Source organism: Chroicocephalus ridibundus, chromosome 1 (assembly GCF_963924245.1).
Source record: "Chroicocephalus ridibundus chromosome 1, bChrRid1.1, whole genome shotgun sequence".
In the NCBI taxonomy this organism is placed as follows: Eukaryota; Metazoa; Chordata; class Aves; order Charadriiformes; family Laridae; genus Chroicocephalus; species Chroicocephalus ridibundus.
This window is the reverse complement of record NC_086284.1, coordinates 140179533-140323711: the sequence shown is the minus strand read 5'-3', so window position 1 is coordinate 140323711 and position 144179 is coordinate 140179533. Positions and strand designations below refer to the sequence as shown.

The 144179-nt window shown below is 40.1% G+C and overlaps 1 protein-coding gene across 1 annotated transcript; it reads left to right on the top strand.

Moving 5' to 3' along the window:
• The first annotated feature begins 53265 nt into the window (after nt 1–53265).
• NTF3 (neurotrophin 3) lies at nt 53266–140018 on the top strand. Its single transcript, XM_063355791.1, has 5 exons — nt 53266–53336; nt 56209–56334; nt 111304–115837; nt 128956–129127; nt 140009–140018. Exons 2-3 carry the CDS (start codon nt 56317–56319, stop codon nt 112096–112098), a joined length of 813 nt encoding a protein of 270 aa, XP_063211861.1. The 5' UTR covers nt 53266–53336; nt 56209–56316; the 3' UTR covers nt 112099–115837; nt 128956–129127; nt 140009–140018.
• The last annotated feature ends 4161 nt before the right edge of the window (nt 140019–144179 follow it).

The following is a 144179-nucleotide window of genomic DNA, read 5'->3' as shown; positions in this document are numbered from 1 at the left end:
TGGTCCAAAAAATCAAATTAAAGCCATCTGCCATTTGCTGGTGTTCCAAAGATGCTGTTCTCAGATGTCTCTCCTCCTCTCCCTGCATTGCTTGGAAGGCACCCAGTCAACACTCTATTTTGACACTTACAGAGATAAAGGGACATCTGCAAGACAGACTGGAAATAGTAGATCTGTGGATTTTAGAGAGGTGAATGAGAAGGGATGCACCTGCAAGGACTAGCATAAGGAATGCAAACCATGCACTTTTGTTTATTTTGACCTATAGTTCAGGAGCAGACGGAACACAATAGAATTAAAAGTCAGTAGATGTAGAACTGATAAAATGGAAAGGATATTTCAGCCAAAGTCCAGTTCAGCTGCCTTCTATCTGTTTCTACTTTGCACAGCTAAAGAGAGTAAAAACCACTAACAGAATACTACATTCTTTTCATGTTAGAAAGTATAACTGAATATATCCCAGAAAAAGCTATCTCAAGTAAAAATGTATCAGACTTACTTAATAAAGCTACTTTAAAGCTTACTAAAGCTTACTAAGTGAATTATTAATAGAATAGTTCAATTTTAAAAGTACTAATGAATATATATTTAAAAATACAAATTGCACAGTTTATAGTTACTACGAAGGGAAAACTCTAAATCTAATACAGCTTTTAAAGTCACTTGTTTCTGGACACAAAATGTTCAGAATAATGAACAGTCAGGATAATAATCGGTCAAGATAATGATGGTTTGCATGCACTTATGTGCATGTAAGTGGGAATACTGTGTGTGAGGAAACAGAGGATTAGGCCCCATTCACTTTAAATATATTTTAAAAGATTAAAAATTATGGTTTTAAACAATTGTTAAAAAAAAAAATCACTTGCTCTCTAGTATAATTGAGATAAAAAAGTAGGCTGCCATAGACTTTAGGAAGTGATCCAGTGCATTCTCCTACCCTAGCAGGGTTACATATAAGCAAGCTTCAGTCTCATAACTCACCTGGCAAATGTTTGTCTAAATTGCTCTTCAAATCTCCAGTGAAAGACTCCACAGCTTCCTGAAGCAAGCTAATCCAGCTCTTCACTCTCTTGCCATTAAAAAGCTTTTTTTGCTAATGCCCACCCTAATTCTGTTGAGACAATTCAAACACATCATGTCTTGTCCTGTTCGTAGTGGCTATTATCATGTCTCTCCACATTCTTCCCTTCCCTAGACTAAACAAACCAAACTCTTTCAATCTTTTCTCACGAGTTGTGTTTTCTGGACCTCTAATAATTCTTCTGGTTCACCTCTGGATTCTTGCCAATTATTACAGACATTTCTTGAACGGTTATCTGCCCTTCGCTGGACACAGTATCCCAGATGAGGCTTTATTCATATGGTGAAGACGTACTACTTCCCATACCTTATATAGCACACCCCCATTTATACAGCCTGTACGAGGATTCCTTTTTTGCAGCAGGATAAATCTGCTGACTCACATTCAAATTCCCTTTTGTAGATCTGCCACCTACGCAGTTGTTCCACACCTTGTGTTTTTTCCCCTTGACTGTAACTATCAAGGTTCAGCACTTATTTTGCCTCATATTTTTCTTCTCGTTGGGGCATTTTTTGAACTTTTGAATTAAAAAAAAAAAAAAAAGGGCAATTTCTGAGTTCAAAAGATGAGATGCTCCAACCCAAAACAGGAATTGTACATCAGTTTATAATGATGGAAAGAAAGGGAAAAATATGTTGCCATGCAAAATTCGATGCAGTTTCACTACTCCACAGTTATCACTAATACAGTCTCTAATATCTTATTATAAACGATGACAGTAAAATGACCCCTGGTATAAATTACTTCAGTCGGGCAACATTTGAATTTTGACTTAATAAAAGGAATCAATAGCTTCTTATTTGCCATTTGTAAATAAAAAGAAAAAAGTATGTGATCATTAAGCAAATGAATGAATAGAAGAACTTCAGAGAGAAGTGAATGGGTGTGGGGAATTTACAGTCTTGTCTAGAAAATTCAGAACTGCATTTTCTTCACTTCCTGTTAAGTTTTTAGAGTAGCAGTTTTCATTCCCTTCAATTGAAACAATGAGAAAAAATCAGTATCTACAAAGAAATACTTCAGTCACAATTCAAATTCTTTTACTAGGAACATGAAGTGTTCCATGATCAGCAGAACGCCTGAAGCCTGATTCCCTGGAGCTCCAGGTTTTGTCATTGAGCTCTCTCCTGAAAAGCAAATTCTGGCCAAAGCTTGTTTCATGACCAGAGCACTAACATTGCCTTGCTGCTCTGGTTTCTGATATTATATTTGAGCTTCTGCTCCAAGTTTTCTCTTAGTAAAGACTGCTTTGGATCTTCTTCTGTCCCAACCACCAATTTATTAAAATTTGCAGTTCAGTGTCTCTGAAACCTGAAATTACCTGTCAGAGCTAGCTGAAATTGGGAAAGGGTTTCAAGTTTGTGACTAGAGTGGACAATAACAGACATCAAAACCCGTTGTTAACATCAATCTTATTTCCATAGGAAATCAAGATAGAAAGCCTTCTGCTATTTCTGCACTAGCACGTGTCTTCCTACAAAATACAAACTGCTTCGATCAGGCTTTCTAGAAATAAATGGGACCAAAAAGAAGGTCTTGCTATAAAAGAAACTTTCTGAGGATCTCTGTGTGAAACAAAATCAAGGAAAAGGCTCCATTGGCAGAGAGAGTTTGGGTAAAACTTGTGCAAACACTGAGACAAGGGGTAAAATGAAAACTCAAATTTCATGCTTAATTGCAGCTGGCATCAGTGAAATCCCCTCTCCTAATTCACTCTGCAGCAACAGCAAAGACATTATAAAGACACTGTCATTTAAATACCAGTGACAACAACGCAGAAAAACAGTCACATCAGAATTTGAGATGGCCAAAGCTTTTAGGTTTTCCATTTTAAATGATTTACATGATTCTGTTACGTTCCCCCTCTTCATTTAGAGCTGTTGAGAACCCTCAGGTGTTAAACGCAAACTGTAGAAAAGCTGTGGGAAACACTACAAAAATTTATAAGATCTCAGCCTACGTGTTTTCTATGCTCATGTATCTGAAAAGTGAAGCAATAGCCTGCTTGTCAGTTTTCTGTTCTGATGTGTTTTCTTTTTCAAAAAGTAAATAAAAACCATTCCTCCTCCCCTCCCTTCCAAACCAAAGAACTGACAGGGTCATAATTACATGTATTTCCACTTAAATGTTTATTTCTGAGGAAAAGGATTTTATAAAAGAGAGAGAGAGGAAATAAACTAGCAAGCGTATCTCTCTTCTGTTTTGGACTTGATCATTAAATTGATAATTTTTCCTACCTTCTTGCTTTTCCAAGGTCCCCTCTGTCTTTCCTTCAGAAATTCCTTGCATTGTTTCAACAGCAGTTCCTAGTTCATTAATTCAGGCTTAGGCATCCAGTTCTTTTAAAACAGGGTTTCCTCAATCATTTTTTGGTCATGCAAGTAACCTTCTTCTCAAATAGTATTTTTTTTTCTCTCAAAAGCAAATCCACCAGTATTATATTTCCCTATCAGAGAACAAATATATGAATTACAAATTCTTCCTTCTTCCACCCCCCCTACAACAGCCCATTGATTTCATGCGCACTTTCCCAGAAAATCCAGCAGCTTCACATTCTCCCTGCCCCCAAATCCATCGGGTTTCCCATTCCCACAGTCTACTCTGGCCCCTCTGAACACACCATGTTTCTTATTCCCAAGGACTCAATAAACAGCCCAGAGGCGAGGTGTCTTCTCTGGCAGCTCTTCCGTGTAACAGCACCAGCATGACAGTGGCAGCAGATGGGCTGCCTTGCAAGCCTCTGCTAACAGCTCGACGTGTCAAACCAGTCTTCCTGTGGGGCTCTAGTTTTTGGCTGGTTGGCAGGCTAGGAAGTGGGAGAATCCGACCTCCCTCGCTTCTGTACATTAGACAGGAAACAAAAGCCTTCCCCTCCCTCACTAGTTTCGGAGAGAGACAGGCTTAAGACCTTCGCATTGTGCAGACAACATAGGCTGCCCCATCCTCCTTTATTGAGCTGGAGAAGGTAAATGCTTCCCACTGTTACATCACCTGCCTTCCCATGGCATGCCAGAGAGATGATTCCTGCTGTACACACCTGCCTCTCTTGCTTCCAAACCACAGAAAAAGGACACATTGCTGCTCTCTTGCCTCAGTGATGAGCAAAGTACTGTTGTGCGTGTGTGTGTGTGTGTGCGCGCGCGTGTGTGTGTGTGCGCGCGTGGTAAAGCTCCTCAAACCTTTTGGAGATACTCTGTTTGAAAATAATAGTAGTTCCTATCGTGATACCTCAACTGTAAGTAATTAGTGAATTTCCAAGTGTTCTATTTAAGTTATTTGCTTGTTGGATTTATTAGGTTCAGCCCGCTAAACATTTTAAAATGTTCTTATGTTACTAATGTAATTATATGAAAATCAGTTCAGGCAAGTTCATACAAGTTAAAGAGACTAGGTGTTCGGAAATTTGACTGAAAAATCAAGGTTATTATAGTGAAAGTGAAGATCTTTCATTTACCTGCATGTCTGAAACAAAATGAAAATCATCATTTGCAATGTTACTTTGGGGAACAACTCCCAAAAGCTGCCCTTTCAAATTAAGTCATTTACATATTATTTGATCATCTAAATACAACATATGGGACACCATAATAAACCCAGGGTGTTATATTCTGTTAAAAAACATAACTTGATTAGTATTTACATCACAGCAGCACTAAATACTTACAACATGATTTTTTTTTTTATGTAGAGTAATACCCTAAAATAAAAATAACTGATTTCTCACAATAGCCGATCTATTACAAGTACTAATTTGCTCTCTCTGCTTTGGAAATACGCTCCTGTTCTGATAAACTGACAGACCGTAAAATAGTTACCAGCTAATCCTTGTGGGCTGAAAGCTCCCAAGATTTCTTGTTCCCCTCCCCCTTGGCAAGAATTAAAGACTTCCTCTTTCACACAGCAAATCTCCTTCCCCGCATATTTGCTGTCAGAGCTGTTTCACTAGGCCTTTTACCTTACAAATCCAAATTCTTTCTGTTCTTTCTTTTGACTGAAATTTATACGTAGAGGCAATAGGAGTAGTAAGAGTGCACATACTCTGCCTTATGTTTCTAAGTTCATATATACCCTGCATATGCATAGGCTGAAAAATGCTGCGATTCCTGTCAGATCCCTCATCTATGTCACCCCTTCCTCTGTGGACCATTTCAGCTCTATGCCCATTTCAGTTGATTCCTTGCTGCTATCCCAAGGGAGAACAAACAGCAAAGAGGAGAGTTGCAGAGGCAGCACAGATATGGAAAAATGAGGGGGGAGGGTGTTCTGCCTTGATGGAGGAAATACAGGAAAATCAGCATTATCCCTAGTTTTACGTTATTTCATAGTTTCTAGAAACCCCCTTGGTTCCTCAGTTGACACATCCTTGCATCAGTGAGGCTTAAAACTGTAACAGTCCACCTTCCACATGAGATTGATCTGCAGACATTGGTGTTTTTGTATGAACATCGCTCAACAGTTTACTTGTAATAGTCCCCATCCTTTTCCCTTGGAAAAATATACTCAGGTGTTGCCGCTCCCACAGCACATTCATAGTTCTCCAACTGCAACCTTTAAGATTCTGATTATGTACAGATCTATATAGCTGCATTATATGTGGATTCTAAACTCCCCTGTAAAACTGATCACAGTGTTTGTAATGGGCTTGCAAAAGTTTCTGGCAAATTAGTCATATCCTGACTTTTATGGTGTGAAAAGTACAGTAAATATTTGTTCTATTATCCGTCTCTTATCATTGGTGAGATGAAGCTGGATGGAAGTTGAAAGCTTGCACCTCCTGCAGCTAAACTAGAGAGAGAAACAGGAGTCCTTCCAAAGCAGCTTTCTGAAGGGGAATCAGGAGACATGTTAAATGGGGTGTCAAAGGTGACACTTCAGGTAGGAGATGTTCCCCTAGCTGATTCTGCATGCCAATTCTAATGTGTAACCAGCCTTGCCTTGAGGTCTTTTTTTCCAGGCTGCTGTTCACCTCTTCAGTAACACTTCTGAAGAGGCTTGACCTGGTGTTGACACCATACCTCTTTCAGGATGGATCGTCATGTCTGAGCTGACAATGGATTTTGCTGTAAGGAATTGCCTCGTGTCCCGCTTTCTGCATTAAGATCCTCACAGCCAGCAGCGTCAGAGCACCTCAAACCTCCATCTGGCTGCTCTTCCACACCAGAGCTGCTCTGTGGATGTGTCCTGCTACGTGCAAAACTGTGAGTGAACTCACTCGCTGTGATGTAAAGATGTTGGCAGGGAAAATCTTCAGTTGCTCTTTTGAAAGCGCTAAGACTGTGCCAGAGCAGGAGCCTTAGGATGGACCACAGCTTAATCTGACTTTGAAATGTTTGCTTTTAGCCCAGTTAGTTCTTATTAGAAAGCACTTTCATTTCTTCTTGCCATTCGTCAGCACTTTTGTTTGAACGCAGTGTTTAATAGTACATTATGACCATCAACTTAAGAACTATAAAAAAAAAATGCCTTGTGCTGAAATAAATAGTACGGTGTCTGAATCTTGAGGATACATTTTTAAAAGAAACATTGTTTTACACATTTTTTCTGTGCCAAAAACGCATGCACCCTGATTTACAACATACATATATATATATATACACACACACACACACATTTGTGTAAGTAAACAGTCTCAAACACTAGTTCGCAGGCCTCTGTGGTGAGTGTTTAGTGATAAGTATACTCCTTAGCAGGCTTTTGGCTCAGGCCAGTTACGCCTGGTGTGGTTCAGGGAAGGTCATAGCCCAAAAACTGCATCCAATAGGCAATTTAGATGCAGCCACCCTGTTTCAGGGAGGAAGAAAGTTTAGGCACATGGACACAGGGCCAGGCCATGGCACCTCGCCTGTGAACCGAGTCTGGGGCACCAGTTTGGTGAGATTCTTTTGCTCTAGAACAGTTTTATCTAACAGGATATGCAAGTTTTACCTTCAGATTTTTTATAATGAAGTTTCTTTCTTGTATACAATATAAGAATGCTAGAGAATTGATGGTAGTATTGAGTAATCTATTTCTTTTTAAAAGCATTTCAGACCAAACCTTTTGAATACGAGGCACGACCTTATGGACAGCATTTTCTGCAAGAAAGAACTTTGGAAAAAGAATACACCTGAGTCAAATTGCTTGGGTGGCAGGAAAGTCCTTTGCAAATGTGGTAATGACAACTTGTGAGTACTAAGCTTTCTTGTTTCTCCAGCTTTGTCGCTTGGTCTAACAAAAATATTGTCTGTCCCTGTAAGGTTTGCTTCACTTAAGGTACTGATGTAACTATAAAAGCAGAGCTGATATACACTGCATGCTTTAACTAAAGACTGTCATTAGTGAATCGATATGATGGCTGAGATGAGAATAATTTAGACTTAAGCTATCCAGTGTCTAAGATTTTGAATGACTAATGGCTTTGAAATAAGAGTCAGCTAGTCCTACAAATACATGAGGCAGCGGTCAGAATTTCTACTTCTGGTTTTGATAGGAAACAAATCTGGCACCATTCCTGGAGATGCAGAATGCAGCTTTATCATCAGTAGAAACAGGGTGATAGAAATTCAAATGATAATTAAATACCCGTAAACATATCCAGAAAGTGTTAAAGATTGAGATAGCTTTTGGTGTTCCTGTGCTCATACCTACTTGTACATGCTTTTATGGCTTTGCTTGAAGGTTTCCCATGATACCTAGCTATGCATTGAGATGTATAACGGGTTTAAGTAAAGGAGCTTTACCTTTGGGCTTCATCTGGAAAACCAACAGGAAAAGAATAAAATTCTAGGATGTCAGATAAAACTCTCCAGCGATACTAAAATTTTGAACTCCTTTGAGGGTGGTTTCTGTGTCATCAACACCTGTATCAGCCTAAAACAGTGCATCGATTTATACATATAGGCATATCTGGAGAACGCTCGTTATCACAAGAACCAAGAAAAGCCTTTCAGATTTTCAGTCTGCTGCATAGTGAGGAATATATGTGTTTTCTAGATTGAAGTGTTACTTGTTTGTTATTCAGTTTAGTTAATACCCCAGGTAAAAAATGCTTTGTTAAGTGGTTTATCAATTACTCAGGATGTTTATTGCCTAAAAAACCCCAAATAGTATTAGGACAATGCCGGTAGCTCAGGACTTTTTACCAGATGGGTAAGGCCTGTTGAAATAAGTTTGAATTTCAGTAGGCATCCTTCTGGGGTAATAGGGTTTGGGTATCCTTCAGATTCTGCTTCTCTGGAGACTTTCAAGACCTGCCTGGATGCAGTCCTGAGTAATGTGCTCTAGGCAATCCTGCTTTAGCAGGGGAGTTGGACTAGACGATCTCTAGAGGTCCCTTCCAACTCTGAAATTCTGTGATTCCGTGGTTCCATGATTATTTAGTTTTGTAGGCTTCCTCTTTTTTTAAAGAAAGGTAGAGCATGCCTGGGCCTATTCTTAACCCTCTGCTAGATCTCTTTTCCTTCACGGACACACACATTGAAGTATACGAGTTCTCAGATCAGTTCTTATATCTGCATTCACTGTGGCTTTCTCCTCAATCTGTCTCACTGCTTCACATGTAAATCAAAGGATCAACTTCACATATAATGGCTGCTACCTTCTCTTGACTGGTCCATAGAGGACTCTCACCATTCCCTCTCTCCTTTTTCAATAAAAACTCATAAAGGAATAAAGCAAATACTGCATGGACTCCTAAGACTTACCACTTTGACTTTAATGTGGGCTGCCTGTTTTGTGGGATCTCCTCACTCACACAGATCTGCATGAAAATCAAGAAGCATTTAGCATGGTGAAAGGAAACTGGTTGGTGGCTGCTGTCTGTCCTCCATCATTTCCCTACCTCCTGCTTCATGCTTGTGGCACAGTTAGTGCTTTGTTGGGATTATACTTTCTCAACCATATATCTCAAGCACCAGTTTCACACACCAGATGACTAAAGGTGCTTGATCAGATAATGTTTATCCACTTCGTGTGTTAATCTCCAAGCGATGTGTATCTTCACTAATTCAGGTCTCAAAAGTGAGCCAAGAATCCTACAGAAATACAGGCTTTACTCCAACAGTTGTCAAATTAGTAAGGACTTATGTGGATGAGGACCAGGTCACTTTTGCAAATTGGTGCATAGATTGAGAAGATTATAATCCAAAAAAATTAAAGCTGTGCTTCATTTTACACATGTAGGCAGTCTCAAAGAAATCAATGGGATTGTTCATGTACATAAAGTTAAATGCACTCATAAATCTCTGTGAAGCTATGACCCAAGGGTCCAGTCTTACATTTATCTTCAGTATGGATTTTAGTACTAGAGGCAATTTCATTGATGACTTAAACATGCTCATCCATAGTAGTATCTCATATTCATGGCTGCATGTATCTGGTCGATCAGGTCCTTAGATAATATGTGAAGTGGCAGAAAAGAGAGATATTTTTTTTTCAGTCTGCTCCCTTTTAGTGCTGTAAACCCAACCATACTTGAATACTTCCCTTTCCTTGCATTTTAACTCTGAAAAGCCAGAAAATATTCCTTAATACTAAATTAATCCGTTTCTTCAGTCTTTCCCCAGGACCCCTGATTCCACCACCCATGGTTCTTAACTTTAGCTTATAACTAGATTATTAGTGATAAATTACTCCCCCTTACTCATGTTTGGACTAGATCATATTTGATTTTTTTTATTATGGCTGGTTTAGTGCTCCCTTTCCTGTAGGAATTTCCTTTCCCTTTACCTTGGCAAATATGATCTACTCTCACGTAACTGCTTTATTTTTGACCCTTTGACACTCATGTATATTCAAGCATCTTCAATTAAATATAACTGGGCTAAACAGAGAGCTGATCTTATGTTTTTACAGCTGTATGATAATTTCTTCTTCCCAAGGATTTCAAATTGTATTTGTTCCTATTCATCACTTCTCATTAAAGTTACATCAGAAAAATCTTTCTTACACTTATTGCGTGTCTCCTGAATTTACACTCATCTGCCCTAAAATTCTATAATTTCCACTGTGTTTATTAATTCTGCCTATCTTCAAAGAATTAACTGGATTCTGATCAACCTCCTTTGAAGGACTCTTACCTGAAAATTTTCTGTCTTCAACATGCTAAATCTGTGAACCTGAAAGATAATTTTTCCTAATGAGCTTCTTCATTAATACTGATTCTCCACTCTGACATTGAGTCTTAACACAGTGTAGCTCTACAGACTTCAGTAAAATTGTGCTGATATGGAAACATCGTAAAACTGGAGGAAGTGACCACAGCAATATAAATCATATTGTTTGGAACAATTATTCTCATTTTGCTTCATAAGTTCCACAAAAAATGACATGTATTAGCTAACATCAGTAGAATTACATTGGTTCAATACCTGTATAAGATGAGAATCAATCCTTACATAATATGACCAGACAGATGGAAGCTGGAAAAAATGCAATTGTTCAAATTTGCAGTTATCCACCAATCACTGTATATTGCTCTGAAAAACAGATAGCAGCTATAACTTGACTTTAACCAGTTAACAGATCCTTATAGGTGTTTGGGCACATATCGTCCACAATGCTTTAATACAATGACATATTCTTTTCAGAGTTAGCTAAGTTAGACTTTGGTAACATTACTTACCACTTTTAGCTAATCCTTCCGTCCATCAGGTTTACTCTAGCAAGGAGGCTGCTAGCTATTCATCCATGTGGTCTGAGAAAACCTTGGGATACAAACCACAGCATGGTATTAAACTTACTGAGACCAAGTTTCTCTGGAACCACTGACCATAATCTGCCGAAGAGAGGCAAAAGGCAGGTGCACCTAGGAATCAGAAAATTCCTGTCTTCCTAGCGACAGGAAGTGACAGAAATTCCTGTTTCTTATGCCCAAATTATTGCTAGGTTTGAAGAACTAAAAAAAAAAAAAAAAAAGAAAAAAGAAAAAGGAGAGAGAGAGAAAGAGAGAGATTGAACAAACTGATCAGCAACAAAACCCCCAACCCTTTATAAATGCACAGTTAAGCCTGTTTGTCAGTTAAAATCACACAGTTCAGCAAAACTCAAGCTCGCAAAAGCTGGGAAATTAAGACTGATTTTATATGGCTACAATTTTGCTGTTCCCAGATAATTTCCTAAAATGCCCCAAATGCATTCTTTGTACTGGCCAGACCAGCTGGGCATATGACCACAAAGAGCAGGCCTTCACCATGCTAAAGCAAAGCTGGTGTTTGAAAGAAATGCAAAGAAAGAGCTGGATTTGCTGTAAACTTTGAGCACGTGCTCAAAGAGCTCTTTAACTACTCCATTTTAACACCTTTTCATGCAGGTTTCCATCTTGCTCTTTACATCCTGCTGCCTCACAGCTGTCAGTCTCCCTGGTAAAATAACCTCAGGCATCATTACTGAAATGGGCAACAATATAGCATCAAAATGCAGTAAGCTGAACCTCTTGAAGTACCCATGCACCTGTTTCTTTTCATTCAGTAGCAGTGAAGGGCTGCTAGCCATGACCCCATATAACCTTCCATCACAATCCAAGCACTGTCAAGGTTTTGCAACTAATGCCTGACTTCACCATCCATCACTCCATTTACACGTAGTGAATGCAACTGGGTTATAGTAGGCAGGTTTTGGTAGGAATTGATACCTTCTAAGTTGGAAGAACAGAGTTATGGTTCATGGAATGGTTCATGGATATAATATTGCACTTCCCTGTTTTCAGAAACTCCAATTTGAATTACTCTAGCTGTTAAGTCCTTAAATTAATGCAAAAGGAAGGAAGGAGGGAGTTTATTTACTTCTTAGGAGAAAAAAATTCTTAAGAGTAAGAAAGACTGTGGAAGAGACACTAGGATTTAGGAGAAGACACCATGATTCAGGAGAAAGTAGGTTAATGTTTGGTTTAGCTGTAGTCTTTTTGAAGATTGCATCATTTACCTTCATCAAGTCACTGAGACCTTCAGGGTCACCGTGACCTATCTTCTGCCTGTTTCTTATGTCTGCTACTGACAAGAAAATGTAATTTCCATCCCTCCAGTTAGTTCAGTGTTCAAAACTTGTTTTAGAATCTCAGTGAAATTTTAATCTGACCAAACAAAAACTCTGAAAACTATCATGTAAGAACGGTCCAAAGTTTCATGTGGTTAATGCCAAATGCTTGTTTCCAAAAATAATCATTAGAATCACATTAAGAGCTGCATTCATCTCACATAACTTCAGACATGTAAGTATGGCATTTAGGGCAGACTGGCTGCCATGACTGGCTCTGTGGCTGATGGATAGGATACCTAAAGATGCAGCTCATCCCATTTTCCTAGGATGAATGAATACATTCCTGGCCGTGCTGCTTCTTTAGCCACTAGAGGTGCCTAGATATCTAGCACTGAGTGGATACCTGCAAGACTTCAATGTGAAATAATGTACAATCTACACCAAGAGACCTTAAAAACCTCATGAAATGAAACATAAATGGGAAATGAAACCCCCAAATTTTGATGTTCTGGAAAGGAACAGGAAAAATTGAGGGTTTTTTTATAGATTCAAAATGCTATGGACGTGCTTATTTTTTGAAAAATAAATGCTACTTCAGTCAGGCTGCCAGAAAAGGGTTTGACATCGTATTTTAGCCAGTTCTAGTTATAGCCATGTGTTCTGGCTTGATAAAGTTCTCTGGTCTTTTCATGCTGAGCATTTGAAGAATGCCTAGTCCCAGGAGAGGTTAGTGTCCAGCAGGGTTTGTAAGGCACTCTGGTCAGCCAGACAATGACAACTAATTTATAAGATGTGGATATACAAAATTTATAAGTTCTGTAAGAACAAGGTTTTACAACATGCAGAAGCTTACAAGCACTGAAGAAACTGCTTCTTATGCTCAGTATGGACCCTATCACGGGATTTATTTTTTTTTTTTTACAGCTAAAATGCTACATACTGGACTTCTTAAGCACTTAAGGACACATATTATTATATCCATATTATTTTCATCTCCTCTTTCTCTCTAAGTGTCTAATAATATTTAGTGTTCCACAATGGGATACAAATTTTACTTCTTAATTTGCCAATAAATTTCAAAAAGTGCCTTTCATTTGTCAGAGAAAATGTCTATAGCTTTAAAATACTACTGAAGCAATTTTGGGATGCTGCTGGTAATGAGCCAGGGAGGCAGATGACCAGAAATTTCAGAAAAAAAAGCCCACATTGTGCAAACTTGTCTGACTCACTCTCATATTAGACTGTAGCTGAGGTTTAATGTGGTCTGCTTCTCTTTGCGGTGCCAGCTGTATTACTGTTTTGAACAACTATTTCATAAATCTATCTAGCACCAATGTGCTATGAATCATTAACAATTTTGTTTGCAAGATGACTTTCATCTTCCTCATGTGTTGCTGTAGTAAATTTCCACTTTAATACAAGCCACAACTACATCCTTAAGTGGAAATACATTACACTTAAGCTGCGTGGAGATATCTGCAAACAGAACCTAGCTTTTGCATTTGTTGTTAACTATTAACATTTGATAGGTTCTGACAACATGGTCAGCCAAGTACAATACAGAAAAGACAGACCTTTGACTCTTAGTGAATAAAAAAAAGTGTTGGTAGTAGCATGTCAATTCAGACAGCTGGGGACAGAACCTGGAGTTAAAAGTACCCATGGAATTTATTCAGATAATGATTCTGTAAGTGGCAGAATCCTGCCAGAAGCATAGACAATAAAAACCCTACAGGTCACTACTTTTGTGGATACTTCTTTACAGCTCCAAAATAGTATAATTAAATTTCTTTGATAACAGAGAGGAAGAAAACTAGGGTAGGGGCACAACAGGAATAGAGAAGTCCATGCCTGTGTAGGAAGCGATCCACTGAATTACTGGTTCTGAGGTAGCCACATTTGTGTTTTATAGATGATTGGGCTGCCAGCCATGAGTGGCAGCTGTGCATGAACCGCACATAGAATATGCTATGACTGTGGGCTTTTCAGCTGAAACTTTGTCAGATGGCTGAAGTCACAGCCATTGCAGAGAGCTGCTATTGTGTTTTGGCCTATATTGTTTGTTCTATCTTTTGCATGAATGATACTGTCCTTTCATTTTACCCTACCAACTGGATTGTAACAAAACACCCATCTTCCACAAGCCCGGTAAAGGCTGAGTGCTCCCATTCTTAAACCCTTGAGAAAGATCCTGAAGACTGAAGAGAAGAGATGGTGAGAATAGAAATTAGATACGGCAAGTAAGGGAAATTGTGTTGAGGCCAGAGCAATTCTATATTTTTGAAATGCTAACACGTCTTAACAGAGAACAAAGGATAACATAATGGCAGGGAACTTAAAGCAATGGCAGAGCTTTGCAATAATTTTCCAGGCATTTCTTCAATTTAAAAAAAAAAAAAAACAAAACAAAAAACAATATACTAAACACAATCAATGCTGCAACTGGTTAGAAATGGTTTCTTCCATTTAGTTTTCTGAACTTGGAAATTCAGTTTAAATGTAGATAGTTGGAAACATTTTACCAGCATTCACCAGTACTCTTATCAATGTTCTTACTATTTGTATTATGGCACCAGATGGGAGTTCATATTATGGACCAGACCACACTGTGTAAATGCAGACCTACCCTACTCCTATAGTTTCTGTATAATACAAGAGAAAACATCACTCGAGAAAAACAAGGTGCTACAATGAAGCAATGAAGCAATGCTGATTAGCGTAGCAGGCAGACTAGTGTGTTCACTAGACTCCCTGTAAGCATCACAGAGAAGGAGAGGATAGAGGGATGTAAAGAAAAGTGGCAATGTTTTGCTAGAGGGAAGTCCACCAAAAGGGAGGAAAGTTTGAGAGAAGGGTTAGGGATGACTGTCAGCCAAATCTGACTAATGATTTGTGGAGACTGGCATAACGGAGAGATGGAAGAGTCAACATCTACAAGCAAATAAGAAAAGAGAGTCTGAATAGGAGTAGGGCACAAGATGCACTGAAAAAAATAAAATCAGCACCTTATTTAGGAAGATAGGAGATGAAAAAAAGAAACAACATTCCGAAAACATCTTTTGGGGATTGAAAAGCTCCAGAAAAGAACAAAGCCCAGCTTTCCTACAAGTCATTCCCCAAAGAAATCCAAGCAGCTTGTTGCTGCGAGACACAGGTCAAGAAATAACCCAGCAGAGTACGTGTGCTCAGTGGTTAGTGCAATACAAAGGCCTGTTTTTGCCTTAACCAAATGAATATAGAGAGGGGAACATTTATTACTTCTGAGAGATGTAGCTCTGGGAGGAGTATCCAATAGCAAATATTTCTTTAAGTTGGATAGCATCTTCCAGGTGCTCCTAGCAGAACCAGACATATCACTGTATAGACTCTCCAAACAGAGGTTGTTTTTTCTTAATGTCAAGGGACAAAAAGGAGCATCAGGCAACTCCATTTCCTAAGTGGGCCAACAGAGGGATAGGCTGCATCAGGAAAAGTTTTCCTACACACAAACACATAGAAACACAAAGGCACACACACTTACAGTTAACCAAGACCCTCCCAAGTGGCTGCTCCAGTGAGATTGCACTGTCAAGCCTGGGGAAAATGTGACACTTCCTCTGACTGGTCTCAGTGTTGGGATCTTGGAAGGTGACTTGACCCCGAAGCGTGGCTCAACCTTCACCTTCACCTTCACCACTGTATCTATTCAGTGTCAGACATCTAGATAATGATATTCCTCATTGATCACTATTACCTAATAGGCCTTGTTAGTCTAGCTGATTTAGAAGAGCCGTTAGAGAAATCCCCATACACTTTAACCTGTCTTCTGAGTAGAGCCTCAAGTCTAAGCCATGCTAGAAAAGTTGTCAGTCCCTCTAATTTTAAGAGTCACTCCACAGTTGCAACATGGACAGGAACAAATGAACAAACTGACAGGCAACACTTAGAAGAAGCCCTCAAAAAGTAAAAACTCTGAGAAACTCTCTCTAGTAACCCAGGAGGAGGAAAATGAAAACTGAAATTTGCAATATAGCAAACCTCAGAGAGAATAAAGATTAATTCTATACAATGGGATATAATGTATGGTACTACTGTATTACCCACAGCCTGTTGGCTTGTTCACATTTTACTACTTCACCTTTCCCCTCCACGTGTCCTTACCTCTATCTCTTTCTGCCCTTGCCTTTTCTGAATACCTTCCTGTGCTCATCATTTTTGGCATGCCATTTCAACTTCAATTTTCCTTGAAGTCCTGAATGTGCAGAACTATTTTAAATCCCATCATTCAGTGGGATTTGGAAAAACGTGACACTTCAGTCTGTTGGATTCATCAGGAATGAATAGAAAATGTATCAGAAAGAAGAATCTAAACCAAACAACTCTACTTTATTTCAAGCAAGATTTTTTGACGGGAACATAATTTAGTTCTTAAAAAAACACTGTTTAATTATTTATGATGTTTTAAAAAAATTCTCCGGTCATATTTTTTCACTTCAGCTTGAAAAAATTTAACATGTCCATCAAAGACTTTCTCTTAATTATTTTAAGCTTGTATAGTTCTGTAAAATTTTGACTTCTGCACCTTTCCTTGTAGATACTCTTCTTAATTGGGAAATGAAATAGGAATATAAAATAAGAACTGTTCCGCTTTGCATTCACAGAAAGGATAGAGAGGAAAATAACATTGTGGTTATTGAAACTGTACAGTTTGCACCCTTTTGGCCACATATTCATACTTTTTATCCTGGATTATCTTTTTGTGATTACCAAAGTGAACAGAAAAAAAGATGTGGAAGTAGGGAGATCCCTTGTATTCCCTCCTATTTCTGCATTCACTTCATGAGTGTCAGAACAATTATGTTCTGACTACACTTGGGACTTTTGAGGAACTGTATTATTTTGGGTGAGATTCACTTTTATTCCATGCATCATTTTTAGGGTCTTGTCTTGTGTTTGTTGTGCACTCCAAAGCTCCATTCAATGCAGTGGATAGGTTGGATTTGCAAAGAATTTTTGTTCAGTTTATAAGTGTTTAGTATCCTAGAGCAAAGCGATGACAGACATTAGTGTGGATTCTGCAGTTACCAGCCAGCCTCAAGCTTCAGAACAGCTAAACCACAAACCGTCTGTCATAACCATGGAACCGGGAACTTTGAGTGAATGAAGGCTAGATGGTTTTTGCAGGTTTTAAATCTTTGGAGCCCAAATTCTCAGAATATCTCTTTTAATCAACAGACAAAGTGATTCCCAGTGAGAAAAAAGATAAAGGAAAGAAGACTTCCTCTTGTCTCTGGTCATGACAACAATTAATATTGTTAGAAGAACCTTGGAAATTTCTTGCATCACTGGCTATTTCCATGTGTTCTTCAGAAGAGGGGAGCACAGAAAGGATAAAAAATACCTTGAGTTCCAAAGAATTGTTTGAAACTGTGAGGTGCACTACTACTTTTTATTAAAAAAATTAGATGAAAAACATTCTTCTGATGTGTCTCTCAAATGTTGCATGAATTAATATATTTCAGGTAAAAACAATACAGATGAGTAACACCTTTGATCTGCCTCTTATTCCATGGAACTATTTTGGTGAATATTTATTAATGAAGCATATATTTACTGATGTAAATACTTCATAAATACTTCATAAGCAGCCATAAAGAAAATCAAGATAGACATAATTTTCCTGCTTACTGAAAAAAAAAAAAGAAAAAAGAGAAAGCTCATTTTTCAGCTAAAAGTTTTGGAAAAAAGAAATGCTATTCCTTTCCTCTATGCTACTATTCAATGAAGGGAATATTTTAAATCTTTCTCTCTGAAAATCTTTTAAAACCTGTTTTCATATTTCAGAATTTTCTTATGAAGGCCTCAACATTTTTATGTGCCTCTCCAAAGTAATAATAATAATAATAAAAAAGACATAAAATTGTAGAAATAAAATTTTGAATTTAAAATACTTCTAAAAGTCACTTAAAATTTCTACATAGAAATGTCTGAGTCTGTCAAAATTTTGATTTGAGGTGTATTTTTCAGCCAGGCACACTTGTGTATATAAACCCTGTGTGCCGTATGTTGAGTTGTACGTAACCTGGAGGCTGGGGTGTCAGATTTAGCTTTAACACTCAAACAGACTCTGTGTAAAGGCCTTTTTTCATACTGTTTTCTTGTCTAAGGTTTCTATTCTGAATTTGAATATAGTATGTCCATGTTCCTTCTTATAAATATAATCAAGAAACAATAATATCTGTAAAAAAAACTGAATTCAGACAAACTCATAGGATGCGATGGATTCTTTAACTTATGTTAAATTTTAACACTGATCACTCTCTGTAGTCCAGGATAGGCATTGGATTAACTTCAGTGGCACTACTTTTAATTTAAAATAATGAGAAAACAAAGTCAGGTCTCTGTGTGCAATGACTCACCTGTGGTGAGTCACAATGCATTATTCTGCAATCTGCCTGTTCTGTTGGCAGAGTGGCTACTGACTTAAGTAGAACAATAGTCAAAGAGGTCCTTACTGAGTTAAATGTTGTTGAGTGCGTTTAAGAAAAATGTGTGATACTGTTTCATATTAAGGGAAGCATCATGATGGCAAGAGAGATGAAGAAACAAGGAAAACTTTTCACATCGTAAGTTTTTTTCATTTATTCTTTTATTTGTTCACCTTTCCTTTCATATAGTCCTCCTGGTTTTAATTATTACTTTATTTAAAGGCAACAAAACCCAGATAATCTGCAGCTGAAGGCTACTGTGTTTATTAACTAAGTTTAACCCGGAGCTTTATATGAAATTGGTCATGAAACATAAACATGTGTTATTTAACTGTCTTTACAAATCACCAACTATAGTCAATGAGATTACTGTTCTCTCACATTAACTTGACTTGTGGTTTGACCATAATCTGGTTCTACTGTGAATGTCCTGCAGCCTTGCCCTGAAGTAAATTTTGCTTGCTGACATAGGCAGGAAGTCCAAGCATCCTTTATTCTTTATTTCCTAAGAAAATTAGAAAAAAATAGAGCGCCCCCCCCTCCTCCCCTTTCCTTTTTTTTTCCCCTCAGTAGTTTCTTATGGCTTGCAGTCAGATTTGCTGTTGGTATTTAAAAAGGGAAAAAAACGTACTTTCAAACCTAGTGCTGCAGCTGTTGTACCTATAAGTGGACTACTGTTCATTCAGAAATGAGCCATGAGCCCTGCTCAGCCTGAGTATTTGTCTGGAGGCTGTTAAATGCAGAAAGAGAATGCGATGCTGACTCCGTAGGCATAGAAAATTGTCTTCAGTAAACCTCGTTCGTCTGGTGAAGGGCAGAAGGAGTACTTGCATGAGTATAGGCTGCAGCATATAGTCTATAAATTATTTACAAAACATAGGAAAGAAAATAAGAAGAATCTATTAGATAGTAAGACCTGAAAAACTGTGGTTTTTTAATCTACACAGAGACGCAACTTGGACATTTCTTCTAACTCTTACAAAACCAACCTCATGTGCACAATAAGCTACATGAAGATGTGCATGAGGAAAAGAAGCTCTGTTTCTCTGTGAAGACAGATGCCTCCAGGACAATGGCAAAGCAGGGACTGAGTCAGCTCACAGTGTGTAGCAGCAAGAAAGGGGACAGGCTTGTGGGATTCCCGTAAGTATTGTCCTCAGCCTCCAAGTATCTAGACTGGTCTCAGCAGATTGCAGTCTACAAATAGGATCATTGTACTCTTAGCTTGAATGCTTTAACATAATATATTGAGATTAAAATGTTTCCTTGACTACAAAGTGTACACTTCAATTTGCACAATTGGCCAGATTAAAACCGTTTTGTTACAAACTCTTGTTTTCATGTTTTCACTTCTTCCTGGGGGAAACCTGCTTAGGGTTAACTCTTTTTGGAAAATCTCTGTGTGTAGTTCAAGCATAACCAATTCTGAGTTTATTGTGTGAAAAGAAAAACTTTGGCTGCAACATTTTACATAGCCTGACAAATTTTTATTCTGAGAACTACAATAACATTGAATGTGGAAATATGGAACTGAGCTTTTTGCAATTCTCAGAGGGGTGGTACGTATTTGTAACCAAACTGGAAAAAAAAACACTGACTAGGGTTTATAAAATTCTGACTATTTAAGAGCTATGTACCAGGTAGTCGCAGCAGGAACTGTTAAGTTTGAGAATTTTTATTGGAAAGGCCACTAACAAGAGGCATTTCCATTTAGCTGAGTGAAAGACTTCGAGATGGTCTGAGTAAGACCTTCTTTGGGTTGCATATGTGAGGACCTAGGATTGGAAAGCAGAATTTAGGGGCCAGAGTGTATATCCAGAATTAAACTTGACACTCATAAAGTGTCATGCACATTATACCCAACAAGAACCAAGAATTCTTTCCCATGGTGGAATAATCTGCCAACTTTAATGAATAATCGGGGACAGGGAGGTGAGAGGGGAGGAATCCAGATACTCATGGGCAGATCCCAAAGAAAAACTTTTCAATATCTTGAAAGCCTGTACTGCTCCAGAATTCACCCAAGGCACCAGAGAAGGAAAGCTGTTTCTTGATCCACTTTGGGAACTGAAACTGGGCATTTAACAAAGGACCAAGCCTTACCTACCAGAGCTTTGAGATAAAGGACATACTAGTCCATAGTCTCAAAGTGTAGCTTAAGAGCTGACATACTGCACAACAGGTTGACTGGTCCACTCTTTCTTGTGTGGAAAAGCTGGAAGCTCTTGATGTTTCCTCTAGCTGCTCCAGTGCCTGTTTGTGTTCAGAATGATGCTGAGGACACGCTGAGTTTGGGCAATCTGCTGCAGAGGGTGCTTCTGTGAACCAATACCCTTGCCTTTCTGTAAAAGTAGCTACAACCTTTGCTTTCTTCTCAAATCCAACTGCCAGTGTATAAACAAGTGCAAAACAGCCAATTACACACCATAAATGTATAAAGTACAGAAGCATCACATTGTAAGAGCTGCTAGTAACCATTTTCCGTGTTCCCTAGCGCAGTGATGTTTGAGTTGCTTGTTAAAGTTTTCAGTAAATGTTTTCTTTCTTTTGTTGGTCAAAATAAAAACAGGTTCAAGAATGCAGCCAAAGCTAACAACAAGGTCTTTGTGAGGTCAGTTTATCCTGTACTCGCATTTTGCAATTGAGAAGAGCTGAAAACCTTACCTAGAAAGCTTGCCTAGGAATAAAGATTTCTAAGAAGAGCATTCCCTCGCAGCTTCCTCAGACAAGCCTGACTGCAGTTTTCCCTGTGGGATGTAAAATAAGTTTAGGCATTGCCAAACAAATAGGACTAATAGTGGTGTGCGTTGCATTGTGTGTCTATTATTTCTCTTCTCCAAAGTTCAGAGGCTGGATTCTGATGCAGAAGTCAATGGAAAAATGCCACTGACGTCTGTAAATGCAAGCACATTCCACCTGAAGAGAGAATTAGTTTCTCTAGTTGTATGTGAAAAATTCCACTCAGCATCAAAATGAATATATTCCGGGGACAATCGCAGCAAATATCAATTCAGTGATTTATGGCAATAAGGAAAGCTGTGTGTCAATCACAACAAATACATTACGCCTGGGGGGAAAAATTACTTTCATCAGCTAAAAAAGGGCAATTAGATTGAATGACAACATTTCTGCTACTTGGAGGTGACAATAATGCACATGGAGTTTGAAGTAATAATACACCTTAATGACTTCTCTGATTCTTTATTTTGTCACTTCAGTTTGGATTGGTTGTGTAAGTTAAGTTTCTAATATTGATAGCTTTATAAACTCATTTGACATAAGTCAGCATAGTCTTACTAACTTCCGTGCAGTAAAATTGATTTACATGAACCAAGGTGCTGGCCTAGACTTTTTTAATGTGTTCACATAACTCTATTCCTGCACATCTCCAGTTTTTGTCTGCCTGTCAGTGTTACATACCCAATAGCTTTCAAGTCCCCAAATAAATGTTTATTGAGAGTACCATGGAAAGGTTTATTAACTTAGAGCTTGAATTTGAAAATGTTAACCACAGACTACCCAAACAAAATCAGTAGAACTACATCATTTTAGAGCAGTGAAAAATCTGACAAGCAGTGACCTTTTTCTTAAAAATGCTCCTTTTTTTTCCGTTGAGAGATCTCTTTGTTTTCTGCGTCTACTTCCTTTAAATCTAAATTATCTTAGGACTGCGCGGTAGAGAATTCTGTTATGTTACAGAGATTGAACTTCTTTTTCTTTTCTTCTTTTTTTTTAAAATTCAAAGTACAAAGGCTGAAATGCTAAACTTTATGAGGCTTATAATAGGTCCTTGGCCTGAAAAATAGTGAGGAATAAAAATAATTAATAATCATCTAATACCAAGCACTTCTGTCATGCCTTTCATCTGAGGAAGTCAAACCACTTTATAAACAGCAATGAATTAATAGGGGAATGTTTTGCCACAGGCAAAAAAGTGAAACAAGAAACCATCGCTCTACTCCCTGCCACCTCCTGAACTCCACAAAGGCAATAATTCTGTGAGTGAAAATTATACTGCTTTTTAGTGCTTATCTCTTAGCACTTCTGGAAACCTGGATCATACTGTTCCTCCACACAAAATCTCTCCGTATGCAAGGAGCCACGTGGTGGGACAAGTTCAAGTAAATGTTGGGCCTCTGTAATTTTCTTTTGCTAGTTTTTCTACTGTGCCATCAAATACCAGGGAAGGAGATACAAATCACTGATGCATTGATTTGTTACTGGTTTGCTCCTTTTTTCTCTTAGTTGCACATGGGTGAAAATAACCATTTCATGCTCATGAAAGTAAGAGGGAAAATTGAAGACAGTCCAGAGTAAAGCAATAAGAACAACTGGATGCCTAAAAGACATGACCTGTAAGCAAAGATCGAAAGAGCTGGAGGTGTTCATCCTAGTGAGGTGTAAGAGCAATCATGGCAGCAGCCTTCAAGTGTAAAAAGGTTACTGTGAAAAAAAAGACAACCTGTTCTCCCTGGCCATTGTAACTAGGATGAAAAATAATGAACTTCAAATACTGCAAAGGTGGAACACTGTCAAAACAGTGATGAGCTGTATGACAGCTAAGCCCTGGAATAGGCTGCGTTTGCTGTGAAGTCTCCATTACGGAAAGTTCTTCGGATTAGACAAATCTCTCTCATGTGCTGTTAATGGCTTAATAATCTCGCCTTTGAGCAGGTAAATGGCTCAGGTGACCTCTTGAAGACCCATCTAGGGCCTGCTTTCTATGAACCAGCTTTTAGGACAACAGTGAGTTTTGCTTCCAGGGTCAGATTCAACACAAGAACTCTAGAGGTCGTAATCCTCCAATTTCACAGTACTGAAGTAAAGTGGACAAGAATTAGATGCTAAGTCATTAGATGGGGATTTGGGGAGATATGCACCTTTTCCTTATGAAAGTGCTTAAAAAAACAGAAGCATTTTTTAAAACGTTGAATGAGGTTATATTTAACTATAAAGTAGAACAGTGCCTAAGTTTTTTGAAACGGAGTTTTCAACTGATAGTTTAATAGAAAGAATCTTTAAAATATTGTGTCTAAGCACCTTCCAAGAAATAGTCAGTCAATAGTGTATTCAGCATGTTTTGTCCAGTATCCTGGCAAAGACAAAGGAGTTAAATTTTGGGGATGCACCAGACTCACACAATGATGCTTCCTTCTTGAAAACAAATGGAAACAAATCCACCAGTGTCACAGAAGTGTGACTTCATTGCTCTTAGTTCAGTGAAAGTCAAATAAGTTTTGCTTGCTTATGCCCTCCATATCTAGTGAGGCTCTTGTATGGGTAGACAATGATCATCTGGGTAATGCTAGATAGTGAAACTTTAGGTGTAGTTTTCGCTTGAGACAATATATACGTAAAGCGTTGCAGGCAGCTAACCATATTGTTACAGTTTTCTCAGGTGGTTCTCTTGAAAACAAATATCTAAATTACGCCTAATAAGCCATTTAGACTCTGATGAAGTCGGAGGGGTGGTGGTGGATATACTGTCTTTTCATTGTATCTGACCTTTGTTAGATATACCGCACAATTTAGAAAAGAAGAACAAAGGGAACAGTACAGGGAGGGAAAATAGGATGAGAGATATTGGACATCGGAAAAAAGCTTTTACTGTTTAGCTAAATGGGAAAGAGGTAGGACATGATATTACGCTACTCAGATAAATATACAGGATTCAATCTACTGACGGGCTTCAGTCCTTTTCCTCCAGTCTACTTAGAGAAGGGCAATGTGGCAAGAGATCAACTTAAATTTGTCGATTCAGAGTTTGTGTGTGCTTAATCTGTCAGGGACCGAAAGAGTCAAATGCCTTGTGTGCCCTGCAAAGAGCAAGGTGTTTATTTAAGTATCTCTCATTTTCCCCGAAGCTATCTGCCTAACTAGGGAACAGAATAACACTTTTAACAAAGAACAGTTTGGAGAATATAAGACAGATAGTTGATCTGAATCATCCCCTGGGGGAGTCTTTTTCTTTTCAGTGATTATGGAAGAAGCCTGAGGTGGCTAGCTTCCTATTTTAAACACCTGAATAAGGGAAATGCCCTAAGTATGAAAACTTGTCTTTGTGGCTGTAAGCATGAAATATCACAAACAAATTTTCTACCATATAATTAAAAGAATTAGCTGGATACAAACATGAGTTTTTGCTCCCAGATTTGATAAGAATTTTTTTTGCCTCTGCAAGCTTGGGACACCAAGCTGCTTGCAACGCATGGAGCCAGGACTATGATAATGTACTTGTGTTTTAGGGGGTTTCCAGTCCTGAGATCAGGCCTGCTCCTTTTGGAGTCTTTTATCAGCTCATAAACGCAAGAGGAATTTAAAGCTGCATTTTCAAAATCTTTTACCCTGTGCTTTCTTATTTGTGACTTTGTGTTATGCTGCTTGCCATACGCAGACATTCGGGAAACTCCAGGTGCAAACCTCAGTGCTATAGTGTTTTTTCTGCTCACACGTGAGGAGTAAGGCACTGATTGTCTCGCTCAAGTACACTAGTTCCTGATATATCAGCTAAAGAAGAACCTGTTAGACACTGACATCCCATAGACTGTGAAATGCTAATGAAACATTCCCATTCAACAACAGATTGCATGCATTTTACCTAAATAATTTCCATTTTATGTAGTTACTCAGCACATAGTTTTTTTTCTTTTGAGTGATTCTAAGAAATACTTGATTGTGATTTCTCGTACCTTTTATTTCCAATGCATGCATCCCAGCACATCCTGCTAGTCGCAGTTAAAAGCACTCAGTTCCCTGTCATTGTGGTACAAAGGTGGGAATGGCTGAGGACCCAAGCAGGTTGTGACACATTTTTGAAAATGTTCGCTAAGTAATGGAAATGGAAATGAAATGGGAATTGAATGTAGTGTTGAATATCGCAAAAAATAGTCATCCAACAAAAGATCTACATTTAATTAATGCTGGTGGGGAGGGGAGGTTTAGATACTTTTTGAACATAAAAGTCAACCCAGTTGAATTTGTTCAAAAGGCAGGATGGAGAATTAGTTTGCTTTATGACTAATATGGGCTATTTCCAAAGGATTAAATGTGCAGAGCTTGATATTTTACCTGTTTGTGGTGAGAAAGGATCATCCCGAGAAGGGCAGTGAAAAAGCCTTCAGACTCACTGTGAACCCCCCAGAAAAAGTCAATACATGACTATAGTCATATGTCTGAAATGTCACCCACGACCCAAGGGTCAACACACCTGAGCAAGACTTGTCCATCGGTACTGTAATTAGTCTGTACTGAAGTTTTTTTCTGGCACTGTTTTCTTACAGATGAGCAGAATGATGTTTGTTCTATTCAACTTTCAGCTACATGGGGGGCAGCTTCTGTTGACATAAGAGCATTCCTCCACAAAGTAGGGGAGTGGAGTTCTCTGCTTTCAATTTGTATTTCTCACAAATGTTTCTCAGTCATCAGTTTAAGGGTGCATTCTGTCCCATTTTCAGAACTATCCTTGTCTTTTACGAAATGTGTGTTTAGTGTGGATAGAAACCACCCATTAGCCAGACACATGTATAACCACGAGTCTCTAGGGTCTTGTTCCCTCCTGTAATTGCACATTTCAAACCCTATGAATCTCTGTACAATTACAGAGATTTAAGAGAACAGGAAGAACACCTTCCTGCCATTGCTTATAACCTAAATAGTGCCCTTTTCTGAGCTTCTGTGGGTTTGAGTCTCTTATGCCAAAGTGGATCTTGGAGACAAGTCTTTGGCTTCCTGGGGCAATGTGCTACTCACTTGTCCATAAAAAGCAACCCTCATACCACTGCCTTTGGCCTACATAACATTTTGAGAAGTGGACACCCACTCCTGTCAAGGTTTGGAAATGCGGGCTGTGGGATCCGCACTGCATGTTAACTGGACCTTAGTAGTGCTCTAATAGGGACCGGGTCCAGTTTGTGGCAACTCCAGCTCCGTACAGACCCGCCGTATTTGTTGGGGGTGTTTAGGAGGTTCACACAATTTGGCATCCGGACGCCTGCACCCTAAGCTTAGGGGCGTTGTGTTTCCTCACAGCCAGATGAGGTTAGACAAACACACAAACGTATCCCTGTTGATATCACCTCCGTAAGCACAGAATAAGTCAGTGGTATTTTCTATCAGTTTTATTCCTCCTTCTGGCTCTGTGTCCCAAAAACACTCCTCATGCCATACAAAGATAATTTCATTCTGCCATCAATAAGATGTGTTTGGTTTCTTTATTTATTCCCAAGAGTACCAAAGCATGCTAATCAGGAAGCTTTGCTCATCTGTCCCTCAAGCAGCGAACAGAGGTCAGATTTAAAGTAGAATATGTTGAGTACAAGATAGCTGTCATTGAAAGACAGCCTTAACATCACCCAGACAGCCAGGATCTTGAATTGACTAAAGATAAAAAGACATTTTACCTCCCCTCCAAATCTTCTTTAAGACTTTTAATGAGCAAAGCACTGAAGCATGCCAGCAAATTTAGGGCTTGATTCCATTGACTTCACTGGGATTATTCAGGTGCTTAACACTATGCACATGGTTGAGTACTTTGCTGGATTGGCACTTAATTCCTCTTAAGCATTTCAAGAGCTCACAAAATGATGTTCTGAACTGGTGGGGAATACAGCATACAAATATCTTCTTTTCCACGGTAGCAAAAGTAGAAAGCTTCATAAATAAATCATGGTGTCCGTGAATAATTTCTCCAAGTTGGTTTTATGGGTCACAAATGGTCCTGTATAACTAGCTGACTTCCTGGTTTTGTGCTGAGGGAAAAGAAAATAAATTTAAAAAATTAATTTTATTTTCCTCAACCTCAAAAGAGTTTTTTAAATTTTCTCCTTCCTCCCGAAAAGCCCTGAAACTTGTTTACTTTAGTTAACCTAAGCTGCTCTGTTCATCTGCTCTGAACTAAATGAACTAAGCCTCTCCAAAAGCAAAAATGTTTTCTACTAAAAAAATCTCGGCAACAAACATTTTAAAAAATGTATTTGATTTTCTTCACTGGGAATCAATTATTATGTATTACATTATTTATGTGTTACTATGCACTATATTTCAAGGAAAAAAAATGCCTTCTTTGCACTGTTTTTGTGTGTAGTCCTCATTCTAAGAACTAAGAATTTCTTTAATGTCATTTAAATTCCATATAAACAAATATTTTTCCCTATACATGTAGATATTTACAAAAACAGAGGCTTTCTTTTTATGGTTTTCCTTTTGTTACTGTTTGGATGGCTTTTAGGATTCCATCAACAAATTTAGTTTCTGTAATAAAATTAAACCCCTTTTTTTGTATAATTACTGTGAGATTATTACCTGTCATTCATGGACATTCAGATTAGAATTGTCTTCTTATGAATTTACAGTGGCATTTTTCAAACTATAGAATTACTCAGTCTGCAAATTGCCATTAGCACTACAGATAAAGGACAAGTTTTATCATTTTTTTCTCACTCAAGTGATCTCACTGGAGTTAAAAGGGACTATGCGCAAAAAAAAGAAAATTCACAGCACCTGGCTTTTATGCGTAAGGCATATATAAAATGATATATTAACGCAAAGAACTAGAGAGGTTATTTGACAAGGGGAACACTAGTAATAAGGATGATCTATTAGAGTTTTTAGGCAATGCCTAAAAATAGTGATCATGGCTTCCATAGTTTTCCTCTAGTAGCAATGAATTAGATAATTTCAATGTAAATTAACAGATACAGTATTTCTTATGCAGTTACATCGACAGGACAAGGGGTTGAATAATTTCTAAAAAATAAAGAATTTTTCAATGTCTTATCCATGTTTGTCAGAGTTTGTAAAACCACTGGCTTTCATTTTAAACTGAACAAATATTAGTGCATGCTTTAGGAAGTCTAGTTTGTCCAGTGTTTAAGTACATTTTTATCCGTGATATTTAAAATGCAGTTTTCTATAAAAGACATGATAAAACAAGGCTTTTGAAAATTTCTTTAAATTTTGGTTGGTTTTGTTTTTCTAGTTCTGTCATACTCTGCTGAAAATAAAGTTGTGAAAAAATAGACTCAGAAACATAGAATGGTTTGGGTTGGAGGGGACCTTTAAAGACCACCTAGTCCATGGGCAGGGATGTCTTTAACTGGATCAGGTTGCTCTTGCTCAAAGCCCCGTCCAACCTGACCTTGAACAATTCCAATGATGGGGCACCCACAGCTTCTCTGGACAACCTTTTCCAGTATCTCACCACCTTAATCATAAAAAATTTCTTCCTTATGTCCAATCTGAATCTACCTTCTTTCAGTTTAAAACTGTTGCCACTGGTCCTGTCTTTCTTATAAGCCCCCTTTAAGTACTGAAAGGCTGCAATAAGTTCTCCCTGGAGCCTTCTCCAAGCTGAACAACCCCAACTCTCTTAGCCGCTCTTCCTAGGACAGGTGTTCCATCCCTCTGACAATTTTTGTGGTCCTCCTCTAGACCCGCTTTAACAGCTCCATATCTTTCTTGTACAGAGGAGCCCAGAACTGGACGCAGTACTCCAGGTGGGGTCTCAATAGAGCAGAGTAGATCAGGACAGTCATCTCCCTCAACCTGCTGGCCATGCCACTTTATCTGAAGCCCAGGTTACGGTTGGCTTTCAAGGCTGCAAGTGGACATTGCCAGTTTATGTCCAATTTTTCATCCACCATCCCCATGTCCTTCTCCACAGGGCTGCTCTGAATCCCTGCATCCCCCAGTCTGTATTGATATAGAATCATAGAATGGTTTGGGTTGGAAGGGACCTTAAAGATCATCTAATTCCAGCCCCCCTGACATGGGCAGGGACACCTCCCACTAGACCAGGCTGCTCAAAGCTCCATCCAACCTGGCCTTGAACACTTCCAGGGGTGGAGCATCAACAGCTTCTCTGGGCAACCTGTTCCAGTGTCTCACCACCCTCAGAGTAAAGAATTTCTTCCTAATATCTAATCTAAATTTCCCCTCTTTCAGTTTAAAACTGTTACCCCTCATCCTATTGCTACACTTCCTGATAAAGAGTCCCTCCCCATCTCTCCTATAAGCCTCATTTATGTACTGGTAGGATGCTACAAGGTCTCCCCGGAGCCTTCTCCAAGGCTGAACAATCCCAACTCTCTCAGCCTGTCCTCATAGCAGAGGTGCTCCAGCCCTCTGATCATCTTTGTGGCCCTCCGCTGGACCTGTTCCAACAGGTCCATGTCCTTCTTGTGCTGAGGATTCCAGAGCTGGACGCAGTACTCCAGGTGGGGTCTCACCAGAGCAGAGTAGAGGGGCAGAATCACCTCCCTCAACCTGCTGGCCACAGTTCTTTTGATGCAGCCCAGGATGCGGTTGGCTTTCAGGGCTGCAAGCACACATTGCTGGCTCATGTTGAGCTTCTCATCCACCAACACCCCCAAGTCCTTCTCCTCAGGGCTGCTCTCAAGCCATTCTCTGCCCAACCTGTATCTGTGCTTGGGATTGCTGTGACCCAGGTACAGGGACTTGCACTTGGCCTGGTTGAACTTCACGAGGTTTGCACAGGCCCACTTCTCAAGCCTGTCCAGGGCCCTCTGGATGGCATCCCTTCCCTCCAGTGCGTGCACTGCACTACACAGCTTGGTGTTGTTGGCAAACCTGCTGAGAGTGCACTCAATCCCACTGTCCATGTCACCGACAAAGATGTTAAACAGCACTGGTCCCAGTACTGACCCCTGAGGAACACTGCTTGTCACTGGTTTCCACTTGGACATTGAGCCATTCACCACAACCCTTTGAGTGCAGCCATATAGTCTGTTCCTTATCCACCAAGTGGTCCATCCATCAAATCCATGCTTTTCCAATTTAGAGACCAGGATGTCATGTGCGACAGTGTTGAATGTTTTGCATAAGTCCAGGTAGATGACGTCGGTTTCTCTCCCCTTATCTACCAACGCTGTAACACCATCATAGAAGGACAAGATGCAGGACCTTGTACTTGGTCATGTTGAACGCCATGAGGTTCACATGGGCCCACTCCTCAAGCCTGTCCAGGTCCCTCTGGGGACCCTTCCCTCAAGTGTATCAACCACACCACTCAGCTTGGCATCATCTGCAGACTTGCTGAGGGTGCACTCGATCCCACTATCTATGTCATCGATGTAGATATTGAACGTATGCATTGCTCTGCCCCAAATCATTCTCCATAGTCAAATAATTACAGGAATCCTTATTGTATTGTATAAAACTGTCTACATCTTGCTCTGTATCATGTGCATGCATACATGCACACACATAGGGGTACAATATGCAAGGGAATATGTGGAGATATGAATAGAAACTCACTTTATTTGTCAGTTGCTTTTTAGATTTTGTATCAAGTCCTGTAGTTGCATTGCATACTTCAGTTGCGTGTTGAACCTTTTATAGTTTCATGAAAGAGTCAAGAGGCATGTGGGTACAGGAAGTTACCGTCAGAGTCACTAGCGCCTGGGCTTTCCAGTAGGTTCACAAGTGATCCAGAAATGAGGATAACTGGGTGAAATGTTGAAATGAAATTTTGGTAAATGCAATATAATGTACTTGAGAAAAATTATACTCAGGATTCATAAATCAAGGTGGGTTTTTACTCGGTGTGATTGGCATCCCCTGCTCCTGACTCCAGGTAAGACATCTGGGTGACATGGAGGGCATTATCTTGAAATCATCAGAAAGCACTGAGAAATGAAAGAGAAATATTTATTATGCCACTATATATGCATCTGATACACTGTGCAAAGTTCAGGTCACTGCACCTCAGGAGGAACTCCACAAGGACTAGGACAGATCTGGAGAAGGCTGGCAAGGATGATCAGAGAAACAAAATGGCTCCCACATGTGTAAAGACTGGACAGACTACAACTCTTCAGCTTGGAAAACAGACGTCAGGAGGGAGCTATGATTGAGATCTAGAAAGTAATGAATGATGTGAACAAGGTGACTGGGGAATGATCATTCATCATTTCTTAAAGAACAAGAACTTGTGAATACCAGAGGCAGAATTCAAATGAAAAATAGGAAATGCTTTTGCACACAACATGCAATCAAATTACAGAACTCAACATAAAAGATTAGGTACACCAAATATTTAGACACACCTAAAAATATAGAAAAGAAATTCCTGGATGCTAGGCAGATATTAAACACTATCTTACAGATACAACCTCCAGAGATGGAAGTTTTTGTTTATGATTGTAAAATAATAAAGCATTTCAGAGTACAGGGTACTGTACACATCCCTGTACTTAAACTCTTTCCCTTTATATTGGGCCAGATGGTCTCCCCTAGCACATCATACCTCATGTTTCATTAATATCTATCATCTAATGTCCATTGGCCAAATACGACTTCTGGGCTTAACTGATGCTTGAAGACTGATTCCCTGGTTTTAGACAGTATATTTTATTTGTTCAGGAATAACTGATACCTTTTTCTAGATTTAATTAATTAATCTTTCAAAAATTCCATGAAAACTTGCATGAAAATATCTTATCAGGTAAATCCTCCTTTCTGAACATGTTATCTGTCATTAGAAGATTTTTAGAGTAGGTTAAATCATAACGTAATAGAAGGACCACTAATATATTTTTAATGCAAGATAAAGTCGTGATTCAGGAAATTGTTTCCTCAACAGATGAAGTTACTATTAACAGTGATACACCAGAAATTAAGTCTATTGTTTTATGGGCTACACCTCAGACAGTAAGAAAAAGAAAAGTCATTGCCATGACAAACTATTAAAATAACATTATCCAGGAATATATTAAACAATTAGATTGTAAACTGGAAGTCCTGAAGACAGTTCAGAGAAATTGTCTAGTATTATCATCTGAAAAAAAAAAAGAAAATGTATTTCAGACTGAACAGGAACTCAGTTTTCTGCATGATGATACTTTGTTATGTGGCTGATGCTCAGCACCACTTTCTTTTAAAAGACCCAAGATAGAGGTAAAAGTAAGGAATCTGGTAAAAGCATTGCAGCTTCTGATCTAGAGATATATGATCTCGTATTTTTGGTATCACTGTACACAAATGGGGCCACCACACAGTTAAAGATAATAAATCTGTCCAGGAAAGCAGACAGCCCGGGCTTGCCTAAACAGAACTAGAACTAGGTCTCCTGAAAATTGGGATCTAAGGAAGCTCATCGGCAGGTTCATTATGTGCCTGCAAAAATGCAGCTCTAAACAGCTGCAGGCACAAAACTGCATGTGCACAAATGGAGGGAAAATTAAGAAGCCTTTAACAATAAAAAGAAAGATGCTGAGACTGACGCGGGCCGTTTGATGCTCCTAGCATTGAACAAATCATTTTGAACAAGGTCCATATTAGTACTGAGAATCTTTGCTGGTGTGAAACCAGCATCTTGCAGCTATGCCAGAAAGAAAATAGAAGTCTGAGGGAGAGGACAGGCATAGGAAGAATTTGGTTGCATGTCACATTCTAGGTTACATGACATGGTTTAGCAACAATTCCCCCAGATGACCTTTAAGTCAGGGTGAGTTAGAGCTGGCCAAATGAGCTAGGAATAATAAAAAAGGCAACAGAAGAAGCTTATGTAAAAACTGATTCAGCTTTCAAGCCAAAACAAGCCCCTTTGTAAAGTGCTTGAAATGTAACTGGAACTCACAAGAAAATAAAAACACGCCAAGAAGCAATATGCGAAAAGAAAAAGGAATTTTAAGATTTTAAATGATTTGAATATAATTAGTGTTGTAAACTAGTTTCCAGGCTCTGGTAATGATTAAGGGAATGTCACTTCCATTAACATTTATTCTTTAGTTTCTGAAAGACACACCAAAACATAATATGTCAAATCTAGCAGGTATGTCCATTTCACACATGCAAAATGTACAAAGCCTTGTGAGCACTTGCACAATGATTTATCTTTACTCATACAAGTAATCCTAAGGAGTTTGAGGGAATTACTTTAGGGAGTAAAGTTAAGCCCTCTGTGTTTGGATGGAGAGGAAATTTTTAAACATCCTGCACGTAAGGTAAGATACCATTGCTTATAGCAATCCTTAGGAAAATTAGTCATTTCAATCTTTTTTTTCTTAATGTATTCCAGCTGCACAGCATTTAGACATATTTACAAAGCGGCAGTTAGGTTCCTTTGTTGACTGCTGGAACCTCAGTATACAAATGTACTGGAGACAAACTGAATGGAGTTCAGAGGGAAAAAACAACGTTGATCAAGGGGCTGGAGGAACTGACACATAGCGAAGAGAGAGATAGCTTAAGTAAAAGTTGACTAAGGCAGAGGGAATGTCTGTCTGAAAAAACAGAATATACCAAACAGTGAATGAAGCGCAATTCAGGATGCTATAATTGAGCGAAGAATTCCACAGAAACAGAAGTCAATCGGGTTTTCTATTGCTTTGACTGTGTTATCCAGAGATATCCAAGGTCTTCCAGAGATACACTTTGGATAAATACATGCTTTGGTGAAATTTCCTTACAAACAAACTTGTAATGATGTATCATTTAATTAAGAAGTGAAGCCTGTTATTTTCTTTGTGGCTATTGAAAAACCTGTTTTAACAACTGATTTTCAGATAATTGTCTCTTTTTTTTCTCTGTTATATTTTTCCACTTGCAGTCTGAATCAAAAAATTGCATTTGGGGAGACAACAAAATAAAACAAGCAGAAAATTCAAAAGGTTTTTTCTTCAGGTTAAACAGAAATTAGTAAAAAAGTCAATTTAAACATACACATTCACACACAAAGAAAAAAAGGAAGTATAGGAAAGCACCACAAATTGTATAACAAAACCATTTTATTACTTCTTTCAGTGTAATACTTTCGATTTCAATGAGATTTTCTCTTTCCAGTGTTTGTGGATTCAATTTTTGCTCTACTCCTGACCTGTTGCAAGCAGAGTTGCACAGCTGTGATGCTACTGGAGCAGGCCGAGAACAGGTTTGGGCTTTTTAGTCAAAATCTGCTCCCAGGTCTCCATCAGCTATGATGGGAAAAGGACTCGTCACATCATTCGATTACCCTGCACACTGAGCTATATATACTTTCTTCCCAATGTGTTAGGGAAAGAGAAGCAAAACTTTGCCTGTACCATATTCCACATGAAGCCCGATATCCAGGAAGTGATATAGTAGGTCAGCTGGAACTATTTTCTTTCCCACACTACCACTGCCCAGCAAGCAGTGAGGAAAGTGTAAAATACAAGGAGACTGTAGTCATCACACTTAGTGTGTGTCTGATATCGATATCTGACTTGGTTTATGCAGACCAGTGCTGTATTTGCTCCTGACCATCAGCAGAAGCTGCAATCCGAGCAAGCAGAGTGTCTCAGACCGCCACAGGAAACCATGATTTGATTCTGTTACGAGGTGCAGGCCTGTAAGGTCAATTCACCGTTCAATATTTTTGAAAATGGTTTGTTCCCTGAGAAACCCGTGGTCCAGTAATAACTCAGACAACAGCATGCACAGCAAAATTAAAAACAGAAAAGGCAATTTAGAGCTAAAAACTAAAAATATTTTATTAACAGAGGTGTCTGCCTTTTCCTTAGAATCGGGGTTGTCAAGCAGTGATTTTATTGCTTTGAAGCACGTAAAGCCTCTTCTTAAAAACGCAATTTATGCGAAGTAACCCAATGTATCTCCAATACAGTATTCTCAGCCTCTCTCCCCCCTCAGCCTCCCCTCTCCATGGCTAAGTGGATCTTTACAGCTCTCTAAGAACTTTGGCTGTTATGTGGTAGGTGATAAGGTTAATGGAAAAATCAAAGCCTGATGCGTGCCCAGAGGGTACAGGAGTGACGCTGGCCAAAAAGTTCCTCCAGTCGCAGACAAGCAATTCCAACCAGTAGGAATTCCTCCCTGTGGTTGAATGTCAGTGTTGAACTCTTCCCTGGGTAGCACCTTCCACAAGCAACTACCTCGATGGTATGGCAGTTTCATTACAGCTTTGCAGCATTTGCAGAGTATTTAATTACTTTCCAACACCCTGTCCCTGTTTTAAGATTTGTTTAATCATTTGTGTCGCTGTTACTAATGCGGATTTCAGTTTCAAAATGGGCTTGAAGCCAGAGATGTAAATGGAGGGCACAATATATTGCTTCCTGAAAGGTGACATGGGGTAGAAGGGAGGAGAAGAGGAGAGCACAGAAGGACAAAGAAGGAGGGGAAACATGTGGGAAAAAAATGTGTTCTTAAGATTCATACTAATTGAACACACCAACAGAAGAAGAAGAAGATAGATGATCGTCCTGGGCAGTTAGCAGACTAAGCAGTATTAATAAAAAAGTCTCTTAGAGGATACCTTCAACAGAGATAAAATGACTCAGGTGGAGGAGCTGAAAAGAAGAGCTCTGGAGAGTGATGTGTGAGGGAAGAGTGATGCACAGAGCAGCCATTAAATCCAAATAGCTAGATTTGCAGCACTAGAGCTAAGTAAAGAGAAAGGTGATGCTTGATGGACAGGGTGGCCCTTCTGAACAGGGCTTAGTCCTCCCAGAGGTGAACAGTTTCCAACCTGCTGGACCGAGATACAATGATAATGGCAGATTCAGAGTCAGCACTCAGTCTCTTTACTGAGCAGTTCTTCCAGTAGCATATATGCCTGCCTGCAGTCCACTGGCTGCTGGCACAAATGACCTATCCTACAAGAAAAAAGACCTCAGAGATTGAAAGCTAACTTCTGGACTAGTTTTTTGTCAGGTTGGTTTTGGTTTGGTTTTTTAACCCTGAATTCCCTTTCTTTAGAACCACGGGACAGAGGTTTTTCCAGGGTCATTGAGCCCTAACTACTGCAGTCTCAGGGAACATCATACAATCACTGTAACAAACCCATGGAACTCTACCTTAAAACCAGCTTGGATTATTGCCTCACTTCCCTTTTGCTCCTGCTGAATGGCTGTTGCAAGAACCTCTGTCCTTGCAAACAGGAATGTTTATCAAATTTCCAGCCTAGATGTATTCCTGTCTAGGTTATACCCATTTGTTCTTGTGCCAATGTTTTCCTTTAGTTTAATCACTCTCCTCCCTCCCTGGTGTTTACTTAATTGCTTTTATCTACTTGATTTAAGAGCTTGTTATGAAGTGGTTTTAACTGTCTTTTGGTTTGTTTCTAACTAGACTGTACAATGCCCCAAGGGGTTTGGCAGGGGCTTTCTGTTGTCATAATTCTCCGATTATTCTTAATCCCGTGAGCCATTCCTCTATCAGGGCTGGTTTTGAGGTGATTACAAACAGCACTCTCATGGTGTCACTGCTTGGACCAGGTTACTAAACCAAGAATATTTTGGTAACCAGAACCCGGTCCCACTTACAGCTGCGAAAATTCAGAATGCAGACTCATTGGAGTCTATGGGGTCCCATCAAAACGATGCTAAGGCATTTTCCAATTTAGAGCAACTGAACTACTTCTTAGTCCAAGGAATAATTGGACACTGTTCAAATGGTTAGGGATATTATTCAAATATGACTAGGGTCTAAGTAAAGTGTTAGCTTTCAACAGATACTCTCAGCAATAAAAAAATATATTATTGATAATATTCCTGCAACTATTTAAACATTTATATAAATAAATATACACTTGGATCTCTTAGTGTATACAAGAACCTCCTGCTTTTCTCTCTCCAATATATTGCCATTTCTTTACTAAGCAGGCTTTGTACCAGAAGATAAATACTGTCCCTCCTATTCACCCACATATTTAAATGTAGTTCCTACAGCTAGACGGAGATGGCTATGTCTTTTTGAGTGTGAGTACCTAAACAAACAGCAGTTCAATGGAAGTGTTTTACATGGGGAAAGCATCACGCCAGTAATGTGTCTGCAAGACTGATGTCTTGCATTGAACTGTCAGAGCTGTCCCCCACACAGTGAGTCCCTGGTGGCCTCCTTTCTGTTGGGACCCTGCAGCCTGACCGCACTCAGCTATGAGTATGTGTATGAGCAGGTGAGAGACAGCTGTAAGCTCTCCATGTACCTGTTTTGCTACTTCTGAGCCATCAGACAGCGTAGGTATTTGATTCATTTAATGAATGGAAGTCTAATTATAAAGCGGAGGAAATCACCAAAGCATGAATTTATGGGCTCCCTGAGATCACCTCACACGTTGACAGGAATTAGTGGTGGGAGTTAATGTTGTGGCAGCAGCAAAGATATAAGGAAGAAGGTGTATACCTGCAGGCTTTCTGTGACTCTGGGGCGCAGGGGGGACAGGGCTAAGGATGTACCAGCAACAGAAAAGGCTGTCAGCAACGGCTTGCAAGCAAGCATCTCCTTGAGTCCAGGATGCTATGACAAGTGAAATATGAAGACTTGGATAAAAAGTCCAGCACGTTCTGACAGCAGCCTGTCCCACTGGATATAACAAGAAAAACTGAGTCATAAAGGACTGAAGCTATAAAGTGCAACTTTGTGCCCATTTTTGGCTACATCTTGAATTACAAAAATTACAATGACTTCTTAGAAAGGAAAGCCTTGCCTTTCTACTAATACGCTGTAATATTCCTGGAAGGGAGCCAATGTGTCAATTTAAGTAGCCTCTTAAAGTGCGAGGGACTGTGATATTTCCAAGTCACAATGCCAGCTCAAGCCCTTCTGGAATGTGTGCCAAAGTCTTTCCACCGAGAAGAATGCCTCGCATTAAGCGTGTCATCCCTGGCCTGGCCCTCCGCTCCCTCCCCAGCCCTGGAGTCTCAGCTTTAACCTTCATTCCTATATCCCGTTTCTCAGCCCCGTGGAAAAAAAATGCCGTGGAAAAACCCCCTGTCCTCCTTTTACATGTAAATGCGAAATGAAAAATTCTCATGGCTGGCTGTTGAACACGAAAGAACAAGGCCATCCTGCGTGGGGAATTTTAATGCCACATTTTTTCATAACCTGGATGCTGTTGAGCGTATGCAGACTGTACTCATCAGTACAGCTTACAAATTGTAGGTGTCTAAGGACCCAGCCCTGCAGAAGCGTTCATGACTATGCAAAGGTTCACGTTTGAACTGTCCCCATGGAAATCAGCAGCAGTTTGGTCTGGGTACAGCTTGTTTCACAAAGACTTTCTGAGACAGAATATCTCCATCCACAAGAGTATCTTCATACTTCTGTTACTTCCATTGACACATCAGGTATTTAGAAATCCAGCTAATCATCATGCATTTGTAGCTTCACGGAAACAAAAGAGCAGCCCATTTTAAGGCCTGACTCAAGTCCGTAGAAGAATGTAATTAGATATATTTTCAAATTAAACTGAAATTTTTATGAGGTCAAACTCCCAAAAATTCCAACAATTCCTGATTTGGAGATCAAGAAATTTAATCTATTTTGTATAATTTTTTAAATGCAGCGAGATATTAGTTTACATCTTGACTTCTTTGGCCCTCAATTATTTTCCATTTTTTCCAAAAACATTGGAACCAAGGTGCATGTGTGTGGCAGAATAAAAGGAAAGAAAGCACAAAGGAAACATCTCCTTCCAAGTATACAGCAAGAAGCTTTTACACTTTTTCTGTAAAAAGGGGAATGGCAATTGCCCTTCCAGATCACAGAGATATAAAGGCGGAAAGGCACAAAGAAAAGAAGCAAAAGCAACCAAATCTAAGCACTGTCACAACTGATTTTTCTATAGTCTCCCAATACCCGAGTTGATCCTTGGCTACTGTCATTACAGGCACTGCTGATTTCCTTGATTTCAATTTCCCTGACATTCTGCATGTTTGCTACAGTAAAAAGATTAATTAGAGAATGTCTTCATTCACAATTAATTTTAAGTAACTTCCTATAGCACTAGAGTGGGAAAAAACCAAACCAGACTAAAGAATTATAAGACAACTAAAACCAATAGGCTTTTAAAATTATACATTTTAACTCAGTTTGCAATTTAGAGAGGAAGATTCTCACTATTTTTCTTTGACAGTGTTGCAAGGTCAGTAGCTATAGAAGAGAAGAAAATCTTGATCATTTTCATATCTAGATTTTTTTAAAACAGATTTGGGCAGGAAATTATTTTTCCATCCCTACACATCGGTGTAAAAAAATAGCTAAACCAAAAAAAAAAAAAAATAGAAGGCCCAAACCTTACTTCGTATTGGGGGAGAAGTTGTTCAGAGATTTTTCTTGATTAAGGTGATTTCTGCTTTACTCACCAACTTAAATTTAGGATACTCACATGAAAAACTGGAGACCTGTGAACCTCCCACACTCCAGAAGGGTCCCCTCACTATTAGGCCATGGGCTGTATTGCATGTTTTGATTGTTTTGATTGCATCCCTGTTATAGCCTTAAAGATAGCCACCAGCAAGCTGGTTTTTTAACTATAAAAATTGAAATGTTCATCATATCTTGACGTTCTAGGCTTTGGCAATGATATTGTAAAGAACTCCTGTTAGAAACTAGAGCATACAGTTGTAGGATCAAGGTTTCTAGCACGCATAGAGAAACAACTCATGTTTCATTAGGCAGTTTCATCAGTCTTACCACCAGAACACCATAGATTTGAAAAAAAAAAAAACAAACAAACAACTGGGATATCACAATTTAATAGCAATGGGAAATTCACAGGAACTTCACGTTGGTGTGAAGCTATTAAATAGGTCTCGGAAAACGGGACTCATAATCCTAATCTGGTAAAAAGTAACAGTTTAATGACCCATTTCTCCCCCCGGAGGCCCGCATACACACTGTGACACAGAGTGCTTATTTTCAGCTTGAGTGTATGTGTTCTGAGGTCTGAAAGGTGAGACCCACCACGCTCAACACAGTGATATTTTACCCCATACTACACCATCACTTTAGCATCATCCCCAAGGGATTATGATCACTTACAACTGACATGCCTTGTTCTTTAGTGGTTTGGGTATTTTGCTTTTGCTTTAAAAAAATGTTTGGAGAGAGAAAGAATTAAGTACCCCGGAGCTCCTATACCATTATAGATGCACATCATAAAGCCAGAGGTTATTTAAGCAAGATGAGGAAAGACACAGTTCTTGCTTAGTTCCCAAGTTCCAACCTTTGAATCCTGATCCACCTAGAAATGCTGTGCTGGGGAAAAGGGGTCTTTGTATATCTAATCAGTCATTTTTCTCCTCGGGTCTATTTTTTATAATATGGTGACAAAACCTAATGCTATACTGGGTTTTGCACATACAGCCCAGAAGAATTGATTTCAGGTGTTATGTAAATGAATAACAATTCTAAATCTCATTTAAACACACACATACCATATACACATTTTTACTACTTCCGTTGAAAGAGCTGTGAAATCCAGGTACCTTGCACTGGGTTTTTCTTTTTTGTTTTGTTATTCAGTCAATCACTTTTCCTTTACCATTAACATGGAAATATCAGCTTTTCCCCCTCTTAGATCTTTCAAGGGATTTTTTTTTTTTTTTAAATTCAAAGATGTAGTAAAGGACATCCTCTATGCTGCAAATCGGAATAGCGCCAGTGATTTAAACAGACAGCCTTTTGAGACTGATTTAGGATTTAGTGTTTAGGGTATGTGTTTGCTTTTAGCTGGCTATGGGGTAAATTAACACAACTACAGTGCTTCAACTGCTTAACCTCACAGAAAGATAATGGCTTAGGCTAAGAAAGAATACATATATATCTCTAAGAAACAGTACATATATATATATATATGATTTACATGTAATCTATATAGAATAAATGTATTTATTTAAAATAAATGTTAAAAATCATAACCCCAATGAAATATTAATACATTTGCATTTATTAATATTTGAATTTATTTATTAATAATAATCAAGTTTAATAATGTTCATAATTAATGTATTTGCATCAAGAAAATTGCTTATTTGCTGGGGTTTTTTACAAGTTTAAAAAAATGGAATTTAGGCTAACTTTATATCTGGGAGAAGCTATCTAGAACAACACAGACCAAAATTTGGAAACCCATGTAGGCAAAGCAAGCTGACCATGAACAATGTTGGAGTGTCTTTTGTCAAACTTCCTCAGGCATAATTTGTGATCAAGTAATAAAACCATCAAAAAGTATGCGTTGTCAATTAGCAGTCTTTGCTTAGAGAGAAAAGGTCTTCCCTAATGGCTAACTTGACTTCTCTGTCTTCCTAAGGAAGAAACTGGTGGGGTCTCACCCCTCAAACATAACGCAGTCTCAGGATTTAGGATCCCTGCAGATGGGGCTGGGACAGTCTTGTCTTTTCTTTTTAAGTGAGAGGAACACGTTCCTTAGAGCATCCACAGAGAAACTCTGAGTCCATTTCCCACACGATTTCTTTGCTCCTACACTGTCTTTAGCATCATAGACATCTCTCAGTCCCTTCAGAGAAGGCTGAGCCCTCTTCTCGGTTATGCTGGTGAAAATCCAGAGACTGTTTTGGAAGTATCCTGGGTTTTAATCTTTGTTTGGCTTTGCCTATCACAGGAGATGATCCCATAAAATGCTGAATACTGCTATTAAAATTAAAGGTCTTGGTTGTGATTTTATGCATGCTACTTTTTCACTACTGCAAACCCACTGGTTTAATTGGGCTTGCTACTGATTTACACCTGCGAGGGATGAATGAAGTGACCTCCTTGGAGCAGCTGAATGAAGTGACCTCCTTGGAGGACTGGGCCTGCGGTTTGTTTATGAGAAACCGATATGGGTCTGAGAAGCTGGAGTGGTGATTACACAAACCACTCGCCTGCTTTAGCTCTGTCCCGTGTGCCAACAACAACAGTGTAACGCACTTTCGGAATCAAACCTGCACGTGAAAGCTGGGGACACACTGAGGCAGCAGTCAATGAGCAGGACTCCTGCCAGCTTCCAGCCAGCAGGGGTGGGTTTTTTTCCTTTTTAATTCCCTCAGTAGCCAGATTATGCTTGTCTCTGGTATTGGGTGCAATTCAGAGTTGCCTAAGGAAACCAACAAGAACATTTTCAGAGCTTTGGCACCATCCCCACTGGCAGCAGAAACCATCCACTCAGTGCTATCTCCTTCCTTTGTTCACCCCCACGAGGTCTTCCAGCTCCTCCCAGCTCCTAATTTAAGTTTACTACTGAATAATGTACTGCAGTTTATTTGACTCACATCCTCACTTTTAAAATTGGAATGCTTGCATTTCCTTACCTATATTGATTAATGAATTTGAGATGCAGTAAAGTACAGTTATTGGGGGGGGCAGAGTGAGGAATACCAATTGTATAGATTGTACAGATAGACAGAACTAAACATCGTTACCTTTAATAACTATATATTTGCTGTAATAATGAGAGACAGAGATATGTATACATATATAAGCTGCCTGCAAGTATTGTCTGGAGAAATTAATGTTTTAAAATACATAAATGCTTGTCAAGGGCCATAACAACGCTTAGTTCTTCGTTGCTGAAAGATGTGATGGAAATGGAAATGAACCTCTAAAAATCACAGGGTCATTTATAAGCTCACCACTAAAAGAAGACAGAAGTGATTACAGTAACAATGAAAAGGAGTTCAGAGGCCAGCACACTGGAAAAGCAAAGATGATAAAGGCCGGATCCTTGCCTGCAATAAATCAATATGCCTCTGATTGAACCAACAGAGCTTCTTTAATTCCATGCTCTTCCCATGAAGTAATTAAGTGTTTCTTTGTAAAAATTTCACCATGCATTTAGGGAGGGAAAAGGTTGGCAGTTTTTTATTTAGAGAACACAAAAAAAAGGTGTAAATTCTAGTGTTATAAATTCTTGTAGTTCCGCTGAAGATAAAGAAACAGCTGCTTACACCTGCTGTATATCTAACACAGATAAGCACCTTTCTAAAACATCTTCTAATGTCTCCAAGCACTCACTTGAAGTTTTGTCATTTTGTTTTAATTAGCTAGGGGAAAAAGGTCTTCTGGAAAGGTAAAGGGAAAGGCTTAAAGGGATGGAATGCAAAGATCTGTGAGCTAATAGGAGAAAAAACAAATGAAAATGAGTTTTAGACAAAGGCCAAAAAAGGGAAAATACTAAAATTTAACTTCTTAATATATTATAGCTATTCAGAAATTGTGAAACACCTGAAGTGTAAAACTCCCTAAATTTTGAATCTGATCCAAAAAGGGATAAAATAAATATATATGGAGAAATTAATCTGAACTGCTACAATTTGTAACATTGTAAGATTTGCTTTACATTTTTGCTGAGACAAAATATTATTTACCATGTCTCATACACATAACTAGAAACTAGAGGCAGATAAGTAGCATTTATTATGCTTTAAAGACTGTTCAAAACTGAAATTCATGTGCTAATATTGTGAAAAATGTTTCTCCTACCTACACTGAGGTGCAAAGACAAAATATCATATATTTTTCATTTAACTTTCTGACCAAATAGAAACAGTCACGAGCAAACCATTTGGGAATATATTGCTTTTCAGCTTTGTTCAACACATTCTCCCTTCACTGAAGATCCCCTTAGGATTCATAGGAGCTGTATTTTAAATTCTTCCTGTCACTGTTCTTTTGCAGTCTTGGATTAAACACTGTTTCCTGAGACGCACTTTGGTCCTCTGACACGTGTCACTGACATTTTTTATACCTTGGGTTTAAATGCGATCCATTATGTGTACCTCAACTGCAACTCCCAGGAATACTGCAGAAGAAAGGAAAAGCCTGATAAGCGTGAAAGCACCCCAAAAGAAACAATTCTGATTGAAAAAATATTTTAGCATAACCAATATCAACCCAAAAGGAGTTTCTTACTTTTTTTCCCCCCTACACTGAGTTTGAGGAAAACTCTAACTTCCTTCCTAAAAAGAAATACCATGGGTTTCACAGAAAACCAGAACAGGTAGTTCAAGACAGGAGTCTGATTTACACTGCCGTCACTTCTATACCATTCTGCTAATGAAGAGGAGCTATAACATGAGCAAGAAATTACCTTGGGTTCACCAGTTTTATTCATTTTCTCTTCATCTGGATGTGAAGCAATTTTGTTCTCAGTGGGTTTTAAACACTTTGGCACTAACTTTGGAGGATAAAGAGAGCTTCTGAACTGCCTAAAACCTGACAAAGGGCCCATTTTACCTATTTGCTGCTCACAAAGCAGTTAAAGGATTAGTATATATACTCAATGCTCACAAAGCTAGAAGACTTTCATAATCATATCTAGTGAAAGTAAAAGGCCTTTTTGCTTCTTGTCCTTCCTCCAACAACCTGGACCGAAAACAAGCCCATTTCTCAGCAGAACAGCCAGTCATCAGCAAGGAATTGAAATGTTTATCCACTTTCCTTGCGGCTGAAGTACACTTTTCCGTTCTTGTTATGTTAACCCCTAATACCAAATGTCAGTCTTGTCTGCCTTGTGTATGACATTAGCAGGCACAGAAGAGTTAAAAAAAAAATAAAATAAAAAAAAATGTCTCTTCACAGCAAAACAGGGTAGATGGATCATTTGTGCATACTTTCAGATGCTGACCTGTGGTCGCTGAATGTTTTCTGGCGGTGTTGTCTCAGTCATATCCAACCATAAAACAGGAGGTTCAGTACTCAATCTGCGTTTGCAAAGTTGTGGATGTTTTGTTTGAATTTTAGATACGGAGTGTCCAGAAGGAGACCTGTCATTACCATTCTGCTTGCTTACAAGGAGGTGAGGTCAGAACAACCATTGTATAAACACTTCACTAGAAGTTATTAACAAAATATTCAGGATCAGATGTCATAGAATTATAGAATAGTTTGGGTTGGAAGGGAACTTTAAAGGTCATCTAGTCCAACATCCCCTGCAATAAGCAGGGACATTCTTCTCTCTAAATGGGAGAGATATGGATTTGATGGGTGGATTGTTCGGTGGATGAAGAATTGGTTGGATGGTTGCATCTAGAGGGTAGTGATCAACAGCTTGATGTCCAAATGGAGATCGGTCACAATTGCTGTCCCTCAGGGGTCTGTACGGGGACCAGTACCATGCAATATCTTTATCGATGACATAGACACTGGGATCAAGTGCAATCTCAGCAAGTTTGCGGACAACACCAAGCTGAGTGGTGCAGTTGACACACCTGAGGGATGGGATGCTATCCAGAGGGACCTGGACAGGCTCAAAAAGTGTGTCTGTGTGAACCTCATAAGGTTCAACAAGGCTAAGTGCAGGGTCCTGCACTGGGCCAATCCCTGGTAACAACACAGGCTGGGGGATGAACGGATTGAGAGTAACTCTGCCGAGAAGGACTTGGGGATGGTGGCTGAAAAGCTGGACATCAGCTGATAACGTGCACTCGCGGCCCAGAAAGCCAGCTGCATCCTGGGTATTTGTACTGAGCTATGCCAGAACAAAGTCATCAGAGGGTGTTAACATTTTAATGCAAGCTGAGTGGAAAGCTATTAATCAAAATACAATTTTTGCAATAAATACATAAATATAAGGTAAGTATCACAGTAACATGTCAGTCTCATGTAAGTTTTCCAGTTCTTTAGCTCAAAATGCTCACTGAACTTTTTTTGAATATCTGATCCAGATTGATCATACTGATAACTTGGTTTTTAAGTGGACTCAGAACTGAATCCTTTCAAGTACAAACATTTCAAAGCAAAAATAATCTTTTAAGTAGAGATTTCAGTGATTTTTTTAAAATCAGACCTAAAACTACATTTTTTCCTCTGGTAAAATGTTAATAAAATGGTTTGGGGGGTTTTTTTGTTCAGTTGGTTGTGGTTTTTTCCACAGAAACAAAATTGTTGTGTATTTTTGTTAAAATACACTAGCAAAGTGAACATCTCATTTGAGATCTTGGAAACATTCAGTGGCCCCACCAAAGATTCACAGTAATCTGGGATTAGTGGCAAAGGACTATGTTTTCGTGTCAGAGCGACTCTGGGTGCATTTTTGAGTATAGAGGATGACTATTCAATCATAGCTTTTGACAACTGGCCTGAGTAGGTGGTAGTGTGAAATAATTGCAAAAGTGATTGTGCCTCAGGCCATTGTAGAAGAAGCAAAGTCATGTCTTACCACCTTCCTCTGCCTGTTGACATGATTTTGTAGCCTCAGTGTGCACAAAGTGTTACCTTTGTTTCTCTAAATTCCTCTAACTGAAGTTATTCTTGTGCTTTTCAGTACTATTTACTTATCCAACAAGCTATTCCATTCACTCGTCTTCTTGTTTGCCTCCCACTTCGTACACACACTATGACTGTACTTCACTTTTTCCACACAAAACACATAATCGGTATTATGAAAGGGTAGGTGATGTGTTAAGGACTTGATTGGGCCCACAGAATGTGTGTTATACACACAATCCCACGCATGCAGAGGACAAGGAAGTGAAATTGTCTATAAATAGAGGTCAGTGATAGCAGCCTGCACAGTGAACAGCAGTTGCCATGGTAGACCAGCACTTCAGAAAGAAGCCACTGCAGATTACATAGCATTGGCATATTCAGCTCATCTCTGCTGGGAGATGAAAAAGAGCCATGAACTGAAAAACAAGCAGGAAATTTTAGCCCAAGGCACCAATTACATGCAAGCTGAAATTCATAAGTCTGCACCATACAGACACCCTAAAAACATGAACCATACAACCCCCCCAGGCATCTGTTGTCATGCAGTAGTACAACTTCTTAATAAATTCAAAGTTAAATGCAAACCACAGTCTATGAATGGTTTTTATATCTTCCTTTCACAGAGACAGCATGACTACCCTCCTCTGTTCCTGCCCTCTCATCAATCTGTGCATCCCACACAGCCATACATGAGACTGTGACACAAGCATTAATCGCTAACCAAGCTCCACAACAGTAGGGGGTGTTTTAACAGCACAAGCCATTTATGTGTGAGCAGGGACATATCTACTGCCTTTTAATAAGTAACCCAAGGATAATTCCATAGAAGTTTTGAATGTTCTTCATTTTATTAAGCTGATTCAGAATACCATCCCTGGGAAAAACACAGTGAAGCATGGAAATTGCCTTAAAGAACTTGAGACGGGACTGCAACAGAAATGACATGTGGCATTTCTCTCGGTACGGAGTAAGGCATGTTGCATGGTTATTTTTTTCCAAGTGAAACAATTACAACTTGCTGTAGGTATCACATCACAGGACAAAAGCCTGTGTGTGGGGGTAGGGCTTAGAACTGTGTTGCACGCTGGGAAATGTGTTGGTTCTAGCTGGGCATTTGTAGGAGGATTTTCTGAAATTTACTCACTTGCTCAGTCAGAACCCAGGTCTGTTATCTTTTTAGGTACAGCACAACACCCATTCTTTTCCAGAGATATTTTGAAAAATAGAAATCTTGCATGGAAGAAAGGAGAAGGTTGCAAGAAATTAAGGGAAGATACAGAGAAGGTATCAGAATTTGATGAAGAAAGTGAGCTAATCATTGAGGATGTGGAGTTTGGTATAGAAAAATTTAAACCTGTGATTATATTTGTTTAACATTCTGGGCCTAGCCTAATATAGTCATGTTTCCATAGAGAAATCAGCGACTCCTGAAGTTTTGCTTTATTTGGGGTTGATGGGAGCCAAAATATTTTTCTTTATCAACTGCATTATGACTACAACACTGAATGGTGCCTTGCTGCAAGAATAATTTCTAATTTCAGAAGAACTAGCTATGCAAAAAAGTTTAATTTGCTCTCAGGACAAAAAATTAATCTTATTCACTTCATAATGTTTAGGCAGAGACCATGATAATTAAGGGAAAGCCAAGATGCATACTTAGGCTATAAATAGTGTCATGAAAACTGTTCTTAATACCTTTAGATTGCAACTACTTACACGCATTTCAAGCCATTATACAACATAATGATGTCTTGCTTTATATTAAAAGCAAAGCCTGCAGGGATAGAGCCTGTGTTTAACAAACACCGCTGGCTAGCGAGAGAAGCCATTCATACTGGGGAATTACCTTCAGAAGGAACTTCTCAGCAAGGAGAAAAAGCATTGAATTAAACACCAAAGCAAAGATGAAAATCAAACACAGAATGTGTATTAGGGAGAACACACATGCAGTAACCTCGTAACGGCTATAAAACCTCATAAAGTTTCCTATTGTTGCTTGTGTGACCAAGCTTGCATGACTCATGCATTAGGCTTCGCCAGTCATGGACAATTGTGTGACCATGGCCATCTTGCTGTAATAAACACTCTCTGTTGTCCTCTGCTCAACACGTGATTTCTTCATTTTCCTTCCTTGCAGGGCATTAACCTCAGTTTCTATTCTGGTCATCTTCGTGCTTGATAAAGAAATAGCTCAACTACAGAACTGGAATAAGACACATGACAGAGAACAAAACATGTGAGTGGGAACCTTTATACAATTTCCGGCATGCGTTACACATTGAGGATATTTGGGAAGAGAGATTTGCCATGACCATGTAGCAGAAGAGCATTTGGCATGAGCTGCCTTAGACGGCAGACCGAAGCTAGTTATAAACTAAGAACTTCACTGAGCTTCAGGCATGGACAGCCTGAAGCACAAACAGTCAGTAGTACTATTCAATCAAAAGAACATGCTGAATTTTTCCATTCAGCCTCTTTTTTTTCCCCCTCCTCCTGTGATGAGAGTTGGGGTCAAAAGCCTAGCAATACCATGCCGTAAAGTCTTCAGATTGAGAAGAAATTATAATTTTAAAATCCTCTATGCCTTTGCTTCTTTCCTTATTCCTCCTGATTCCTTATAGGCTGAATTTTTCCTTCCACTCCTTCCAAATAGAAGTAGTGAAGGATGGATTCTGAGTGAAAAACATTTATCTGTTTAAGTGGTGGCAATGAAAAAAAAGTATTCACTTTCTTTGAACTGAGATCAAAAAAGGCTCTGAACGGGCAAAAACCCTGTTGCCTGTCCATGCAGTGCATCCTCAGCAGTGGTCTTGACTGCAAGTGTAGTGCATCCTTGATCAGCTATCTTCGTGGGTGTCTCTCACGCTGGGTGCAGACCACCAGCACACACCTTGCCTGAGCTCAGCATTGCATGATGTCCTTGGAGCCCTACATATTCCAGGGTACAATCTGCAGCTGTGCTAGACGTTAGCTTTGCAAGCTTGCTTTTCAATCTGAGCTTGAGAGCAGGCTCTGGACTTGAGTGTTTGCACTTAAGCTTATGCCACTTGCTCAATCAGGACTCTTCCAATACTGCACCTTAATGAATTCAAGCTGGGGTCCTGCTCCTGCAGTTCATGGAGAACCTTTTGAAATCACTGCTTGCATCTAATACTAATAAGCTAAGTGTTCCTGGGCCCTGATGCCAACGGGCATGGAGCAGCCCACGTCTGTGCTAACGACCTGCCTGCAAGAGGGTAGGGACATGCAGATTGCCTGCTGGGGATGGGCATGGAACGGTCCAGCTGCTAGACCTGCCTGGCAGCTGCTGGGGAGACCATGGTTAGAAACAGTCCCAGTTCAATGTGGGGACTTCCTAACACTTCACAGGTGCAGACAATCACAGTGAGCTTAAACTTAATATTATAGATAGATACGTTAAACATTTTGTCTATCGACGCTAACGGAGTATTTAGGTAGATAGGTGAGCATACAGCCTAAGTTTGGGAAACATCCTATTTTTTTAAAAACATAGGCCAGGATTGACAGAGATAATTTGGCCCAGAATTGTTTAAAAACCCTTGCCTGTGCATCTGCATTAGCTCAAACAGGACTTTCAGTTTTAGGCTGCCTGAAAGTCGATCCATGCCATGTTTGCTGCCCTGCCCCTCCTCCAGCAGATGTGATTTCACACTGAGCTTTTAGAGAATTAAAATGTAGAAGCTCAGCCAAATGGGCATCAGTATTCATCAGATAAAAATTTTGAATAAAAATTGCTTTGGTTCAAATAAATGTGCCTTGTAAGGTCAGAACACACAAATATTAACTACAGAGCATACAAACTAGTGCTGAGAAATGTCCCACTGACTTCAAAAGCTGACTTCTGCTATTAAACACACCTTGTTAGCTATACTTTGAATCAAGACCTGTTCTAGCAAACGTAATCTCAGAAAAAAATTAGAACTTTAACTGAAATACTTTAAGAAAAATGTCATTGCCCAACTGTATTTCCATCATTACACTAACTTTTGTTGCTGCTTGCAAGCGAGCAAGGCTGGGAAGCATTTTTTTTCCCTGTTTTACTGTTTTACCTTCCTTTCTTTGATTTGCTTTATTTTTCAGTTCTTCCAGTAGGCAAAACAGGCAAATGAGAAGGGCACCTATTTTTGACCCTAAAATTAGAAATGTAAACACAAAAGTCAGGACACATTTCCCTGTGGCTGGAAAGTATCAGTATCAGTATTATCAGATGTATTGTGTGGAACTGTGCCTTTCATAACAGACACAGTTGATGCTATGCTGGCAAACCAGCAATGCTCTGAGGCCCTTTACTTTGGAACTGCTTGACTTAGTGGTAAATATTTTTAATTTTTTATTTTTATTTTTGAAAAAAGGTATTTGTCTCCTCCTTTCCCTTCATTCTCTTTCAACTTGCTTCAGATATTGTAGTTCCACCGGACCTCACAGATACAGAAGCATCAGTCAAGGAGAAAAAAACCAGGACTGAGTTTTACCTCCCTGCTGGGGAAATTTTAGTGTGTATTAATGTTTTAGGAAGCAGGTCTGCTGTGTGTGCCAGTCAATTCTCCAATGCTAAAGTCCCTCAGTACCCGAAACCAAGGGATACAAATATCTAAAAGAAGCTTCCTGAAGGATTTCGCTGGGGAGTTTTCTTCAAAAGCTAGGTCAGAGTACTAAGTACATGATGTTCCAGAAAGTGTTTGTTTTCAAGGATGATGTAAGTTATACAGTCATGGGATAGGTGGGCTGAGAAAGACTGCCTAGAACTTCCCTTGCCGCACTGCAGGATCATTAAGCTGTGTGCGTCCTGACAGATTTCTTTACCCTGTTGGTGAGGACCTTCAATGAGGCAGATATCGCGGCAGCCCCAGGCAACCAATTCTGGAGCTTATTCTCTCCATTTTTTCCTCATGTCTAACTTGAACCTGTCTTTCTGCAACTTATCAATTCTTGTCCCAGTCATTCAGGTTGTGAGCTGGTCTCTTCCTCTCTGAAGGAGGTTTTTATGAGCTTAAAGTACTCAATCATAACACCTCACAAGTTCTCTCTTCTTTGGTAAGCAATTCCAATTTTTCTTTTTTCATCATATATTATGTTTTAAATGATATTACACATTTGATCATTTTCCAGGTCTTCTCTGACTTGAACTTGGTCAGAACTTGATCCTGCATCTCAGCTGATGTCTTACCAGAGTCCTTTATGTATCTTGCAGGCTAGGCACCTCTTCATATGTCCCAGTGTGGAATTTTTCTTCCTTGCAAAAGAATGGTGCTGTGATTCCAAATTTCTTCCTCATCTAGGATCATTAAAAAATGAAGGTACCTCTTCCTAGTTCCAGCACAAGTACTAGAACCTAACTTCTTCATTTAGCTTTAATTTGCATTTTCTTCTTACCATTTATGTAAGTAAGAAATGACTTTTTTACAGATAGCCATGTGAGTTCTCTCAAACTAATATGGTAATCATAACAAATGACTAGAGGCTAAAAGTATGCCTATTGTTCCAAGGAAGACTTTTTCTGTTTCCTGAAATGGTGCCTATCATCAACTCAACTTGTTCTGCTGCAACAATTCTTAATTATTCCTGCAATGAAGACTGTCTCTGGAAAAATCAGATACCATCAGAAAAAGACAAATATTACTTAAGTCCAAAATATGTGCTAAACAAATAAGTAATGTATCACATCAATATAACAGAGACATTTGTAATGAACCATAACTCTAATTCCAAAACATAGCTATATATTGGCAAATGGAAGTGCCCTTTTGTATATTACTTAATATATAGCTTTGTTTTGATATAGGAGTACAGATCCCTATATTAGGTTAAACAGGGAAATTTTGAAATGAAAAGTATTTCTAAAACACAGTTTTTGGCTGAATACTGCTATGTCGTGTGTGTGTAAAATGTTTCACGTGAGGAAGTGCCAGTAGTTGTATTTATTAGGTGGAAACTTGTTACTTGTTAATTTAATTAATACTGTATTTAGAACCTCATTTAATCTCACTTTGGTAATTCTCACTCAAGAAAATATGTTTACAGCTGAACTATATAAAAGGTAACTCTGTGGAGTGTATTGCTTTTAGGAATAGCTCTGAAGAGCAATGGCTTTCAGGGTGTGACCCTAATTCATCGTTCTTGCCCTGCATTTTTTCCACCCTGCCTCTTGGCATGTCTACAGCTTGGGGTAAATGTTTTTCACTGTGTCATCTTTGATTTACCATGTTAATTGTTATGAGCTGCTCTAATTATTATAAGAATTTATCAGATTACTTTTTAATAGAAGAGGAACAACCGCAGAAGACAACTTTCCAAGAAATGTGTATCAGAACCAAACTTGACTTCGTATGTGAATCTTACTTAGAGTTTCTCTTTAATACATCTGATTTCTCTAGCCTGGGTGCAAGAGCGTAAGGAAAACTCAAATGTGAGCATACACGATGGCTGAAGTTCAGCACCAGCGCAAGTGTATGGAATGCCAATGTCAATGAGGTTTCAGCAATTCTTTCAGCTCTGAAACGGTACCATTGGTATTCTTAAAATAATATCTAAATAATGTTTAAATAAATAATTTCTAAAATAACCTATTATTCCCCACCACCATTTCCACCAATTAAAGGAAACCATGCTTGGATTCATTTTTACTTTTAGTAAAACATTTCCAGCACATGCCAAGGAAAAATCTTTTCTAGAGATGGTGTCAGACCCTTTATTAAATTCTGGAAATTCGACAAAAGTGATTTTGACATTTGAAAGGTGGTGAACAGCCTCCTGAATTGAAGTTCTTAGTTAGACAAAGTGTTCAGAGCTAATCTTCTGCTTCCACCTCTCCTTCTTTGTCTTTTCGTCGAAACTACCACCTCGTAAGCGGAGGACCATATGGTTGGAAGGCATTTCCCTTGCAGGTAAGAGTGCTTGTTGAGGCATGTCAAAACTGCCATGGGAACAGCACGAACTTGCTGAAGAGCTTGTGGTGTCCCTACGGACATTTCCCCTTTCGGTATCTATTCGGGACTTCAACCACAAAGTGGTGCTGTTGCAAAAGCTAACAGTTAATGGGGAAAACCAACTCCCTGCTTTCATAATGACCCAAGGCATGCATTAAACCCAATAAAATTTTCATCCATTTACATAACAACATGCATAAATTCTCTAAAGATATTCATTTTTTTAACATCAAACGCAATTACAGTGGTATCTGTTAATATGTAGAGAAAAATGCATGTCTTCAAAGTATATAAAATGTTACCGATTTTGAAGTCTGATCAAGGGCCTAATTAATCGGATCAATGCCTAGTAATTATTCCAATTAAAATGCCCAGAATGTAAAGATGAATTTCTACAGCGTGCTTTGAGCAATATTTCAAATTCCTCAAGACAGAACAGAGACTTGTTCAAAGTAACTTTTTTTTTTTTTCCGTGTCAGAACCTCAGATCCAAGGACTACACGTAGAATAAGGTGACCATTTGGGAGCTTTATTGTTTCTCATAAAAAATTCAGAAACATATTCAAAGTGTAAAAAAATCCACTTGTGTTAAGGGTTAGTATTAAAAAAAAAAAAAAGGCACACCCAGAATAACGGAGGAAGATGTAAAAATATCTAGAAAAATAATGGCTTTAAACAACAGAAGCATCTTTAGAAAAAGGATTGGGAAACTGCAAGGACCAAAAATGTCTCCATTTTCTATAGTTGCGAAAACACCCTGTCTACAGTGCTTTTTACAGTGCACACATATTTGGCAAGATTAAGGTGTCACATCTCAAATTACAAGGCGTCTGATTGCCCACAGACCCAGACACAAGTACAGGGCAAAACCCCTCAACTTCTGCAAACTGCCTGGCTCCTATAGGTTTGCCTCCCATCAGAGGTAGGCAGCCCCTCTGCCTAGGACATTTACTTGTAGCTGACTTATTTTCAGTCTTTTTTTGCTGGGCTAGCTGCAAATGCGAAGTTCCCGGGCTAGGGCTGCCTACAGATGCTTAACCCTTTGCATACCTCCTGGGGAGCATTCACCAGCCACAGGAAAATTTTCTATTCCTAGCACTATTTGTCTGCTTCAGGAGATTAAAAGTTGATTCATATTTTAGGCATTTCTCAGATCTTGCTACAGTGCTGGGGCTGGGGGGACAGGATTTAATTCTGATTCCCTCCTCTTAGCCGAAAAAGCTCTAAAAAGGGTGGAAACTGCATTCAGCCAAATGGGAAGACAAAAAGTCTCTAGAGTTATTCAAGGTTTTGAGTGCTTTTTTGATTGTCAAAGCAGCAAGTTTTAGTAGAAAAACTTAAGAAGCAACAGCAGAAGATGACTCTTTCCTTCTGCATCTGGGCAGTTAGAGGGGAAAAAGGGATGCAGGCAGAACTGATGAGACAGATACAATTTGTAGAGTTCAGAGAACCCTAAATAGGGTTATTTTATGGTTGAAAAAAGTCAGATAAAGGACAACCACAACAAACACCACTGACCGTATTTCAATCCACAGTGGAAAATATTTCAATAAAACTGTGACAACTACCTAGGTAGATTAAAATGTCTTAAAGAAGATGGTACAATGTTTTCATGGCATGAGAAGTCTAATCATCCTTACACAGGGAGGGGAAAGAGGAAAAAGTCCCTGGTTAAATAACAAAAGAAAAAATTTCTTGAGCAAGTAAAAGAAGTATTCTTTAAGGAAACAGTCTGGTGACTCGTAAGGTTTGAAGTGTATCGTATCTTATATGACCATGTTCTTATGGTTATGACTTGCTCAATTACACTTGAATCAAATAGAAAAGAAAGATGACTTAAGCATGTAAATTTAGAGGGAGACTTAGAGGCATGCAGCTAAATTTATCAGCCATCTCTGTGAGCGATCACTCTAAATAAAAAGTTTGGAAACCAGTCGCTGCTGGTTGCTGATGAACTTTCCATGCTTTTGGCACTCGCCATCCTTTACTTAATGGACTAATCTGCAAATCAAAACAGGAGGAATATCTGGACACAAATCTCTTCTTAACAGTGGATATTTCTCCCAACACTTATTTTTGTGTAACGGGGGGTGGCTTGGTTGACAGAAGTGTTGACCAAAGAAATAAATTTGTCTAAGATCTTGAAGTAATAATAAAATAAAAAAAAAGAGGAGCCAGAGGGAGAGAGCAGAGGCTTATGGCATTCTAGCTCTGTGTCTCTATTTCACCTGTTTTACATGTCCTATAATGACTTCTGAATATGGGTAAGAATAGCAACACATGCTGGCAGTTTGACCAAAGGGTGTGCGTGTGCATGTGTGTGAGTGTGCATGTGGGAGACACAGAGAGTATGGGGAGAAGGAGGGGGAGTGGATGGACCATTAGAGTGCAAACACAGAGACATTCCTGCAATAAAATACTTGTCTTCTGAGAATCGCAGTCTGGAAGAGATGGTTATGATTTAACAAAAGAATTCTCTAAAATGTTCCCTGGTGCTAATACTGTTCTTAATAATATGAAAAGATTTTGCCAGGAAGAGGAATAAAACCATCAATCGGATTAAAAAAAAGAAAATAGGCACATGATGGTTTTTTTAGAGCACACAGGGGAAAAAATGACCTTTACGACGGTTTTGTCATTTTCAAAAAAATGCCTCATTCTCTGAAATTCCCCAACCAGGCAAGGTTATTATAAATGGTAGGTAGGGAAAGCAGAGCGTGGCAATAAAAGGGTTAATCTGCAGAGCACAGAGCCATCTGGCTGAGCTGGTTTGTTATAATCGAGCAGATTATGTTCACGGGACTCAGAGTTTAAGGCTCCTCTCCCATAGAGCAACTCTGCACAACCCAAGCAGACCAACTTTGGGACTTTGAATGAACATATTTACATTCACCTTTCTCTTCATGTCGACTTTTCTGGAAACATTCACACGGATGCCATGGTTACTCCTACCACGGTAAGGGAAATTTGACGTTTTCTAATAGGGTCCTAAGAGGGCGGGGAGGGGAGGGGGGGGAGAGGGGTCCTTTAAAGAAGTATAATGGGGAGGAGGGGGGGGTCTTGTAAGCAGTAGATCTGTCCCAAATGTTGCTGCCTTTCCCATTGTGCCTCCTCCTTCCCCCACCCCTACTTGCCCTATAGCTTGCTTTAGTCCTGAGGTTCCTCTCTCCTCCTGCTCTACACGCTGTTGTTCAGGTCCCTGGCAAGAAAACAGCAGGGGAGAAATATGAGGTGCTAAAGGAATCTGATTTAAGAGGCAAAAGCAAAGGAGACTCTTCGTTTTGTTTTAAGAGGGAAACCAGCAACTTCAGATATAACAAAAGGGGTTGCAAATCTTGAGCGTGGATTGCAAGAACCAGCCTCAGAATATGTAGCATGCTTGCCCTCAGGGAAAGTTAGAGCCCATGACAAGCAGAGTCAAAATTACCAATTTCTGCACCTCGCCTGTCTCAGGTAACTAACTTCACTGGAGCTTTCTTTTTTTTGTGTGTGCCAGACACTGGAAACCCTATTCATGACCTTTGAATCAATCCCCGTTCTCCTCAAACCCAAACACTAAATTCTCCGGGAGGAACTGGAGATCAAAGGATTCCCTGCACATCTGTGTCTAGGTGAAAAAGATACACTCACTTTGTGCTAGGATGGCAGGAAAACTATTCTTACGCTGCAATTTCCAGCGTTTGGTAAGTGCCTTCTAGGAATGCAGCACACAACTAATCAACACAGACGCACATACAGAGAGCAAAATAGAAAGCTGTTTCTCATCTAAACAGCTGAAATGCAGCCTAAAGCGTCAGTTACTGGCGAGTCCTTATGGAGACACCAAACTGCTATTAGCCAAGAGGGGAAAAAGTCCTTGAATGGTTTAGATAGTTTTCTGATCAGTTCTTAATCCTTCATTAAAATAAACGGGAAAGCTCTGCGTTGGTCCTATCTCTTGAACTATAAATATGCAGTATCCGGAGAGATGGATATTTTGGATTGAATAGGGCTGCTATGCGCACATTCTCTGGTTCCTATATTGCAAAACCAGTTATTTAGAGATGACTCCGTGTGTGTGAGGGGGGTTGCTCCCCCCACCTTTTTAAATAGACAGGGATGTGTGCTATATGGTCCAGTCAATTGTTATGAGCTACAACCTTTCAGAAAGCACTCTTTGCTCTTAGGCTCATGTGATTTGTTGCATGAGGAGTGCAAATGGTATGTAAAGTTTGCCTTTACATTGTGCCTTCAGGAAAATACCCAGACACTAGGAGAGACATTCTCAAGCACAGAAATACCTGGTCTGTGCAAGCCTGTAAGTAGAGGAGTGGTGCAAGAAACACCTATAAATAAGGTATAAGAAGGAAAATCTAATAATAAAAAAAAGAAAAACTCACTTTGTGGCAAGGCAGACAAAAGCAGTAGAGAATGGAAGAGCATTCGGCATGGTTCCAGCTGCTAGTAGTAAAAAGACTGGTCTGAGATACACGTGTCAGTACCAGGAGCTCTGTGTGTGAGCATGGCTGGGGCGGAGGAAAACTAGACCTGATTGCAGGTGGTGGACCCAAAATATGGGGAGAAGACGATGCATCAACAGAGCCAGGAGGGGAGTGCTTTGTGCAGAAGGCTATGCCATGTTGAGTCTTGCAATACATGTAGGTTTAGGTGTTGTTTGGTTTTTTTGTTATTTTTTTTTTCCAGGGAAAGGAGAACTAAATGGTGCACAGAAAGATAGATGTAAGGAGTTTAGAGGGAAGTGCAAGATATTGAAAATAAACTGCTACATATTAAGTGAGTGATGTGTACTGGGGTAATGAGGGCAGGTGAGCCATGCAAAGGTGATCAGCTTAGAAGGGAAACTGCTCAGGTCAACTGGAAATAGAGGATCTTTGTGGGTGGAAAAAAGTTTAGGAGCTCAGAAGGGGAAGTAACGCTTGGGAGGGATGGGAAAAGGTGCAGACTGGAGGCTGGCTGAAGATATGAAAGGGACATACAAGGATGCTACGATCTGCAAGGGGGAGCTAGGGTATGGAGTGGGAGTGGAGGGAGAAAGGTGAAAGCACAGGGCACAAAGGATGTTTGGAGGAGGAAGAAAAATGTGAACTATTATCTATTTGGAGAAAGGTATGGAAAATAATCAGATACATGATGCTTGTGAGGGGCGTCTAAAGGGGACACCTTTGATTCTGTGAAGAAATAGATATGAGGATGTTTTTGTGAGGAAGGTGTTACAGTATGAAAGGGAAGGCTTGCATGGTGATGGAAACATATGCCGAGAAGAGGAATGCAGAGGAAAAAATGAGCTGGATGGAGATAGGGTGTGGTGATGGGAAAAGGGTATAGGGACCCATAAAGGCATGTGAGGAGGTAGTTGCTTAGAGAAATTTCAGAGGAGGTTGGAAGCCTGCTGGAGTAGATCTATAAATATGTGCTGCCTGGTTGCAAGGGAGAGACAGAGCTGGAGAGAAAGCCATGTGAAGGTGCTGTGAGGAAATGCTAGATAATGGAAATCATGGGGACAGAGTGAACGGTGACAAGAATATAAAGAAGTGACAGGTCTTGAGAAGCAATGTAGGAGGCATAAGGATGAAATTAAGGGCTGGGTTTTCTTTAAAGATGCCTGGGCAAAAGGTGGCTTAGAGGAGGTATAGGGAAAGAGAGCAGAGGGTGGGACGAAATTTGGTTATGTATCACTTTGTAGGCAGACAGAGAAAGTAATGCAAAGGGCAGGAGTGGCTTGGCCAGCAGAAACAGAGGATGCCACCTTACTGAGAAGCTGCAATAACACAGGGAAAGAACAGGTAATATGTTACAGGGGAAGCAGCTGAGGGAAATAATGGAAAGTTAGGAATAATGTGAGGGGGATGGGAGGAGAAGAACACATAGTCAAATAAAAAAGAGTGATTTTCTGTTACATCTCTGTGGTAGGTACTGGCTAAGTAAAGCATCAAGAGAGAATGGAACAAACGTGCTAGTGGAGAAATTACTAAGATATAAAGGGGTGGGAGGAGAATGGATGGGAGGGATAACTACCTGGAGGGATGTATAACCCACATGGATGTACTAAGGTTAAAAATAAAGTGTGAAGTGTGTCAGGACATGAGTGGAGTTAGGGGCTGTAGGGCACGAAGTGGAAGTGAGTGGGAATGACAGTTCGTGTTACGAGGGGTGAGAAGCTTAGCGTAGATTGACACACAATGGTGTGCAGGTGAGGAAAGTACCTGCCAGTTTGTGCCTGCTTGTCAGGGCCGTGGAAGGAAAGGTGAAAGGAGTCAAAAGTTGTGTCTGATAAGAGAGACTTGTGCACACAGCATGCTCAAAGTAAATGAGGGAAGTACAGGTAAGGATTGCAGACCTGGGTGTGGGGCCTGGGAGAAAGAAAACAGCTTATGGGGGAGGGAAGAGTGGTGAGGAGTGGGAAACAGTTTATGACAGCTTAAGTGATCTGTCGTTATCTGCTTCTTAGTTTAAGGGAGGCTGTTTAAGTGTGCAAGGGGCTGTACATGCATGCATAGCAGCATGCGAGCAGGGTGGGGGTTAAGTGCAAGGGGAGAGCAAGGAGGAGGCACAGGTAAATGCATATAGTGAGTCATGATAGGTGCATGGATATATGAGATGCTGGTTTTGTGTGCAGGTCAGGGACAGATGTGTTTAGTCAGTGTTGTTCTTACATGACTGGCAGGGTTGTAGAGGGAGGCAAGTGGTAAGAAGGATCCAGTTGGTCTGCAGCAAGAAGCTGAAATCGATGAGGGGCATGTAAGAGTACTGGGCTGCTGTAAGGGATGTATGTCTGTGTGGAAGTTACAAACATGCACCCAGAATGCCATGCTGACGTGTAAGATGACTGTCAGAGGCCGACTGGAGAATCACGTGTCCACTGCATTTGTGGCACAACTCTCCGTGTCGAAATAAGTTATGCAAGAGACACAGCAGAGGTGAGTTTTGTGAGTGCTAAGAAGCAATGTTTGCATTGAGAAGGAGGGTAGGGAAAGATGACTAACTGAGAAAATGGCTTGGTGCGTGGGTAGCGATAAGACCGAACGTGCGCTAGATGTGCTTGCCTTCTGCATGACGTGTGCAGCAGGCAGGCTCTGCTTTAGACACTTTGCAGGCTTTTTCTAAAGAACTACTGAATAATCCTGAGAAAATCCCAGGATGTCTAACTAAAATATTTACACCAGCTTCATTTGGAGGCATATCGATGCACCTTATTTTCATGCCTTAAAACTTCAGTATGCTACTGCTGGCACACAATGGCAGAGACATTTCTCTAGGACCAGTTAACAAGGCTACTAGGTATTTCACAGTGCTGTTGGATGAACAACCATTGGGTTGAAGTAGACATAGGGAGTACAGATGTCAGTCAAAGGAAACAAGAAAGTATTAGCTTTCTCCCTGGCTTGAAGCAGTACTGGAGTAACGTGCAGCTAGTTGAAGGTTGGAAACATAGGATACATATTGGGTGCGAGAGAGAAATGGTAAGGATGTCTTTCCCTTCAAAACAACCTCATATATTGACAACATCTGTTCTTCCAATCTGTTCTACAAACATCTTCAAATTGTCCAGTTTGCCTAAGGCTTCGGTGTCTTTTTAAGCACTGTCCTACAGTGAGTAGGAAAGTGCTCATTTCCACCCGTAGCCGATCAGAAGATTGTGAGTGTTCCTGCCAGACTTGCACTGGGAGAAGACAGCCTGATCACACCAAACGGCTAGGCTTGAAAGCTGAAGCCTCTGGGCCCCGACCTTATGTTGCATCAGTCACATGAAAGTTCATGGATCCCTTCCTGGTTTATTCCAGGCATCAATTTCTGCCAAAAAAAATAAATAGGTGTCCTGTAAAATACTTAGCAAACAAGCAGTTAGTGCTTGTGTAGACGTGGGCTGTGTTAGGAACCTGTTGTCCTACTTTACACACTGGTTTCCCACTGCGGAGTCCAGTTCAGGCTCTCCAGATGGATAATTTTTCGTGGCTGTGTTTGGAGCTGGTCGTGGCCAGTGGAAAGCCCCTTTCTCCTCTGGTGGCGGTGAACTTCCCACCGTGGCAGGCTGCGGGGACAGTGAAGCGGCTGTCCATGAGGGGGAGACGCGTGACCGCAGCCAGCCATCGGTCCCGGCCACCAGCATCCAGCTGGGCTGAAACCACGGAGGGCAGCCTGCTCGGCCCGCTGCCACCAGCACGGCCCAGGGCAGTGCCCTGGCCTCCCGCTGCTCCCCATCCTCCCCGCCGAACCACTGAGAAAATAAAAAGCAAACGGTGGCATCAACCTGCCAGCTGGCTGGGAAAAGAGAAAGGGATTGATGGGTACAATTAGGGCCGGCTTGTTGCAGGAAAGGGATCAAAGCATGAGGGAAGGAGCTGTGTTCAAATGTAAAGAACACCGGGTAAGTGTGCCCGCCTGAACTCCTTTGTAGCCATGACACAACCACAGAAATGTGTTTGTGAGGGCTGGGACATCTGGGCGTCCCTGCAGATGTTTACTGGTGCGGGGCCATGTGTGTGTCTCCTCACGGTGGCTAGGAGCGGACAGTGGAAAGAAGCGGCGTGTGGGTAGGGATGACAGAGGTGGATGGCAGCTGTTTCTGTGTGGGAGACAGCCATCCCTGTTCGTACATCTGTCGAGGCTGGGGGGGATGTGGGGATAAGTTGCTTTCTGAGGGGACAGATGGGATGTGCGTGTGAAGAGAGAAGTGGTAAGTAAGGGTGGATATGGAGTAGTTTCAAGGTTGTGAAATGAGTGCTAGAGGGAATATATAGAGCCATGTTCCTGATTGTATCATGAGCCCTAAGTCCATAGAGGAAGGGGACTCCCCCGCAGAAAGCCTCAAGGAAGGTTATACTTCCTGAGGAATTAAAAGAAAAACACACACAAGCATCCAGTTCAGTTAAGACTCTCCTTCTCTCCTTCACGTGGTACAAGCATCTTGCTGGGTGAGCAAGCTAAGCAAGGTGACCCTTTCCTTCAGGGCAGCAAGCATTTGGAAAGATCAGAGAAAGACTATATACTCATCCTTCTGTTATCTTCCTCTGGCTCTTTCTCCTCTCCACCTCTTCACACACACACAAAAGGGTCTTTCCCAATTCGGCTTCTAAGTTTGTGTTTGAAATTCCCCTCTGCGGAAATGTGCGATGAAGATTTGTGTGTATGAGGACACTGGTGTGTTGGGGAAGGTAGTGCGTCTGTACATGTTGAAACAAAGTTCACTGGTAGTCATCTGGAGCTCAGAGAAGTAATCTGTTGGTTGCATTTCAATACTCATGGAAAGGATAGCAGGTAATTCCACGTTTCCATCAGGCAGTGTCAGGAAACCAGTGTGCATGACTCATTGCCACTCTGCTTGTACTTTAGAGGGAGTCACCGCCCGCCTAGCCACGTAAATATACAGATTCCGTATACTAAGGTCCATTGGTGTTATCTATTACAAACCCATACCAGAGGTGATGAAAATATTCTTGTAGGATTGCATCCTACAGGGTAAGATTTGCGGCACTCCTCCAACATTCTCTGTGCTTCAGCTGCATGTGTTGCCCATAATGGTACCACAGCAGTAACTGTGATTCTTCTCAGTTGCTCTTTTATGCCTTCCAGCAATAAATTCCTTTATTTTGGGTTTGTCCCTGCTATAGATTTTACATGTTTTATGTTACATTAGCTAATTTAGCATGTGAGAAAGTGTTAATCTCGTTAACTCAGAAATATATTTTTTCAGGCTATTCCCTACAAAAACTCACCCACATTTGCGAGAAGTCTAAATCGATATTGTCAGAAGTAACTGGCAGTTATCTGGGGGGTTACAGGAGGAAGAAGTCCATTGTAATCTATGTGAATGTTTAAAGGCTCGTCTACACTCAGAAGTGAATTCAGGTTGTGAGCGTGAAATTTAAGCCCAACAGCTGCTTCTGAATAACTCTGTGGTTAGACAAGTTCTGAGATAGCATCCTCTCCTGTGGCTTCTACCTCAGCCAGGAGGTGAACAAGCACGCTTCCAAGATGAAAGCACCTTTTGTCCTCTTGAGAGTTGGGATTTGGACAGTATTCGGTTTCTGCTCCAAACCAGGATCAGATGTTATGGCTTTAAGCTATCAAACGTAGACCTCATATACCCAATAAAGACATTTAACCAGTTTTCCCAGCATGCTGTATTTGAGGTAAACATGTCATACCGCTAGACGCTGATATCTGTGATGAGTCTGGTTTCAGAAATACTAATGATAATGATAAAACCAATGCCTTAGGGGAATCAAATAGGTAACATATAGTCAGCTGAGTCAAAAAAATCCTTATCCTTAGGTGTAAAGGCTACAGCAAAAATATCTAAGAAATTTGTTGGAAGAATGTGGAAACATGTCTGTGTGTGTCCTCTCTCTACCATTCCCCACAGTTTTCTACCCACTCCTATCAACAAAACCAAACTGCAAGGTAGCAGCAAAAATAAAGTCCGTGACACCATCTTAACAAAAGAGAAACTTTACCCTGTTCTGGATTAGGTAACAAAAACATGGTCATTAAGAGGGACATGCCATTTCATGTGCTGGGGATCTTTCCTGGATTTGTACATTTAAAAGTTAGAAAATATTTATTCAGTTCATTGTTTTCAGCTCCTGTGATAAGTACAAAATTATTTCCTCCACTTATTTCTCAAAAAATTTGCATAGTCTTATTTTACATGACTGACTTGCTAAATGGATCATGCGTATAACTCCATGGGATATGTTTTCTTTGCTGTTTACTGATATTTGCATGTTAACTCACTTAGGCCCCCCACTATCTTGAGCAACTTTACTTCTTTTTTTGCTGTTTACTAAATATATTCCTCAAATACTTGACACCAGCTGCTTTTCTTTGTTTAGTCCCATTCTTTGTCTTACAGAGTGCATAAGTTTTTTTTTTTTCTTTAAGTCTTTTCTTCTTTTTTTTTTTTATTCATGCTTTTTTCAATTTTCTGGCTTCGCTCAATTTCATCCACATCTTTGTGGCACTAGAAGGTCCAGGACTAAAGGTGACATTCCAAAACCAGAAAGACCTCTTTCATCTCTGTCTGATACCACCTTGCATTTGTACGTCCCTTTTGTAATTATACTGACTTGCACTCTCTAGTTCTTCTTCTTCTCTCTTCTACGTAATAAATCCAGTAATAATTTATTGTTTAAATCATGGCTAGCTAATTTTCCATATTATGACTTTCCAACTTCCGCCATGACATTTAATATAGGTGCTTTGAATTGATTTTCCCTATAACTATTATCTTGGGCTTTTCCGCCGAGTCTCTTATTTTCTGCCCATTTTTCTAACCACTCTCTCTAATTCTATACAATGATTTTTATTCTATCCTTTCCATCCTATCTGTCCATTTGCAGTCCATTCCTTCTCTCCTGTTTTATTTTTCTGAAGCTGTACCCCTAATGCTTTCAGATTGCTTAATAACACAACTGAAAAGAGTACTAGGTCGCCAGACACTACCCCAGCCTTGATAGTCATCATTTACTAGCATCCTGTTTTATGGTTTACAACCATTTTTCAGGCCAGGTTTGTTTTGCAGAGTAGATGTGAGACGTATATAAGCTGAATGTACATATGTGTGGGGATAACGCAGGTATGTGTGTGTGTGAAAGGAAGAGGAGGGGTCAATATGTGACTGAGCTGCGAGAACACTGCATTCTATTTCTTTGTCCTCATCTTTCTGGTCTTCCTAGCACTGCCCTTGCCATGTAAGACTGTGATATAATCGCTCTTTGTTGCATTGACCAATTCATTGCCCCTCTTGGAATTTTTCTACAAACTTCTGCCTGCTTTCCTGCCAGGGAGTCAGGCATCTTGTCATCATATCAGCGTACTGAGTAACTCCTTCTCCACCTCAGCTCTGCCACTCATACAGCAGTATATGTTCTCAGGCCAGGCTCCCTCACGGTGGTCCCGCCTAGTCCTTCCTGATCGCCATGGACCTCACCCACTTGACCTCTGTTTTCAGTTTTCCGTTAAGCAACGATTTCCTTTGTAAAACAGGGGAAACAGCTGACTTAGGCTGGAAGAAGTGAGATCCCTCAAGACTTTGGACAAAACATACTTCTTTTTCAAAAAAAAAAGAGGAAAAGAAATTTTAATGTGATGAAGAATGCATGCTATTAAAACATGTCCTGTTCACAGGGACTACCTAGCAGCTTCTTCAGACATATACAAAGTTGAAAGCAGCTGTACCTAAAAACTCCTTGGCATTAGTACCAATGAAGCCTATCAAATTTTTGAACCTGATCTCCCTAAGGCCCAGAAAGCAAGATTTTCAAAAACAGAGTTGACACTTCTTTTCAGAAGCAAATGGAAGTTTTAGCATCAATAGTAATAGAAGCACAATTAATCCAATACTATGAGGATCTGAAAGTCCTACAAACTAGAACGCTTTAAATATTCTTGCATTGTAAATAAATATGAATACCATGTGTTAAGGAAGAGTCACCCTTTCTGCTTGGGCATGTGTGGTGAGTACTGTCATCTGCCAAACACATCCCTCCGTTCTTCTGTGTGGCACCTGCACATAAAGCAGCCTGTATGAAGCAGGCTTTGCATGTTAGTGCTTGACACCATATCGTGGCCCTGCTTTATTTATTAGTATAAGTACCACCTGAAATTCAGCTCTGGAGAGACTGTGCACTGGTGGTAGAGAGTGGCTGGTATAGTCCAGCTGCTTCTGGCGTGATTTGCAACAGACAATTTTACGTAGTGAAACTTTCTGAGAGATGGCAAATATCTCACCATACCAGAATGCTTTTAGGAAGTATTGGCTTTGAATGTCTTTCCTTCTGAATGGGATCTATGTGCACTTAGAAAAAATGTTGAGTCAATTTATTAATACAAAAACTATTCATGAAGCAATCTGGACAGAGACTTTATTTTTCTGTTGGGAGGTTGCATTTTCTCTATTCAAACTGCCTTTATAAATTTGAAACACTCAGGAGCAATGTTTAGCTTTTGTGTTGAAAGAGTAACAATTACAGGCTCTGAGAAAGCAAAGCATTCTAAATACTACTACAAGATGAGTTTGGGGTTTTGTTGCTGTTGTTGTTTTTAACAAAACAAAATCAAACAAAAGATTCATGAAGTTAAATCTTGCCCTGGGTTGTTAAAGCTGCTTTTCACATCTGGTAGAATAGGGAGTGGTCTCCCCTGGAAGAGTTTACATTTTGGGGAAACAGATATGTTTTTAATGTCCAGGGAAATATACGGGTTTTTCTTTTTTCTGTCTTTCCTCTAGGAAATATTCCTGTTCATTTTGCTTTTTTCTCATTGTTTGTTCTCATTTGCCTCATTTCTCTGAAAGAAAAACTGGTGACTTTTCAGTGTTTGCTGTCCTTTGAACTGCCATTAAGCAAATCTTATTGATTTAGTTGTTCTTTGGTGAGTTCATTTGTTTACCTTAGTCTTTCTCTGTGTTTCTGGTTCAGATTGTGCCTTTACTGACTCAGCCTCTGATGACAGGTTTGACACCGCACCTCCACTGAACTCAATGCATTTATTTCTGATTTACACAGAAGCAGGAGATCCCAGCTGAGCAAATGTGGAAATGCACCCAATTGCAGGCCAAATTTTGACCTCATTTGCGCCCAAGCAATCCTACTAAAATTGGTGAGACTTTAACCAAACCTTAAATTTGAACCTTGGTGTTTGGATTTTTTAAAACCACAGATGCACATTCAAAGCATTTTAGTATGTTGAATCATAGAAATCAGAGAGGGGAAGAGAATATGCCTATACTAGATAACTGGTATACTTGATTGGAAAAATTGTAGCAAATTGATTTTTTTTTTTTCTGGAATTTGCCAGTTAGAGACAAACAAACAATTCCCCTATTTGTTCTTCTAAATGTCAACTAAGTTCCCCTGGACACCAAAGTTTAAAAACCTGGCAGGCTTCCCCCTTGCTCAAAACCCTGTCTCCTCGTTGACCCATCCGTTGTCTGCTAGAGACATCAGTCATCCAGAGACCAGGATATTGGTAATTGCAGCTACGAGGAAAAAGCCAGTGAAGCCTATTGACCTGGAGCAACCCAGAGCATGATACTGTCCCCTCACAGGGGACTCTGAAAACTGCTGGGCTTGGGAGGTCAAGTGGAATTCCTCAGAACTGGAGAATTAAAACGAACAAAATCCATCTCTTAGTACAGTCTAATATCTCCTAATATGGTATGTGATCCTAAGATCTCAGCTAGCCAGATAGCATATTCTTCAAAGCTGTCATGTCTAATTTTAAATTCATCAAGTGACTGGGCTTCCATCACTCCACTTAAAATCTTCATACCAACCCGCATCCAACTTGAGTGCCACTCGTTACTACAGTATTGAGTGCTTTTCCATGTAAAAGCTGTTAGCAACAACACAGTTCTAGGTGGCAGTAGGACAGCCTGGCAAAATATGTTTTCAGAGTAGAGCTTTGTTTTTACTTTTATTTTCTCATTAGTTAACTTCTAGTGATCATTTTTTATGATGGCATTCTTTCAGGAAAAAGCGAAAACAAAGGGTATCGTTGTTGAAAATAACAGAAATATACTAATAAATAATCAAAGAACAGAGCTCTTTTTCAAGAGAAGGGCTTAACAGCACCTCCCAAAGACAACTGAGGTATGTCTGTAGCCTGGCAGCAACCTGGACAGAGATCCAGAAAGTAACTTTAAACAAATCGGCATGCCTACACAATACAGCACCTTACTCAAGGAAAGTATCCTGATCCTCCAGTCAATTAGCAAAACTGCACCAGGATAACTAGCCTTATTTCCTTATTTCTGCTTGGGTGGCATTGCAAAGCTCTTCATAAACAAATTGCCTGAAGACACTCTGTAGATTGGTGTTAAGACATTCCCATGTGTAAAGATGCTCAGGTGGGGTGGAAGAGACAACGCATTATAAGCCAGCAACCTGCAGTTCCTGCAGCGCAAGCACAGGCTGTGCCATGCAGAAGACAACTGCTTGCTCTGCTATGTCCCTGCAAATTCCTCTCAGTTATTCAGAGTGTTTGGTGAGGCACGTGAACTAAGACACAACCATTGTTTCCAGTTCCCTCAGGACAAAATGCTCTTTTAAGATGACTGGAGTCAGAAATCTTCTTGGTCCTCTAAGGGAAATGTGCCAAATCATTGGCAAGAGAAAGGTAGGGACAGCTTTTTGCTATTTAAGATATTCAAATGTGTGCACACATGGCTACCACGGCCTTCCTTCAGACACATCCATAAATCTGATTATTTTAATTTTTATTCATAAATACCCCTAGAGACTTTTTTATTCTAATTGCTTTCTGAATTTTCTCCAAATTAACTTTTTTAAGTAACACATGGAAACTTACAAAGTAGCATCCAAAATTATTTCCTGCTTACCTGGCAGATTTCCACTGATGGATTTCACTTTGTTTTTTTCTGTCTTTTCTCATCCATCAGCTTCTATTATCCTCCTGCTGAATTTTCTTGAATAGTCTGTTGCTAGCTCTGGAGATAACTGGCTTAATAGAGGCCTAATTCTGACCCCACTTACATGGAAGAAGCCTAATGGAACCCTGGGGAATAAGTTCATCCTGAGGCGGTGAAAATTTAGACCAGAGTCAAGACCTGAGAACTCAACAGAAAAACTATTGCAAACAACCAGGGAAACGAGAGTGGTTGTTTCTGCAAAAAAAGTCTTCTTAGTGTAGAAACAGATTTCCAAATCTGAACTAGCTAAATTTCATCTGAAATTCTGCTCTGACCTCTCCGCTGCTAGATGGCATCAAATGTTATCTAATCACAAGTCTGATATCACTCTTGTTTGTTTGCTTGCTTGCTTGTTTTGTTTACTCTTTTTGCAAGTACGTGCTGATCTGATGACTCTGGCTCTTTCAATTTTTCCATTCGTGAATTTTATCCAGATGAATTACCTCAGGCAAAACCTGAAAAATGAAACCTGGCATTTTACCTTTGATTGAGGCAAATAATAGTAGGTGCCATCACCAGCCCTCCAGAGGATCATGGTCCAGAATAAAGGACGTGGCCAGCAGGTCGAGGGAGGTGATTCTGCCTCTCTACTCCTCTCTGGTGAGACCCCACCTGGAGTACTGTGTCCAGCTCTGGACTCCCCAACACAAGAAGGACATGGACCTGTTGGAGTGGGTCCAGCGGAGGGCCGCAAAGATGATCAGAGGGCTGGAGCACCTCTCCTATGAGGACAGGCTGAGAGCGTTGGGGTTGTTCAGGTTGGAGAAGAGAAGGCTCTGGGGAGACCTTATAGCAGCCTTCTAGTACCTAAAGGGGGCCTACAGGAAGGATGGGGAGGGACCCTTTATCAGGGAGTGCAATGATAGGACACAGGGTAACAGTTTCAAACTAAAAGAGGGTAGATTTAGATTGGATATCAGGAAGAAATTCTTTACTGTGAGGGTGGTGAGACACTGTAACAGGTTGCCCAGGGAAGTTGTGGAGGCCCCATCCCTGGAAGTGTTCAAGGCCAGGCTGGATGGGTCTTTGAGCAGCCTGGTCTAGTTGGAGGTGTCCCTGCCCATGGCAGAGGGGTATTGGAACTAGGTGATCTTTAAGGTCCCTTCCAACCCAAACCATTCTGTGATTCTGTGTGATTTGAAAAGAATCTCAAAGATCCTTCTAAAAGCCATGAAATGTTTTAGGAATTTCATTTTTTTTCTTCCTTTCTCTTACTGGAAAGCAACAGATGGGAACAAAGTAAATTCTGCCATCTGGAAAGACTGAAAGATTAGTATGAAAAGGGCCAGGTGTCAAGTTTTTTCAGCACCAGCCCATCTTGGCCAATTATCGACATCAAAACCTAATCTCAACAAGGGCTAAATTACACTAAAGATAAATGATTTTTGGAAAGCCATTTTTTCAGCATCTTTTTGTCACCTAATTGTTCAATTGTCTTGAAGACTACGGAGTTATGCACAGAAATACAAAAGAAACTCATTTGAGTTTTTATCTCTTATATCACAGGAAATTCTCTGCCTTGGTCTTTCCTACACTACATTTAACACTGCAGTCTGGATTCCAGTTAACATCCATTAATCGTGTCATAATCTTTTAATATTATGTTAATTAGAATTTATTTATGGGTAATTTGGACCTTGTTCTTATAACAATTTGAAATGGAAATATAGCACCTATAAATCTTCTTTCAGTGGGAAATCAGAAGCCTAAAATCCATCATAGGTCTATTCAGTCTCTCGATGTTGTCCAATCCACTGATTTTTCTGCTTTAGATATTGGAAACCACATGTGTATATGTAATACCTAGATATATGTATTATACATATATAAGTGTAGATGTACATGTATATATGTGTATACATGCATATATATATGCACTGACTGTACATAGAACAAGACTGAAGAAGTCCTGTACCTTATCTGAATAGATTTTCTATTTGGTGTTTTTTTTTTACATTACAATTATGAGAATTCACAATGCCTTTGGTTTTAATCTTATGATTACATAAGCAAGTATTCTTGCTTTAAACTTCCCACTGAAGGACATTTGAGTAAATAATATAACGTCTCCATACTAATGAGACTGGTAATACAGACCCCCAAAAATACATTTTCCCCTAGAATACACAAATAAACAACCTGTGTCAGCCTTGGACCATGTATCTAAGTTCTGGAAAATCACCATCATTGCTGGTGTGAATTCAATTTTTTGTTTGTGTTTTGATCTTCCTAAACTCCTTTGAGGTACACAAATTGCATCTCTGTCTCACATTTTCCATTCGTGTGTACCTACTTCTCTTAAAAAAACCCGACAAACAGTATCATTTAACTTCAATTTAGGGACAACCTTGGAATAAAACACTGTCATGTAACACCATAACATTTCTCGATGCTTTCCCATCATTTCAAGTTTCACTTTAACTTGGGCACAAAAGCAAAATGTACAAGTCAAAAAGTTTTAATTTGAATTCAAAGTAATGATCCAGATAATATATGTGAAAAGCTATTCAACAGTTCCAACCAATACTACTTCTTCTCTTCAACCATGCAGAATGCATACACACTGAGATTCTTGGTAAATCCCCTCAGCCCTGCTTTGCCATCTTTTGCAAAACAGTTTTGCTTCTTATTTGCAAAACAATTCTTTCCAAAAGCTGGAGCTGCATAAGCTGGTACTTTTTTCCATGCATAATGCAATCCTTTATGCGTCTTTTACAAGTTGGCTCTGATTGCCTTTTGTCAATTTTTGCCTGTAGTCCTCAATTTTCTCCTATGTCTGCATGTCCCTATGGTTTTGCGGTTTGGTAACCCAGTCAGCTGTGGCCTTCTCTTGCTTTCCCTCCAAACTATGCAATTTTTCATAGCTTTTTTTTTCCCCCTAAATGTAAAATTTTGTTTGTAAAATTTTTTTCTCTCAGTTTGACACTTTTATGTACCATCCCAATCTGAACAGAAAGGGTCCGCAAGCTTCCCTGAAAATGCTTGTTTGATTGAAAGAGTCTCAAATATGTTGGGTAAAAAAGTTTTGTACCTGTTTTTTTTTTCTTTATGTATGTGATGCTAATACCTTTCAAAATTTCCTTCATTCTTTATCACAGTTTGGTAACTACCTTGATCTTCCTCTCTTAATGTCATGGGCCTCTAGGGCCTCTGGACATAAAGACATAAAAGACATAACTATTATTGCTCATGTTCTTTTTCAATAGCGTTCCTTATTTTGTGAGGAGAAAAAATCTTGATTGAACCTCTTCTGCTTGACTTCAGGAAAGGTTAGGCTATTTGGAGACCTTTGGCATCTCTATTTTCTCACTCATCATATTTCTGCTCTTGATATTATGTTATTCTTTTTCTCATTTTCCCTCCTGCTATAATGCATTGTGCCTTGATGATGGTCAGACAGAATTCAGTCAGAAAAAGGAATTAAGGGAAAAAGCATCTCTGCATCCCTCTTTCAGAAAGACAGAAACTAGATTTTAATCATAAAAATCAGCATTTTTGAAACTGTTCAGGAGCACAGAAAAAGGATGGCTACATGAAAGTTCCAAACTACATCTCCAGTAGTGCACCATATAAGCCTACAGTCATGATTCACCACAACAGTTTGATCTGAGAGATGTTAATAAACCAGTTGTTGGAGATGTTATCCTTCAAATATCATTGAATCATAGAATCATAGAATCATAGGGTTGGAAGGGACCTCTGGAGATCATCTAGTCCAACCCCCCTGCCAGAGCAGGGTCACCTAGAGCAGGTTGCACAGGAACGCGTCCAGGCGGGTTTTGAATATCTCCAGAGACGGAGACTCCACCACCTCTCTGGGCAGCCTGTGCCAGTGCTCTGCCACCCTCAAAGGAAAGAAGTTCCTCCTCATGTTTAGGTGGAACTTCCTATGTTCATGTTTGTGCCCATTACCTCTTGTCCTGTCCCTGGGCACCACTGGAAAGAGCCTGGCCCCATCCTCCTGACACCCACCCTTTAAGTATTAATAAGTGTTGACAAGGTGCCCCCTCAGCTGTCTTTTTTCCAGACTGAAGAGACCCAAATCCCTCAGCCTTTCTTCATAAGAGAGGTGTTCCAGTCCCCTCATCATCTTGGTAGCCCTTTGCTGCACCCTCTCCAGCAGTTCCCTGTCCTTCTTGAACTGGGGAGCCCAGAACTGGACACAGTACTCCAGATGCGGCCTCACCAAGGCAGAGTAGAGGGGGAGGATGACCTCCCTCGACCTGCTGGCCACACTCTTCTTGATGCATCCCAGGATGCCATTGGCCTTCTTGGCCACGAGGGCACATTGCTGGCTCATGGTCATCCTGTTGTCCACCAGGACTCCCAGGTCTCTTTCCACAGAGCTGCTCTCCAGCAGGTCAGCCCCCAACCTGTACTGGTGCATGGGGTTATTCCTCCCCAGGTGCAGCACCCTACACTTGCCCTTGTTGAATTTCATAAGGTTCCTCTTTGCCCAACTCTCCAACCTGTCCAGGTCTCTCTGTATGGAAGCAGAGCCTTCCGGTGTGTCAGCCACCCCCCCAGCTTTGTGTCATCAGCAAACTTGCTGAGGGTGCACTCTATCCCCTCATCCAGGTCATTGATGCATATATTGAAGAGGACTGGACCCAGTACTGACCCCTGGGGAACACCACTCGTCACTGACCTCCAACTAGACCCTGTGCCCCTAATCACGACCCTCTGAGCTCTGTCTTTCAACCAGTTATCTATCCACCTTACTGTCCATTCATCAAGCCCACTCTTCCTAAGCTTCCCTATGAGGATGCTGTGGGAGACCGTGTCGAATGCCTTGCTCAAGTCAAGGTAGACCACATCTACTGCCTCCCCTCATCTATCCATCCAGTCATGCCATCATAGAAGGCTATCAGATTAATCACCTTGGTGATTCCATGTTGAGTACTTCTGATAGCTTTCTTTCCCTCCACATGCCTTGAGATGACGCCCAGAATGAGCTGTTCCATCATCTTTCCAGGGATGGAGGTGAGGCTGACCAGCCTGTAGTTCCCCGGCTCCTCCTTCTTGCCTTTTTTGAAGACTGGAGTGATGTTGGCTCTGCCCAGAAGGAAGAATCATGTCTGTGAATAAAATTGCTACAATAGAATGTCGTATAGAGAATTGCTGCATAATGTGTTATTGAGTTTGTGGAAAAAACATGTGTTGAGTTTGTTAAGAAAATATAAAGGAAATATTTTATTTGATGCAAATCACACAGGGTGAAATTGCTACTGTTAACATTTAAGATTTAATGGTGAAAAGGAGAAAAATATTGCCAAATCATGAATTTCTGGTGGAGAACATAAACTGTACTGAAAGCGTGTTTTACATGAGTACAAGGAGAAATTTTCATCCATTTCCATTTCTAGTATTGCTGACCACACCTGGCTTAACCCTTAATGCATAGTTTTCAGTCTGTATTAATCCACAATTTGATTTGAGAGAAACAGGCAAAACCACACCACATCATTGCCATGCAGCGTGGTTGTATTGCCGCAAATAGTATCTTTGCTCTAGTTGTGGAGAGTCAACGAGCTTCTCAAAGTCAGACTCATCACCTGTGCTATTTTCTTTGGTGATGGGCGTCAGAAAAGAGAGGAGATGGAAAATTCCCCCCTCTCGTTGCTCTTGCATTGAAGGATGCTGTAGGTGATACTGGCATCAGCCATATCATCACAGTGTTATCTCACCATATTTATAACACGTGGAGACAATCTGGTGGTGAAAACGGCAATGACTGGTCTGAATTAGTGTTTCCCTCATTGTTGGCACTGCTAGAACCACTTCCCCTCTCCCCTACCTTAGGACTCTTTTGTGCTTTTCAAGAAAATCAGCTTCTTTCTGAAAGATTTAACTGTTTCTGGAGTCACTTTTCTGTGTAAAGTGAAAGAACAAAGGCAAAGCAACTGTCCGCCAATTTCAACCCTTAAAATTTGCTTTCAGTTAAAATTGAAACAGTTAACAGAAGGATTATTTAAATTATTTCTTTTTTAATTTTTATTTTTTCTTCTTTTCTTTTTTTTTTTTTTTTTGAGGGAAAGGCTGTGAACGTTGTCGTGAGATTAATGGTTCGTGTCGACAGCACGCTGGTGTGACAACACAATTTGTACCAGAAATCCTAAAAGTACCGTTCTAAGAATTACTATAAAAAACGCCACTTTCACAATTCCTCTCCAACTGAATGAGTGTTCCCAATTGTGATTCTTTCTTTAACTGATTTGTAACTTCCTTTATTTCTTTACAGAACCAAATTTTAAAGTGCACCCTCCTGCATTGTAAGGGTGATTGCAATGATGGTTTTTTAGCAGATGCAGTTCCTACTGGTACTGCCATCTTTCTTTGCTTCTCAGCCATTGCCACATTTCATTTATGTCCCTAATTTCATATTCCATCTAAGAATGCAAACAAGTAAAAGATTTTATGTATGCAAACACCTCCTCATCTGGAAGGGAAAGGCTTCAAACTGCTAGGCTTCAAACTCAGTTTTACACTACAACATGTGAGAGAGAAATGGAATTTCCAATTAAGAAAACAAGCTGCAAAATTTAGACTATGTCTCACTGATAAAAACAAAGAAACACCCTTTGCAAAATGATTCTAACCAATTATAAGGAAAGACACCTCTCAGGAGCACAGGCTTGATACTTCTAGCCGTCTTGGATTAATTTATATTTAGATCTGTGTTCATAATACATGACCTAGATGTTATTCAACAGCTTTCAAAACAGAAGACATGTAGAACTTCATCAGATGATGATATAACTGTTTTGTTTACTTGCCTTCCCATTTCATGAAATATTTTTAGTGACTCTGATGATCCTTCCTAGATGTCACCATTCATACAAATTTAGTACAATGGCTATGTCTTCGCTACAGAATTAGAATAATTTATCCACAGTCAAAATTTTGTCAACTTTTCTTCAAACCTGTTCTTGGAAATATCTAATTCCCATAGAGTCAGAGTTTTTGTTCACAAAAAAAACGACAACAAAAACAACAACCCCCCAAAAAACCCCAAACCACCACCAACAAAAAAAATCCACACAACTTTATTGTAAAGCCTAAAGTGTGAATTTAAAAAAAGCTATGAATTTACCAGCATGTCCATGTGGGCATGATCTGATTCTGGTATAAGAGTGCCTGGGTTTGAGTTTAGCATAAATTATTTACCAAGTAACAAAGACTAAACCAAAAGTTGTTTGTTGGCAGTTAAGTGAATGAAGCCTGGTTTCTTAAGAACTTGTATCCTGTGCCTGTGCTCCTTCCCTCAGCTTCCCTCCCTTTCCTTCTGCAATACCTCAGCTTCCTCCTACTCTCCTGCTCTCACCTCCCTGTCCTATAAGCACCTACACAGTGTTTTATCTCTTTTCCATGCAGGAGTCAGCATGTGCTTTAGCCATTCGAGAGCGCTGCCTATGCTAATGCACACCCTAAAAGCTACTCAGCTTGCAACACTTTGCTCTTCGAGTGAGACGGTCATGAACCTGAGTGTCCTCTTCCACCAATTATCACGAAACTCGTAGGAACTTACTATTCTTGAGAATTTTACCCCTCTAGTAGTTTTGGTTAAAATAAACTTGCAGGTTTAGAAATTACTGGGAGAGATGAGCAGGCAATGTGATCATGCAAAATTTTTTCCTTAATAAAACAGGCTAAAAAGTCACAGTGGGAGTGCAAAGGGGGAGTTGCAGGGTAAAGCAATACCTATACTGCTAAAGAATATCCCTGTTCCACTAAATATTTTTTATGTTTATTTTGTGATCAAACATAATTTTTTAAAGTTATTTAAGAGCAACTGGGGGTCAGTCCAGACAGTATCTCTATTTAGAAATTCTGGAAAAGAAGTCACGTCTTAATTCTGATTTCTGATGGCTACTTGCCCCAAAATAATTCAAAGATGGCTTTACCCTCCAGTTCACAAACAAGGTCAATCTATTCTGCTGTTTCATTTTATTTATTGTACATCACAGTACTGGAAGCCGTTTTTCACAGCCTAGACCAAAAGTTTCAGTGTTTACAGCCCAGTTTGTACAGTGGTGTTATTTAGTGCCTCTGTAAACCCAGTCAATTCAAAGGTTTATGGTGGTGATGAATATTGCTCTGGGTCCTAGTACCGGAAAAGAAATGTACTTGTCTGACTTCCTGATCAATACAGCTGTTTCAGAGAGATCAGCAGTACCTGATTATCACAGAATCACAGAATGGTTTGGGTTGGAAGGGACCTTAAAGATCATCTGGCTCCAACCCCCCTGCCATGGGCAGGGACACCTCCCACTAGACCAGGCTGCTCAAAGCCCCATCCAGCCTGGCCTTGAACACTTCCAGGGACGGGGCATCCACAACTTCCCTGGGCAACCTGTTACAGTGTCTCACCACCCTCACAGTAAAGAATTTCTTCCTTATATCCAATCTAAATCTTTCAGTTTGAAGCAGTTAACCCGTGTCCTATCATTGCACTCCCTGATAAAGGGTCCCTCCCCATCCTTCCTGTAGGCCCCCTTTAGGTACTGGATTATGATTCGCATAATCCTGCTATTGGAGAAAACTGGGACCAAAGCTTTCGGGCTCTTTCCCCCATAGCAAGTAGGAACGTACACTAGCACACAGCTTTAAGTTCATAAATTCCTTTTGTCATATGATTGTAAAAGGGTGTGCATGTGAAAAAAGCAACCCTTCTCACTGAGCATGGGTATGCATTTTTTCACAATTGCATGCATCCCAAAGGAAAAGGTACTACCTGAGAGGCAGCACATTGTAATGTATTATAGTGTGAGATCTTGTAATAGGACTTTATCTGTCAAACAAACGCCAGCTAAATATCCCATATAACTGGATAAGAGTCTTACGAGTCATGAGCTGAAGATACAAATTGATAGACAGTCAGTGTTCATCACAGAAGCAGCCCCGGATTCTTTAAAAAGAATTGGATAAGCTTGTTTATGTGTTTTTAAATTCCTAAGTTCTACTAGTATCAACTCACTGGGATGTGTATTTTCATGTTGAACTCTTGTCTTACCAATATTTTGGGGCGGGGTTTGTCAGGCGATGGTCTGCGAATGCATTCACATCCAAACCAGGTTGAATGGATGCTTTAAGGAAGATTCCATGACCTGTAATTAGCAATGCATTGCTAAAACCTAGGTACTGCATGTTTTAATACTCTTCCATTGGCTCTTATTAGTAATGCATTGCTAAAACCTAGCACAGCCTTCTGTCATTCTTTCCTTTATTCATTCATTCACTCATTCATTCTTGTTTCTTTTATTCTTTGGAGTAGGTTGATTTCTTTTCTTTATGCTTTTCCATTAATTCATTATATACACAACTCTCGGGGTATAACTTGATTCAGTCAGTTGAATAGAAAATTTTTGAGTGACTTCAGTTGGAACAGACTTCATCTTTCATGTATCAGTTGCAAAGTTCTCTTTGGCCTCCATCTCTAAAGCTCTGCAAATATAATTTTTGTGGACTCATTGATATGACGCTTCTTGATCTTAGATATAAAATTGTCATTTATATTGACCTGTGTAGTTTCTGGTTATAGGCTATGCCTCTACTTAAAAAAAAATTTAAAAAAAAAAAATTAACAAGTACAGTCTGAAAATATAGAAATATTTTTTTCTTGAACAGAAAAAAAATTGCCTATTAAAATAATTTTGTCAGTTTTCAGTACTCCTCTCTGTTTTGCTTTCCATAATCATTCCTTCAACTTCATTCATTTTTAAAGGAATTTTGGACTTTGAACCCAGAGCAGTTACTGCAAATTTGTAAAAATGAGCCTGTGCATGAGGACTTCTTGAAAGGGGATTCTTTTGGAGAGGATGGGACAAACCCATTCCATATGTGAGTGATGCATCTAGCAGCCCAGCCTGACATTTACGCAGTACGTATAGAGCCAAAGCAAGGGATAGGGTGAGCAGGGCTATCACTTCAGAAAGGCATCAAAATGGATGCATGCTAGAGTTGTTTCCTTTCTCCAAAGGGAGGGCCTGCAGATCTCTGGGAATGCAGGAGTATTTGCTGGCAGCAGCTGGAAGGAACCCAAAGAAGAGGGAAGAGAGGGAGAAGGGTTGCCAAAACAGGCTCCAAAGTGTCTTGTTGTGACTCAGACCGAGTGCTTACAAAAATCTGTCCAGGAATGAGCTCCAGTGCAAAAAAAAAAAAAAGCAGTCACTTAGTGGAGATTATTTGGCATCCCTGCCTGAATAACAAATACTCTGGGGTGTGGGCAAGGGTGTCATAATCCACTGAAAATGAGTTCTTAAAGGCTGAAGCTCACCCCTTACAGAGACCCAGCAATGGACACTTCCACTACATTGATAGCACTTATGGCCTACTATTCCGAGAGCTTAGCCTAAGCCCAGCCTCCTTACTAGGCTTCTAACAGAGTGAGGTTCAGACATAAAGAAGAAGGGAAATTCATTGAACATATTCCTTTTTTGGAAGCAGTAATTCAGTTCTCCACACCTTAATGTTCTGCATCAATCCAGTGATATCTAGGCCATGTGTGGTGGTGCCAGCAGTATCCAAATTTGGGAGAATACCCATGAAACATGGCTTGTTATGAATAGTTTGGCAGTTCAATATAGGTAGTCTGCCAAAATGAGACAGGAGCCTTATCAGTAGGAGACAGGAAATTCTCAAGCAAATGTGGGAGTTGACTTTTGAGTTAGGAGTGTTGACAGGCACAGATCCCTCTGTCTGGCAATTATCAATTCTTCCCCTTATAGTTGCAGACCAAATCCAAGTGTCTTCAGATTTTGGCTGTGCAGGAGGTGTGTTCAAGACTTGGTTCTTCACAGCAAATCTAGTTCTGCAGTTCTGGTTCTGACTCTGGTGAAAAAGTGCAAGGGTCATACTCCCATGCTCCAGAAATCTCAGAGCAGCATCTGTTGCTCATGAAAGTTTTCCACCCAACATGGTAGAAATTTCAAAGCATATCTGACAAGCTGGCGACATTATCAAATCAGAATATAAATTCAACACTAGACTACGTTTAGTCTAGATTCAAAGCACAGCCTAGGAAGTATTAGAGGTGCTGCTGGAAGTCAGTAGGCTGTTTTCCCTCCAAGGTATCTGTGGGGTTTTTTTGGGTCTTTTTTCTCATCCATGCATCACTGGCTCTGCCAGATGACTAAGTAGCTGTGCTAAACTCTAGTTGTAAGGATACTCATGTCTTTGTGTTAATAGCATGTATGATTGCTTCAGCACTACACAGACACTAGTAAGAATATGATTGGACACAAGGTGAATGACAGTTTTTCTTGAAATGGAAAACTTACTCGATTTTCCACTCAATTATTCTGTCCCTATCATCAGTTTGTTATTTCCACAGACTTGGCTCATAAATATTGGATGTCTGCCTAGCTGGGAAATTGCATTTCCATTTTCAACACCTGCTATGTGCTAGACTTCCATGAGAAGGCTAGCTAGTTTTCTGCAAGGATGGGTTACTTACAGTGACTATTGTTAAAAAGTGGTTAATGCTCATCCCCAGTTTCACGTTTCCTGCAAGATGACTTCAGTTTGCTATTAATTTTGAAGTATGTTTGGGATTCTTACTTGACTTTTGTTGATCTTACAATGTAACCACACAACCACATCTCATGCAGACATAAAAGATTCTACTCTCTTCCTTATAAAACCAGGGTATGATTTTCTTGGCCAATATCTCCCTCCACACCCAGTCTTTCGCAGCGTGTTTGTTAGTGGCTGTTTAGCAAGATGCAAGCATTTGGATTTCATGGCGCTGCATGTATAGAAGCTGCAGAAAATTCGTCAGATCTACTGAGGCGTTATGTAAACAGAGGACATTTTTGATAATTGTAATTATACACGGTTGCACACAATTCTTCATGGAAGCTCTGAAACCATCATTATATATTTTGTTTACCAGATCTCAATAACTATTTTAATAAGACAGACAGATTCAGGGCTAAACTTATTCTCTGTCAGGCTAGCAAACCTGGATTTCTGCCCATACACAGAATGAGTACATTATCTTGGGCTTTTCTTACACAATGATGCATAAATATGTAAATGCTGAACTAGTTTCCCCCAGCCTTGCCAGAGCACGCTGAAGTACAGTGTCCCCTTAGTGCTGTACAAACCATGGACATAACCTTTCCTGCCTCCTACTTACCTTTACCCTAAGGCTGACACCTGCAAGGGGCAACACAGGGGCATTCCTTCACAGTCTCAGTAGCCTCTTCTCGATGAAGAGATGCACACAGGCATGTATTATATCATTAACATGGCAGATCAGTGCATACCTGGTAGCCTAATGAAGCCTAAGATGCTGTTTTCATTTCCTACACTTCAGGAAATCCATCAAACTTAAACTGGTTGTTTTGGTTGCTAGTTTTTGTTTTTTTTTTAAGGATCTTTTTCTTCCCAGTGAGTTTACAAAAACAATGAATTCAGAAATAGACATTTATGCATGACTTGAAATAACATATCACAACATCTCTGTGCAAGTTGTGTCATCTATTACCCAAAATACGCAAACACATTCTCATGCATGAGACACACCTCTCTCTCCCCTTGCAGCAGCCCTAGATTTCTCAAAAAGATCCAGTCGAGAAAATCACACAGACTCATAAATGGACATGAAGAGATCACCATTCTCTTGCTCACAGACTCTTCCTTGTACATAAATTTCTGTTTATTTATCCTGTTCTCAATGGCCTCTAGTGATGAAAACCGTACATGTTTTCTAAGCAATCTGTTGCTGTGCTGTAGCATCCATAGCTGTTAGAAGGACATCCTGTGCCTGCCTGATCCTTCAGCCAAGCAGTACTAATCTTGCTTCACTGTCACGTAAGAGGGTCAAAAATCTGTTCTGGCAATTTGAGCTCATCATCAGTGGGGGAAACCTACATGGCAAGATCTGGAAAACATGAACGATGACTTCTCTTATGTAAAATACCTTGTCAATGCCATACACATATGCCATCGAACCATAAAACACAAAGATTAGATACAGACTTCTTGTTGCAAACTCGCTGGGATTCCTTTTCATAAACAGGCAGGGACAAATTCACCTTTCTGAACGTCTTAAGAGCCTTTTGAGATGCCTGAAACATCCACGCAAAGCTTGTCCATGCCCTTCTAGAGCAGTGTGCCTTATTGGAGATTATGCAAAATTGCTTTGGACATGTGAAATGGAAATAGATGCCACTGGGTGAGCACCTGAGTAAAGTCCCTAGCTCCCTGTGACAGTTACAAGGCAAATGGTCTTTACTAAACTGTCTCCTGTGTTGAGAGGCTTCTGAAAATATCTACACTGATTCTCATGTTTTCTTGGCTCATATCTTATTTTTTTCCTCATAAAACAGCCACACACAGGTATAAATACAGGTCTTAGTCTGCAGGCAGGCCATATTAGTAACAGGATTTGGCTGCAAAGATAACACAAGTTTGCTGGACAAGTCATTAATATATTTTTCTGCATTTTATGATCTCTTATTCTCAATTGCAAAGTTCAGCTTCATCCTCAGGTACGCATTTGAGGTTCTTCTCCATTTCTTAATGCTTTGGTAGTATTAGTACCAACAGCACTGTGCAAAGCCTTGCCTGCTATATCTCACAGTTGCATCATGTAGGCGAGGCTCCTCATCCATGTTTTCCACAACTGTGGAAAATAGAGGCACAGAGTTAAAATGACTGACGAGCACAGTGGCAGGAGGTTCCTGTACTTAATGGATTTGTTGCTACAGCCTTCAAGCATGGGTTTAGCTTACAGCTGGCAGTAGAATAATGATGAAAATGCAATTTCCTGCCTCCCAGACTGAGTGAAATACACCTGGGAATGAACAAGGCTAGGGAACACAGTTGTGCGGAGTCCTTGAAATGGAGGCTGGGTGGCATATAATTTTTGCTGCGGCACTTTCCATAGGAGCACACTTATCTGCTGTATTCATTCCTCCAGACTATGCTAAAGGTTATCACTGTTCTAGCTTTTATACTAGTTTCAAACATTTACGCATTAATCAGCAGAGATACGGCACTGAACTTTTCCTTGGAACTTCTGCATATTTACTGTCTTGCATGACATATGTATATATCATTACTGGATGTTGATAAGAACAAACGAGAAGGAAATATTTAACAGACGCAAACAAGCACTATACTTAGCATATGATTTATAAGTTTAAAACGGAGTCCAAATACTAGTGGTGGGAGCCTTGTAAACTGAATATGCAGTATTATGTTCTGCATCACCACTTAAAAATGAAAAATTAAACGTTGCTTCCATTTACTTAGGCTACAAGGAATATCTTCAGTGCTTTATGAATTACTGAGATGTGCTTTCATGCCAAACTAAAAGCAAAAAATAAAAAACTCAAACACCTACAAGAAAACTTAAGTCTTTCCACTTTACAAGAGTTTTTGAGTCAGAGACCGACATGTGCTTATGCCATCACAGTGTAGTCTGGCCCAAGACAAGACAAAACAAAGCATTGCAGAGTACATGAAAGCAAATTAATTCACTGGGAAAATCCTTTGCGGGTGACTCCTGGAAGGCACAGAAAGTGATCTCCATTTTCAGCCCTCTCCAAAATAATCACTTAGCAGCATTTCAGAAGGTCAGGTCAAGTGGTCTCAGCAGGAGATGGAACCAATAGAAATACTTTGTCATACTTCTCTCTATGACAGCTAAAAATGGGGGGTTTAATGCAGAGTAGCAGTGAAGGAGAGGTACGGGACTTTTCCTATAAAAGGAAAGCATAGACAGAGAGAACATTCCCTCAGAGAAAGCAAAGCAAAGAAAAAGTAATCAATTTTTTTCTGCCCACTCTTAAAGTGAAAACATTAGGACCCCATAGACCAACACAAATCAAGTTAATGGAGAGATTCCTAAGGATTGTGGTGGACTTTGGAGTCATACTGAACTTCTGATGTTTCGTGGACAGGCTGCTGACGTGTGGGTAGGAGGGATCCAGTCCTGTCTACCTTATTCCAGAAATAATGCAAGCAGTTGATCACAGACCTATGGGGTCATGCCCTGCTTCTCCCATGTCAAAAATTATGTAGGCCTCTGTGGTGGTGACAGTTTTCTTCCTCTCTCCCCTTCACAATGACTGTGAACTGAAATGCAGGCATACAAAGCAAGACAACACTGTTTGAGGCAGACTGAAATGAAGAGGTAGAACAAGCTATACTAGCTGGTGCAGTTATGGTGCTTGGGGAGACATGAAGCATTGCTGAGATGGAGTGTTTACAGAAAAAATCCCACAGCTCATATTTGTATTATGTATTTATAAATTCCTGGAACTCAATTTTATGGGGCTTTTGATTAATGGCTGTACTGCAGTTCAGCTCCAAGCCTATTGAACTTACTGTACTGGAACTGAGCAAGACATACACTAGCCAAATATGAACACTACTACTGGACTGTGATTTAAAGGTGGTTCATTGCTCAAAGGCATTGCTGTGGAGGGTCTGCTTATTGTACACGTAGAGCTCAAAGTTAAAGGAGGGCCCCTCAAAAGCCTTCTTAAAATCAGAGTCAGCTACATGTTTGTCTCAGATACCTCCATGGCAGAACAGGTGGAGAATGACAAAAAATTCCCCATGACTTTTACAATAACGTGGGTGCAGCTCTTGTTGATGTACGGATTCTCCTAATTATATATTTATGTCACTTCAATCACAGTATCTTCCAGGAGCACGGCCAAATGCTCAATTTTCTTATGCTAGTTGTGTATGCCAAGTGTTCCCACACTGTGGTATTTGACATTAGTGCTGTTTCTCCCACACTTCAAAGAAGACATCTGTGGTTATGGCTGGCAAATGCCGACTTAATTGTTGATTATCATAATAATATAGTAAAAGCAGTCTCATTCTGTTGAGGTGGGAGTCACTTCATTAAATACAGTCCTTATGTCTATTACAATTTGTGAGGCGAAACTTGATGCCTGTAATCTCTTGGTGTGCCAACTGGAGTCAAATGAAGGCAATGTAAAAAAAAAAAAAAAAAAAAAAAAAAATAGATGAGAAATCTGAAGATTTGCCAACATTGAGAGAAACTTCTACAGTCACTTGTGTTGTGGTCTTCCCAGACAATGCAGCCTTCGGCTGCAAGATGGAATCACTTTAGAAGGTGCAAACTCTGCTCAATCCTAGAGCTGATATGTGAGAACAGGATCACTGGGATATTTCACCCACCCTTTTAAAATCACTTCTCATGAAAAATAAAACAGAAGACTAATAATCATTGTTGATAATATAAATTGAAAAACAATTTAAATAATTAAAATAATATAAATTTAGAAAACACAAGGAGCATTTGTATTCCCTTTGAAAACATAGGACTTAAGGCAACGAAATCTGTTTCATCTCACTTCTTTCTGAGTATACATAATGATGAAGCTGCATGTGAAATTTGGAAATGCTCAGACTCTCTCTGTTAATAGTCTCTTCTTCCAGACTCTATATAACAACAGCAGAAAGCAGCCCACGACCCTACACACAGAGTAAATCCTGGAAAACTGAATTTGCAACTAAAAATTAATACTGAAGAATTGTTTCTAAGAAAGATTTTCTCCTTTAGCAGTTTGGCTTGGTGTTTTTAAAAACATGAAACAGTTCCAATGATGCTGGCTTATTAAATAGCACCAGTCCAAAAAAATGAAGAGGTATAGAGTTGCTGAGATTCATTTAATTACACTTTTGCAGCATAATGGGCTTGACATGAAGACAAGAGTTAGTCTGTTTTTAATGAAAATGTTACCAGTTGTTATGACTGCTTGCATTTGGATGAATGTCCTTTATTGTTAAGTCTAAAATATTATACATAGGTAATTAGCATGATCTATTTATGGCAGAATTACATCTCTGTTTTGTTTGTACTGGGTTTCTTCAGTACTCATCTTCAATTAACTTCATTTTTACTTAGCTCTTCTTACTTTCTTTGAGCTTTGCAAGGCTGTCTTTTCCTACTCAGAGAACTATTTTGAAAGATAACCGTTTGGAGTGATTTGTGTGTTTCTTTTTAAAGAAAACTTTTACTCGTGTCTGTTGAGGTCCTTGTTTTCTAGATGGTTCAACTATAAAGCAGCATTTTTCTTGCCGTGCCACACTTGTTTCTTGCACTGCTGTGATGATTTAGTCACAACTAATGGCTGTCAAGAAAATGAGACTCTGATTTGTTATTTCAGAAGTCTCTGCTGCAAGATTTAAGGATGTAAAGTGGGTCAGCCACCAGTCAGACATTGCAGCAGACGGTCAAGCTCCAATAGGAGTGAAAGACAGTCATAAAGTTGCCATTTTAATGGGAGAATACTAGAAAACAAAGTTACAGTCCGAGTATGTTAACTCTGGAAAAAAAAAAAAAAAAGGTGGTGTTTTAAAGAGGGAAGGCAAAGACATCAAGAGCGTGTTCATGTATTGACAGACCACCAAGATTTTATATTTAGATAGATCCCCAGGCTTCTCAGGCTTTCAAGGTAGGAATGATGTGAGGCAATGTGTGTGTATTTGAAAGAACCAGAAGTTAGAGCTAGAGAGTAAGGATTTGGATGAACGTGGTATGCAGAAGACCACACCAGACAGTTAACTTATTCACAAACTGGTCATCCACCATCTTGGACATAGTTATTTCTGGGAGTATCAGGGACCAAAAGGGTGGAGGAGCCGTGAGTGACCTCACTCTTCAACTCCCAGAACTAACATCTCTTCGACACAGTACTTAGATGAATGATGTAAAGAGATGACAGCCCCCACTGTCTGGTATAGCTGTGCGTATAGTGGATTTAGAGGATAAACTCTGGTCTCCAGTATCTTGACATACTGTATTACTGAAAATTTGAAGGATTAAGGAATACCAGAGGGATCATGTATTTTCATCCTGACTCATTAAGTAATTTTGAGTAAGTATTCACCAAGGTTTACCCAGTGTTTCTCACAGCTTTATCAGTCCAATTCCATCTCACCAAAAGGAGACAGACAGACTCCCACTGACTTCTTTTGGAGCTGGATTGGTCCTGAAACGTGCTACATACAGTATTACAGCTATTAGCTTAGAAGCCCGAAAATAGTTAAAAGCATATTAACAAAGTGCATGGATATTCATGAATTGGAGTTCTTTTTGCATAAATTGTATTCATTTTATGTTTCATGTGTCTGGCTGTCAGATTACAAACCAATCACCAATACAAAAGGCATAAAAGATTAAGAAAAGCACAGGATCACAGTCTTTGATTATGTCACGTATCTTGTGTGAAAGGAGAACAAGGACAGTCTGCCTTTGGGACAAGTGAAACTGTGACCACTTAACACTATGCATACTTGCAATTCACTTTTGTATGTCCCTTTTTTAAGGTGATACCTTTTTTTTCACTAATATACTTTAATTTTAGCAATTGGAAGCCACTTTTATGCTTTCTCATGTGAATTTAGCGTGAAAATTGGAGGAAAGGATTTTTTGAAACATATTGCAGTGATTCTACACACTAACCAAGAAACATGTTTGTTTTTTGGAGAACAAAATTATCAGCAGAAGGTAGCTCTACACAAACTTCACATGCTAAATCTCACAGTGCTACAGTTTATCTGTGTAGAGAACATCATACCCGATTCCAGTTTTTATCAATTCCGCATTCCAGGAAAGCTGCATCTTTGTCACACAACACAGTAGCAGGGCTTTTCCAGATGGTAGATTCAGAGCGAAGAGGCAGAGTGCTCATTAATACTCCTCAAATATTTATACTGTTTAAAAATGTTGAGCCTATTTTCAAAGGTCACCAAAGGATAGGAGCTCTAAAGTTATTGTCACTTCCCGGACACAGAGCTCTTTGGTAATCCATTCTGAGATCTGCAAAGGCACCAAAACACTTTTGGCAACCAAAGGAGTGAGCACCTTTAGACAAGTTTAAAAATTCTACCCATGATGCTGTTTTTTTGTCTTTGTTCCCAGAGGTGATCACCCATTGGAAGGAATTGAACACCTTTAAGTTCTTTCCTGAGCTCACATTTTGGCTAAGTCATCACTGTGAGGTTTCCCTATGTGTAGAAGGTGCAGATCCACAAGAAAACTTCACTGACATTATTGTGATCACTACAAGCATTTTCTCATTGATAACAAGCAGCAGTCAATACACATTGTTTCCAGTGTTTACACATGGTCATGTAAACACTACTTGAGAATTAAGATGGTCGTATTTTGATATAGATGAAGTTGATTCTACCTGGCCTTATATACCAAATAAGGATCTGTGATCAAGCAGTAGTGACCAGATAACTTTTATTAGCAAAATCAGTACCATGGTTTGCCTAAGCCCAAATACATGAACTACCGTACCATCCGCAAAAAACACTGTTATTATTCCTCTGGAGGTGATAGGTGAGTATGTTCACACCTTTCCCAAGCACTGTTCAGGCTGCCCACAGACCAGCAGACACTGTTTACATCAATCTTGAGTCTACCAGGTCTCATCTAGCAATATAATTTACAGCTATATTTATGTACACCTTTATTACAGATATTCTGCAGGAAATAGTAGCAACCAATAACCTGGCTTCCCCTAGGTTTTATTTTTAGTTTTTGTGACACAGATGAGTGAAATGCGCAATTGAGACAAATATCTAAATATATTTTTGCCCCTACATGAATAAATCGAGGGAGCCTTGGGTACAAGAGTTGTCTTCATCTCTCACAGCAGCTTCCACAACAAATACTGTCTCTCAGTTTATACAGTGTACTCAACAGTACCATTGAGACAAAGCTAATTGGTACTATCATTCCCATTTCACAGGTGGGAAAGTAGTTTTAGAAAGCTGCATTCTTCTTTTACTTCAGAATCACTAAATGCACTCCAGCTACCCAAGGTCAAAACCACAATGAAGGTGAAAAAAAACAACAAACAAACAAAAGACTTCAACTGTGCTACTAAGAGCCAACTTCAGCAAATAAATCTCTGACTAAAGCTAACATGTCTTGTCTTTACTGGTATAACTTTGTGGCAGCTACATGTTCATCAGTAATGCTACAGTAAAAAAATGAAGTTAATTTTAGCAGCGTAAACAAGTCCTTAATGTCTTTCACAAACTTATAAAGGCAATTCCCAGGGGAGTTAGGAACTGAACACAGGTTAGTGACCTTAACCACCGGACACTCCTTTCTGACTAGTTGAACACTGATAAGAAGTCCTGCAAAATTTCTGGGAACTGTCAGCTTTCAGTTGGCCTCAGTAGTACTTGAAGTCATGTGCATTCAGAAAGCCACAGATGATGTGCATGATGCCAAAGCCTAGTTCTGATAAGACCGTAGATATTTGTAATATTTTTCTAAAACTGTATGAAAAGCCAGATTTTAAATTTATTGTACATTATTCAGTTAGTTGCAGTCGATTTTTAATTATTATTGCTATTGCAATAACATCTGGAGGCCTTCATCAGGATCTGGCCTCACTGCCCCAAGACTGTGTAAGACGCAACTTTTCTGAGTTATAGTGAATGAGACCCCGCAGACTTAATCATGTAAGGAGAGAGGAAGTGGGGACATGCTTCTGGCATCTGGGGCTGGCAGGCAACCAAGATGCTCTGGGATTGTCCGATGGGCACATGTCCAGTCAGGAGAAGGGCCATAGCACGAGGCTGCAGCTGAAAATAAAATCTTCTCGTAAGGCTGCTTTCACACGCAACCCCATGAGGTGAAATACTCAGCTGCAACGCAGGCACATGACATTTCTCCTGCTCTGTGACCTCAGTTAATCCAGCGTGTAGGTTCACAGAGCAGGAGAGAGGCCACAGCAGTGTTTGATAAAGACAGGAGGTTTGGCCTTTCCTGCTCAGGAGTGATAGGAGCCTCACGCTTAGTGCTAGAGATCTGTCAGAGCTCACGTACAGGCATGAAGTAAGACGTCAGTCTCCATTCCACAAAGCTCAGAATCCGACAGAAAAGATTTAACACATGGCTTAAGAAAACAAGGCAGGGGAGGGGAAAGGCTGACAAGAGAAGGGGGTATATTTATGTATGTAGCTGGGTGCACAACTCACAGACGTGCCCGCAGGCAGTCTATACCAGCAAACACAGCAGTAAGCTGTACTTGTAAATATATATTTTTGCTTACTCAAACTGTAAACAGTGATGACAGCTGGGAGAAGAGCAAAGATGGGTAGGAGGTAGGAGAGGAGAGATTTTTTTTAAATTTCTCATGAAGAAATAAATTTGTCGATCTCAGAATGGGTGAAAAAGTGCACTGGCATCAAACCGTTAAACAGTTCCTGCATGACACGTGCTGACAATCAAGTTTTGTTGGTTTTTTTCACTGAATGATATCATTTCACAAAGCATTGGAACATTTTCAGTTAAGGAACAGATCCTCACGGTGATGCAAACCAGACTAATAACGCTAGTCCGTGGTGCTATACTACAGAAGATCTGCCCATCTAGGCAAAATTCAGATGCCTGTATTGTCAAACAAAAAGGACTTCCAAGTCTTTTAAATACTTGTCCCTCACATCCTTTGGACAACATTATTAGTTCTTATGATTCCACTGGAATGATGTTATCCTACAGGTCACTGACTTGCTAGTATCTAGCAATCAGATGAGATTCTCACTTTGTAACAACCATACCATACAACCCAGTCTTCCCAAACTCCTGAAAAGGTTTTGAATCAGAAAAATCCAAACAATTAAATTCAAACCGTGTGGAAGGAAAGCCTATTCACTTCAAACAATTAAACAATTTTTTTTTCTAAACATATTTTTTGTTTGTTTATTCCCTTCAAGGTTCAAGTCAAGCAAGCTGTTTTGATCTCTTGAACCCAAAATATTTTCAGATGGTCATCTTGTAAACTTTTTGACATTAACTCATGTTTTTTCTTGCCAAAATCATGACTTTTAACTCTATGAGACTCCCTCAGCTTTTGGGATTCCCTTCTCAATTTTAAAGATTACTTCAAACCCTGTTTCATTTCAACTTTGTAACTGAAACATGCTCCAGTGATTTAAGGCATTTTTGACCTTTTTCAATCCCAAGGTTTAGCTTTAAGAAGTTGCCTCTTGTGCTGTTTATTTGTACTATGTGTTTAATCTTGTTTCCTTCTCTATGTACAACTCTACTCAATATAGATTCCTACACTCTTCTCATCAGCAGAGTATGTGACTGCACTTTGATTTGGTGGGATTTTTAAAAATTTTCTTGTATTTCAAATCCATATTCTAGTCTCCTTTATTTTTAAGAAGACTGGTCTGTGAAGTAAGCCTTTTTCTGGGCTTAAACAGGCTGACAGACTCTTGCAATCTACACGGAAAAGTTAGCATTGCAGTAGACATTTCTCTTGAGTGTGACAAGAGGATTTCTCAGCCCTTCATGAAGGTCTTGGAATCAAATGTCCTATAGAAACAAATTAAGATAATGATAAAGAACAGAAATACCCAAGAAGCAATTTGTGCAGGTTCTGATTATTACACAATTCAAGCTGAAATGAAAATGCTAAACCAAATCACAGGGTTTCCGTACCATGGCATGCTCAGTTCAAAAATTGAGATCCTGACACAAACTTTGTCTTCTTGATCTTTACTTATGCCAGAGAGCCAATTTGCTCTCAAATGCAAGATATGCACTATTCCTGAACATTACAGAAGTGGTGGATCTGAAATCATGTTTGAGGGGATATCAGATTGCCACTCTCTCTGTACCAGAAAAATTCCAATACAAGTAACTAAATCCTAACACCAGTTTCTTCTGTACACCTTGAATAACACCGTATCAACTTTCCAGAGGTCTAAGTGACTATACATCAGCTCAAGAACTGCAGTAGAGGTATAAACCTCAATTGTTCCCTGGATATTTGCTTTATTTTCTGCATTCAAAGCCTGGCGTCCTTTGCCCACCTGGGCTAAAGTTTTCAGGAACTTCTCTAGAGTCAGAAAGTACCTCTTAACACGTGGGAAGAGGGGCCTATGTTCTGCAGCTCCTATCCCTCCCTCTGGAAGCTGTTCTGCAGGCATGACAGAGAGGAACATTTTCTACTGTTTCTCAGGACTATTGGTTGAGTAGACATCAGGAGGAGCTGATGCCGTGGTGGAAAGAATGAAATAACAGTTGTGTGCAGAGGCTACAGCAATGATAATGGGGCAAACACCAGAAGTGTTTCTCCATGTCTTAGCAACATATAGCCCATCTCACCCAATTTCCAGCAATCTTTGTGATACATGGGGCCTATGTAGTGATACAATCTGTGTGTCTGTTCCCAAGTCCCACACAATAAATTTTGACCTTGGCCATTGTTGAGAGAGGATCTTAAGGTGTTTGTCTTTTATGAAGGTCGTGGAAACAGACGGCCAGAGAGAAAAGATGGGAGTGCTATGTTAGTGTTCCCACTGAGGGAAGTCCAACCAAGAGAGAGAAACTTGAAGACCTTTGTACCAGACAATCAACACAGGACGAAAGGTTAAGAACATCCAAACTACAGCAGGAATTTCAGTTGCAGTTTAACATTAAAATGGTACTACTCAAGCAAGTGTACTACTGCAGACTGATTTTAGCCATCGAGAGACCAATGTGCAATATCTCAGCAGGCCCAAACCCAGAAGCTGCTCTGGCTACTGCCTACATTGGCTCATTTCAGTCCAACTCTCTGTCACACCATAGTCCTTCCATGGGCCTTGGGCAGGTCAACTTGTCTCTTTTTGTCAGACAGTTATTCACCTGCAAAACAGGAATAATTGGAGCACAGTTCAGCTTCATGGGAATATCATGCAAGTAAATACTATAAAGACACCAAATCACAAGTTGAGGAGGACAGAAGGGGTTGTCTAGAGCCACAATTCTGCCAGTTGCCTCTGCCAACTAAGCTGTCTAATGGGATGACAGCACACGACAAGAAAAGGGATTTAGCTACCAACAGAACCATGCCCTTTCCCAAGCACAAGATATACAACACAAGGACTTTGCAGCAGCACGTCTGTGTCAGTGCTGTACAAGCAGAACTAGTCTGACAGAGAATTTTATTTAAAAAAAAAAAAAAACAAAAGGAAAAACTCTAGTGTAGATCTGGCCTGGGCCTACAGATGAGTGTTTGCTAGATTGACTCCATCAGCCCAGTACTCCTCATGGGCAACAGCCACCAGAGGCATGGTCACTTACAGCTATAGTTACCTTCCACAAGCAAAGCAGGCTAAAGAAGTAAAAAAACATTTTTGCTAGCACAGATTCAGAGAGTCTTCTGCCCGTATGGTTACATAGAAGGCAAGAAGAAGTAGACTAGAAGTAGACAGAAGGCAAGACTGAAGTCCTGACTGATCCTGCTATAAAACAGTGCATCTTTTACATAGGCTTGGTCAAAATTTCATAGCTGAACTGCAACTTTTCTCTGCGGTCCATTTTAAAACAGTTTCTTTGATCTTTTTTCCACCAACAGAACAAACACAATCTAAATTGATAGCAAACAGATTAACCTGCTGAAAAGACATTGCATCAGGGTTATAGATTTGAGTATTTGAAGTATGTGAATATTGTGAGAACAGAATCAGAAAGAGAGGGGCCCCCCCTTTAGTGATTTGTGCTTCGTTTGTACAAATTTAATTTTATCAGCTGCAGTGGAGTTTGCCCCGGTCTAAACTAGTGTTAGGGAAAGAGGTGAGGCACAGGGAACATCAAGAGTCTACAGTAAAAATTTTTTAATTAGCCAGTGAACTGAACAGTCTGGACAATTTTTAAGTGCATACATTTATTACACAGGAGTCTGATGGGAAAATGGGAAGACATAAAGAAAATAATGCTTGTGAAGATGCTAAATGCAATTTATTCCAAGAAAAAAGTACCAAAAGAATTATTTGCCCAGGAAGACATTTATGTTGTATACAAAGCATAGAAAAATATTTGGAAAGCCACTGTTAACAAAAAAAAAAAAAAAAATCCTGTTTGGCATCTACTCCAGAGAATAGCAACCAAGAAAAAAGAAGATAATAAGATTCTGTGTTGCATTACTTTAAAAATTCACTTGAATGAAAGCAAGTAGTATAATAATGGACTGAGTCAGAGAGCACTGTTCAATTAGATGTAGAATTTAAGGGAGTTTATAATAGCGACACTTAGAAAGAAAGACTTGATTGGGCTTATTGCTATGGAAAGGGGAAAAAGTTGTGGTGAGTTAAATGGCATTTATAAAATAGGAGGGTTTGATCAAACTGATCCAGATTAGTCCTCCACAGCAGTAAGACCTTAAAATTAGGTCATGGGGATGAAAGAAGAATTTAGTCTAGACTATTTCATACAAAGGCTATGTGACATATGGAACATGTTACCCTAAAGAGTAACTAAACAAGAAGCATGAATGTTTTCAAGAAAGAAAACGACAGGGAACTGCATAAGGAAATTTCCAACCATGGAAGCTTCAAAAGGAATACAATTCCTATTTATTTATGTATTTATTTAGGGTAGTCAACCATTATCTGCGTTCTGAAGGGAAATTATGATAAGCATTATTTCTTCTTCTTTCCCTCGTCCTAACTGTGGTGTTTGTGGGATTTAGTTTGTTTTGTTTTCATTAGAAGGGCTGCAATTTTGCCTTTCCAGAACACAAAGGAAAAGACCAAATAAAATGTTAATGGCTATGTATTTTCTTCCACTATGTAATGAGTTAAAATCTTCATTCTTTTGTTTTCTTTTTTTGCTTTCACTAGGAGCTTTATGAGTGTGAACATTTTTTAGTACAAAATGGGCACTTTACTTCTTTTTACATATCTGTAAAAACTTCATGTCCTGAAAATGTTCTCATTAGTTTGTCTAGAAGTAGACACTGGCCAACAATCACCAGAACAAGCGATGGGACAATTTGTGATAGTACCGCTGGTCTTGTCATGCTGGACTTGAGATCCTCGAACAATTTCTTACTCAACCTCCCTGCTAGATATCTCAGATACTGTCTCCTGCATTACCCATTGGGCTAAAGAGGTTCAGTGCTTTCTTGGTTACTGTATATGGAGCGCCAAACTGTAATGTAATGTTTTAAGATAGATGCAAGGACTAAACTAAGAAGAAAAAGAGAAAAGCCAAAAACAGGCCAAAATTACAACCTCTCATCTGAACCCCTTCAGCCTGTAGGAGAAACCAGATTTCAGTCACAGCCTCAGAATGGCTAATTCACAGTGGTGCAAATTCACCTCACCTAACACAAAGCATACCATTTAGACAGCTCAGCACAGATAGCCAGGATGGATATTTGCCTCCAGTGTGCTCACTGGAAAGGATTTAAAGTTAACCCTCCGTGATGTGAAGGGTTTAAATCCCTTAATGCAACTGTGGGGTTTTTGAACTGAAATGGAAGGAAAATATTGAAAATTAATCTGAAGTTTAATTTCAAATCTTGAACCTAAGATCTTATTGTAGCATGAAAATCTCTCTTCAATTAGAAACAAATAAAAGAAATTTGAGAGACTGACATCTTTATACAGTGAATAAAACTTTCTTTTCCAATGCCAAAATTTGCAGGTTAGGAGGAAGGCAGTGAAACTACAATTATTTTTTTTTTTGTGGAAAGATACTTGCATTTTAAGGTGTTGCTTTCATTAGAATGTAGACAAACTAGCCCCCTTTCTTCAGTTATGTTATTTTCTTCCTTTCACATAGCTGTAGACCGTCCGAACCAGCAAAACAGAGAACTCCAAGTTTCACAGCATAGGCTCATATTTTCCCCAAATTTAAGGGGAAAGGGAAAGGAAAGAATTTGGAGAAATATTATCTTAGTTTCATCTTGTTCATAGAACACAGAAAAGAGGACAAGGTTTGGTTTTACCACCTTGCTGTTCAGAAATTTCCACATGCTTCCTTACTTCACTTTTGTTAGAGAACTGACATAGAAAGATCTTCTAAACACAGAGTCACAGTTTCTTCTAACTTGTACCAAGGTAAATCTGAAGTAGTACCACTCAAGCCAATAGAGTTATTTTAAATCTAAACAAGCAACTTAATCAGAAGACACAGCATTGTTTCTTAAATTCCACCAATTTATTTGGAATCATGTTGATTGTGAGCATTAACACCTGACCCGTTCCCTATTGGATTTCCTCATAACAGCTTACCAGTACTGACATTAGCTTAACAGAAAACTGAGCCAGCTCAGACACTATGCCAGATTATGACCTCAGTTACATGCAACTCAGTCTACAGTCGCCTGCTTTCTGCGTGACCAAAAGCAGAATTTGGCCTCAAGCTTTAATTTTTAAGAGTTGCATATACACAGTTGTCTCCAAGCATAATACCACTTAAGAATTTAAAATGGGAATAAATGTTCTTTGCAATTTTCCTTAATTTCTAGCAGTCCCAAAATATGTGTCTTGTCTTTTCGAAATAACTCTAGCACAGTATTTTGCTTGTAAATCCAGCCTCTGCACGTGCACTTGAGTCACATAGTCCAGATGATCTGAATCCCCCAGTCTTGACCTGCCAGGTTCTCTTCTGCTTTCCACTCACCTATATCTTAATCAAAGCTATACTGAAAGTTTGAAATCACAAACTCTACCCCCATATGCTCGCTTGTATGCTAACAAGAAAGAGACCTTCATGACATGGTCAAGGAAGACATGTCTGAGGCTTGATGTGCATTCAACCCGGAGATGTAGGTTTAGGGTGAGATGACGGGAGCCTGGGACAGAAAAGAGGCATGTGTGTGCATTCGTCTTTTTCTGGGAGGGCACAGGAGATATTTCCTGATATGCGTAGGCTTCCCATCAGTGCCAGACACAGGAAAAGTTGCCTTCCACTGGAAAAGCCCCTTGCTCCTGCTTGTAGCTCAGCTAAGCTCTTTGTGTTCCCATTGTCAAAAAGGCCTGAGAACTTATTATCCCCTTTACATTGAGTTATCCCAAGATGTTGGCTGACCTCTCACCTTTAGTAAAGAGTTTCCCCATATGTTTGCCTCCCAAAAGTTCCTAAGGATGTGATTGCTTTGTTTTGTTTTCGTAATGGGCTCCCTTCCATATTTTCTAGTAACAGACTGAGATCAGGTTAGGAAGATGATGGTTTTTCACAGGTTTCAGTGAACATGCTCCCCCATTTTCTAGCACTGGTAATATTGTGTGTCATTTTAGCATGGGCCTTTAACTTGGAATCCGTACAGAATGCACTTGCTAGCTCAAAATCACCACACATTGCCAGGGCCAGTACTTACTTAGACAGGAATATAAGAGGAAGGGCGGAGTGTCCCTCACTCTCCCGCTGGCTTTCCCTCCATGACTGTTCAAGTTCAGTTTGCTCAGTGCAACTCTGCCTGCAGCAAGGAGCCACAGGGGCTGCTCACCCAATACTCCCTGCTGAGAGGGAGGGGGTGGAGAGCGGGTGTTAAGATGACAAAAGTGCAGAGAGCCCAAGCTTCACCCCAGTCTGCTTCCTCGCTAGCCAAAGTAGCTGGCTGGGAGCATGGGAGAGTAAACTTCTCCATGAAAAACAAAACAAAACAAAACAAAAAAACTTGAAAAAAAAAGAAGGTTGAAGTAATTGACTCTTGTAGCAGAGCAAAGGGACTGCGTGGTGGTGGAGGGAAGATAGGGAGGAACTGTGACTCTTGACTCACAATATATTCTGTACTCTGCTCCTGGGGAGATGCAGCTGTGCATCTCCCCTTGTATATGCTATACTGTAAAGTTACACCGTCGTCCAAAGTAAGCATCCCTAATTCTCCCACTTCCTGAAGCACAACAGCATTTGGCTCCTTTTTAATCAGGGATTTCTACTGTGCAAATCGAAGTCTAGGACCAGGCTTTTCCTATGTGCGGAATTAAAAATCTCTCCCTTGATTGCTTTGTGGGTTCCTGGGGAAAACTACTGAACTGTTGCAGCCGATTTACATTGGCCTACTCCTTTTTTAAGGCTGATTCCAAGTTATTCTTAATTCCTCAAGGCACCTGAGATCTTCTGCATGAGCCAGCCATGTACACCTTTGGCAATGTTTTCCACATCCTTTTCCCCCCTCTGCTTGCTTCCCAGTTACTTCTGACTTCACTAAAGTAAGGACTGTTTCCTTTTTCTATCACTTCAATAGGAAGAAATATAGCATGGAAGTACTTTTGATTTTGGCCATCTGACTCAATGGACTTTGGTTGGGCCCAGCGGAGTGTTGGGAAGAACCTGAAGGAAGAGGCTGGTCCAGTGGGTAAAACCAACCACAGCCTAGACCTCACAAGAGGAAGGTCTGAATATCTACTCTCCCATTTTCTTCTCATATGACCCTGGGCTCGCTTAACCATGGAAAAGTCACATAACCTGTCTGGGCTTCAGCTTCCAAACTGTAAAACAACAGCAAAAGCACTTTGTCACCAAAGCTGTTCTTAATTCCAAAACAAAATGCTTCATGCTGCAGCATTGCCATGCCTGCAGCAAGACTGCCAGTAGCCTTCTCTTACCCTCTGTTAGCTCTCGTGCATTCACAGCATCTGCTCTTGGAGTGAGGGCTGTGTGTTCAAGCATGAGTTCTTGCCTCTAACAGCAGTGAACACCTGATCTCTTACAAAGGGAGCAAACTCCTGCAGCAGCATCTTCATAGCTCGTATCTAGCTCGTTTCTAACCTGAGAGTCAATTATCCAATAAGGAAACTAACCTTTCTGGTGATCAGATGTCAGTAGGATTCTTTCATGAAATGTATAAAGTGTGCACGTAACAAGAGGTGAAAAAAAGACTGTTAAAAAAATTGCTTTCTATCCCTAGTTCCTATACCCTGAGAGTTACTTTATTCCTGCCCTTCTATAGATAAGATTTTTCATAACCAAAATTTCTTCAGTAAGAAGAAAGTTTCTAAAAAGACATACTAGTTATTGACTGTATAAGGAGAGGCAAGGCCAGCTGCTGTACATCTCATTTGTCTCCTTCCCATGCCCGGTATAAAACCTTGCTTTTCTATCAAATATCTGGAGATCATATGCCTGGCAAGAGACAGCATGTGTTAAAGTACTCCCAGTTCTAAAATTCTTCTTTCAAAGAATTTTGGCAAGGAAGAGGCGGGAAGCATTGTGTATCAACAGGAAAATGGCATCTGGATCAAAAGATAAGAAAAAGCACCGTGGTTTCCAAAACCCAAGGCAGTTTTCAGATGAGTTCTGGACCTGGCAGAGGTGCACAGCCTGCATTTAGCGCAATAGGAGAACACAGAGATCACGCTATGACTTTGGAAGGGAGGGCTCAATTCTGCAAATTAGCAGACACTTTGGATGCAATTTAGCAGAGCATTCAACCATGAGCTCAACGTGTGAGCAATCTGCATTTCAGTGGGGCAACTCACAAGCTTAAAAATCGTAGCTCTGCTAGACTGGGACTAGGATACTCTCACTATCCTTGAGCATTAACCCCTAAATATAGTAGAACTCACAGCAAAGTGTTAACTGAGAGTTAAAATTAGAAAACTTCCGTGTCTCAAGGAGAACTGCATACTGGAAATTTTATCCACATGAACATTGTTGAACTAGGGGACTCACAAGCAAAGCTCCACTTCAGGCAATTTTTTACAAGGAAAAAAATGCAGAGTAGCAAGATTTACCGGAACAGTCTTTACCCTCAGGACAGGCCTACATGTAAACAATTTGCTATAAACTAATGCCAATTAGTAGAATGACTTTTTTCTCTAAAAGGGCAATGGCTTCTTTAAAGATTCAGATGCGATGGGAAAAAGCACAAGTCTTTCATGGGCACACATTATATTTGTGAGCTCTACTCCATAAGAAGGATTCAGGGGTCTCACTGTGCAGCTGGGAGCAGTTCTAGGAGAGCCGTCATGATTTCACAGTGTAAAAGTGAGCAAGACTGTTGGGAGAGGTGATCTCTCATATCTGGCCAGCTCATTTAGCTTGTCCGAATAAACAAGTTTTAGGGATACAGGCTCTTTTTAACCTAAAGGCTTACATTTTTTGCAAAGAAGCCAACTTCTAACCTTACATTTGTCCCCCAAAACACTCACCTGTATTTTATCAGAAATACAAGACTTCTTTTCTTTGAGAGTGACTTTAAAAATATCTTTTTAAGCTGCTTGGAAGCAAGCTACTACACCTGTGGAAAGACCATGGAAAAGTTATTAATTATATACCGCAATGCTAATTTCTCACTATGGTCCTGATGCAAACAATCCAGTTCCATGCTACATGTACGATAAAATATGGATCAAACATCAACTGTCTCTAGTCACATTGTCATTTCCCTACACTCCTTACTGTGCAAAAGTTTTATTCAATTCAAGCTGAATTCAATGAGGTCCTGTTGGTGGTTTAAAGTATTTGGATCAGGCCTGGAGTCCTGTTCTTGAGAACTCTGCATCAGATATTTTGCACCTGCAAGTCTAACAGGACACTTCTATTTGGAGGTTTGTGAACCCCTGAGGAACAGGGAGAGGCAATTCAGAAAGCAAACTTTGATTCACGAAGTGGCCATGGATGTATTTCTGTACCGCTTTGAAGAAACACGGAGTCATGGGCTTTTTGCAAAGCAAACACAGGTGCAGTTTTGGATGAAATGAAGTGGGGCTTCCCCACCAAGCCTCTTGCACCATGGTTTGCCACAATCCCACCCCCATGGAGCACACCATGGTGGAGGTGTATCGCGTGTGGAGGCACAGCAAGGCTCATACCTAGTGCTTGGACAAAACTCTTGTACAGCAGGGCTGTTCCTTCTAAGCAAATGGTACCTTAAAAATTTGACCGGGCCTCGTAAGAGGCAGTGTTGCCCTAAGACTGCTCCTACTCCCAAGGCAAACGTCTGTATTCAAGGGTTAGAGTAGAGCTGTCAGAAAACCAAAGAAATGTTTTTTTTTTTTCCAACAGAAATATCCCAGGTTAACTTCAGGATTATTTATTTTTTAAATTCTAACCAAACCAAAGGTCATTTCATTTCTAACTAGCATTCCCTAGTACTGCATTTCAGTTTCCTTGTGGGTGTGTGTTTTGTCTGTACCCTAAAACTAGGTTTAAGGATGCAAGATTTTTCATACTGAGATTCTAACATTTTTGAAGCTATAGCCCTTGTTTTCTTCTGTTTGCTTGCTTGATTTCACTGTTTTCTTTACTTCATAAAAGAAAAAAGAAATTGGAAGGTATTAAAAAATACGGATTTTTTCAGTTTCTAAACAAAAACAAAATAGAAACCCTTTTGTTTTCAATGTAAAATACAGCAAAATAATGATCCTGAAGTTCACAGTTTGAAACAGTTTTCTTCTTGAGTTTCCTAACATCAGAAAAACTAAAAAATAGCATTTAAAAATTTTTTGTTTCTACAAATTTTTTTTTCCTACAAAATGAGTTGTCCAGTGGAAACGTAAATATGAAAACACATCAGACCATTCTACATCACAGGGTCTCTAGAAGGCTTCTCTTTCATAGCCTAGTAGGAGAGGGAAAAAATTCTGATAATCTGAGAGGTGCTTCCCTTTCTCCTCCTGTTACCAAGTTAGTCAAAACCCACCTCTGGCATTTAAAAATAGAACGAGAGCAATCTGTTATAAATGTGGATCACTTCACCTTAACCCTTTCCATGGCTTCCCTTGCTCTTTCCAGAAGGATACACCAAATATAGTCACGCCTCTGATGTATCCAGAGGCCAGGCTTGAATGCCCCAGAACTGTGGGGATGTAAAAGAAGTGAGTTTCACCTGGAAGACTGACCTCAACTTTAATTATGGAGAGCTTAAGCACGCAAAATCTCTCTCTGACAAAAATAAGAGGAACTGTAACTATTGCCTGACTTTAATACAAAACAATTAATCAGCCTTGGTTGAGCCAAAGTAGGTCCAGGTTGACTTGAAAGGTTAATGGATCTTCAAACTGTTTTAAAAAAAGACTTAGATGGAGTTTCAGGGCTGCAACGAAACATGAAACCAGGCCTCTTTGGTGTGGCTTTGGGCTTGTTACAAACATCTTGCAGAGCTTGAAAACTGCTTTTGATGATCAGCTTAACTTCCCTTTCCTTAGTTTAATCCCATTTTTCCTGATTGCACTTCTTTGCTCCACCCTAAAGTGAATGCTTTCTTTCACCAATGCTTACGCTTTCCAGATCTTTGCGCTGGGTTTTCTGTCATGCCCGTTCTGTTCGCTCATAGCAAAGGCTTGCACGTTCAAGGCAATTTCCTTAAAGGTCAGTTATACAACGCTTCGAGTCATTTTTGTTGTTCTTTCCTAATTTTATTTTCATGTAACAATACCTTCCAACTTTCAAGCAGCTTTCCTGATTTTTCTGCTGTGCTACAAAAAGTGGCAATTCCTTACTAGCTCTGCAGTGCAATGCCTCAGTATTTGCATTTCTTAAATACTGTGCCTTTCCAAAGTGTTGGTTCATTCCTGGGTCTGATCAGGTACTGCTCCTTTCTAAATTTCTTTCCCCCTCTGCATATCCTTGCTCAATACCACTATTCCCCCAGCGTGCTAGCTTGTAATTTCTACTTTGACTTTCATTTTGTAATTTTCTGCCAATATTTTATGTCTCCATCTCCCCAGCAGAGATTGTATTTCTCTTTGCTCACTGCTGTTTGCATCCTTTCCAAATTCAGCTGCAAATTTAATTTGTTTGCTGCTTGGCCCTGCTGCTATTAACAAACAGTAATGAAAAGACTGACCAACACACAAACAGTTTATCAGCTTAAAATATCCGTGATGTATTTCTGGTGCTTTCTATTATTCTGTTTGCAAATGACTTCTCAAAAAAAAAAAAAAAAAGAAAAAAAAAAGGCAAGTGTAAAACTTTGGGCAAATCTTTGAGCAAATCTTCGGGTTTTGTAAATTTAGCACAGGTCTAGTCAAGTCATTGGAGTTTATTAATTTAGCTAAGCTTATGAACCTTAGATTTCTTTATACTTTGGACAGTTTTCAGAGCCACACAGTAAATAATATGCAGAAATACTTCAGCTTTTGTGGAAATTGTTTATCCAAGTGTGGCTTTAATTCTTTGTCATGACTAAGATGCAGCTGACTGCTCATCTCAGATGGCATTGGTTTTATTTCCTTGCCTTGCATGCTTGTCATTGATCATTCAAACTTCCACACAGCATTACAGATGGACTTTCCTAATCCAGGCAGTGCAACATGAAAAACCCAATTTGCAGCAGAATACCTGTACGACCTTGCAAACATCATCTGACTTTTGTATATTCCAGTTTCTACTCTTTAAAATGGGAACAATGGCAGCCCTCCTATTAACCAAGATACATGCTTATGGAGTGCTCAAACATCAGTGATGTGAGAATGGTAAAAGAAAACAGAGGATGATTTACACTGAGAACATTTATGGAAATATATTTGTTAAGATGCCTCATTAATCTCAAAACAGATGGGCATCTCCCATGCAGCATGCAGGGCATCGTACTGCAATGCTATTGTGCCTTGTGTGGAGAGAGGAAATTTTTACTTTTGCTCTCTTAGTAGGGCAACAACGGCCAGCCCTTTGAGGGAGAAAGCTAAGGAAGTGAGGGTATATATCTAGGGTAATAAAACCCCAACACCATTCCATCAAGTTCCTTACTTTGCAGACGTAGAAAGTAATGAACAGAGATTTTCACTTGACCAAACTCTTCAGAGAAGTCAGGATCCCAGCCTCACAAATCCTTGTTCTGACCTTCTCAATACACAGATTAATTAGTCAACTGGTTAATGCAAAATGACAGTCAGGACAGAGACAGACAGATGTAAATATCATGTCACAAAAATGTCAGTGAGGAAGGAATTAAAACAGAAAAAGACCTAGTTGTGTCTGAGAAAAGCCTGTCTACTTCTGTAGTTGATTATAGACCTGGGGATGTAGCTAGTATGGTTGATATTGCACCGGACGTTATTAATAGTCAAGTTTCTCGGTGGGATTGCTAGAGGATGCTGGGGAGTGTCAAATGCCTCCAGGGGGGTCTCGAGTGCCCTGAACTCCAGACAATGTCGGTGGCGGGGGAGGAAGGTGCAGGGCCAAAACCTAACAGAATTAACTTTGCACAAGGTGTGAGAAGCAGCTGCCGTTCCAAGTAGTGAGGTAAGCACCGAGGAACTGGTCCTGACCTTTCTCTTGGAAACGGGCAGGTATGCATAAGGCGATCACAAAAAGATATATTTGTGGAAAGATCAAATGTAGACACACATGCCGTTGCAATCAGCTGTGTCTGAAATGAACCAATATTGCTGTGGTTCTACACAGCGCATTTAACTGCTCAGAAAACAGATTGCTCCTCACAGCAGATGTGTTATCACAAAACTGTCCCTCAGAAAGATGTCACCAGTCAGGAAAGCGTTCCTCAAAGACTAGTAGGGTCATGGTCACAATGGTAATCATAAATAGTATTGTAGATTGGTTCGAAGTGCAGATGAGTTTTTCATACTTGGGTGAACAGCTGTCTTGCTGTGCTTTGCTCAGACAGTCATTTAAAGAGGAAAAGGAAATGTCAGTGACTCAGTAGGCTGAGCTCCATTTCCATAAGAGATTAGGTATATACGATTCACTGGAGGCTATTGGAGCTCAGTGCTCAGATGTGTCTTCTCTTTTGAAAATGACCTTGAGTAATGCATGATTAAAAGCAACTGACCTGCTGCAGAGATTTAGAAACTTTGGTGGCCTTATCCTCAGATACAGTGTGTAGACATGCTCCCCAGCCCATCTGCAAGAAGTTTCAAATTCCTTCACTCTAACTTACATTTTGGTTGGCCCTGAGGATGGGAGGGTTAACGCTTAAATCTGCCATAACTCAGTCCCACTTGATTTTGTCTCTGAATTCTTCGACTTCTTAGTGGGTCTGGCTCTTGTGAAAGCTTTAACTTCAATCTGTATGTGTTGAAATTTCCATACCTTGAGAAGTGGAAATGTTCAGGGGGGTCATAGCATCTCTAGGGGTATTCAGCACTCTACAGCAATCTACTTTAATAAATGCTTCTGCAGGCACATATTGTACAAATAGTCGATTACTATACTGAAATAGTGTGCAAATTTTCATATGCAATTATTTCACAGTCCCATCTTTCCGAATATTCAGGATGCAGTGATATTTTTCTTGATATGTACCTTTTCGCTGTCTCCCCTAAACAGGAGAAGGGCTGCATTTCTTCTCAACATAGTTATTAGGATGAGGGAATCAACAGGGCATTCTGCTACTTGTTGGTTTCTGTGAGTTTGTGAAAACAGTGCTTAGCAAGCAATGAGAATAATTACACTGTCATCTTTGGCAAAAGCCTGAATAAGCTGTCAGCCACCGCAAATGATCATTAGTTGCTCGGTCTGAAGAACAAAAGCTGCTCCTAAATTTTTCAGAAAGTGCCAAATACTTCAAGCTGACTTACATAAATCAAGTCTGGTATTACAACGCTGAATGTAAAATTCACCAGTCACTTTTCCTTCTATTCCAGTTTCTCTTAGCAATGACTTAAAAGCAAATACTTGGGCAGTATCTCACAGTACTAGGATTTCATTATTTTCACAGAACATATGAAATGACACTTCGCTCTTCACCTGTGTAGACTGTTCAAAGACTGATCAAAATAAAGCAATACAGATCTTCTTTTTAAATCAACACAAACAAAACAAAGCTAAACAAGGTTTTCCAACTCTATGTAAAGTGCTGAAACTGAAAAGAGCAGGAAGTGATTTACCAGAGTTTATTGGGGATTTAATTTATTGATGGAAACAATACGTAATCTTATTTACTTCTCCTAAATTTAGGCCTTCCCTGAGACATCTGTATTAAACAGCATTAATGCCCTACTAAGACCACAGTGACAGGCAGGAATACAAACCATTAAAATAGGGTAAAACTTAGCTACAGTTGAAAGACCAAACAACTTTGCAATGCATGAGCTTTTCTTTCTTTTTTTTTTGCTTTTACCAACTGTGCCACAAATTTTTTCCTGCCATGCTGTGATATGTGCTCCCACAAAACCTCTGGACCATTCGTAATGCCTAATTGTCACTTAGTTCTACTCCTTGTTCCTTTAAGGATCTTCTTTGCTTCTGTTTTCATGTTTGTAATCCCTTTTGAAAGCCAGAGTAGTATCTCGGAATAAGGCGGGCACTAGCACTATGCCAAGGGACCAACTGAAAGAGACTAATATGTCTTCCTACCTTGATGTCCGGTGCTTTTCCAAATCGCACAAAGCAGAGTGTTTTCCAAGTACATTTAAAGACTGATTTGAGAGCCATGTGTTCACCACCCCTTTTTTAATTACCTCTAGCAAGAGTTCAAAGCATCAAAGATATGTTCTGACATCTAGAAGGTCTCACAGTATAGCACAGCACAATAGCAGAGCTGGTCCAAAGCTTCTCAGTGGCTCAGGAAAAACAGTTTTCCATAATATGTCAGCAGCCCTTGCTGAACTCCCAAGATATGGAATAGAAAAGGAACTGGGTGATACAGGAGGAGAGAGATAGAAAACAGGGTGGATATCGCAGCAGCAAGACCACGCCAGGCTGCAAATGCCCACCCTCACTAGCTTGCTTGCTCTCTTTGTGGCACAGGCAGAGTGAGACGAGTAGTCTACCATTATGTCCAGCCACTACTGAGCCCCCAGTCAAATGATGAGTTCACCATAAACTGATAGGTCAACAAGGGATACCTTTTGATGTGAATCCAGAGAAGGTGCTGGATCAATTCTGGATTCACACTGTCTAAATTGTTCTGCAACCACGTGGCTTCTAGGAGAGGTATGTAGTAGGCACTGCACAGTAAGATGATTATGCTGGTTCAAATGGATGTGTCATTATATCCAATATATACTGAACATCCATTTAAGTCATGTGCTGTCATACACCTTAATGATGACTAGGCTGTATGTCACAGCTGACCTGACAGCCTGTGGAAACAGAAACTGAGCTCAAGTACCAGGGTTAATACTCTAGCACAAGCAGATATCAGGTAGGAATGAAGTAGAAGCAGTCACCAATTACGGTCTTCTCTATTTGCATCTAATAACATTACTTCAGCTGATACCGGACTAGGGAGCATGCTGCTGGGCTGTGCTCTTATTCTGAGGTCACCATGGGAATGTTTGCCCATGCCTATTTGGGACCCAGACTCAGGCCCCAAATATAGTAATCTAGTCTGTACTTCCTGTAGGAGTGTAAACAGTACTGTGTCCCTTTCTAGGACCATTCATCACACTTACTTCACTTCAAACAGTCCACAAAGACAGCTAAAAGGAACCCTTTCAGGGATTTACACGTGGAAAATTTCAAAAAGAACCTTGAAGAACAACAAAAATATCTCACAATCATCAGCTAACTGGAAAAAGTTTGTCCTGAACAAAATCTGTCTACCTGAAATGAATAATTTTAATTTTAAGCATTTTTAATGAGAGAACAGAAAAATTCATGTGAAGAATTAAATTATTGGGGGATTTTTATACCATTGTCCAAAAGGCTGAAGAAGGAGCTATTGCTACTTGTGCTGGAGTAGCTTCTGCTAAGGTCCATACAAGCCTGTGCCCCAGGAGCCTGGAAGTTAAGTCGGCCTAAGACAGGATGCCTCTGTTGAAATCTTGCCTCTGAATGCCAGTCTCCTCTATAGATAACTTACTCACTGGGCTATACTGAGTAAGCACTCTTTCTGTTTTGTGCATTCCATTGTGCAACTTTTGACGCATGTCCAGAAACGCTAGAATGATTTGCTTTGAAAATAGGAAAACATAAACGTTTTATGTTTTACATTTTCCTCTCCTTTTTATCAGTATAACAACACACAGAAAAAAAGGTACAAATTGCAGATCATCCTCAATTTATACAGGCATAAAGTTCCATTTTGGGCAAAGAGCCATTTATCAAAAGCAATATTGACCAGCTGTACAAGCCAATACACTTTTAAGGTGTCTTATACTCAAAATAGAGCCGAGGCCATAAACCAGTTGCAGTTTCCCAGTAACGTCCATTTCTCCTAGCTAGAATAGTGCCTTAGGCATGTTCTGATGTGCTGGACTTCATGGACAGCCTGGCAATTTCGAGCCATGGACTGGAATTTCTGAACATGCCAGTTATGAACATCCTAGGTAAACTGTCTTGGAAGAACTCCCTGAAAACTGTAATCTCGCCAAGTGCTTGCATTTTCTTTCCAAAGTTTGCACCCTGAAAACATTTCAGAAAAATGTAAAGACTGGTTCCGAAACATTTTTACTTTTGCAGCAAATAATTTGTCAGGCACAAATCAAACTAAAAGTCAAATTTCAGAGTAGTTTAATACCCCTCCCACCAAATCCACAAGACATTTTACTTTAGGTTCAGAAAAATACTTTAAAACATTTTTTTCCATTAACAGGGTTCCTCCATGGACAAGAAAAATAGCTTGTTCGAACTGCTGTAATGCTGAGGCCCCTATCCCTTCCTTTCTGTATGCAGGATGACATTAAAGAGAGTCTGCAGGAACTCCAGTCTTACTTTTCCCACCTCATCACCTGCTCCAACTTGTGTATTTTGCTAGTGCCACTTAGTTTTGAAACTAAGCAGACCAGTGATTACATGCAGCTGCATGTTGGCATGAATAATGCTTTCAGCTCTTGAGCTCGAGCGTTGTCAGAGCTTTGCTCACCATCCTATGGACTTGAGTGTCATACTGCATGTGGGTTAGCTCTTCTGAGCGCTGTGAGAAATCTGCTGAATGACATCTGTTTTATAATATTTTTACTGTTTTTAAAACCAAACAATTTACTGAGGGAAGACCAAATTGCACAGGAAGAGATTTTTTTATACAGCACCGTCTGGGCTCTGAGATCCATCTACATTAAGTTAGTATTTATTTAGGTATGACAGTTAATTGTATGGTAACTGAAAATCTTAGATTTTTTTTTTTTTTCCAAAGCATAACATTGCTGCAAGCAACAGTCTAGATTTAGGTGAACTCATACTGTGACAAACTGAGAATGGAGAAAACACATTTCTTGTCCATAAAAGGACAGATCACACATCCACGGAGGGTAGCTCTGATTTTGCTGCAGTTCCAAACTATGAAGTGGGGACTCACTGTTGCTAAAGGAGTTTTACTCAGAATGGATAGAGGATTCTCCAGTAAAACTTTTTTCTTTTTTACTATGCTTTCTTAAACAGAAAATCGTTTGCCTTCTTAAACAGCAAATGGTGATTTTCTGAAGTGGAAAATTTTCTGCTCAAGAGGTCTGACATTTCTGAAATTTCTTCTGGGAAAAACACAGGCTACCCAGAGTCTCACCAGCAGGTTGAGGGAGCAGATCCTTCCTCAGTCAACTCAGCACTGGTGAGGCCATATCTGGAGTGCTGTGTCCAGTTCTGGCTCCCCAGTACAGGAGAGACATAGACATATAGGAGTGAGTCCAGGAAGACGATTAAGGGACTAGGGCATCTGTCATATGAGGATAGGCTGAGAGAGCTGGGGCTGTTCAACCTGGAGAAAACAACTCTCAGGGAGATCTTATCAAAGTGTAGAAATACCTGATTGGAGGGAGTAAAAGGATGGAGACAGGGTCTTCTCAGGGGTGTCCCACGAAAAGACAAGAGGCAATGGTCACAAACTGAGATATAGGAAATACTATCAAAACATGAGATTTTTATTTATTTTTTTTTTACTGTGACGGTGGTCAAACACTGGAACAGGTTGTCTAGAGGGGTTGTGGAGTCTCCATCCATGGAGGTACTCAAAACCTGACTGGGCACAGCCCTGTGCAAGCTGCTCTAGCTGACCCTGCTTTGAGCAGTGAGATTGGACTGGATGATCTCCTGGGGATCCTTCCAACTCCATCTGTTCCGTGTTCTGTGACTCTGTGCCTTCATCCCAGAGTGCTAGCAGTCTGACACATGGTGGACATGTTTTCAGTGCAGGAGGATGAAGTGCAAGACTGTTCTGAGTCATTTGAAGCAGTACTACAGCCGGGACTTATCACATGGTATAAGAGTGCTCTAACATGAGTTCAATATTTTTTCCTTCAGTCCACTACTCATGCAACAATTTTATCAAATTGGTGTGCTTTGAAGTGAATGGTTTCCTTCCATGATCTAGTGTTTTACTATGAAAATTATTTTAAAATCATATAATTTAAATATAAGTGCAAATACAAAATATACAGGTATCCACAAGGAAAAAAACACCTTCTTAGACGGAGGCTCATAGTTCTCAACTACACAAACAGAAAGACAGAAAGATTTAAAAAGAAATGACAAATGACCCTCTAGAAGATGCTCAGAAGCTAAAACTGCAAGGACATTACAGGAATCCATATAGAGCAGTGCATGACAAAGTACAGCATAGAGACAAAGCACCCTTTTAGGTCCAGTTTTCAAAATCTTGATCTTGAGTTCTTTTTGATCTTTTCAAACAGGATTCTTCTTTTTTTTTGTTTTTTTTTGGGGGGGGGTCGGAATTCATTGAACTGTCAGTTTTGTTACACTTTTTACAAATGTAATGAAGGAACTTCATTAAAAGCCACAAAAAAAAAAACGGACTGCAACTCACCAACCAACCAGTACAAAACAGCCTGTGGATCCATTAGAATTTTCTACTTGTATTACAGAAGCCTAACCACTGTTTTCTGAAGTTCAAAATATAAGAAACCCCGCTTTGGTGCTTGACTGCATCCTTTTCTCTCAAGAATACTTTCCCTTACAGAACTGGAGAGAGAAAGAGAAAGAAAGAGCTATTGAAATATGGTATTTATTTGCCAGTGTATGATGATGATGCTCTTAGGGTTAAGTTAAACACAAACCATTTGATGAATAAGGATTTGATGGATCCAAGAGATCTTAACACACAAAACCAGACAACACTTAGAAAAGTCAGAACTTGTTCATTTTACACCATTAGATAGCCTGCTGCTCTGCGTAGTCTGGCAATTTTGAAACTAAACCACTCAGTAGAATAGACAGTGAAAGTAACTTGGCCTCTCCACTGCCAAGACCTGGACATACCATACCAAGCGCTACCTATCTCTGTAGAGAAAGGACCTAACTGACATAGATATCACTACGCTGAGGTGGTGGTATATAGACTGAGAGGGAATCTTATAAATGCTTATAAATACTTAAAGGGTGGGTGTCAGGAGGATGGGGCCAGGCTCTTTTCAGTGGTGCCCAGGGACAGGACAAGAGGTAATGGGCACAAGCCTGAACGTAGGAAGTTCCATGTAAATATGAGGAGGAGCTTCTTTCCTGTGAGGGTGGCAGAGCACTGGAACAGGCTGCCCAGAGAGGTGGTGGAGTCTCCGTCTCTGGAGACATTCAAAACCCTCCTGGATGCGTTCCTGTGCAACCTGCTGTAGGTGACCCTGCTCTGGCAGGGGGGTTGGACTAGATGATCTCCAAACGTCCCTTCCAACCCCTATCGTTCTGTGGTTCTGTGGTTTTGTGATGTGCACGGAAAGAGTAAAAGTAAGGTCATCCTGAAAAGTGCATGAAATATAGATGAAACACTGAAAAAAAAATATCAGAAAACAGTTGCACTCATTATAGAGTATAACAAAATACTATCTTCAAATAAGCACATAGCCTACCTCTATCTATAAAGTACAGATGTTATAAAAACAAATCCAAATTTTCGTATTCACAGCCTCTAGTAAAATTCCCTATTTAATTGTTTTTATGTTGACTTTCTCTTCCTGCAGATCTTACAGGTGAACAAGGTGATGTCCATCTTGTTTTATGTGATATTTCTCGCTTATCTTCGTGGCATCCAGTCTACCAACATGGATCAAAGGAGTTTGCCAGAAGATTCAATAAATTCTCTTATTATTAAACTCATTCAGGCAGACATTTTGAAAAACAAGCTTTCTAAGCAGATGGTAGATATTAAGGAAAACTATCAAAACACAGTGCAGAAAGCAGACACTCAGCAAGACACGGATGGAGATGAAAATGTGAAATCGGACTTCCAGCCAGTTATCTCAATGGATACAGACATCTTAAGGCAGCAGAGACGCTACAACTCACCCCGAGTCCTCTTGAGTGACAACACGCCGCTGGAACCACCGCCGCTGTACCTCATGGAGGATTATATTGGAAATTCAGTGGTGGTGAACAGAACCTCCCGGCGGAAAAGGTACGCAGAGCACAAGAGTCACCGAGGGGAATATTCTGTTTGTGACAGTGAAAGTTTATGGGTCACGGACAAATCGTCTGCGATCGACATTAGAGGACACCAGGTAACTGTTCTGGGAGAAATTAAAACAGGCAACTCTCCAGTTAAGCAATACTTTTATGAAACAAGGTGTAAAGAAGCCAAGCCTGTAAAAAATGGCTGCCGCGGCATAGATGACAAGCACTGGAACTCCCAATGCAAGACGTCCCAAACATACGTTAGAGCACTGACTTCAGAAAACAATAAACTGGTAGGCTGGAGATGGATAAGAATAGACACCTCCTGTGTGTGTGCGCTGTCAAGGAAAATAGGAAGAACATAAATCTGCATCTCTTTGCTATATAAATTATTACTTTAAATTATATGATATGCATGTAGCATATAAATGTTTATATTGTTTTATATATTATAAGTTGACCTTATTTATTGAACTTCAGCAAATCTACAGTATATAAGCTTTCTCTCTCAATAAACAAGAGCAAAGTGTGTGTGCCTCTGCTGTGGGCAACTCCGGGTTTTTTTAGACTATGTTTGTGACACTGCTTGTTGGCAGCATACCGTAACCTTACTGTAAAATCTGTGTAAAATCAGTATTTTTCATTCAGTATTGTCAAGCCAGTGACTGTCATTTAGTAAACTTGTTAAAAATCAGATCAATGTCAAGAGTTGTGTACATATTTATATTCCCTGCTCTATACATTCACATTTAATTGGATGCAGTATTGACTCTTCAACACCAAAACAAAAATGGACCAAAATATGTGTTGTAGCCTGAAGATTATGTCAACGTTACAGGCATCAAGCAGCCATTTCTGTGTATTATGCCAGTTTTGTCAGTGAAATGACCGTTTTCCCTCTGTTAGCATTTCAGAATGGCTGCTAATAATCTAGCGACTTTCATTTATGTTTTTGAAACACATTTGTTCTGCAACTGTTTCTAGTGCTGCCAGTTCATCATAGAAAAAATATGAAAAAAATGTAAAATATTTGCAGAGGAAGCTTACTGAAGCCAAGAACCAATCTAAATGGGTCATTAATATAATACATAAAAGATGATTTCTTCAGAATTCACTATTTGTTGTGATTAGCCTCTTCCTCCTCGCCTGAGTCAATTATCTTCTGCTTGCATTGTTGGATCATTCCTCTCTCTGAGTTTTTACATTAGAAACAAAGCTGGTGGTGTCATAACCTTAAAAGAGCCCGTGTCTTGCAAATTTTAGTAAAGAAAGATATGATATGATGGCATGGATATCAAAGCCACACACCCGTACGAAGCAGTTCTCCTCAGCAATCCAGTCTCCATTTTTCACAGAGGGAAGAATATGTAGAAATGCTCAACAAATCTGGTACCTTTCACAGGAATGTGAAATAATAGATCTTTTTGAGCAGTATGGTGACTAAAATACAAGTAGTCCGCAGTTATAACGAAGTTCTTCAATTATACAGGTGAGTTGTTACTTAGGGCAGGTAAATGTACTAGCATATATATACCTCAAACTCTTCTTTGTATTGCCATGTAGCTCCATGGGGGACAGTAATAATTACGCTACTTGAAGAGATGGTCTATTATTCATTAGTATTTGGATCCCTGGATGGGATCCCACTCCCATAAAAGTAAATGAGAGTCTTGTCACGGCTACCAGCAGAATTAAGATTGGACTGCATATGTTATCTGCGTCTAGCTAGATCTTAACACCCAGTCAGGGCTGAAAAATGCCAGCCGTTCAAAAAGCATTACAGCTGTAGTGGTATTAGGTTTTTACACTACAGCTTTCACTGTTGTAGTGTGTTCAGCATCACACATGAAAATGAGATCAGAGCACTCAAAACCGAGGTTGCAGGATGCCTTTTTTCATACAGCTTTCAGTACTGCAGAACCAACTTCAAATCTGCAGCAGGTCAGCAGATTGTGTGGTCTCCCCTAATCCCTTACAGAGAGTGTTACGCACCATAAAACCACCGGAGAACCAGACAGGTCGCTCCTGAGGCCAAGCACTGCAATAGCAGTGCCTCTGAAAGCCAGGTTGGAGCATATAGGTATAATTCTGCAGGGGAGGCCATAAACAAAGGTTTTGAGAACCATCTCAATTTTCAACATGAGGCCAGGGTATTTGCCTCACAGGAAATATCATCACCTCACAGTACTAAATCCTAACTTTGCTTCAAGAAATAATAACTTCAGAGGTTGAATTCCAAGGCAATCATTAAAAGGAAAGAGAGGACGTAATATAACAAGGAACTCGGTATCTGATAGATCTGAATAGAATTTTTCCAGTGTTCTCCTTCTTTGGCAAACATTAAAAAAAAAAAAATATCCTCTACAGAGCTTTTGCAAGATTTACTAGTAGGAAAGTTTAAGTTTCAACTAAATTTTTATGCTTGGAGGGAGAAACATATTTTTCAGAGTCCTGCCCCACTGAAATTTTTTGCAAGTTAAAAGCCTAATTTTATACCCTTGATTTCCCCAAATAAAGACCATTTTCAGATGCTGTGAGTAATTGAGAGCCTATATTGTCATGGATCATTAATGTTAGAGATCTCCATGCTTCAGTGTGCTGGATAGGTCTATCTCCATACGAGAAGAGGAAGTAAGAAAAGTAACTGAGCTTGGTTAGTCACTGTTGCTTACAGCCCCTATATCCCATTAATTGGAGACCAGCTTGTTCCTACAGGCTGGATGCCTTGCCAATTTACATCACTGTAAATCCAGAGAAATTCTACTGAAGATGGGAGAGAAAATGTAGATTTATATCAATGTAAACAACATCAGAGTCAATCCTAATGTCTTTATTTCTGCTCACTGAAAATCAAGGGAGGTTCATTCTTAATAGGTTCCAAGAAAAAAATTTGTCATTTTCCACTGCAAATCCAGTAACAGGAACTGGTCTTTGACTCTTAACTTTACCAATGCAACAAGTATTTCACAAGCATTCAGCAAAAGTGTATCAGAGCAAACGCAATGTCCGTCATCTGAAACACATTAAATGAGAAAGAAGCATGGTGCGTAAGGTTATTAGATCGGCTGCCTCTTTCCCACCCCAGTATAACAATGAACGGAAGTGTTACCCTCTGGATCTGATCCAGTTTCCACTAAAGTCAATGGAAAAATTCTCACCTTCTCCAGTGGAAGCTGGATCAGGCCGCGAGCGAAGAAAAACCTGCAGATCTCAACCAGAGAGCAGAGCAATCGCACACATCAGTTACGCGTTCTTGTAAATCCTGTGTACACAAAAGATGCTGTATAATTTTGTAACAAGTTTGTAAACAAAGCCTGTAATAAATTTGTTAAGGCCTAATCCTGTTTTCACTGTAGCCGGGAATGGTTTTATTGTCACCTTTGGTCATGGCACAATGAATCCAAAGTTCCTATCCAACTTTTTGTATGTGTGTTATATAATTAAGCAAAATATTCAGCTCGTAATGCTAGTTTAGCTTCAGTATTCTAAAACTCATTCCCATTAGGCAGCTCAGATGCTCTGTCAATATTGTTTTGCCAATAGATCATTATAAACACACATTTTATTTAGCTTTTCTCCCAAACGACCGAATGCTATTCTGAAATTGCCTGTCTGTGTCAAACTGTATTTTCTCTATTTTTTTCCCTAGTTTTTTTACAGTCCATTTAGTAACAGTAAAAAATGCTCCACTGAGGTTTTGGGAAACCATCTGCATTTATTTTATCACCTTTGAACATGTGTTCAGGAATGAAGTCTGTGCAGCAAGTTTACTGCTACCAAGAGATTTGTGCGGCTGCACCAGGAAGAAACTTTGACTGGACTATGCAGAGTGTGTGCTCGAAAACACTGCGCTCATACTCTGCTATTTTGATGCTTTAGCCATCAGAGCTTTTGCTCGGCTATACATTGTGTATCTGCAGACAATACCAAACAGGAAACAAGTCTGATTGGGCGTTCCAAAATTAAAAATTTAATGATAATGATCTGCTATTTCTGACCTTTCAGCAAATGCATTTGCACAACGAAGTAAAGCGCATAACCATTCATTTCGTTTAATAGAAACATTGTGGCAAAATCAATGGGATCCTGTGTTCTCCACGCTTGGTACGCGTATGTAATTCATCATGCATGTGGTGGGGGGGCCGAGGGAGGAGGAGGAGAGGATAATAAGCGCTACATCTTGTGAGAAGTAAAGGGCTGTGCTCTGGGTTGGAGCATTTTGAAATGCGGAGGGGTTGTTTTCTGAAATGCTTTGCCTGTATTTTGTTACAGCAGATGGCAGAATGACGAAGCAAGCACAGATGTGGTGTAAAAAAGTCAAGCAATATAAGGATAAGAAAACCTTTCCTGGGACAGTCGGCCATTCACTACCGCTGTAGGTCCAGGCAGTTCTCTGCAGGTTATTGCAGAGCTCATCAATGACATTCCCAGTTAAATTATTTAACTAACCTCTGTGTCAAAAAATGTATTTTTTCCTGAAACTTATTACATTCATGAGCTGAATAATTATCTTTTTTGGGTTTTTTTGGTAATTGTTAATTGCTTTTGTACCTCTGATGAACAGCAAATGGTAATGCTTTCCATGAAGGTCCCCAAATATAGATTTATCCTTTGTTTTACTGCTGGTCTTTGAAGACAGAGGCACCTGAAAGCCATACGTTCAGTACGAAACTGGCCTTTTGATGCCATGACCTCATGTTTCCTAACATTCTGATCACAGGGTCCTATTTTGGAGATGTGAGCCACGCAATTAGGTGAGATCATGACCAGGCTGCTGTAAATCAGGCTTGAGAAGCGGCTGTGTGCACGGCAGCCAAGGAGCAAAAAGAGAGTGAGGCAGCCCTATGCCATCTTTACGTCTGCCTTCCCACATCTCCTGGGAAGGTAGTCTTTCAGTCTTGAGCTGCAAGTTGGGTGATCAAGGATTGCATAATCAAGGGCTGCTTCCTGCGTGTCCAAGGGTTGAGATGCCAAGTAGACCTTTCTCAGAAGGACAGTTTCTCAGTTCACATTTTTTGCCTGCCCAGAAGCATGCCTTATGTGAATCTGGATGGACCTTCTGTAAAAGGGTGCTGTGGTTGCAGCATGTCCATTGTCCCCTCTCTAAAACACAGCATGTTGTTATTATTTACCTGTGTCACAGGGAGGAGAGACCATCATTGATAGACCAGCTCTGTTATTTGTAAATTACTTTGAGACCATTTGACAGAAAACAGTAATGTGTCCAAGGGAGGTTACTAAGGAAGAAGGTAGGATAATCCTTTTCTCTAAGCAAAAATATTTCCATGGAGGGTGCGAGAAAAGGAAAGTAAGTGCTGCAAAAAACCAGAGAGTCATAGCTGTTGAGTGGCAAACATCTTACAGAGATTTAGGAAAGCAAGGGAGAGAGATTGTTCAACTATAACCTCAGATGAAAGACTCTTTCCTGCTATGATAAGGGTTAATGGAATACCATTGGATCATCTGAAACAGGAATTCAAAAGGAAAATGAACCTCTGTTAACTGGGGTCAATCCCACTGAGTTGATTAGGAATTAACTATGCTCACTGAGCACAGATGATGAAGTCTTGCTCTTGGTTAGACCTATGCAGCCTCTGTTGTCAGCACTTGGGACTATGAAGCTGTTAAGTGAGGGCGGAATTTGACTCAGAAGATATTAAATCCAAATTGAACACACAGGGGGAGGCTAAGTTGAAAGCATTATCCACCACACAAAACAATCCCAGGTTTTAACATTGGTGGCATAAAAATTGCTCACTACTTTGTCTAGTTCCAGGGATTTAAGTTTTAAAATCTTTTGAACTGTCTGATATGACCAGTGCACATATATTTAGTAGCAATTTACAAAAGGAAAATAAAAAACTGTAAATGGAAGTATGCAGTAAAATACTGTGTCTAGCACTGTAAATAACTTCTGTTGATTCCCATTTATGTTCTCAGTGTCTGAGAAAGGAATTTTAATACGAATCTTGATTTTTTTTTACACATGATATTTTGTATAATAAGCACCTCAACTTACTCCTTGTAGATGTTTGCAGTGTGCAATCTTTGTGGATAATGGAGCAGAAATATGTCTTTAAAGTTGCTGGGCAATGTAAAAATTTTAAGTCTCACATTTGTACAGTAGATAGTTAAACCAAACATGTGACAGTGACAGAATCTGCTTCTCAGGCTCAGAGATTAAATATGTCTTAAAATATTGAATGGCAGCTTTTGTCAAGTTATTACAAATACCTTGAGTCAGATACATATGTGACACAACCCACTGCTCATATGGAGTGCATCTTTTTTAAAAATCTTTGTTATTGCATAAAGCTACTAAATGTGATTCCCATTAAGTTCAGAGGACAGAAATTTGTTAATTTCCACACCACTGACAGAGCATACACCATAACCCCAATACATAAGCAAAATCACAGGTCACAGCACAAGTTTATGTCCTGAGGAAAAAACTTCGAGGAAGGAAACTTTTCTATTCTTCAGAGAGTGAGAGCTCAGCTGCCACAGTCACAATGTCTATGTCATGATATCACAAGGACCTATGTTTGAAGTCTAGAGGAGGTAAAAACTGTCCAACTGGAGAGCTGAAGGGTAAAGGGAGTGGGATGGGTGGGGCCATAACTATCACATTGGTTCCTTGAAAATTAGACCCCTCAAACACGTAAAATAGACTGTACAGCCATCATGATCCTCCTCATCTCAGGATCTGACTCAGAGGCACATATTCCCTAGGTCAATAATCTTGACCATCTTGGATTCCTGAGACTTGGCATGAGGACATGGTACTTTTCCTAGGCGAGGGTAAAGGTGAAAAAACCCTTCTCCCACCATAATCAGATAACGACAATTACGCAAAAGGGAGTTCTCATGGGAAAAGTTTTGTCTCAAACTCCCATGTCTTTTTGCCGTCATTTTTTTCCACAGAAATTAGATTCCTGAGAAAGGCCTGCTGCATGTAGTTCTCTCAGAGGAATATGAGGATGCTGGAGAATAGAAGTCAGACAGAAAGAGGGAAATTCTGCTTTATTAGAGTCATTCAGTGATCTATTTTCACTTCAGGTTTCCTCTTATCATGTTGGTGGTTCGCTACAAAAATACGTGGTGAAGTCTTCTGACATAGATCCTGCTGCGGAAAGCATTTATACATGAGTGGAAAAGAAGAGCGCCACAGTACCATGATTGGATTGAACACAGGGGCTTAGCAGTCTCTGTGGCTTCTTCCCCTCTTTTTCTAAATGTGGAGACTGGTATGTGTCAGTGGCAGAAAAACAGAGAGCAATAACGGTATAGCTGCACAATACACTTCCCCATTCACAACTGCCAGGCAAAGAGAGCACGAGGTCAACTCCATTATCTCACATGCTGATCCTGGGACAGGTCCTTCATCTTCTCCCATGGAATCTCTGAAGGATCCACACTGCCATTTCATAAATCAAGTTTAAGAAATATCAAGGCAATCTTGCAATGGTTTGGAACTGGGTCATACAAAGAGAAAGACTAAAGAGGAAGGCAAAAGTGGGTAGGGTTTTTTTTAGCAATATTTACTCTCGAACAGTTTCACTTGCATCCAGAACGTACAGAAAAAGCCAATCTGAACAGTGGAAAGTGTTTAAGTTATCCATATAGATTTAGGGGGAACCACCACACAAACAACTAATAAATAAATGCATAACTTTATTCTGATCTCACGCAGGTTTAATGTCTGACTTCAGTAGGATAAGTCCTAGTTTTTACTGATAAAATAAAGCTTGGAATTATGCCTGTGACTTTTTAAAGCAGGTGGTGAGCTCTGTACTTGACCAGACTCAATTTCTGTATACCATGTAGCTGCTGCCTGCGTAGCTACATGATGAATACCAATCGAATTATTTAATGTGCTACACTTCTATACTGTAACAGCTTTAAACTACATTTGCCGTGCATGGAGGGATATTGTTGTCAGATCTCAGAGTGATTCAATGAAGCTCACCAAATAAACCCAGGGGCTTTCCACGGCACCAGCTAAATAGTCCCCCCCAACAACCACCATGCATAGCATTCAAAATTAACTTTATTTCTTTCTTCAGATGTAACTTCATTGGGCCTTGTTTTGCTTGAAGAAACGAGAAAGAAGTAAAAGCTAGATTTGCAGGCACTGACATTCAGAATTAAATTCCAGAATCCGTAATTATTTTCAACATAAGAAACACTGGAAAAATCATGTGCACGTGACAAGCTCGGTGAAGTTGCTTTTGTTCAGAAACAAAACTGTTTTAGACAACAGCAATCTAATCTCAGCTAAAACAAAGAACCCAGTCCTGCTGAACACAGGTGCCCACCTGAGTTTCTTTTTAATTCAGTGGAAACTTCACATTTTGGCTTTCCCAAGCATTTTCCAGTAAATGAATATTGAGTATAATCAACATAACTTTTACTACTTAGAAGCGCTCCAGAACCACAATCTGAAATAAACTGAAACGATTCATTCTGGGTAAACATCACATACTGAATTTTGCAGCCTTTGCCAGCCTTCAGTAGTGACTCAATTTGCAAACTAGGGTATACAGCCTGACTTTGTGGGCTTGTAAAACTTTGAGATTTTTCTCTTCATATGCTTTTCCCTAAAGTCTTCATAAACGCCAAAGATTTTACAGTGTCTAAACATAATCTGAAGCGTCCGCTTCTGTCAGCCCTAAGGTCATTCATTATTCCATGAAATGTTTACTAACTATTCCATTGGCCCAAGCAATGAACCATTCAGTAGGAACAGTGTAGGGTCCAGAAGTGAAGAACTACATCTCAGGAGGTGTGAATACATCAAATAATACAGAAGCCGATACCAATAAATTCACTGGAAAACCAAAACTGGAGTTTAAGAAGGACAACAGGCGAAGAGAGAAGCAGAAGCTAAGAAAAAAAATCTGAAAGGTTGTAATCTTAAGAAAAAAAGATCAGCTGGCCTTTGATAACAGCAATAATTCTTTTTTTTTTTTCTTATAGGATTCATCCCTCTCTGATTACTGCCTTGTAAAATTCATTCCTTTCCCATGAAAGTAAAATATAATAGCTTGAGCTGAAATTCTGCAGTCAGGGAGATTTTCATGCTTAAAACATCTACTGGGTCTCTGCTAATAATCAGGGTGACCACTCCTAACAAATTCCTTGCTTAAACCTGTAATCCCACTCTGTCCATCTGGTTGTGGGAGTGGTTTATTGATTCATTCTTCAAAAAAATACACAGTCAGGATTTACTGAGGGCCAGTTCCATAGCTCAGGCTGCATTTAAGTGGATATAGTTCACTCAGCCTGCTTGCACAGGTCTTGATCCAAAATAGCCCTTAAGCATATGCCCAATTTTAAAGAGAATAGCTGTCTTGAAGCTGGTAAGATTAATCCTGTGCTTAAAGTTAAACACATGGTTAAATGTTTTTATGGACCAGGGTAATAATAAGGTTCCTTAGTGATTTTATTACTATAAATAATAGCAATTCACTAAAAAAAAACCCCAACCAACCAACCAAACAACAAAAAAAACGGAAGAAGAATATGAGCAAACCTAGTAGTTCCCATCCCATAAATTCTGCTCAAAATTCCTAGAGAAAAAAAGCACAATAGGTAATCTGTAAACATTTAAGACCTGATCCAAGGTCCATGAAAGTTTGTAAAAAGCTCCATAACTTTTCCAGTGGGTCTTGAATTATGTGCTTAATAATTGAACCATGATCAATAAAATGCCATGGATGTATAGGATCAAGAAAAGAACGCACCAAATAAAACTCATTATTTGTTTTTTTAAATCAAAGAACAAAATTAGCAGATAAAGTAATATCTAGAGTGCAGTAAAGCATTTGTCAGTACTTCATAAATTCTTACTTGAAAAAGTAATTCAAATACACTTGGATGTGAATGCAGTCACCTGGATGGGGAGCTGGGGGAAGGAATATGAATTATATGCAAAGATAAATGGAAATGTGCTGAACTAGGGGAAGAAATCATTCAGTGGGTAACTGTGGAGACAGCTTTAGACCTGGGGTGACATTATCAGGACTACCTTAATGACTTAGGTACCTACATCACATGTTTGAAGGCAAATCGGACACTTCCCTTCAAATGAGGGGTTTGACAACAGCACTTTCAAAAAGGTGCTCAGGAAACAGAAAAGAAAGTGTTTTGGGTAATAATTTCAGATTACTTTCTCCTAGTGACTCTTATTCATATAGTTGCTTAGAAGAGTGCTACAACTGCAGATGAATATTCTAGTTTCATGCCCAAAGAAACTTCCCTGCAATTTCTCTGAATTTATCCCTCCTACCATTAATATATCCTAACCAAGACTTAAGCAATTTGCTACAAGGTCCTATGCCCTTCCAAGTCCCTGGTAGATGACTCCAGCAATTTATGGAAGATTTAAAGCAAACATATGGAAAGACGAGGGATTCCTCCAGCGTAAAACCGGTTATCTAGAATTTAGATGAAAAGGGTCCTTGGCATAGAAGTAACATAGTAAGATACCTAGGAGCAGGGTCCCCCCAAGCAAGGATGAGCACTTTCTTCTTCTCATACTCTTTTGCTGAATGTACATTGTATACAAAAGGAAAGAAACTAAGCATCATACACTTACAAATGGAGGGTCTTATATGTAAACCAGATGATACTATTTTCTTGCCTTTCCATTTCTTTTGGTAGCTGGGCTCAGTATTGCCTTAAATTCAGAGTCCAAAGAATTTATTGCTCACTCTATGAGTAGCGACTGTTGCTATAAATTGGGTGGCAGAGTGGGACACAGATCTGCACGCTGGGACCCCAGTTCACACTCATGAGCACTTTGCATCGAGGTGCCTGACTAGTTGCTGTGGGGCTGAGGCACATGCATCCCTTCTAGAGGAAAGTGGATCAGGCCTAAAGCAGCTTGACAAGGTATCAGTTTTGCCCCCACATGCAGTTTTGCACGATTGCCCCCACCTCTTCTCCTAGTTCCACACACACGCAATAAGTTTTATGAAAGTGGTAAAATAAATGTAGAGGTCCTTAAATCTGGATCCGCTGCAACCAACAACAGGGGAACCCTGGCAAACACGTCCTAGAAGCAAGCAGTGGTGTGCCACCATTTGCATTAAAAATAGCTGAGGCCAGCCTCCTGTCTTGCTGGCAGTGAGTGCCATGCAGATGATCCGTGCAGACTTCTGTGCCCAGTTCTTATTCAGCCACAGCTCCTGGTGGCTGCTGGAAAAGGAATGTATGACTTGCTCTTTAGGTGCAGAAAGGCAAGTACTTGTTAATGGGGCAATTTGGAGATGCCCTCCATGCCCAGTGCAAAATATTTCATTGGCAGCAGATGGAGGAAACAGGCAAGGAGACTTCAAACATTGGACACAGAACTTGGTTAGGACCATGAGAAGAGACCCTGGGAGATTCATGGTTCTTATCAGCAGAGACTAGATACTGAGAGAAATGGATGAACAAACACTACCCCTCTTCTGACTCATGTGATCTCACTAGTACTTCAGATGCTTAAACTTAGATGGGATAATGAAAGTACTTGGGCTATTTCCTTTCTGCATCTTCTTGTGTGCCTCCTTCCTGCACTTTTGACTTAAATGATGTTTAATGTCATCCTCGCTGTCAGGACAGGGGAGCATCCTTCACTGTGGAGATTCAGAAGTGTTAAAAGAAAGGGACTAATAGCTGTCACTGGAGCTAACAAACTGCTGTTAAGATAGGACTTACAATTGCTTTCATATCTCTCCCCTCTGCAGTTAATTTCTGGTTCTGGATAGAAGTGTCAGTGTTTCCTGGCTGCCTTGGAGGGGCTGGGTAACTGTCACAACTAATACAGGGAAGTCCATGAGGTTATATGCCCTCTACTTAAAGAAAAAGTTACCATCTTGGACACAAGAAAAAACTGATTCTCTAAAAGAAACCAACCAGTTCTAAATGAAAGTTGAGCTACCTGGTGCTACTCAGAGTAAACCAGATTGCTGTTCCTTTCCTTCCTAATTAGTTCTCCAGATTAATTTATTAGTCTGTCACCCACACGTGCAGGACTCTAAGGAAAGGTGGCCAAAAGCAGACTGTGAGATGAATTATTTGGCCAGCTGGGAACAGCTTGTATGCTGCAGGCTGGGCATCCCTGTCTTGGGGAGTGAGTGTTCCATCACAGACTTAAAAAGAGGGACAGAATGAGGATATATTCCTTTTCTGTCAGGATCACAACCTTATTTGCAGACCACTTTGCTTGCTTTCTGGTCCAATGTGCACCGGCAGATTAAAAGTAGAAACTATGTATCAGGAGAAAGGGGATTGGATTTATTGAGAGAGATTTGTGATTCTATGATTTTTGGCACTATCAGAGCCAAGTGCTCAGAAAACATGAATCTAGCCCATAAAGAAATGAATCTTCCCTTAAAATAATGAAAGCTATGATAGTTAATCACAGGCAAATATACATTTATATACATATTGATTTCCTTTTGCCCTTGGTGCTAGACTGATTATGAGATGGCTGAGATGATTGTGAGATTTTTTTCAGACCTACTGTGCTCTGCAATTCCAAAAACCTCACATGGTCTGGAAGCCTTGTCCCTAGTATGTTTTACCTACAAAACCCAGCTAGGTAAAGGAAAATGGCATGAACTGAGAAGCAAAAGACAGCACTTCAACTTAAGATGTTCTGTGAAGAGGAAGTCCCAGGTGTTTTCAGCACAAGTGTGAGCTCTGAAAATGAAGTTAAAGCTGTCAACACTGACTGAAAATGAAAGGACTCACAAAACAGCGTACATAGGAGATCTAAATCCCAGGACAAACAGCTTCAAAGAGTGAAAAAAAGAGAGGGAGAGAGATAGGGAGGGCGGGAGAGAGCAAGAGATGAAGTGACAGTTTCTTTGGACATTTGGCAGTGGGGATAAAATGCCAGTCCTCAAATAAAAATGTGTAGTTCACAATAGAGATGACAAATTGGGTACAAGACAACCAAGCATTTCTGGGCAGGGCAAGGGACAGGACAAACCAGCAAGAAGATTGACTAAGGTTAAGGAATAGTTGAAGCCAAGAAGTTGAAGGCCACCCACGCAGATCAAATAGGAAAGCGCTAATGGGAAAGACATTTTGCAAGTTAAAAATATAACCAATTCCTTAATCTGGGAACACAGAGCTGTAAAATAACAGCTGTACAGCACGGCGGAACAAAGTTTTCTTCAGTGGTTGAATGAAAGGTGGTTGAATGGAAAGACACCGTCTGCTTTATCAGGAATAGGCCGTGCCAGGCCCTCAGCCAGGACAGCTTCGTGTGGAGAAAGGCAGGGTCGCATTCCTCCGGGATGGCAACACAGCTCTGTCCCACAGGCCAGCGCAGCAGTCTTCAAAGTAACAATGAAATATTAGACGTTTTAAAAGGATTTCCCACTATATTGATGTTGTTCCCGTAACACAGGCCAAGGAGTAGGAAGGCAGCACATCAAAACACATTTGCATGCACTTGGAAACAGGCGTCTCTTCTGTACCAGATAATGCTTTCTACTGCCTGTAAAGGCAGCATTTGGACTGCGAGTCCATGGAAAAATCTTCCTATGGCACCTGCACCAAAGACAGGATGCTGAGAAAGCAGCCTCCATTGCAGATGGCGTTTGAAGTAATTAACCAAACCCACAGGAATGCCAAACCCCATAGGGATGAACACTCTGGTTCTGCCTCAGCGTTCGGTCTGATCACTTCCACTGCCACAAGGACAACACCTGGCCCTACAGTTTAGGATTGCTATGGCTGCAGTGGCCGACCCAGTGTAGAGCACAGACATGAAATATACCATGATTCAGACTAATTGCGTAGCACTTGTGTGCACTTTAGTTCAGAAGTCCAACTGATGCAACGCAGGCAGGCTGCTGTTACAAGGAGTTCCTTATTCACCTGTCAGTGGCACCTCTGCTTCAGAGTGAGCGCTGATGACACCCAGAGCACCACAGGAGAACCACTGATCACAAGATGCAGGAGCCTTGCGAGCTCCGGAGCTGAAAGCACTCTTCCCAAACATCCCATTTTGTAACGACATAGAACACAGTCACTGATACTGACTGCCTCTCTGCACTCTTTCTGCCAGCTCAGTGTTCCCCACTATTACAGCTCTTAAATTTTTCTTTCAAGCTACGGTACACGACAAATGCAAAACAGTGACAACTTCTACATTTTTTTTTTTATCTTACAGTTTTATCAGTTCTTCCAAAATCCCCTACAAAGCCTGCAAGAGTCACAAAGAAGAAAAAGACCATTATCTTGCAGTGTAATGACTGACTGCTTTATGACTTAGTAGCTACTACTCACATACTCCCCCGGGACAAGGTGTTGGCATGCCAGAAGAGAAGGTAGTTTGCTGAGCTTACTCACGAATTTCCGGCAGACTAATCACATTCGTACAAGAAGACCGTGTAGATCCCTTGCTGCTTCATCAAATGTGTATTTGTAGACAAGCCTGTCAGTTCTTTCTATTAAACGTTGTGATTTGTGATGGTAATCAGGCTTCCAAATTTACTTCCTCATCCTTGCAAATACCATTATTTATTATTCCAAAGTTATTATTCCAATATCCTTATTATTCCAATACCTTTATTATCTCAGTGTTATTCCATATTACTCTTCAGGACCTAGTTCTAAAGCATTCAGTGGCATCCAGATTTTTAGATGACATAATATGATATATATCGAGGGTGGAAACACTTACTGATCCTATTTTGTGAATCAGTGCATGAAAGAGATCTGAGAAAAGCATCCAATGACATCTGTTTGTGACGTAGCGTATCTTTTAGCTACCCTGCCTCTTATCACCATCAGCTGCTACCTCTGCCTTTTATTTTCAAATCCAAGAATACTGCTAAATGAAATTTACTTATGCCATAAACAGGACACCTGTCTTGCACCTGTTTTAAGTATTTACCAATGACAGTGAAGCACTGAGCTGCCTGAGCTAGAGAGAAAAACAAAAATATTACTTAAAATTGCAAAGGAAAGAGCCTACGGAAGACTGCTTAATCAATGTAATCTGGCAAAGTGCTGCATACTGGAACAGACCCTGCTCTTCAGTACTGGCTGAAGAATAGAGACAATTTTTCAAGGCTATGGACATTGTTTTAATACTAGCAAATGATGCGTTACAGCATTTTCACCATGATCAAACACAAAAGAAAAGTCAGACTTACCACTGGATGAACCTTTTTCAATCACATGTGTGAGATGCAGGGATAAGAAGGAGAGGGCTGTGGAAAAGCATAACAGGTACTAACCAGTTAGGAGGCAGAACAGGCACCCAGCAGCCAGCAGTTGCAAAATGGCTACAGTAAGACTGGAGCAGTTCGGCTCTGTAAAACTTAAAGGGCCAGATTTATACAAGCACACTGGGGGAAAAGCCTGTGTAAGAGCATAATTCTCCACTGGGAGAAGGCAGGCCCCAGTCCCGGAAATATTTAAGCATGTCCTTAACTCTAAGCATATGAGTACTCCTATTGACTTCAGTCTGTATATTCCTGTGCAAACAATTAAGCGTGTGTATAAAAGTCTGCAGGACTGTGTTTACTGACATACAAAAAGTTACCCAGGAAGGCGATGCTCTAGCACAGTGCTTGTTACAGCTTTATCAAAAAAGGAGAAGGGTACGGTCAAAGTTACTTCCCCCTCTGATGAGTAACTCTGATCACTGAATAGTGTTATGATACATTCTAGGTGTCCAGGAAAAAAAATTAAAAGTAATTACAACATCCCCTAAAAAATCTCAAATTGTTGCAGCAAACATTGCTCATGTACTCACTCTAATATTTCTGTTTTATTCAGTGTAATACCCATAATAGGCCCCTATCTAATTGAAACAATTCAAAAGCACTTTGGACTGGTCAAAGTAAGGGAAAGTGACCTCAGTTACTGATTTTACAACTCCCCTCCCTTCTATAACTGAATCACAGAGATGCAGTCAATAAAGCGTCAACATTTCTGAAGTGAGACCAGAAACACCGCAATGACAGGGCACACGTATCTTTGTAGGCTTACCATTGGCAAAGTGATCTTATGCCCATCCGTGCTCTGCTTCAATTTTCTGCTCTTCACCAAATGGATGACAACATTTTCCTCACCTGCAGCATTCATTGACTTTCATGATTGATAAGCATTTCAAGTGTTAGCAGTTACTCTAACAATGACCTGGATGGGAAGGAGACTTTAAAAGCAGATGATACAGAAGCAATACCAGAGGGTTTGAAAGGAGGGTTTCTTGCTGCCTGGGGTCACCACAGCATGGCTGCATAGGACAGTTGGAGCCTATACGGTGCCTATATCAGCCTTTTGTGCACTGCAAAGACACCTTAAACAACATATCTGAGGTTTCCTTTCAGGCATGCCAGGTGGCATCATGACTTCAGGACAGTCAGTAGGGTGTTTCTGCTGTTATGTGATATGAATAGACAACAAATTTGGACTCAGGCTTGCTCTGAAGTGTCTGTTCTGTGTGGCTCCAGGGATGCAGCTGTTGGGTTGCTGATGGGATTCATTTGCTTATATTAAATAATATAAGTACTTAAATGTTGACAGAATTTAAAGCCTAGGGTTTTTTTTGCGTATTTTTCCCTATGACTAGAAGCTAATCTGAGCAGTTTTCCCGATGTCATTGTTTTCTTCCTGTCACTGAGTTTACTCTATACTTTGCTCAGATTTTCACAAGTATGAGATCAACATTAGAGACTATTGGAGATATTTTACTTTGTAAAACTTCATTAAATTCATATCACCAAATAAAACCCTGTATATGCAATAACTCTGACTTGCACAGAACCTATAAACCACTCATCCTTGATTGCCTCCAGGCACAAGCGGCTATGACCTTCTCAAACATCTTAGCACCAGAAGAATTGCTGCGCAAGTTTCATTTGCTACAGTGTGTTTCAGGAAACATGGTGGGTTTTTCCGCAGTAATTGAAATGTCCTGAAATGTTGTGAGACTTATTCTGCTCTTGCTTACACCGCTAATTTTTATTATTTCACAGTCTTCTCAATGAGGGTGATACCAGACTCCACTTCCCTGTGCTTAGTCCCACTAGTTCCCACTTCGCGTTGTGTAGGTTGTAACTTTTTTACAGTGTGTCATTAGCATGATTGATTACATGTTATCAACATGTCATGAAAACTTGCCAGATGTAACTTAAAATTGGATTCTTAATGAATATCTGGGCCTGAATATGCCTTTTTCCTTTACTTTGTTCACTCTGGAGCAGTAACTCTGAAGGCAATGTGCATTGGAGTGAGAATAGAAGGGATTCGTGGGCTGAACCCTACCCCCAAGAACAACTCTGAAGATATGGGGGTGGGGTGACGGACATTGAACACGTGGCAATTGCAACCCGAATTTTGCTTTTAATACTACACAAGACAAACATTGCTAATAAGGTAAGATTGCATGCATTCTGTAATCAATTGAAGGGGTTAGGTTTATCTTCTCAAGACTTTTAAATAATAGAAATTCAAAGGCAATCACTTAAGGGGACTTCTTTATACCCTGCCATTAAAACAAAAGTTCCTTGTAAGGCATTAATACAGGTGGGAAGAATTTACCATACAGGGATAAAAAAATTAGACAGGAAATGTTCCAATGATTATTTTAAACGTCTCTGGGTGAGGCAGCAGATAAACAGGGCTAAGGAACTTCAGAGAGTTTGAAACCTTTTGCTTTCTGAGCCAGGCTGCCCTTTGCAGACACATACTCCTAAAAAAATTAGGTAACAAAAGATTTATTAGCTGGAGAGGGGAAAAGTTTTAAAATATTTTTCTTCATTGCTTTAACATGAAGCAACTCAGAGTGTGTGTGTCCCCAGATGTGAGGGAAGACTAAGATTATTCCATGATACAACTATGCTTTGATACAAGAAGTCACTTCATAGCTTGCTAGAAAGTTTGGTTTAATTGTTTAAAAGCTAGATTTGTGCTCCCTTGAATATATGTAGACATAAGAATTTGGTTAAGCAAGCATATACTTTTTTTACCGTATTGCAGCTTAAAAATTCATCTTTTGCTGTATCAATGCTATCATATCCCACATTAGGTGCCTATACCACACAGATATACTGATGCCTGGTGGTGCGACTTCCTGCAGCCAGGGATGTGTCAGACAATGCTCTACGCAAAGTGGAAGTGCTGTTTAGCATACAATTGTCTGGTGGTTATTTTAGATTATGTGAAATTGGCTCTTCACTATTATTGTTTCCAAAGGTAAAAAAGGTTTTTGTAAAGACTGTTGGCTGAAAAGCAACGTGATAAGGAAGAAGATAAAGTAGTTGGCAGCAGAAACCTGTTATATTTGCACAAGGAAAAGTGAGGAAGCAGAAGTAGCAGCCGTGATGGAGAAAAAAAGAGAGAGTATAGAAGAGATTTCCTGTCTAGTGAAGACAATAGGCACTTGCTTGAGAAAGCAGAGCAGAGCAGAAAACAGCAGGAGAAATGTTTCCAGTGGTTCTCATAGAATTGGAACACAGAGTTTTCTTTGGCAAATGAATTAGCTGCAAGAGCCAAATGTCTTCAGAAACAGCTTATCCTCTGGTAGCTGTCTTTTGCTTAAACTCTCTAAAAAAGCATCTGTAAAGCACTGTGAAGCATGAAGCCATTCCAAATGCAATCAGTTAGATAAGGCAGCGTCCATTCCGACTTAGCCACTTGTTCTAACAAACTTAGTAATTCAAAGCTCTGTGGAGAAGAAACTTCAGGCTGCCTGCTGCATGGCAGGACGTCATGGATTAGGTTCTTACATACAGGCCAAGTGGTTTAGCAAGAACACAGCCAAGATGCAAAGACCAAAGGGAAAATCCTGCTCTTAGATCTGCAGGGCTGATCTCAGACCTGCACATCTATGAAATCAGAGCGCAGGTCTACCACTGTACGTTTTTTCTCCTGTTAGCATTCATGGGAGAAAGCACCGAGTGGAGAAACAGCAGTTGCTCACAAGGAGTTTACCTGCTTGTTTCTTGTATCTGATGTTTGATGGGAGGAGGGAATAGGCTGAGGGACAAGAAACATTAGTCTCTAGCTTTCCTCAAGAAAGAGCTTTTCTTCAAGGGCATACATCAAAGTTCCCAGATAGTTGCATTTTAAATACGTTCCTTACAGGGCAATGATCTGATAGAAGAGGAAAGTCTCCGGGGACACACTGGCTCATGAGAGGACATTAATGACTGGCATGCAGCTTATATACTGCTGGTTATGTCCTTGTTTGTCAGCTACCAGCAATACAGGCAATTAGAAAGATTAAAGCTCAGTTGAAGCCTGGATACTGGTTGCCAGCTTGGCAGAAGCCTCCCTGCTGTCAGGTCTTAGTTGATAAAAAGTCCCAGTTTTAGAGTGACTCAAACATTTTATCTCTTATATGTTTTATATAAATGATGAAAGGTGCCTGAAACAAACAAACAAACAAGCAAAAGAAATTGCTAGAATGTCTTTATTATCACCTAAGTAGACTTGGGGTCAGGGTAATGTATTCTATCTAATTCAACGCTGAAGTATAATTTCAAGAACATAAGTGGAAAAAAAGAAGTCATCTGAACTAATATCCTCAGGCTCCACTTATATGAAGACTTACACATGTGCTTAGCTTCACACAGTGCAAAACCAGTATATTGCGACACTGTTCACAGGCTTAAAACGATGTCTGGAGATTTTGTAGGATTAGACCCCTCATTTGCTACTTGAAATGGAATATCTGTAAAAGTGTTTCATATGATGATGTGTAAAAATGAAATACATTTTTAAAATTGTGAGGAATCCTGCAGTCCCCCTAATGAGTAGAAGTCTTTTCGTAACAGATGGGCAACAAATAATAATTTCCTTATTTTCACATGTATTATACCTTTTTATGAAACAGAGAAGTGTGAAATTAATTCTCCTTTTTAAGTTAATATTTTACATCTGGTTTTCTGCATTTCTGCTCTTTTGTCTTAGCATTGTCTATCTCTATGATAAGAAATTTTTTCAAATATGAGAGGCAGTGATTTATGCTCTCTTTAAAGGTGGAAATCCATGGAAGCTTATTATTTATTGTAAGGGGGCTAGGAATTCACCTGAATTTTTTTTATTTGTTTTAATTTAGTTTCATCTAGCAGTTCATGGGAAAGAGACAGTGGTATCCCTCTCAGACAGGGCAGAGAGCTAGCTCAAGATGCAAGGACCGCCCCCCTCACCACAACTCAGAGGACCACATTTCTACCTTCTCAGCATATGCGCAATTATCAGAACAGAAGATGTATTCCCACTTTGCATATTCTAACTTTCACCACTTCAGTTTGATTCTTTTTCCCCCTTTCCCAGGGGACTTATTAAACAGTCATGTCAATAACCATACATAACTATCGTTTTGGGATACCTCTGTTTCCAAGCCATGACACTGTTTAGGTAGATATTACAGTGTAATTGGAATGACTCCCCTGTAACATTGTTGTGGTCAGATTTATTTATTCAGCACAGAGAGGGAGTGTTCAGCTCCTTCTTACCGTGCACAGAACTGCCAAAACCATTCCAAAAATAACAGGTCATAAGCACCTGTATATGCTTAATTTTTAAGGTGAAGATACTCTCTAAAGGCTTTCAATCAGAGTTCTGCTTTATATCCTGTATGTTCTGCTTCTTGGAAGTCAAACCAAATATTTACGCCTGAAAAGAAACAACCGAGTATGCACATCTTGGATCACTGGGGCAGTTCCAGGTAACGTGGAAGTAAATGTAAAGACTCTCCTCGGCTTCAGTAAAGTTTGGGTGAAGATGCCAAACCAAGATAGAGTACAAAGGATTGCCGTAACAGTTCCTGTCTTCTGATGACCAAGCTTCAGAGACGATAAGAGGAGTTCTGCAGGGCTTTTGGCTTTCCTACTCAATTAATGAGTCTATATTTGGCAATGGAAAATAGCCCTATTTAGAGCATTTTGTAAACAATGTTAGTTATAGGCAATGAATTTTTTCCACTGCCTATATATAGTTATCTGAAGCACTGTTATGTTCAGGTCAAGAGACAAAAAGTTATTTAATCTGACCTAGGTTTAATGCCACATTGAACTGCTTTAGCTCACCATTGAGAAGCAGTTGTATTCCATGAGCAGTTTTAACGTGCAGGTCCGTACAGTATTGTTAAAAGCACACCTAATTTACCAAGGTCAGATTATCTATCAGTAGTCAGCAAACCTAAAAGTCTAGCCCCAGGCACAGTCAGAGACCATCTTTGAAATATATGTAATTCCACATCCCAAATGAGCCAGATACAACTTCACGGGGTGTTGATTCTCAGTTAGTTAAGGGAGACATCACAGGAAGACCCAGACAGGCTGCAACATCTAGGGCACTCGCGTGGCCACAGGGTTCATCTTAGAGTATACCATGCTCCTGTCTGCTCCTTGGACCATGCTTGTATATATACTGCCAGTGAAAACATTGATAATTAGAATCACAGAATCACAGAATATCTCGAGTTCAAAGGGACCCGTAAGGATCATGGAGTCCAACTCCCTGCTCCTTGCTCTTGCAAGATGAGATATACCTTGATCTGTGTCAGGATGCCAGACGTACTGTTCTTAATGAAGTACCTGGGAAAAAAAAAGGGAAGTCAGGGAACAACCAGAGCCACAAAATCACCTTAGGAATGTGGTATCTCATGAAGTACGTACAGCTTTCAACCGGAGTGTGAAAACAAGGGTTCATTACTCCTCTTCCCATCCCAAAAGCATCTCACAGAAAGGGTCATACCCATCAGGCTACAGAGAGGAGGCAGTGAAGGGAAAACAATGTTCTTCTTCTTAATTCTGTATAAATACTCAGTCATTTATGCAAAACAGGTCACTGTGAGCACCAAAGAGTCACAGCATAGTTGTTTGACCATAGGCCAAAGCAGTAGTGTGGTTTGGGTGGTTGGAATATAGGTAGGGAATATCTCCTGAAGCAGAGAGTTTAATGATTTTTAAAAATCTTTACTCTGGGCAAATGCCCCAGGTGTTAAACAGACTGTAGCAGCTTCCCAGCAACAAAATGCAGTTGAACTCCTGTTCTTTTCCTGAACCTATTCAGCTTTTCTAGCTAAGTTTTTTGAGAGTTTCTGATGCTGAGTCTCTTTGGTGAATTGCACCTGAATTTGCTGAATATATCAGGGATTATGGAGTAGCATGGGCTACGCTCGCGGACAAAACCCCAGTCATTTGGAGACTTCTATGAAAAAGTTAATTGCATTAGCAAAAGAATATTTACCAAAGTTAAAGACCCTTGAATCAGCCAGTAGAATAACAATTTTATCTATGGTGGCCTATGATGCTGGGAACCTCTCTTCCTCACATGCCAAAGTCCGGCTGTGGTAAACACTTTAAAGGAGAAGTGGAAGATGTTTTTGTTTCTTTCTAATTCATCTGTGTGTTTGCTCTGGGTATTGCGTGTGGACGAGATGTCAGGATTTGCTGTTTCCTCTCTTGCCTAACTCTGCAGTGAGTTAAAGGTTTACTTAAGGACATGCTGACCAGTTAGAAAAGATTGTTTAAGTTAAATTTTGTTGAGGTGCCGAGAGCCTTTCAAAGCAGTGGATGCTGGGAGCAGGGGGCTGGAGGGAGGAAGGGACAGTGTTATTATTCACACATGCACTCACAGCTTTTTTCTGTTGTGCCTCCCCTCGGTCTTTCATGTCTGAAATGGGCACTCACTCGTGGCATGTCTTTCCTGGAGATGTCTTGGCATGTCTTTCCCAGATGCTTGGCATATGAGGCTTTAAGATAGGCAAGTAGCTTGGTCTGAAATCACCGCTGAACAGTGAAGCATGTACGCACATGGAGCATCACGCCATCAGTTATAATGGTTTGTAATTTGTCCAGCCTGTGAACGCATACCCTACTTCTCTGCATCCTGCCGGTGCAGGTTGTTCTTGAGAACTATCCATAGCTCCCGTGCATGAACTAGACAACACTCCTACATTTGCTACTCATTGGGGAACAGAAATGTTTTGTAACAACTTCCCTCTATGCTGCAGCATCAAACAACCAGAGCAGACTCTTGTCTAACACTGCAGACACATTCGTCAGTTTTGAAATTCCAGATTGGCATGTTTTTAAGCACAATAACAGTCACATCAGTGGGAACAGCAGAATCACAGTACTGTCCCTTGCACAAGCTTGTGTAGAAAAAGTGAAGGCAATCAAACTGCATTATCTTGTAAAAAAGGTTGAATTCAAACCTCTGGCCACCTGGAAGAAACAATAATGAATCCTCTTAAATGCTGGCCATGCAATGCATTGAGGTAAGGGGGAGATGTCTACCTCAGTCACCAAGGATAGACTAGCACTCCAGAAAGGGTGCTGGCCTGGTTCTGTGAGAGTTTTCTCACTGGGAGTGCCAGCTCAAGCAGATCGCTCCTTCTTGTGCCACCAAGAGATGTCCACAGGACTGCCAAGTGGGGTGGGTAGGAGCTCAGTTAAGTTTAAAAGAAATTTTTAAACAACCCTGCTCAGTTTTGCACTCCAGTTAGCTGTGCAACTGCACAACCAGCGTATGAAAGGAGAGGAAATGCCTAAGACAGCACCACTGCCAGAAGAAATCTCTGTGGAGCCATGGCCAGGAAAAAAAGTCCCTTGGAGACCACGTTTCTAATGAACTTACTCTCTTCTGGGAACAGTAAAAAAAGAGTTCTGCCTCAGTGTCTTGTAACGTATAGTATTCAACCCTATTTACATGCAACCAGTTCTTCAGTCCATTCCTTTAATATCTCATTCTCACTCACCCTTTCATCCCAGGGAAGACATTTGTGTTGCACAGGCCCTGCCTTTTCTCTCTGAAGAAGACTTCTGTAGACATACAGGGGTCCTATCTCATTATCTCCTACATCTCATCCATGTCCATGGGATCTTCGCGCAAAAACTGTATGGCACTTTGTAATCACTAAGGAAACAAATCAATTTACCACCTCTAGCCCATGCCTCCAATGGGTGAAAAGCAGCAGTAATGAGAGCACCAGGCTGGGAAATGGGGGACTGAATTTCTCATGCAGCAGTGACAAGATGGATAACCTTGACTCCGTATCTCAGTTCCCTGCCTGTGAAATGGGAATAGGATGATGTACAATCAAGAAGCACTCTGTTAGAACTGAGCATTGCTCTGCAGAGAACAGAGCCTGGTAGGCTCCGTTAACTGATTCTTTGGAATCAGTTTTCCTTAAAAGAAGACACCAAGAGAGAGGAGAAATTCCTGTTAGCCTTTATCAAGCAATTCAGTGACACTAAGACATCCTTATACACTAAGAAGGGCTACAGCTTTGGACAGGTTTTAAAAAAAGATAAAAGCAGACACAGCCGCATGAAAACACAAATGACATCCGTTCAGAATTAGCTCTGCCCCTTTTATCTTCATAAGAAGCCAAGCTGAACTCCAACCTTTGGATTCTCTCGAGGCATTAGCTTTTCATTATGAATGAATGGCTGATCACATTATGACAGACAAATGATCGGCAGCAGGAGGGTTTACCAACATACCGTGCACTCCCACAGTCACTGAAGGGGAAGTCTAATGAGCAAATAACCTGCTGCAACTTTCTACATATTTCCTGTAATTGAGAACTCTTCTGTACTTCGTCTGGAATGCAGATGCCTCTCAGTCACAGGGTCACAAATAGGATTGGGGGCTGTTTCTGGAAGGGCAAGCAAGTAGCTTTAGGTGCTCAGTTGAAAATACAGATGTTTTCTGGCTGCATGGCTGTTAGGCGGTGGTATCTCCAAGTCTGTTCAAGCAGGCTTGGCTACTAGCTCTTCCCTGAGGCCCACAGTTTGCAACTGGTGCAGATCCCTACTAAGTGTGCAGATGCCTACTAATATTTGCCTATGCAATCAGTTGCAAGATCCAAGCATTAAAAGCTCTGTTTAGGGATACACAGCATAGAACTGACTCTCTAGCCTCTATCAAAATGATCTCCAACACCTAATGGGCACTGAGACCTTTTTTTCTGTTAAAAGTTTTGTTTCAGACCATTGCACAAAAAGGATTTAAAGTATAATCTCCCCATAAAGAAAATCCCTAAGTAACTTCCCTAAATTACCCTGAGAAACCTGATAAATAATACAGTCTTCTGAGAACTTTAACCTCCTCCATCCCAGTTATAGCTGCTCTGTGTGACAGAAATGTTTGAATAATTAATATTTACTAATATTTATTTACATTTTTTTGCGGTACTGGACAACACAATTATTTCACCACTACAGTTACAAAAAGCAAATATTTCAAGAAAAGAAAGCTGTTTACCAAAAAAAAGTGGGTGCTTTGATTGGGGTTTTGTGTGTGTGCGTTGTTTGGGGTTTTTTATAGTGCAATGTCTTATTACCAGCTGAATTGCTTCTTCAGAGACTGCGAAACTTGTATAACTTTTGTCAAAGTAACATGACCACTTATGGTAACTGACACACTCTGCCTCACGGCTTTGCTGTTCTTCTGTTTGTCCCTTCACTTCCGCATCTATATTAGAACTTATTTCTCTTCTTGGTAGAAGCTATTTCTCCCGTCAGTAAATCTTCTGATTTTAGGAATGTTACAAAAGACCCTTAAGATCCCAACCAGGATCAGGGGTGGTGAAGCACTTCGTAAGCACAGAAATAATCCTTGCCGTGAAAAGCACTTCAAATCTTAATAACCAGGATACAAAAAATATAGGATGAGAGCTACTGCAGTGAAGCAACTTCCTCAAGGTCACACAGGCGATCAGAGACCAGATCAGGAATAAAACTTTCACCTCCCACGTCTCTCTGCTGGGCTCTATTTTTCTTTAGTAGAAAGGAGTCAGCGTTCAAACTTATTGGTTTTATCCAAGGCAAATTCCACTGGATTTCACCATAATGAAGGTAGGGAGAGGGGTTATATCCACTTTAATCAGTCTACCAAAGCTTTAAAAACCCTTGCATGGAATGCAGCTGAGTACAAAACCATCCCATTTCAGCAGCTTATTCAGGATATGCAAACCAGATGGAAGTCTATGTATTACATGATTAAATGTACTCTAGATCAGAAAGGAGCAATCACCAAAATCATCCAAAGCAATGAGATGAGAGAGGTCATTGTCTTCCATTCATCTATGTTAAGGTCACAAAAGCCTCCACAGAGATAAGGGGATGTGGTCAGTGCCCTGAAAGGCTGACACACTAATTACGGACAGAATAAAGGGGCCAGGGGATAAAGCACAAGCCAGTGTAAAGGAATGACGTGGGGTGATGAGGATAAGGCCACAAGGTTATTCAGCAGAAACATGCTCAACAAGGCTGCCCGTGTCTCCTGCTAACATGGGGTTCACCCTAGTGCAGACAAGGTTCTGCCTCTTTGGGGATATCATTATGAAGTGACCATACCCAAATGCACCCCTTTGTCACAGGACACAGAAGAAGGTTTCAGAAGAATAGTTCATTCTGCTGAACAGTGTTCTCATATTCTCAGATCATTGCCCATCTTTAAGCCATAGACAATCTCTCTCTCTCTCTCACACACACACAGATACATACTGCATTTATAGTAAAAAAGATGTTCTACCTGCCAGCCCTGCTTGTGGATTTTATTTCCAGACAGCATATCACCCTCAGCGCAAACTCATATTTTTCAGGTAAAACACACTTAACAAGAATGTTGAGTTGGCAGCTGAGAGAGGAGGTGGGTATTACTATAAAATCCTTGTATTTTCCCTTATTACATTCTACAATATAAAAGGTAAAGCTGTTCAAATTTTGGAAACGGAAACTTTCGAATGAGTCTTATCTTGACAGAAAAAAAAGAAACTGACATGCTTGCAAGTTTTTCTCCTCACACTGGCTTTATCCAATTTTTGCTGTAGCATCATTCAAACTGCCATGAGGAATGGTGATGCTTCGTCCTGTAGCTAAGTTAAAAATTCTCTCAGTGAAAGCAAATCTAGTTCACTTTAATGTGATGTTTCTCTCCCTTCTCCTAACATTACATTCGCCTCAGCAACATCCTGCAGCGATGAATTTCCCTTGTCATACACACTTGTGCAAGCAAAATGGGAGTCTTAAATTAGTACAGGACATAAAGTACATCATACAAAGGGATTTTACTAACCACTAGTCTCCAAGGTGTTTCCAGCACAAAACTAACAGCAATGAGGTTTAGGACATGTCCATGAATTATTTTTATGTTGCCAATAGCGGAATGGGATTGGCACTTCAATACCTCAAGCAGTTAACCAGCTTTGAGACATGCCACAAGATGTGCAGCAGACCAGCACCAGCTTCAGAAGCTCCCAGTCCTCATTGTCAGATTCCCAAATTTCCCAAAACCTCAACATTTTTTTCCTTTGCCCAGTTGGACTCCCACAGCCGTGAGGACATTGAAAGTCTATTACTTTGGGCCTGCCAAAGGTCAACATTTGGCCCTTGGGTTAGGAGATCTGTGAAGTAAATAGATGTCATGTTTGTCCAGTCACTTTGTGACCACAGTAACGGCTTGTGACAATGGACAGAAGGTCTATAAAAATATTTTGATGCCTAAAGACACAGTTGGAATTAGCCAAAACTACCAAGTTATCTAAAATCCAGTGCCACAAAAGCCATACTCCTCTGTATCTGGGGAGCTGGGTAACTTGAGAAGTTTGACTTAGAAAACAGGTTAAAGAGAATAAAGCTTGACTCTCTGATTTTCAGTCTTGAGCAGCATTAGAGTTCATTAAAGAGAATACTCACAGAATCTTTAATCTCATTGTTTTTCTCCTGTTTATGGAGTGTTTGGCTATAAGCTTTCCACCCCTTATGCTTAACCTGAGCTTTCTCAATTAAATATTTCATCATCCAGCTCACATCCATACTGAACTGCACTGAAATCCTATAGGCACGGACATACCCACAAGCTTCTCAAGTACCCACTCTCCTCCTGGGGTGGCTGTTACCTGAAGTGGTGTACTTGGGCAATCATTTCAATTTATCCGCTGCAGGAGAATCAACCAGCGCAGGGAAACGGCTCTCGCCATCCCCATGCATTTCACTTCCCCTGTGGCACCAGACCTGGAAAACCCAGTGTTCCAGAGCTTTTTGCCTTTTTACTCCTCCCAGCTGCCTCATCGTCCTCCCTTCCCTCTCCTCCTATGGCAGAAGGAGCCATTCTGTAACTTCTCACCTATAAGGCAGTAAAAGTCAGGTTTGGGAAATATTGCTAAGAAGCCCTCAGCTGACTCAGGCTGCAAAATGTGTTATTTACAGCACAATACAGATAGAAAATTGGGCAAAAAGGAGAGACCAATGACTCAATTCAGTTGCCTTATGTACTTGTCTCTGTCCATTTAAGCTCTCCAAGCACAGCCCAGCTCACTCCCAGCTGTCCTTATGGAAAGACATAGGACTTGTGACAAATCAGACAGCCCCATGAGGATGTTTCCAATAGCCCAGAACATCTCCAGGCAGCAGAACTTGATTGTATGGGGGTAAGTGAATTTATCCTCAAGTGGCTCTTCTCACTTCTCGTAACAGCTAGGTGTGAACCTGTGCTTCCCATGCCAGCGTCTCAGTCATAAACCACTGGGCAAATCAGGACCCCTGGAGAAAGTGTCCTTTTGAAGATACTATTTATTTGTGTCAGGTAGACAACGGAAATCTAATGACTCAAACATCGAAAGGGATGGGCCAAGGTAGAAAAGATTGGTGATAGTTACCAAAGTTGTGTCATGAAACTACATGAAGGAAAATTAGAGGACAAAGGAAAAATTAATAATTTATATATTTGATAGGAACAGAACCCAGGGGCAACACAGCTCTTTCAGCAGTCCTCCACATGTGTTCATGAACTACTTGTACCAAGAGACTATCAAATAGTACATGCAGTACATCTCCAAAGACAACATAGGCCTCCTGTGTTTCCTGGCCTCCAGGCAACACATTTTCGAAATCAAGTGTGTTGCCTGATGCCAGCCCTGCCTGACTGTAGACTCAGTTAAAAGCCCATTGAATCTCTTTCATAAGGCTTTCCTGAGCATGGGCGTGTGCCCTGAAAGTGGATGACTGACGCGTTTTCAGCTTTCCTACCTAAGAACACCAAAACACCTACTACCACTTTAGAGGCAACTGGGATATAACTGATGTTATCACTGATACTCAAGAGCAGCAGGAGGGCCTTCAGGGAGCAGAGTGAAGTATTTGAGAAGGGTATTAGGTGAAGCATGCTCTCTGTTATATCAGGGTCACGGAGAAAATGTGTCTATCATTAGTCTCATCAAGGGGCAGTAAACAGTTTGGGCCTGTAGAATTATTTTGAAAGGGTTGTATAATCATTTGGAGAATAATTCTCCCCTCCAGAGGAAAAGTCCATACAAAAGTCACAGAGCAGCTCAACCACTATATGCCATTTTTCAAATTACTAAAGGAAAGGAAAAGCAGTGAAGAAAGATCATAGATTGATCTTGTTATGTTATAGATTCTCTTTAGTTTCTGTAGCTAGGGAAAACATATTCTTATTACATTAAAAAGTACGTTGCTTGTGCTGCCAGTGCAAAATGTGGCTGACATTAGAGGACTGTTTCCCTAAGACATTTTGGGCCCCTGCCTCAGCCTTTTACACTCTAGCAAGCTCTCTGATTTGCACAACTGTTCCTCAATAAACACAATATAAAAGCACCAAGCTGACATGGTCTGTTGATCCCAATGTGTTTCCATTCGGGGCTGGCTTGGGTACCTCTGCCTGGCACTGCACCATATATTTGTACCTACAGTTTCCTGTGGAGAAAAAAAAATATATTTTTTGTTATCATTCCCTTTTCCTTCTTGGTTGTAAATTCATGGCAAGGGCTTTTTTTGGTTGTGAGCACAACATACTCCAAGGCTAAGATCACTGCTGCCAGAGAACAAGAGAAGAATTGTCCCCAAAAATGGATATGTGAAATATCACTTAAGGATCTCCACTTCCCTGACACTAGGGTATAAACACTGAAGACTTAAAGAACAAGTAGATTTGGAGCAGGCTGAATGAGCTCATGAGAGGTGAAGTGAGCTGATAGTAAGCACGATGTTCTACAGCGATGAGCTTTATAGAAGGGTGTAGAAAGATTAAAGGTTCTGGAAAATCCAAAACATAAGATCATTCTAACTGCCCACTAGATAGGGGATTCCTTTGATCATTTAAAAAAATAAAATAATATAAATGGACAGAGGAAGACACTAAGTTCTCCATGCTTTACATCTAAGGTAACACATTTTGCACAGCACTCACAAAATTTTCCTTTTGAGAACTGCAGTGGATACACAGTTAAGCCCTCTCAAGTGGATGAAAATTGGATGAAATACGGCAAGTGACAGTCAAAAACTTATCTGGCACTGTTTCAAATGGAGTAGAAACATGTAATTAGCTACCAGAAAGGATTCAGTGTTCAACTTGGGTGTGCTAATTTTCTGATTAATTAAATATAACACACATTAATATTATGTGTACACTTAGTATGTAGTTAGATTTTGATCTTGGTTACAGGTTTCCCGCGTCTGTACCACTGCCTTTTCTTTTCTTTTTCTGATTGCTGGTTGCCAGCACCTATAGCTGGTAAATTTAGACCTGAAGAACAGCTCAAAAGATCCAGGTAGCTCTCTACCATCCTGCCTTCAGTCCTCATAATATATATACAACTTTGCTTCAAAATTCATAGAGGTAGCTTTCCTTCCTAGTGCCAGGAAGTGCCTTACTAAACCAGGAGACAAAGGCCTTATTCTTTTATACAAATGGACAATCAAAAGAATGCTCTGTCTGAGCATTTTGCCTGAGTCCCGATGCATATGTTCCCCATTTTTATGCACATCTTTATCACTATAGCTCCGTTCTGATTTTACCAGCAACTGTCACATATTCTGGCCACCTGGCACCTGTTTTCCTCCTTAGTTTCAACTTGGTTCACTTTACACAGCTCATAATCTGCATGTATCTGTGGGAGGCTACTGGTTGTGGGTGGCTGGGAGGACAAGACTGTAACTCAGGAGGAGAAAATCTTGCAGTTGTTTGAAGGATGGAAGAGCAGGCCTTTATCCTGCATCAAAGAGGATGGCTTTGAATGGAAACTCAACTTCTCATTTTAAGTATTCCTTTGAACTGGGGAATGACATGCATAGCCCATTCCTAAGAATAGCATCCTTTTATATTTTCTTTTTTAGTTCTGAAGAAATCTATTTCTGCCCAAGCATGGTATCTCCTTCACTTTTAGCACTGAAAATCATTTATATCAGAAATTCAGATTCAGGAAAGAGGGAACTGATCTTACTGAAATGGATTCCTAGGTGAATACCTCTACTGACTTATTTTACCCTCTTCATTTCATCTCTCTGTTGAAGGTAATGTCCTCACTGTTGCCTCATTACTGCCCTTTGGTTCACACTGCAGTATGGTCTCACAGCACACCAACAGGATTACTTTTGGAGGAAAATAACTTGGAAGAGGCATCCAGAACTATACCTGAAGGGCTCCAGCCATGAATAGACATTCAATCCGGAGAACAAGACTGGAAGAAGTCTAAAGGAACCCACCTCTCAAATGTGCATAAGGTGGACATCTGGGCTACAGCACTCACTGCTTGTCTCTACTAATCTGCTTCCATGGTCTATATTGCTTGCTCATGTAGGCGTGATCTCCCATTCTTACAACATTTTAACATATGCCTAGCATTGCAGACTTAATATAATATCTGAGGGGTTTACACGGCTTAATCAGTAGCTTATGGAATCAGGTTAAAATTCGCAACAAGAAGTCACACATAGTGTGTAGCAAGACATGAGAAATTTGCTGACCACCAAAGAAAAATGCTGAAAATGGCATAGATAGAGAAGTTTCCAGTGGAAACGACTGGATCAATATGCTAGTACCAATGAAATTTATATCTGATAACAGCATTCAAATGCTTAAAACATGTTTGTGCTATTACAAAGTTGGCCAGCTTTTGTGGTGTCTGAGTGTACTGAATGACCACATGGTCAAAATCTTGAAACTACAGTTTGCAATAAATTATCATCCCCTTCACGAACATCTATGCGTAAGTGATGCCTATTTTTTCTCATCACTCTGGTATATTTTAAGAAAATACGATGGTTAATTGAAAATAGATATTTTTTCCATATGGCCTGGAACAAAGTTTTGGATAAACAGAAGACTGAACCGTCTGGAAACAACAGATGGCAGTGTTTTAAAGATGAAGAGATGAAAGCTTGGATAACCAGTGCTGAATGTCAGTAGTAACATATGACGGAGGCAGTACACTTACATCTGGGAATTTAGCTCTACCATAATTCTATGGGATAGACATGTGGTCAAAGTAGAGACTTTTTTAAAAAATGAAAAGGAGGAAAGTGAGTTACCTGTTGTATTCCAGAAGCCAGACACACAATCTCCTTGCATTTAATTTCAATAGAATAATTTGTGGCCATAAATAATGTTCCCAGTTCAATTGGAAGATGCAGAAGAGTTTATACAACCAGTGCAAAGAGTTAACCTG